The following is a 110879-nucleotide window of genomic DNA, read 5'->3' on the forward strand; positions in this document are numbered from 1 at the left end:
AGGAATGGTAAAAATGAAAAAAGGTACAAAATACATCTGTTTCGCTGGTTGAGTCCCAAACAAAGACAAGTGAAAAAAAACTCTCCTCATTATTGGTCGGTTTTGCCCTCAGGCTCTACATAAAACAAAGTTTTAGCAATGTGTCACGGATCATAGAAATTAAAAATATATATAAACCAAAGTAGTAAAGCTCAGTAAATATTTAACACGTTGCACATTTGTTAATTTACTAACCAAGAAAAGGTTACTGAAGGTGACTTACAGAGATGATAATGTTTCTGTTTCATTTGTCAAATATGTTCAATTCTGTTCATTTTGTCAAATACTTTTAAACATTCTGTCATATTTTTAAGTAGCATGAAAACAGATGCTTTGTAAAGCCTAAACTGAGTTGAGAAGGAAATCATTTCAGCCTTTTTTTGCTTCATCTAAAAAGTGAACTGCGGTGCTCAACACCTGTCTCTCCTTGATGTCCCTGTTCTTTAGCTGCATGAAATTCCAACATTTCATAGATTGTTTATGATCACAAGCCATGCAATAGACCGCCAATATCAGTTTTTATTTATAAACCCATTAATGAATGTATTATTTTTATGTACAGTAAATACTCCCAAATGTTGTTGTACAGTAAAAAATCTAAAAAGAGTGTTTAATTTTGCATTTAAAGTGTTATTTAGGTACTTTGTTAGCATTATTTTCATATTGCAAGAACATACTTCCATGCAATCAAAAAGTTACCTATTTATTACAAGGGCAAAATGACATATTTTGTATCTTAAATATTGATAGTGAAGGTCAAATAACAGGTCGTATCTAAATTATTTGTGACCCTGTCTGTGAAGTCCAGGCTAAAGTCTCAAAATCACATTCTGAGATTAGGAGCATCAAAGTTTGATTTCAATCTTTGACATGACAAAGGATGTCATCATCTGTGCTTTGTTGTAGGAATTTCCAATCTCTAGTATTTTAGCAGTGAAAACATTGACATGCCGAGAATCAAGAACACCATTCCATCCATATGCTTCGTTGCTCCTGCGTTGTGCGTCTATTTGTGCTCCATTTACGATGATGTCACGGCAGTAGAGGCGTGGCAAATATAATGATAAGTCTATATACCTCCCACTTTGAAGCAGTACTCAGCTGCAGTGTAAAAGCAAGCCAAAGTTGATCTTTTCTAGATACTTACCATTGCCATTCCTCACGTCAATCATAATTATCCCGGACGAGCCCTTAATAAATGTTATGACTCCAGGAGTGAAAAATTTAATAAAGATGATTTCAATACTGTGTGTGCAGCAATCAGACGACAGGACAATGTCATTATTAAATTTAGCTATATGGCTTTGTATTACAATGTATTGTGTGCTTTTTTTGCTTCAAGTATGAGGTTTTTACAATGACAAGGAAAATCATTATTACCTGAAGTACACTTGCAGATAGGGCAGAAGGTGACTAAATTCCCATTAGCTGCACCTGATGTTTTTGTAAGTCCCTGTTTCCAGGTCAGGAGGATTGATGGTGCCATGTGTTCTTCACAGGAGGACTCAAGGGGGGCGTCGGTGACTGCCGCTGTTATCTTGACACTCATTGATCTCTTTCTTCTTGGTGTCTGATGACTGATCAGTGTGACAGAGACCCGAGACATATCATACAGCGTCTTCATGGAGTTTCAAGGTCACCTTGAAAAAGGATTCTCAAAATTCTTCAAAGTGGCTTACTTAAAAGGTTAGTTTAACCAATGATAGTCATTTCATCTCATAAGCTGAAATATTGCTGAATGTCTACAGTTCTTTTTTAGTGATTCACAGTGTTTTTTACACAAAATTATCTTACATAATGTAAAAAACATTCTGTGAAAATATCATCTTTATACCAAATAGCACTGACTATGTAAGATCATGTCAAAGATTAAAAATAAATGATAAGGTCAATACCATATTGTGTAACATACACTGTAAACCCGAATAAGTTGGGAAAACTAAAATTTTTTTTTAATTATGCATAACTTATAAGTTTTGAGTTTCTGGTTCTCATTTATGTTAATTGGACCTAACTGAAAGTACTAAGTAAGTTAACACAAACATTTTAAGTGCACTTAACCCAAAATATTTAGTTATTACCTTTTATATTTTGAGTTCATGCAACTCAAACATTTAATTTACTAAACTTGTGTATTTTAATTTCTTGCATATCAAACATTTTAATTACTACACAGTTATATTTTGAGTTCTTGCATATCAAACATTTAATTTACTAAATATATTTTGAGTTCTTGCATATCAAACATTTCATTATCTAAACTTGTCTATTTTGAGTTCTTGCAAATCAAATGTGTCATTTACTAAACTTTTCTATTCGAGTTCTTGCTAAGCAAATGATTTATTTTCTATATCAAGTTAAATCAACTTCTAAAATCTTTATTATAAAACGCCTCGTTCTGGTTCTTCATTCTGATTGGTTGAAACTAGGGATGCACCGAATCCAGATTTTTTAGGTTCGGCCGAATCCCAAATCCACCGTTTAAGATTTGGCCGAAACCGAATACCGAATCCTACTCGCATCCTTATTCCATTAACACAGTAAAGCACATTAATGAAGTAAACAACGTCCGCAGTGTATTTTTCATTTTATTTAATTTTAACTGTACATTATGCCAGGATGACAAGTTGGAAAAACTATTTTGACAATTACCATAAGCATATGCATAATGAAAGCGATGCGTTGCAACACGTTCGTTTTTCAATAAGCAAGCATCTCCGCGCTGAAAACTATATTTAACTTTGAGTGAGAAGCTCCGCTCGTCAATTTTCACACGGCCGTCCAATTACAGTGGAGGAGGGGCGGGACATTACCACAGCAACCAACCGGCTCACAGCTGAAGCATCACAGCTACCAAGCGCTCGGCTGAAAAACAGCTGGCATTTGGCGTCCTCAAGGCGTTTTCAGCCGTGTTTAAAAGTTTTGGTGTGTCCAGCCCCTGGCTCACCGAAAGAAAAAGTTCATCTCCACGTCAGGACCCGATGTGTGTAATCAACGGCCGCGTGACGTCAAACAGCGTAGCGCAAGCCTAGGGTTCGGTTCGGTGGAAAAAAAATCTAGGATTCGGCCGAACCCGAACCCCGTCAAAAAGCCCAGTATTCGGCCGAATCCGAATCCTGGATTCGGTGCATCCCTAGTTGAAACGCGTTCTTCAGACCGCATCACAAGTATCACTGCGCCACTGTTGATGCTTACTGATTTATGAAAATAAACACCACAGTCTTTAATCATATTTTAATTTTTCTACCTTTGCACAATTATGGCGATATCCAGATAAATGTCAATAAATTGAAAACGTTCTCTGAGTTGTTTTGTCTTATTGATATTTCCGCTATTATCCACTAGATGGCAATATTACCCAACTTAAACACTGACGCATTCACTCGACACAACAACGTTGAATCTGATCTCTTACTAAAGTTCTTCACAAAAATGGAATTATCTCTGCATTTAGCTGAAAATTTGAGAGGTGATAACTGATAAGACAACAAATGAAGGTAGGATGAAACATTTTTTTGTTGTTTTTGGAAAGCGGATGGACTGTTCTTTCATTTGATATTTTATGTTTATTTAAAGAAGATAATTTTTCTGTAAGGCATTAAACTAAAACTGGGTGGCAACTTAAAAAAAAACGCTGACGGGGAAAGAGTTCAGCATGCTTCCAAGCATATTTGATCATCACTTCAACAGTTGCACGATATGAATGTTAATGAATATTTTAGATGAATGTTGATTTATCAAATAAACACCACAGTCTTAAATCATATTTTCATTGTGTCTTTGCTGCGTCTGTGTTGCTTGAGAATTGCGCTCAGTTGCAGCCACACTTGATTCTGTGGAACTACTTTGTTTGGCGGAAGAGTAATATTTGTACTAATATAATTACAACTTATTTTTGTTTTATTTTGTGAAACCCTGCTATGCATATGATTTAACCATTTTATAAACGCAATAAACCCCCGTAAAGCAGTGGGGTTACAGTGCATTTTATAACAGCTAAGGGGGTTTAGGCACTCCGCTTTGCTTCGTGCCTAACACCGCCCCTTAGCTGTCATGAAATGCACTGGTAACCCACTGCCTCTTGGGGTTTATTGCTTTATTAAAATGCTTTAGCAATTTCAAAGAAACACATGACATGTGTAATACAATTTTGGCAATTTATTTCACAAAAGTATTGCTCCACAACAAATTTCATACATTTAAACTAGCATGAGACAGTTGCATTAAACATCTCTCTTAAATTTACAAATGTGATACAAATTGCAGTCGAAACTTAAAGTTTGTTTAGCAACCCTCATTAAGTAAAGTTACCCTTTTAACGGGCTCAAGGTAACATAACTGTTTAACAGCATTTAATATTTTCAGTCAAATATTAAATTCTCTTAGCAACACAACATACCCTTTAACAGGCTCAAACTGTTTAACAGCATTTTATATAATGAGAAATGAGCAAGGAATGCTTAACAGCCAACTTCATATATTAACACCACACAGTTGCATTAAACATGACAATTTCTTAAACTGAACCCGTTTGTTAATACAATAACTTGTATCTACTTAGTTCTTATTGAGAAGTAACAAAATCAAAGTAACATCAGTTAGATAACATTTAAGTAACTCTTTTTGTCTTTTGTGTGTGCTGAGGTAGTACAAGTTATGCTTCACATCAACTCGTTCTTAAAGGTTTGCAGGCTAGGAGACAGTTTCCCATCTTCCATCCCAAGCAAAACTTTTTGCACAAATACAAGTTCTTTAGTATATTGTATGTAAAAAGCATACAGGAATCCAAACAAGACAAGAAAGGCCTCTGGAAGTTGGTTGTGGGTGGTGACCAATTCGTCCTCAAGAACAACAGAGAGATTCACTGGGTCATAATGCATTTGGGCATTAGAGCTGTAACCCACAACCGTAAATAGAGCCACTGGAGCATTCTCAATATGCACTTCAGAATCTTCAAGCTAAAAAATCAGGAACAAAAAAAGATTAAGAACATGAAAATGATGCTGCAGGAATTTAGTACATCACTTATTAGGAATTATCCGTTACATGGCTTCTATACAGGTGACTTTTGAATTCATTAAATGTGTGAAACATGCAGGGGCAATCAGGATACATACATGGAAGTGGACTTATTTTTGAGCAGTGTCTATGTTCTATTATACAACAGTTCTTTCTGGTTCTCGAATCTGATTGGCTAAGAGGCGTGCAATACTCTACTGATAACGGCAAAGTAACCACTTCACCTTTCGTATTATTCCGCCACCTAGTGAATGGAGGTCCTCTAAACAGGCTCATCTCTGAATGGAAACACTGCAGACACACACAACCGCGCTGTTTTGAATCACTCTCTGTGTGTCTCATTAGTTCACGAGCTCATAAATCAGTCTGTGAATCCCCAATTGGAAGTTATTATTCCGTCAAAGATCAGCGCTCTTGGATGTTATGTTAAAGTTAATGGGAGTTATGTCTTGTCACATCGTGTGGACGATTAACACTTGGAAAGAGGAATGTAAACACTCGTTTTTTTCTGGAGCTATATCTCTTATCAGAACGCGAAAACACCGTGGAACTGCAGGTAAGCACCGCAGCTTTTAAATGTGGACATTGATCATTTATTTAATTGTGACGTGACTATTAAAACATGTTATGAGATATCGCCACTGATATATTTATAAGCAGCATGGAATAAACATCTCTCTGACACTTATAAAAAACTGTTTTATATAGTACTGACAAGAACGAGTGCTCGTATCGCGTTAAAGGAATAGTCTACTCATTTTCAATATTAAAATATGTTATTACCTTAACTAAGAATTGTTGATACATCCCTCTATCATCTGTGTGCGTGCACGTAAGCGCTGGAGCACGCTGCGACGCTTCGATAGCATTTAGCTTAGCCTCATTCATTCAATGGTACCATTTAGAGATAAAGTTAGAAGTGACCAAACACATCAACGTTTTTCCTATTTAAGACGAGCAGTTATACCAGCTTGTTTGGTGGTACAAAATAAAACGTAGCGCTTTTCTAAGCGGATTTACATTTTATGGCGTAATAGCACTTTTGGGAGTACTTCGACTCGGCGCAGTAACACCCTCCCTCTCCCATTATGAGAGGGAGAAGGGAAGCGGACTTTTCAGGCAAGTCGAAGTGCTTCCAAAAGTGCTATTACGCCATAAAATATAGTTCCTCTTTTAAATCCGCTTCCAATAATTAAAATGAAACTCAAAGGTATGTGACAACACAAACTAACACCAAGTTTAAGACAAATTCACACGCAGACACGGAGACGAATGAGCTGCCATCTTGGGAGATACTTCCGACCTCCCAAGAAACAATTAAATCCGGGATATCTTTAGGGATTTTCTCACTTGAAACAGTAAACCCCGATTATCTTTAGGGCTTTTCTCACTTGCGACAGTAGACCCCGGGATATCCTAAAGGAGTTTTCACACTTAAAACTGTTAATCCAGGGATATCTTTAGGGCTTTTAACACTTGAAATGGTTAATCCAGGGATATCTTTAGGGCTTTTAACACTTAAAACTGTTAACCCAGGGATATCTTTAGGGCTTTTAACACTTGAAATGGTTTATCCAGGGATATCTTTAGGGCTTTTCACACTTGAAACGGTTAACCCAGGGATATCTTGAAATATTTAACCCCGGGTTATATTTAGGGCTTTTCACACTTGAAACATTTAACCCCGGGTTATCTTTAGGGATTTTCATGCTTGAAACGGTTAACCCAGGGTTATCTTTAGGGCTTTTAACACTTGAAACGGTTAACCCAGGGATATCTTGAAATATTTAACCCCGGGTTATATTTAGGGCTTTTCACACTTGAAACATTTAACCCCGGGATATCTTTAGGGATTTTCATGCTTGAAACGGTTAACCCAGGGAGATCTTTAGGGATTTTCACACTTGAAACTGTTAACCCTGGGTTATCTTTCGGGCTTTTAACACTTGAAACGGTTAACCCAGGGATATCTTGAAATATTTAACCCTGGGTTATATTTAGGGCTTTTCACACTTGAAACATTTAACCCCGGGTTATCTTTAGGGCTTTTCACACTTGAAACATTTAACCCCGGGATATCTTTAGGGATTTTCATGCTTGAAACGGTTAACCCAGGGATATCTTTAGGGATTTTCACACTTGAAACTGTTAAGCCCGGGATATCTTTAGGGCTTTTAACACTTGAAATGGTTAATCCAGGGATATCTTTAGGGCTTTTCACACTTGAAATGGTTAATCCAGGGATATCTTTAGGGCTTTTCACACTTAAAACGGTTAATCCAGGGATATCTTTAGGGCTTTTCACACTTGAAACAGTTAACCCTGGGTTATTCTAAACCCCAGAACCAAGACAACCAAATTAATTTGTCGTTTAAACCATAGACCACAAACTTTTACTCATTTTTTTGGCATACCAGCAAGCAAGATTTTTTCAACCTTTATAAAAATATCATGATAGCAGAAGTTGGTGCAGAGTTCAGTTAGTTTCAGATGGGATCTGGCAGTTTTACTCCAGGAAATATATAGTTAAGCACAGTTCAGCACAGCTAAAGCCATTCCTCCTGCTTCCCGCTACAGTACACCTTGAATCTCTCCAGACGTGACACATCAATCCAAATCCTTTGCCTTTTTGACTTTGGCATTCTGTTGTACCCCTCTGCACTCCCTCGTGGCACACTGTTTGTAGATTGAGAATCAGGCAAGAACCGGCTTTGGAAGCGGGCATCATCTCACCAGCCAATAAGAGTGCAGTACAGTGATCTCAATCATTTTAGCTTATATTTCTGCTCTAGTTGCAGCATCTGCGGAGAGCTACAGTCCCAAGAAACACAGTTAAATACGATTTACACACGGATACACACACGAACATGGCATGGGACGGAGAGAACGAATGGAAAAACTTTTTTTTTATTTGGCAGTTTCCTTAATGTAGTCTAACTTTGACTGACGCTGTTGGACAACAGAAAGACCTTCGGTGTCCTCTGTTGACTTTTGCACACCTTCAGCTCACTGACTGAATGACACGACCTATGCTACAAGCAGAATATTTCATTGCATGTCAAAATTAAAGGAAACATTAAAGGAAAGAATCCTCTCTAAAATTCTGACATCCTCACATCACGTCTGTGACAAAAGCCCATTTCTCCTTTATCTCTCCTTTAAGATTCAACGAATAATTTGGGGATGATAAACAAAAGTATTAGTTTTTATAGTTATAAATATGGATTTTCTGTTGACTAATATCGTCTCTAACATGATGCTAATATTGCTGTTTGCTCAGGAAAACATCAATATTAATGCTGCTTATACCTGGGGTTAAGGATTTAAACAAACTTATCACCCTGCAGTATTAAACTCCTCCACAGATATAAAACCGATATAAATTATTCATTATACCTTTAAACCATGTTTCATAACTTATTAAGCAGAACTGTGTTACTTTCTAAGGACTTGGATGATAGGTTAAAATTAAAGTACGAAATCCAGCAATACTTATTATGGAAAAGAATATGAGTTAAATATATATCTCAATTAATTTATCTGTCTATCTCTGGCATCATTTTTGTCATCAGGAGACACGGGAGAGTCCAGTGCATGAACAAAAATGAAAAAATGTTATAGAGCGTTCACAGTCTTTTCCACTAACATTTGAGCCCACCCTGCCTTCATGTGAAAAGAACCAAAATAAAAGTGTTGACCAACTTTTATGTCAAAACGTATATCAATTAATTCAATCAGAGTACTGACATGCGGAAGTTATTTCTGAAATGGCATTTATGTTTATTTACATTCTGTTTTTAATGTTGCTCAATTGTGCCATTAATGCATTTGCGCAACAACTGCGTTATGTTGCATAAAGTATATAAACAATTAAATGGCATAAACAACATTCAAATGATTGAGGAATAATGCTGTAATCTACACTTTTCATTTATTTTAAACTTTCATTTTAATTGCAATTTTTAAAAAAAAATGTTTAGAGGAATTTTTTGCACAAAATTTTACCTCATACTGTATGTGAACTCTGGTGATGTATTAAGAAGTGAATCTAGAAATCTAATAATATAACATCGACTGTCACATTTTAACCCATAGACTGTAAAAAAATATGGACGATGCCTGTTCGCTCTCTTCCATTGGTGAAAAGTGAAGCCGCCAGTGTCCCGATACGGCGCTGACATCTTGGGTCTTGAGTTTGCGCAGTAGCAATTTCGGGACCAGTTCTGCGCAGTAGTGAGCAGGAAGTAAAGCCGCAAAATCAAGGTCCCGCCTTCGCTCTCGCTGAATGCGCATATCACACGATATCACAGCTGTCAATTATGACGTGACCTACCCAGTCTCACAAGGTTTCGTGATATAGTCACATAATTTTTTTTATCACAAATTTTCGCATTTTTTTGTGATCGTATAACGAATTCCTGTTTTCGTGTGATTATAATGTTCTTATTTTTTTTACCATTGTCACTTTGGTTTAGGGTTAGATTTGGTGCTTACATTAGAATGTCACTTTATGTATTGGTTTATACTATTTTTTCTGATTAATTTTTTTACATGTCGCCTGGCATTAGGGTTAGAATTGGGTTTGGGTAGGGATGGCATTTTATGTAAATCTAACCCTAAACCGAAGCAACAATGGTAAGAAAATAAGACAAAACAGTTGAGTAACCAATACGTGATAATCACACGAAAACAGGAATTCGTTATACGAATGAGAAAAAAGAATAAAAAAATTATTATATAACGAAATTTCGTGAGACTGGGCTGGACGTGATACCACCGTTTTTATAGCATTAAATAACTAACTGTTAGGTGGTCTCAAGTCCCATTGAATTACATGGGGGAGGCGGGGTTTATGACCTATACTGCGACCATTCACTGGGGAGTGATCGAGACGTTTTGGCTTCACTTTTCAGGGCTTGTGTCCGCCACTGCGCTCAAATGCTGATGACAACTGCGCTGTTGCGTCTGCAGCGCCTGCATGAAGCAACATGTTACATGATCAAAAAATCCTATCAAAATCTTTGAAAAGTAACGAGGATGCAGCACAGAACTGATAATAGGGTGCGTATTAAACAGATAAAAGACAAGTAATGGACACGTGGCCCCTCAGTTTGAATGAACATGACACATCTGCTGGCGACCTTTCAAATCAGCTTTATTTGAGAACAATTTCTTTAGACAATTTAAAATTCATTATAATTAGACTGATCCGTATCAATTTTACCTTGCTGTGAACAAAATATATTTCCAAATGTTTTTGTCCCCAAAACACACATTCAAAAGATTTATTGTTGATTGTATTTCCTGTCCAGTCTGAATGATTTTTACTCTTGTTTTGATCATTTAATTTTTTCCCAGGGCTCTGCCAAGCGCATTAAGTTGAGTGAATATAGCCTGAACACAAACAGGATGAAGGTACTTCTCTCCAGGGTTGCTTTGGTACAGCTGGGTATAAAATGCAATGTTTCATTCTCTGGATTTTTATTATTAGTGAACAGTCGTATTGCCTCTATGACTGCAGAGTCTCTACTGGTTATTTGTCCTGTTTGATGAAATCGTGGTTTGTACACGGACATCCGGTTTTCAAAAGACTCAGTCTGATGAAACGGCAAATGAAAAGTCAATCAATTTTCCCAGCACACATCTGTTCTCTTAGATGAATGCAATCACAATAAAATCTGATGTGGCAAATGAAATAGACGTCACACATGTTTAACAGGCATCGTGATGATTTTACAAACACATCAAGCTTTGAAAGCAACATGTTGCTTATTGGTTTACAAAGCATTGGGTGCTTTGTTTGTTATTCTTGTACTATTTTCTAACCACAAACTAGAGATTAGATGGCTTAAAGTAGTTGCCTAGGTCAGTCGTGATTACTCAATAGGTTAAAACTTCAGTCATGAATATTAATTAGGCCATGCAGATGTTGCTAGGCAACTTTCCTGATCTGCCCAGTCAAATAACCTTATTAATATTCATATGACAAGCGTTTGGCATTTGAGTCAACTGGCTATTAGACTTGGATTAGCTTGGATCAGAACAATGTTTACCTTAAAATCAGGTAGGCCTTATGGAAAAATGTCACATGACATTATTAATATTAATATTCATGAGGCTGTCACTAGTAGGATGTGTACATGCAGATGTGCCAAAATACAATCAACCTTATGCGTTTATGCTGCTCATGACCTTTTTGAGAAGTTTTATGTATATCCTTTAACAGTAAATACAATTTGCAAAGTAAAATTTCCAAGACTGAAAAACTACAAGTCACTGTTAACCAAATCGGCTATATTTTACAATACATCTAACTGCAATGTGATGTTTAAAGCTCCACTGTGTAGGATCCCCCCCCCATTCGGAACGCGTTTTAACTAGTATGGTGGCCCTGTCATGCCAAGGTTAACATGGCTTCCAGTAGCTACAAAGCAACAGCAATGAAAAAAATGAACAATTTGCAATGTCCTTTGCCTGTGATCCGTCAAAGCACACAGATTTATGTTAAACATGTAAAAAGTCTGATTTTCATGATATGTCCGCTTAAAATCACATACAAAAAGCAACCATAAACGTAGCTTAGACACACCTTTTTCATCCACGCGAGGAAAAATATCACAGGGGCTGTTACACTGTACATGTGTTTTCATCCATCGGAACACAAGTGGACGAGAGAGACACATCACGTTTACACTTGGTGTTTAAATCCGTCTCTTTTTGTCCATTTTCGAGCGCTTCTCTCCAGATTACTGAGGAGATGGTCTGTGGACGAGTCCCTCTCCTGTCATTTAATCATTTAGTAGCCTAATGACGGGTTTAAATGGACGCAAACTAATATTATGTCAGAGTCCAATGCTTATGTTTTAAGTAAACGTTACATGTCCGTGTATATGTAAGAGCTTTCTCTGATTATTGGTGAAATAAGATCGCTCAACTTTCACACGCTTGTAAAATGAAACGAAAGACGCGCAGATCAGCAGCGTTTTATCAATAAAAGGCTAAAAATAGTGCTGTACACCGTGTGTTTGTGCTAGAGGTCAGAAAAGATTAAAACATTTATCTCAGTACCTCAGATTACATAAATGGGCGGAGAGACGCCGTGTGGCTGTTCGAACACATTAAACCACATGCGTGTTTACACTAACTGCATAACCATGCTATAGTTAGCCAAAGAACTATAAAACTTCAAGTTTACAACATAGACTGTATAGATGTAAACGAATATGCTGAATTACGTGTGGAGAAGATAGAAAGTATGCAACTTCTGTGTCCCTTGAGCCTCATGATATTGGTAAACTAACATTAACTTACTCCAATATTGATTTTGGTCTTGATGTTTTACCTGTCACGTTGTCGTTTTAAATCCCTGTTTAGCTTCCTTGGCGACATGTTTTAATGTCCTCGAGAATAGTTCTTCAACAGGCTTTCAAATCTGCCTCAAATCAAAGCATTAGATCGCGGGATCATCACGGTGTGCGGCTGTTATAAAATCCGAAGGATTCAGTCTACGCAGGTCGCAGGCTGCATTCGTCATCAAGCCTGGTTTATTTAAATTAACTGAGCATTACATTCGCAAGTCATAAGCATATTACATCAATTTACAATTAACTTAGAATAATTGTCAGCTTTATAATTGTTAATATTCTGAAATAAGACTGTCTCGATGACATTTACCGCCTACACATGCAACCTCCGGAGGCTTCAGCTAGCGGCCAGCGTGACTGTAGTCTGAAAGTGTGAAAGGCGGAGCTTGAATTTCAGGAATGTCCCTCGTCGGCGAATGTATTTCAAAGATGGAGGCACAACATGGATGCGCCAGTCGAGCGACTCGACCGTATGTATTTTAAATAGCAGATTCTACACTTACAAGAATAGTGGGGTGGAAGTAATTACACATGAATGAGCACATACTTTTGAAAGAAAACATGGGTTTTTGCTAAGAATTAACTCAAAAAAGTACACAGTGGAGCTTTAAGGTTAAAAAAACATTTTCCACATACAGTATATTATTGTTGCTTCTCTATGCCTCGCCCTTCTGAAAAGGCCCTTCTGGTTTCTTCACGACATTGCGGTGGCAACAATACTACTGCGAGAATAAAAGTTACGCCTTTTATCTTTGCGTATACATTTGGGTGGTGTTATGCAAATCGTCCCACGCAGTGACGTAGATATGTGGGATGTGTTTAAATGAGCCTTCACTTTTAGAAAGATTATTTCTTTGGGTTTGAGACTTTAATCTTTGCGACTTTACAGATCATCTATATGTACAAACAGCTTTTAACACTCTAAAAACAAAGGCAAAAAGGAAATCGCATCATATGACCACTTTAAATCATTTTCATCTCAGAGATTATTTGGTATAATTATGGCAAAAAAAAAACTCACCTTTACTATGTTTTCATGACTATGTTTTGTATTTTACTATGAAGAGTACAAGAATCAGTTTCTTTTTCACAAGTAATGTGCTTGTTTGTCTGTATTAAAGACTACATTAAACCCAATCTTTATTATGCCTTCCATGTATAACAGGAGGTCAGGGGTCAACAACAAATCTATATGTTGCTTAAAAAAATCCATAAACTCATCCAGAACAACAAGGTTTCCTCCCAAACTGTGATACAGAAACACACAGGTCAAAGTTCAAAGATTAAAAAGCTGCTGCCTGAAGAAACAGCATCTGTAAAAGTACACTTCAGAGGAATCAATTTAAATGAAAAATGTACAACTTAAATATTTACAACATGAGCAAATACTTTAAATACAGTTGAGTCTTTTTCTTAGGGACCTGAAATCCAGCCTGGTCTGACTGTTAATACATACACTGTAAAAATTATGTAAAAATTACATTGCCAGTCACTTGCCAGTAACCTCATGCAAAGCATTTTGGAAAACAAAATCTGAAGGAAAAAAAAAAACAGGAAAAGGTTGATGAGGATTTCTGGTTTTATTCTGTTAAGATAAATACTTGTTAATTTTTAATGTTCATTCAACTTTGAACAAACTGTTGCCAGAAAATAACATACATTTAAATCTACACTAAGTTACTGGCAAATAACTGCATAACTATACAGCAAATTTTTACAGTGATTCCATAACTTTCAAAAATGCAAAACTTGTTTTTTGTACGTTTAAATAGATGATGAAGCGTACAATGTAGATTAAGGGCCATGATGACTGACCATCCTGGTAATGACTGTGCTGGTAATGACATTTTTGTCAAAAAACTAGCCCTACTAGCAAAGATGATGACTAAGCAAGTTTAACTAGCTTTCTACATGTAATGTACACCATTTTAACTATTAAAGTGATAAAAATATTTCAAAAAATGTTAAATGCAGAGATACAACACATATGGTAATGACGCATAATAAGTGTACATGCCCAACACAAAGAATAAAGAGTAGATTTACTTACTTTTCTGGATATAACGGCATCAGTCTTTCAGCTTGAAATCCATGTGCTCCACAATGTCATTAGGTTACCATGGCTACCAAATAAACTTTTAATGAAAAACAGTGGGAAAGTCCCTTTATGCAGAGTGTGTTGGTAATGACAGCTTAACCATGGGACAGGTAGAAATTAAGCAAAATAAAGTACAAAATGCATATATATGCTCAATCTGTGCATGTTGTTTATTAGTTCAAGTAACATTTAATTCATATACATATATTTTTTATTCATTTGTGATAAATAATGTTTGAGATATGGCACGACATGTGAAAACTCTGGTGAAGGACAACACCAAAACACAGATATTGTACCACAAAACACCAATAAAATGTGATAAAATTATTAGTAAGAGCAGCCATAAAAAAGTCTAAGCTTCTTTTTGTTTATACTTATTAATGGTGCTCAAATTTATTAGATTTAATTCGTTTTTAATAGAATTACACCCTGTTGACATAAATAGGCTCGAATTCTGGGAAATACCCAGTAACAATATAGCATTTAAAAGATATTTCAAGCCGCTAATACAGTCCTACCCCTAAACCTACCCAAAACAGTTTATTAATATCATGTGCTGCTGTTAGAAATTAAATCATAACAGACAGACAAGTAAGTAATCACAATAATTTATTTATTGCCAAATTTCAAAAGCAGTACCAGTTAAAATGACAACATGCTGTAGCACAGTCCTCTCTGGAGTTTATGAAGTACAACGAAGTATTAAAGTTATTAATCCACCAGAACGTTAATCCGGCTTCTCTCTGTCAAGACGCACATTTCAAGTTTAAAACGTACATTAAAGACGTCAATTATGTATGCAAGAGCCAATGAGGTAAAGCACCGTGCCATAAAGCTTCTTGAATTCAAATTCATAACAAATTTAAAATTTGACATTTATGGTCACTGATGTGAACTGGGATCAAGATCGCTAGATAAAGTTTCTCGCAATTGTATGAATTTTAAAGATGTGGATTAAAGCGAATTAATAAAATGAGCAACTTTTGTGAATTTATGTGGTGTTTGGTGTAGTTATTGTTGCATAGGAAAAGACAGCATAGGATAAAACCATAGACTGTAAAAAAAGATGGACGTAGTGTCCGTGACGTCACCCATAGAGTTCAGAAGATCATTTTTGAAGCTTAAAGTAGACGGTGCCTGCTGTCGCCATCTTGATCGCGCGTCATCGCGCATCACTCGCGGATATCCGAAAACGGGTAAAGAGGCGGGACATGGGTGAAGCTGAGGTGTCTGGTTGTTGAAACCACGCCCGCCTAGCTCGATTCTAGTTGCTGTTCAGCAGTCACTCAAGTGGCCACGCCCTTAATTATGCAGACCTTTAAAGCTTAATATAATTTAAACGGAGGAGTTACAAAAAATTAACCCCCTTACAGTTGTCATGAAGGGCAAACTTAGATATACAGACCAAAAACAATTTTTGTACCAGGCTTTAAATATATTATTTTATATTGTAAAGTTAACATGGGGGTATATGGGAATTGACTCCCTTTTGGAGCCCGCCTCTAGCGGCCAGTCGATGAATTGCAGTTTAAGTTACTTCCGTATTGGCTTCATCAGAGAGATCGGAAGGTTCCCCTCGGATTAAACACGTTTTTGTGTGTCATCATGGCAAATGCCCGTGATTTTAATATTTATGAATATGTACAAAAAGTCCATAAAGCTGTTAATACGCAAATAATTAACATATTAGTCCTGTCAACATGTCGAAAGTATACGTTTTAGTGTGTATGAAAACGTAAGTAAATGTAAAATACATAAAAATATACACGTATTCTCATGAGATCACGTTGGACATTTCATACATTTCAAAACAATGGAGACAAGTTGGAGACAATTAGAGTAAATCTGTGTTGAGTTTACAGAAGCAAAAAGATTAAGTACTGTTAATATGACAAAAGAATAATTTAAATAGATATCTGAGATATTTGTCTTCTCCCACAGAGAGAGAGAGAGAGAGAGAGAGAGAGAGTCACGTACTGTATCATGATTCATTTGCATAATTTGATATCAGTCTGTCTCTCTCCACACGGCTTTCTCCCACCAGCCCGCCAGTCTAGGGGGCAACCCAAACACTGCAGTTCTGAGAGATCACACTGTTTAACAGTGCCATCTTAAAGCATAAACAAACACAGCAGCTGTCAGATCTGCTTTACTAATAACTGCCAGTGTTTGTGGCATGCTTCCAAATTCTCATTAATTGCAAAAGTGTCAAATAGCAGCACTTAGACTGCCAAAACTTTGGTGCCAATTCTACCTTTTAAACTTTGAGATGAGGATTCAGAGGGGAAATGAAATAGCAGACGGCCCTCGTGTTTGTCAAGAACAGTAGGGATTTGGGATGGAAATTTTCTCCTGGGTGGTGAAAGTCAAACTCTGACATTTCCAATTCAGATGGCATTAAAAAAATCATCATCGGCACCTGTAAATTCTGTAATTACCTCATGTCCCCACGAATAAACACTTACTATCTCAACCGAGCTTTCCTCTGCTCTCAAGCACTACAATAGCTGTGTTTCCATTACAGATTTGTCCCAAACTTTAGTGTTACGTTCTAGATGTCGTCAAAAAATTATTGCGAAATGACGGCTTTTACATTAAATGATGTTACGCGACTTAAACTTTATTTTGTTGTCTCGCGATGAGTCATTCCAAAATCAATTGCGACGGGTGTGTTTGACTTCACATGCACTGAAAATCCACCTCACCCAAGTGTAAAAACTTATTTGCGTTACATGGGAGTGTATGCATTTCCATTGGTCGCATTTTCAATTCGCTATTTCAAATAAGGGTTAATAGAAACGCAGCTACTGTATCTTTGCCGTTTGTGGATTCATGTTTGTGTTTCTCAACATTTTAAACACCAGAGTGATTCAGTCTTTCCCCATCTGAAGAATATTTTGAGAAAAAACAAAAACGACTTAAAGGTGAAGTGATTTGGAAAGGCTGTGCAATGCAAACAGGAAACACAAGTTATCATACCATTTGGACAGAATGCAATGACTGAACGAACCAACTTGGTCCAACTTTCCACAGACTATATAATAAATATAGTTTATTTATAAAATGATAAAGGGGAAATATCATGCATTTTTAGTAAATATTCTAGCTGTAAAAACATAATAATATGTTTAAATGTTGCCAATACATTCATATTGTATGCTTGTATGTTGTATTTTTCCAAACATACAAAAAGGATGTTTTGTGTTTTTAAAAGTTATGTATTAAAGGGGCAGTGAATTTGTTGATTTTATTGTTTTATACTGTTGTCTGAGGTCTACTTATGATGTCCGCGTGGTTTTTACATTCAAAAACATCAAAAGCAATAAGTAATAGGCTATTTTGTAACACGGATCAGTGGCTCTGTGGAGAAATGGTTCGTTTGAAGGGGCGGGCCGCATTGAAGACCTGGACGTAAACGCCCACTGCTATGAATGGACAGCTTCATTCCCCGTCATTACATGTGGGGAAATGTTTTAAAAACATTAATTTGTAAAAATAGCAGACAAACACATATATGTTTGAGCCACAAAAGATTCTGGGTGCTAAAGATGATACACATAAATGACAATACATATAGTAAAGTATAAACAAAACTTTAAACTCGACATGACTAAATTACCGTATACAACACAGTACGCGCATCAGAATCTAAACCGTGGCTGATGAATCCTTATCAATAACTTTAAGAGCCCAACCGATAAAGGATTTTGAAGGCCGATACCGATACAAATGTTTGTTGGTTTTAAAATGTGATATTCCGATATATCGGCCGATATTTTTTATATTTCAGAAACGCGCAACAAAACATTAACAGATATCCCTAACATTAGTTATTTGTAGTTATTTATGAGTGTTAACTAAAATAATTTGATAAAGCATTTTAAACTTGTTTCGTTTATTGTCTCGTAACCAACTCACCATGAACTCACTTAACCGTTGTTCTCTCTGCCCAACTCTGGCTGGATCAGCAGGTTCAGGGAACTACACTAACCTATTCCACTGGTGGCACTTGCGCTACCAACTTTTTCAGTTACTGGCGCAAAATATGATTTGGTCGCACATATTTTTTTCAAGTTATATTAAGGCGCTCTGGATAATAATGAACAATAATGAAACTGTATTGCATACAGATATGCTTTTTATTTTACTTGCCATCTTTTGCACATGCCTTCTTGTTTTCTACGTTGCAGTGTTTCCCAAAGATCTGAAATTTACTTGGTGGTGGTAGCCGGTAAAAAAGGCAATTATTACCCACTGACAAATAATGGTCTACTATACATGTGACGAAGAACTAATAATGTGTGACACAACACAATACTTTGATTTATTGAAAATTAATATTAATTTCACATTATATTTCATCAATCTAACCACCCCAAACTTTCTTTGCCATTAACAAAGCTGACACTGTTTGTCAAAGCACCACGAAAACACTAACTGTTTTTGCACTGATATATGAAGCAATTAGACCCCTTTTATCAAACTCAATATAATACAATACTATGTATAATATATTAATAGACAGTGCAGGTCTATAGATTATAAATGTGACTGATGTTATGACTGATGTTATAATGGTAATAATTTCTATTAGATAGGCACTTTTACTGCTTCTGCTCTATCATTCTATTTCTCTCTTGCCGATTTAAAAAGCTTAATCCACTCATTATTTCAAATTTAAAAGTCTACTTGCTGTCCCGGTGACAGACTTTACATTGCTTTGCTCGTTCAGTGCAATTGGCTTGACATTAGCGTTGCTTTTTGCTACAATCTCTGTCTAAACTTAATATGGATATGGTTTTAGAAAAGATATGGTTTATTAATAATAAGATTATTTAAAAAATGTGAGAAAGAAAAATGCTGCGCGTGGTCGTAACAAGAACCATCGCCATAGAAACCGGAGGCACGCTGAAAATGCACTCGAGCTTTAGCGCCGTAGCGCTCATGGCCGTTTTCCGATCGACTCGGGTTATAAACACAACATTAATCAGACTTGGGACCCAAAGTAATTAAACTAGGACCTAACCGGACCCGACAGACCATTTAAAATATAAACCCAGAACCATACGGGTCCCGCGTCCTCAGTGAAGAAAGACCTCTGCTCAAGTTCAGAAACATGGAAGACACTGCGCTTGCGTCGTGTCGCACCTAATTATTCATTGAGAAACAGCTGAGCACGCGAACGCACACTGATAGGGAGAGACACGACGTGCTTTCACTCAAAATTAAGCCAACGTGTTGATGGCTCAGAGCACGTTATAAAACGTATTCTTAAAATCCACATTTCTGTTTTCATAAATGCTCATAGTAAATCATAGCATATTGTCTAAAACATTAGGTAGCACATTTGCGACCCATTAAAAATTAGGGTCGCATCGGCAGTTCAAAAGGTCGCATATGCGACCATTTTGGTCGCAGTGTAGCTCCCTGAGGTTGCAGGATGTGTTGCCAACAGGGAGATTGTAGAGTGCCCTCTGGTGGACAAACTATACAACGGCAACAATCATGACATGGTTAAAAGCTGTTTTGTCCGGGGTTTTTTATATTCATTTATCGGCCATTATGAATGCCGATACTGATAGTTTGGAAAATGCATAATATCGGCCTGCCGATATATCGGTCGGGCTCTATTAACTTTCTATATTTTTATTGTGCTTGTGAGATTGCTCTTACATACACGTAACATCACATACCACAGTTATATGATAAAAAAGCTTTATGGAGTGTTGGACCTTTCAAACGCAACTTGCCTAAATTACCGTATACAACACAGTAAGCGGGCATCAGAATCTAAATTGCGGCTGGCAAGTCCTTACTTATCACTAACTTTGTATATTTCTACTGTTATATTACAGTCGTATTGTTAAGTGTTGCACCTTTATTAATCGTTTAATGTTTTTAATGAATTAAAACAGGCAAACATACGTGTTTAGACATGGATGTTACAACAGACATATCAAGCGATCTCTTCTAACAAAGCAATAGTGAAACGCAGTAACTTAAATAAAGTAAAATGTTTTACTTACGGTGTGTACTGCTGTGTCATTCTTGTCAGATTCAATATTAGTGGTGCTTTTAATCACAGTTTTTCTGCAAATCCAGCATCGACTTGTGGTTTCTTTACAAATGAATCTGCGGTACACAAAGTAAACAAACACTCCCCACACGAGCTGGAACTTCTTTAAAAACAAACTTTAACCACACATTCCTAATGTTATGTTTCGAACCTCAGAGTTAAGGTTATCCAGCGGCTGTGTTCTTCCCAGACGGTTCTTCCACAACCGAACCCTCGGTTTCCATGGGTACTCATAACAGATCACAGCGTCAAAATAAAAGTCTCTTAGGAAAAATGTATTTAAATTTCATTTTGGTTACATTTGACATATTTACTGATTGTTGAGACACTACATAGTTTGCTTTGCCCCTGGCCCACGTGTCATGCGAAGCTGTGGGTGGGGCTACAAAAGTGGCCGTTGTATGGAAGAGGTGTTTACATTCTAATCTGATGTTGTATTTCAACACATTCCTGAATCAACTGTTTTAATGGCTTGGTGACAAAAACTATATCAACTTATTTTCAGTAAAGACGACATTTTCAGTTCTCAAGCTTGCAGGATTTTCATTTAAGTATGATGACCTCTTATATAACAGAATATCAAGTTAAAATTCATTTTTTGATTCACTTCCCCTTTAATATACCATGTATTAACAGTAACACAGGTTATATTTCCTCACAGCTGTCACATACCCCCTGGAAATGATTTTACACTACTATGTACATTAAATCTGTAGTAATTGCTGTATGTTAATTTAAAAAAGTGCATTATGCTTAAAATTGCACTGATTTCATAGTGTAGAGATTTAAGACTCATACAATCTGATTGATACACATATAATGCTGTTCATGAAAACAGTCTATTTTACTCTTGTCCCATTCTGTACAATCCTAAATGATCTGATAATATCACATCACAGAGGATTCGGGGGGTTTTATCTGCACCTGCTGAAGTGCTGATCTCACTCTATGATCAGATAGGATGTGAAGAGCAGGAGATGAGAGAACAGGAGTGTTTGTATGTAAAACTGCAGGGGTGCAATCTCACCTAAGAGCAGACGGATATATGGTAGAGATCTGGACAAAATTAGATTTGTACTGAGAAACAAAAAAAAATGAGCTGAAATACAGACGTGAATATTTCACAAAAACTGCATTACACATAGAAATATATTTTTTAAAAAGTACATGTTCAAATTCAATGATTTTGTATTCCATTTGGATATAATAATTTAAACACTTTACAAATAAAATATATGATTTTATATGTATGCTGATCGATGCAAAAGAAACAGAATAATGAGATTGTTCATAACAAATCAAAAATAGCAAAACAAATCTTATTGGATAAGTCACGCTTAAGCTGATGTAAAGGGGTTAGTGTACACATCACTTTTAAATATAAAGGTACAAAAGCTGTAATATAGTGGAAAGATGCCCTAAAGAGGTCCAAATATGTACTTCTGACAGATGTGAACAACATTCGGTAAAATCCATTTTGTCTGTGTTTGATTGTAAAAATCTGATAGCTGAGAGGCTGTGCATCTGTAACAGGACACAGCAGATGTCCTAATAGCTCTCTCCACCGCTCCTGAATAAACTCTGCTTATGAGCTCCTCACTAAAGCTCACTTTCAGTAAATCAAGCCTGCAACATTCAGATGATTAACGATAGTTATAGACAAGCTTTAAAATAACTTACAAGTAATGGTTCAAACAGGGTTTCAGCCCCTTTGCCTGAACATATATATATATATATATATATATATATATATATATATATATATATATATACACATATGAAGAGTTTGGTTCCAAAACGCAATAAATTTTGGTAAAAACGTGTTTTCTATACCAAGAAAGTGACAAGATGAAAACCACTATTTTCTGTTACAAACTTTCACATAGCATCTTTAGGTAATAAAAACATAAAAAATTCTAATCCATAATTTGATTTTCAAAGATTTATTATAAAAACAAATGATTTTTTCCGCAAAATGCAATAAATGCATGACAAGTTTATTTTTCAAAATGCTATAAATCTGTTCAATCAATGTATAAATGTGCATTCATCTTTACCATTTTATATTTATTTAGTTGAACAGTTGTACACACTGATTAAAAAAATAAACATTAATAGCATTAATCAAAACACTTAAGTTGTTATATTAAGAACACTGTCATTGTCACGGTTATACTTGACGTCGTCGCTTAACATTTTTCACAGCGATCAGCTGTAAAAAGTTTTGATCCTGCTCGATTTTCGTTGACTTTGAGTAAAATAATGGAAAGTTTTTCATAAGATCCTTTGGGGTCAATGTGTTAGCACGAAAAGCTTGATACTGTCGGGAGAACAAGCACCCGTCTCCCGAGTGCCTCTTGCGTAAATTATTAGATGTTGATGGCTTACGTTTCTTTCCCGTCACAGAAAACCATCACAGGTTTATCAATGCTATTAAAGTACTATTTTGCTTTTGTTTGTTTGTTGATCACGAAGTACAAAGTAGATGAGGAAAACTAGGATTCTGTGTACTCAACGCGTCGCCATTGTTGGTTTACAGTGCGTGGGAATGGTGCACTGTAATTTGTGGAGTGGATTTATTGCGTTCTGTAGAAAAGGAGGAGTGGCATTTATTGCGTTTTGGGAAAAAGGGATAAAAGATGACAGAATAACATGGCGGATATTGGATTTTGCGTAAAATTAAGAATTTACTTTTAAATACTGACATGATATAATACTGATTTTGGCAGTAACTCATTTTTATACAAAAATGGCGTTTACCGCGTTTTGGAACCAAACTCTTCGTATATACTCTTTAGTTCTGAGACATTACAGCACTGAGAATGATATAACATCTGTTTCATGTTTCTGCTTTTAATTTAGTCGCAGACTCCAAACCAGTGAGTATATACTCAGCTAACTTTGGTTAACGTTCTCTAAAGGTTCTCTTAAAGTTATCAAAAAACGCTTTTGCAATAACATTAGTAGAAGGTTTCCCTAATGATATCTGCAATAGATAAACGTTCACATTAGAAACATTATAATTGCATTGTTACATAAAGTTCTAAAAACTTTAACATTGCAGAGGTAATTTAGGTAAGGTAAGCAGAGGTAAGGTTAACACTGCAAACGTTATAATTAGGGCCGGGACTTTAACGCGTTAATTAAGATTAATTAATTACACAAAAAATAACGCGTTAAACATTTTTAACGCATTTTAATCACACTTATTTTTGCACCGCGGAACATTTCTCATTGGATTCGGCGATTTCGGCGGACCGATTATACTGGAGCACCAACTAGCGTTCATGACTTCAGACAACAACAAACCACAGTGAACATGAACGAAGAAGCTGATGAGATCGCTTTGGTTGGCCCCGTGGACGGGAAATTTTTTAATAAAAAAATGAACGGATGGAAGCGTCGATAAGAGCATGGTTGTGTGTAAGCTATGCAACAAGGAATTCACATATCACCGCAGCACATCGAGCCTCAAGTATCTTCTCAATGCAAAACATATAGCAGCTAGCGTGGACATTAGCCCGACTCCGAGTACAACGACTTGGTTGAACAAAAATAAACAATATTTTGTTGCTTAAGCTTATGTATACAGTTATTATTCATGGTATACTAAAAATCCATGTGAAAAAATAACTTCTCAATGTTCTCAGGTCAAATATTTATATGTGATTAAAATGTGATTAATTTCGATTAATTAATTACAAAGCCTCTAATTAATTAGATTAATTTTTTTAATCGAGTCTCGGCCCTAGTTATAATTCTATTGTTAGTGGAACGTTCTAAAAAAGTAACATTGAAAATGTTAACATCGCGCAGGTAATTTGTTATCTGCAATTGATAAACATTCTTAAAATGTTAGCATTAAAAACGGTATAATTGCATTGTTAGCAGAACATTGTAAACCCTAACATTGCGTATTAACATTTTTAAAACGTTAGCAAAAAAAAAAAAAACATTCTTGCAATAACATTAGTAGAAGGTTTCCCTAATATTATCTGCAATTGATAAACGTTCTTAAAATGTTAGCATTAGAAACATAGACTGTAAAAAAGATGGACGACGCCTGGTCGCTCTCTTCCATTGGTGAAAAGTGAAGCCGCCAGTGTCCCGATATGGCGTTGACATCTAGGGTCTTGAGTCTGCACAGTAGCGATTTCGGGACCAGTCCTGCGCAGTAGTGAGCAGGAAGTAAAGCCACGAAATCAAGACCCCACCCTCGCTCTCGCAGAATGCGCATATCACACGATATCACAGCTGTCAATCATAACGTGAAACCCCCGTTTTTATATCACACTTGAATTTACATCAGCGTGATAAAAACTACAATAAATGACAGAAACCAGGTTCGGAAAAAAGATAATTGAAGTGTAATTAAAATTTTTAGTTGGTCTCAAGTCCCATTGAATAACATGGGAAGGCGGGGTTTATGACCTATACTGGGACCAGACACTAGGGGGCGATCCAGACGTTTTGGCTTCACTTTTCAGGGCTTGTGCGGCACACTTGATTAGAAACGTTATAATTGCATTGTAAGCCGAATGTTCTAAAAACATTAAGATTAAACATTTTAACATTGCACAGGTAATGTAACGTTTTTCTCAGAACATTGGCTAACGTTCTCTGAACGTTCTCTAAAAAGTTATCAAAAAACAATCTTGCAATAACATTAGTAGAAGGTTTCCCTAATGTTATCTGCAATTGATAAACGTTCTTAAAAATGTTAGCATTAGAAACGTTATAGTTGCATTGTTAGCCGAGTGTTCTAAAAACATTAACATTAAACATTTTAACATTGCACAGGTAATGTAACGTTCTAAAAACATTAGCATTAAAAATGTTATAATTCCATTGTTAGTGGAACGTTTTAAAAACATTAGCATTGAAAACATTACCATTGTGTAGGTAATTTAACGTTTTTAAAACATTAGCATTAAAAACATTAGCTAACAGGGAACGTTTTCAGAACATTGACATTCTCTGAAAATTATCAGTTATCAAAAAACATTCTTGCAATAATGTCAGTAGAACATTTTACCAACGTAATGCGCTACTGATAACTGTTCTTAAAAAAATAAGCTTTAAAACGTCATTCCTACATTGTTAGGGCAACGCTTTAAAAACGTTACTATGTTTAAAAAGTTATTAGTCATTACAAATTATTCATACAGCTTTATCCTTCTACACATCCACTTCAGAAACAACTAATGTTCCGTGAAACAATTAATGACACTACTATTTTTGTTTATATATGTTTTTTATAATAAAATCCCAGAGTATAAAAGATTTATATAAACCTCTTGAATCAGAAAAAAATTACAGTCAATTATAAATGTGATTTCACCTTTAAAAAAATAAAACAATAAGATGTCAATCACAATTATTTATTATATTGTATTACCTGTGCAATGTTTAAAGTACATAAGGCTAGGAAAATAAACTTAAAAAAGGGGCTTAAAAACCGTGTTTTAATAACTTTTGAAATTAGAGTAATCTAGGAAAAACATGTCAGGTATTGTTTCACTTTGAAGTATTTGTAATTCCTATAATTCTCAAAATTCAATATTCATAGGTCTCAATACTGTAAAAAATTATTTTGGTTAATTCAATTAAAATCAGCATAGCACAATGTTTTGTTGATACTGATTACAAAATAAGTGTTAATAAGTAGGTGGTATGCAGAATGGATGGATAATTATTTTCACATTAAATGAGAATGTGATTTTATTGCATTATGTTGTTTATTCATAATAATAGGACTTGATGGGAGGCGAGAGTGTCATATAACAAATGTTACAATGCTGTACAATGATGATACTAACAATGGACTTTACTGTAGAGGTCTTCTTGGGTCCAAAGAATGTACCCGACCCGAAATGACCCAAATCACTTTTTACCCAAACCTGAGGTGGACAAATATTTTGTTTTAAAAGAAAGACCCAACCGGAGACAAACTAGACTAGACCTGAATGTGAATGACCCTGATGTGTGTGCAGTCTGCAGCCCCGCATGCACCTAAGTGGACCCGTGAAGACCTCTACTTTATTGCCTTTGAACGTAATATTTTTTGTATGTATTTTAGTGGTGAAATACGATCTGGATAGGCTTTTGACAGGATTTACACAGTTAATTCATAGACTATTGATCTAAGCTGCGAAGATCTGAACTGTTCATTTTCAGGATTCAACAAACTGTGCAATATACAATTTAGCTTGAGCTTACAGAGCTTTTGGCGTCTTGTGAGAGAGAAAAGCACAACGCACGTTCTGTTGTTCCAGAAAACAATGAAATGAGCCCTCATGAGCCTCCATCTATCCTCTAGTGCATCATGATGGACTGAAGCTTTGATTGGATATTTCGTTTCAGCTCAGATTTTTGCCATTAAAGTCTGGATCAAATAGATCAGATATAAAACATCCCTTTTTAATCTGTTTCTAATGCATTCATCTTCTGCCTTGTTTAAACATTGAAAAACAGCCTATTAAAAGCTTTGCTAAATGTTTACAGAATAAAAACATGGTGCACATCCAAATCATGAACAGGATGCAGTAAAGCAACTTATATGTAACCTCATTAGATAGATGGATGATGAACAATGTGGACAAATATAGACCATGGACATTAATAATATTTTCTGAAACAAGGTGTGCTGTGAAATATAACATTTACATAATGCAGGGCTTCGATTTATCAAATCCAGAATAAAAAATATAATTTTTAAGCATTGTGCATCCTTGATCTGCACAGAACTGTTGTCAAAAAGAGTCATTCAATCCTTTCATATGATTCCAGAAACTCATTTCAGTGTATTCATGGTTACTGAATCTAAATATCATACACACAATACAATACAACATCTGTCACCATGATTATGCAGAAATACATGTGACTTCACTGTAAAAAAAATTATTGTATTACTGGGTATTACTGGCAACTAGCTGCAAGTAACTTACTGTAGATTTAACATTTATGTTATTTACTGGCAACAGTTTGTTCAAAGTTTAATGAACATGAAACATTTTCAGTCTTTATCTTCTACAGTAAGTTACTGGCAACCAGCTGCAAAATTACAGCTAACACGGTTTTATGTATTGCAGCATTTAGCTTAAAGTCGCCATGAAACGGAAGTAGCGATTGCCTTATTTTCCACGTGATGACGCATATCCGAGTGAAACCGGCTTCTGAAATGAAATAAGGCAGGGCTGGATTTGAATTTGTCCATCAAGATCTGATTGGTACAGAAGTACTGTAGGGTCATGTTGCTAATTGCTAATCCCGCGATTTTCTCACGGACCCCGCCCACCTGCCATACAGAGAGATCATTTTGAGGAGGGAAGGAGGTTTGCGTTTTTGATTAAAGATTATGATGGCACATGAATACTAAAACTCACAGATAAGTCATTTGTAAAAAAAAAATACCACAATATTCCAAAATAAATTACAGTTTTTCATTTTATTTTCATGCCGACTTTAACCCATATAGCACAGGTAAGTCTGTAAGATGTCTGCTAAAAATCCAGAGGTCTGGAATACATCTGCCATGTGAAAACATCTTATAAATGTCTTAGAAAAAGCATAAAAGGCAGATATCCTATAGACATCTTCGAGATAACATTTTCATTCTGGTTATGTTTTTCATTTTTTGTCTATTTACATACATGTTTGAACTGACGAACGGATTGATCTGATGAACAGCATGAGAGTAAGATTAAAATCATTTCATAATCTCTACTGGCATCAATGCAGCTGTATTCTGTTGCTAGTCTACGTGCGCTCTTGTTTTATTAAAATCTGTATTTGGGCGACATCTTGTGGAAGGCAATGGAATCGCAGCCCTTTGTATCTATTATCAGGGATGTCGTCTCATGCACCATTTTTAAAGGGGCACGGTGTGTACAGCTTACAGAATAGTGCACACTCCCTAAGTTCCCTAGCTACATTCATATAAAAAACACCATAATGTGTTGATTAAATAATGACATATTAGCAGAAGTTATATCTGAAATGGCATGTATGATTATTTAAGGTCTGTTTAATTGTGCCATTCAATTTCACAAGACTTTTTTAAGATGTAAAATAAATATTGAGTGTCCCCAAAGTACATATGTAGGCTTTAGCTCAAAATACCATATAGATAATTTATTATAACATGTTAAAATTGACACTTTGTAGGTGTAGGCCAAAATTTGCCATTTCTGGGTGTGTCCTTTAAAATGCAAATGAGTTGATCTCTGTATTAAAGCTATGGTGTACGATTTCAAAGATTGTTCATTATTAATAACCTCGTTTAGATGCTGGTTATGGTTCTACAGTAAAATCCTAACAATATAAAGAGAAAAAAGAATGAAAAAAATCCATTCACTCTATTGGGTGTACAGCGGCAGAAAACTTGACCGGCCGGACAGCTTACATTGGTCGACTGCTCTTATCCAATCCCCGCTCCACTTGAAACTCCACCTTGCGCTCGCGTCTCCACCATCGCACCCCACCCCGCCCCCCGCCTGCGACATGAAATTTCTGACAGTGTATGGTAGCAACAGCTCAAAAATGAAGAAAAAACAAACTGACAGCAGCAAGCGGCCTCTGCTTGTCCCTACAGTCAAGGTTGGAAGAAAGAGAAAGTATATAGAGGAAATAGCAGAGATAAAAACAGAGACTCAAACACCGAACTCAAAGTTGAATTAATATTCAAGGGGCGGGATGAGTTTTTTAAAACTTACCAACCATCTCAGGCTTTCTCGACCAATTGTCAACATCGTAGACTACAGCTTTAAAGGGCAGTGCCATCACAAGGGGAGCCAAATTTCAAATACCTATTTTTCACATGTTTGCAGAGAATGGTTTACCAAAACTAAGTTATTGGGTTGATCTTTTTCACATTTTCTAGGTTGATAGAAGCACTGGGGACCCAATTATAGCACTAAACCCTTTAATGCATTTGCACAACAACCACTGCGTTATGTTATAAAATGAATGTAGGTATATAAACAATGAAAATGACAAAAACAACAGACACATGATTGATTGTAATGTTCAATGCACTTAATTTTTAAAGATAACAAAATGCAGCAGCAAGAAGCCCGAGACCGCGTACAGATGGCGATGACGTCTGCGACATTACAGCAGCGCCCCACACCTGAATAAACGTATGATTAAAAAAACTCTGAAAAGTGATGAGGGTGAAGCACAAACCGATCATATTGTGCCTGTTAAACTGATTAAAAGACCAGTAACAGATTAATATACGCTTCTTCAATGTGGAGTTTGCATGCAAAATACATTTGGCCTCATGCAGATTGAATGGGCACGACACCTCTGTACTATCAGCTACTATTTGTAATAAGACACACAAAGTCGATAAGTGGAGTTTATCATACACGAGTATGTGATAAATTCATAAATGTACTGTACAATGTTTTGTATTTGTTAAAATCACATATGGGGCACAGGGTAGCCCCTGTATGTGCATTCAGCAGAATTTTTTCATCTTTGGATAATTAATGCCATTTTTCATTATCCCAAACATTCAGAAGTAACTTTAAATGGCAAAATTTCGGGCAGCTGAGTTTCCAAGGTTGGATTTGTGATTAAAGTTTTCTTAACAAATGGTAATTTGCATACACATTTTTAAAAGCCAAATCGATTTTCAGTAGAAAAAATGTTAATTTTAAACATTCTTCCAAAGAAGAATTGTGATTTGCAGATTTCTCCAAAGAAATGTAATCCTAGAAAATCCAACTGGCATTTATTTATGCCTTTTTATAGATAATTATTTTTACATTTAGTGCTGCTATACATTTTATGAATAAATTATAGGCCATACGTTTAATTTAAATGGAATATTTCACTAGCTCAAAATATCATATAGATAATTTATTGTAGTAGTTAAAATTGTGTGTGTGAGTAAAAATGTGCCACTTTTAAATGCAATTGAGCTGATCTCTGCACTAAATGGCAGTGCCGTGGTTGGATAGTGCAGATTAAGGGGCGGTATTATAATAAGATCCCCTTCTGACATCACAAGAAGAGCCAAATTTCAATTACCTATTTTTTTCACATGTTTGCAGAGAATGGTTTACCAAAACTAAGTTATTGGGTTGATTTTTTTCACATTTTCTATGTTAATCGAACTTAGAAGTAGTACTGGGGACCCAAATTACCTATCGCTAAGCACCACCTCTCGAATGCAGATGAGCCAATGGGGTATCAGTTGCACTGGGACGGGAACTCTGGCACGTGCAGGTTTCAGCGCCATAGAAAAGCATTGTACTGTAAGATCATAAGCTTACATTGATTTTATTGTTTAAGTTGACCAAAATGTTAAAACAATGTGCCTTGGGAAATTTTAACAATAATCCCATGTACATTTTGAGGACAGGCAATACATTTTTTTTTCTATTTTCTAAACCCAAACAAGTCAGAGCAAAATGTTCCTTAATTTCCAGATGAACAAGGATGTATACATTTGTTTTAGCCGCAGGAACAATGTTTTTATTTGTTTTATTTGTTAGATAGATAGCTTGTGCTAACATTTAGTTAGCTAAAGTTCAGTGCCTCTTCATATTAAACTGGTCAAATGTAAATAAATTTAATCTTACCCTGTGCTAGGCCACGTGAACAGTGTTAATCCTGATGTCATCTGCGATTGTTGCATTGTGACATTGTGATCGCTTCCAAATCTTGTTTACCACCATATTTATATTAAAATCTTTATATTAATATCCATCTGCTTCATATTTAAGTCCCACTTGAATGCTTCTTGGTGAGAGGTGGTCCTTCTGTGGCCAAAAACATCCTAGGACAAGGTTTTCAAATGACAGCTCACATTGTAAGACAGCTAGCAACCGATTGTTTGTCCGAGCTGGAAGCGGAAGGGGCTTAGCGCGAGGCCAATTTTATAGCACTTAAACATGAATACAGTCTGATTTTCATGTTATTTCCCCTTTAAAAGTGTTTAATCAAAGTTTCTGACAACAAACAGCAGATGGCGACATATATCCTCTCTTTCTGCCGAAAATTCACCTGTCATCCCTGACCGCGTGACCTCCCCACACCTCACCTACCTCTCCCGCCCGTCACACGCGCGCCGCGCACACACGCGCTCTCATAAGTTTGAAGGCAAAGCTGCACCGAGCTCAACTCCACCTACCCGTTATTGAGTAACACCGGCGTCACTTTCTAAATCTAGCCCATATTTATCGAACAGACCGACAGTCGTGTTATGAGGATATACCGGAGGCGATAACCGTGCTGTCCTGCGCGAGTTCTTTCGGAATAATCAATCAGTCGGAGATTGTTGACGAATATAACTGACCTGAGTGCGCGCGCGAGAGGACCTAAAGAATGTCGCGCGACCCGGAGGAGGTGAATAAACTGACCGAGAGCACTTACAAGGTGAGATACATGACAGTTTAAGACATGAAACATTAATGTTATTCACCTGTTGAGTTCAGCATGGACGGAATAAACAAGAGACCTCCAAATTTGGGGCGATGTACCAAAAATTACATCGAGCGCAGGTTGACATTTGTGAGTTTTTATCTTGAACTCGGTCGTTGCTGGTTAAAAAACTTCTGACTTGGTCAGAAAACTTCCATATGTGGTAAATGTAATGGATTGGGGTTTTTTGATAATGTTTAATGTGGTAAATGTGAGAAACTCAGTTCACCTCAGGTTATTCATCGAGAGACACGGGTGGGTCCTCACCACAGTAACGTTACATTATTTTTTTGACGCACCCAAATGATTCAGATATTTAAATCGCATATTAAAACACTCAGTTATGTCTATTGATAATTTTCTTTCTTTTGCCTCATGGGAAAGTATTTTACAGTGACAAAACCCTACTGTAAATCAAATATTTTATTTCTTTAAAACTTCCAAAAAGACCTAATATTAGCACGTCCAAATGTTATTATTTATCTAAAATAGAAACAGACGGACTGGAAATTATGACACGTTTCAACAGTATCAACAGAAACGAGATGAAAATATTTTGCATAAAGAAATGAAGGATTTTCATGTCATTTAAGGGCATTCATCTGCCCTTAATTTGCATTACTGTAATGTGTAATAATACATTATAGACAGACACGAATAAGGTAGCTTTCTATTTTTGTTAAATCCAACAACCCGATAGTTCAGTATACAGTAGTTACTTTCAATGGGAGAAGGTTTATTGAGAAAGACCTGTTCCCACACCCTATCTGTCCATAAGGACGTCACTCCTGTACTTTTATTACAGTCTCAGATGTTTCGTTACGTGTTGGGGAGTGGAGAGGAGGAGTGGGTTGACTTCATGAATGAAGAATTAGTAAGCGTTATGCACATGTAAACACAGTAAATATAACCAAACCCAGTGACTCATTTAAATCGCAGCTTCTTCTCCTTTAAAGTTTAAAGTGCAGAGAAAAGAAACCTGGGAAGAAGTGTTGTGTAATGTGTAGGCAACTATTGAAACACAAACAGCTTATGCTTGGTAGAGATTCCTGTTCTCATCTGCTAGTCCAAACTTTCAAACTCATTCAAATGAATCATGAAACTTTTCAAGGTGGTTGTGAATACAGACACAGAGGCAAAGCATGTGAATGTAAAGATTTTGTCATTCTGGACACTTTTTGACAGTGGAGAAACTGGCATCTACAGACTCTGTAGCTCGATGCTGAAGAATTCTTCACCGCGATGCCATAGAAGAACCATTTTTGGTTCCTCAGGGAGGGAATCATTAAGCCGAGATTCTTCAAAGAACAATTTTTTCTTACATTTTTCTAATCTAAATAACATTTTTCCCTACAAAGAACCTGAACCTTATGCAACAGAATGGTTCTTCAATAATTAAGAGCTCTTTATGGAACCGTTTAGCCAAAATGCTTCTTCTATGGCAGTACTGATCCTTGCATATTCCCTCTAGATGGTTTCTTATTTTAAACACTCGATTCATCTCATCAGCCTCCTTCCAGAATGATTATCATCTTTAAATAGGAAGACATCTAAAACATTCTGGAAGGGGGGTATGTGGGGACCAGGATTGGGAAAGTACTGTTCTATAAATGTATTTGCAAAATTCTGGGAATTTTTTAAAGGCTGGAAACTTTTTATGGAAGTAACGTAAATATATGGGAATTAGCTGGAAATTTGCGGAGTTGCACAGGAAAATTAAATGCATAATTTTGTTTAAAACAACAAGATTAATGAAATTTCAGTTGAATTTCTACCCTGCGCATTCTTCAGTCACATGCACACAGCATACTGCTTACTAAAGGGCCATTGCTTCTTGCATGTACTTGCATTCTTTCTGAAGATGCATAGATCATTTCTTGAATCATGCGCAAAAAATAATGTCAAAATGTCACTCTTTGCATGTATTCATGTAAATTACATAAATTTGTTTAAAACTTCTCCACACTGTGCTGTGTGTAAGCTGGTGTGCAACAAAATTATAATTTATATACAGTAGCTAGCTAGCCAGTAAATCAGATTTCTAAATGTAAGCTATCACTGTTATAATAACTATAATAATGTTTATTATCCTTTTGTGTTACTCAATGAAAGAATCAATTAAAGTTCTACTTACAATTAATCAGTCAAGATGTCATTTTTAAAATTTGTATTACCTTGCATGCATGTCTGCTTATGACCAAACAAAATGTTTATTTATGTTTGTTTATAATATAGCTTATATAAATTTCCTCAAAATTTCCAAATAATTCCCTTAATTCCCGTTAAGTTTCCAATTTTTAATATTTCCAAAATTCTCCAGGTTAAGTTCAAATGGTAAGTTTTCGAAAATTTAGCGGAAACGTTCCGGGCCCTTGCAACCCTATCTATAAAGCACCAGGGATGTGCATTTATGTCATTTTTTCATTTCGATTAATCCATAGGTCTGAAGAACGAGTACTCGATTAACTGGGGGCGGGGCAATCAAAGGGGCGGGGTGTACACAACATGGGGAAAGAGAAAATATTTTTATTAAAAAAACACTCAAATAAAACTGAATTTTGAAGAAACTTTGACAGAACAATGAACACTTACTAGATTATTAATTAATTAAATGTTTTTAACAGAAACCTCTTACAGGAATAGCTGCATGATGAAGTGAAACTAAAAAGTTAATAAACACAAACCGAAGCGCTTTCTATATGACGCACTGTACATAATATTAAGCCTTTATACAACATAAATTTACAACGTGCACCTATCTGCATAAAATATAACTAAGTTTTCAACTAAGTTATGTACAGAAAGGTTAACTCCCTTTATGGATGTACATCATAAACAGTGCGCTTTTAAACACGTCCAGTCAAAGCACAAGCTTCATAACATTAACCAGCTTTAAGTCTTTTGCTATCATTTTAGCGATTAGTGTTGTGTCATCCCCTTACCTGTTCTCTGTCAAGATGTATTGTTTATGCTCGTGTGGCTCTCTGGTATCTCTTGACATTGATGTTTAAATATGAGATGATAACCCATTGAACTTTTGACGGCGCTGTACATTTTGCACCTGACTGACTGTATTTCCGAAAATCACGGCATCCTTTTGAACCATAGTGCCAGTCCTCAGTGATGTGAGGTGTGGCCGGCTTCATGGGATCGGCGGGTTGTTGTTGCGGCGCGGGTGCGTGGAATTATCTGTTTGTTTTTGAATCATGCATAGTAATATGTCGATCTGCTTAGCTCGACACGACGTCAACCACGCATCTCCAGACCCACGCTGCATCCGAAACCGCCTACTTCCATACTATATAGAAGGCGAATTGTGAAAGTGCTTTTTGCATACTATATTGTACGAAAGTAGGCGGTTTCGGGCGCAACTCCAGTCTTTACTACAACATGCGCTTGTAACGCTAACCAGACATCTAATGCCGCCATATCCACAATAAATAAATGAATAAACAAACCCACATGATCATCGTTTTCGTGATCGATCATCGATGCCACGTGCCCATACCTATAAAGCACCTTTATTTGTGCTTGTAGATTATAAAAAGGTATAAGGGAAATAAAAAAAATTTCTTCGACTCGAGCCACTGACCTATGTCACGCTGCCCCTTCACTCCGATTGGCAGTCGCTCTGTCGCATCACGCATCATTTGCATAAAATAGCCTTCTTGTCTATTTTGGCCCCACCTTGCTCGGCGCAGCGGCGAGCTCGGCGCTTGTCGCTGGCAAACAGCCACTCCCATTGAAAATGAATGGTAGGCTGTCGCTCTGTCTCTTGTAGCTAATGTGACTGGGAGGTAAGTCCTTATCGATCTGAAATCACTGTTTGTTTGAGTCGTTTATAACATGCATTTGAAACTCGTCAAACATAATCATTATACATATTCTTTATTATCATAAAAATACCTTATATCCTTAAGCCATTTCCTGGAGCTGCATGTCACACCTGCGTGTGTATGGTTCTTCGTCTGCAGCGCATATTGAGTTTCTGTACGAGAGCGGCCTCTGGCTTTTGGATGTAGCGGTATTTCACCGCAATTTATTGAGAAGCATAGCACGCATCATCCGCCTATATATTGGTGCACCCCTAAAATTAATGTATACATTATATTATACATTTTATACTCAATATAATAAAATAGTGCTTTCTTCTACTGTATTAAGTAAAGTATAATTTTGTATGAAGTATTTAAAAAGTAGTTAATAGCAAACTAATGTACACATACAGTTCATAAATACATGAGTCCCTTAGCTCTTGATCCGAGGGGTACTGTCAAATTTTAACATCAAACCTTGAAGTGGCTTGCCAACAGCTGATTACAAAATGACTTGCTTTGATTGGAATCTGATAGTGATAACATGGCACATTAAAATACAATGGTATTTACGACATACTGTACTGATATAAGTTAACAGTTAAACTTAAAGACAGTTAAAGACACTTAAACCATTTTTGCAGGTACAATTATAACACACTGTACTGTTCAGGGTTGTCCACAAAGGATGTTTTTTTAAATTCCATCAATGATAGACTGTTGACTCATCATCAGACAGACGTCATTAGTCCCTTTCACACATTCAGTCTTCACTAGTAAATTACTGGTAAATTACAGATCATGTGTTAACAGAACCTTTCTAGTAAATCAGTTCTGCAAATTTACCAGTAAGAGAGGTTGTAAGATTACCAGTGATTTACTGGTAAGCGTTATGTGTGAACAGTGAGAATAAGGATTACCGCCATTCAGAACAGACGATGTCAGAAATGCCAGGTCAGAGAAGTCAAGCACAACTGAAGTTAACGTCCACATCTCTACACCAAAGTTGTTTAAAACAGCTTATACCACGGGTCTGTTAAATGCTGTATTCTGATTGGCTGAGAAATGTTCCGTGGGTATGCATTCATTTCTGATAACCGCACACCTAACTTGTCAAATGTCTTAAAAATTGGCACCAGAGCAATGTTTGTGGTATAAGATGAATAATTGACTCCGGCCCTTTGAATTATTTGAAAATAATGCACACCCGCGGTATAACGGCACTTCGCTTTGCGTCGTGCAACATTTCACCTTGGGTGTGCGTTATTTTCTTATAATTCAATGGCCTGTCGTTAATTATTCCTTACTTACCATCTATTTGCCGAATTACCTTCGACACTCTGTGAAGCCTATGTGTTTAAACATTACTGCTGTTTTTCCCAGTTCAGTTTGAAGTCATCTAATGCAGTGTTGTTTGGTTATCATGAGCAACTGCGCAACTGTCAGCGTTTGCCACAGAAGTGAAAACAACATAATATGGGCTGTGGATATGAAGTCATAACTCGCCATTGTTTACAAATACTGAACAACACTGAGCTTGCCTTGCGGCAGTTTAGAGCTGACTTTCGCTTTCTCACCGAGTTTACTGGTATTTTGGTACTGATGTGTGAATGATATCTTACTGGTAAAAAGACCAGAAAAAAGATGGAATTTTTGACCAGTACGAAAAGTCTAGTAAGAAAAAAGGACTTTTTGAAGTTATTCTGGTAAATTTAAGGAAATGTCTTGAAATTACTGTGTGAAAGAGGCTATTGACTGTTACGTCACGTTTTTCTTCAGCAGCTCATTAATATAACTTAGTTTTCTGAGATATTATGTGCACATATTTACTTATGAAACACTTTTTCTAATACCAACATTTTAACCTTTTCCTTTTCTCAGAATGTTATGGAACAGTTCAACCCGGGGTTACGTAACCTCGTAAACCTGGGAAAGAGCTATGAGAAAGCCGTTTCAGGTGAGCAGCACATTTCCATATTCTTGCATGCAGAAAAATTTAGATTTACATGTTCAATATCCCAGTTTGATGTTTTTACATTTGCTGTCTGTAACAGGTATGAGATATTACGTTATGTGTCTACATACTAGGGATTGACCGATAGGGATTTTTAAGTGCGATACCTATTTTTGTTTCAGCAGTCTTAGATGATGACCGATACAGGCTGCCGATATTTAGAGCCGATACTGCTTTTGTACACTTAAAGGCGGAGTCCACGATGTTTGAAAGCCAATGTTGATATTTGAAATCACCTAAACAAACACGCCCCTACCCCAATAGAATCTAGATCTTTTGTTGATAGACCCGCCCCACACATACGCAACCCGGCAAGGATGTCGGTTAGTTGACACGCTCCTTACTGCTGATTGGCTATAAGTGTGTTTTGGTAGTCGGCCCGTCTCCTTTTCCAAAGCGTTTTTCAAACATCGTGGACTCCGCCTTTAATTTACATCATAAAAATGACACGATGATGCCAAGTCTCAATTTTAAAAAGTAACATTTATTGAAGTTAAAAAAAAGTGGCTTCCAGCACTCTGTCTGTAAATAATGGCGGAAAAAAATCGGTAAACACAGCAGCCACTTATCGGCTGATATATCAGTCTATCACTCCTACATACCGTATTGTGATATGTAGTGTTATTATTAAATGTCATAGAAAGTGTTGTTCATATAATTTCAAGGCAAATTAAGTTAATTAACTGATGGTATTGACATAATACTGCACCTTCCCACATCTTATATGTTCTTATCCCTGTTTCAGCCATGGCCCTGGCTGGAAAGCAGTACTTTGATGCCGTATCTAAGATCGGAGAGAACGCAGCCGTATCTCCAGTGTCCAGAGAACTGGGTGAGTCACAGTTAATGTACCCGCTGTCTTTTTTTATTGAGAACTGCATGGACACTTTTTCCATTTACTCCTCCCACAGTGCCGAGATATTAAAATGAGTGCCGTATGCACTCTGGGTTCACAAAGAGCTGTATAGAGTTCACAAAGGACATCTGCAAAAATTTGTTTAGAACATGTCAGTGATAAGATTTTATGCTCAGCAAACGCTGCAGTTTGGTTGTCATTAGCAATGAATACCGAGAAACAAATAGTCTTTTAATCTTTCATTATCATAATTTTCTCCATCATGTTAAAGATACCAGTGAGTTGTAATCTCTGTTGATATGTGTCATAAAAACAAAGTAAGGAGAGGTTCACAGGGCGCTCAAAAACGTGACACTCAGCGTTCAGTTAAAGGAACCGGAACAGAACAGAGGAGTTTGTGGGGGTCTTCAGATACCATTTAATGAGACATGCACGAATATCAAGAAAAAATGGAAATGGAGAATTAAAGTCTACTGTTGTTTTTAAAGAAAAATGTTTGCTCTGGCTATTTGGTTAGTTGCTATTGTAAACATGCCTGCCCAATTCCCGGATACTTCTGATTGGTCCACTGTTCCTAAACCATTGATGTATTGCAGTCATGCGTGACATGTTAAAAAAGAAACGAGACGCAGGCGTGGTGGTCAAGACCATTCATTTATCCCTTGTGTCATAGATAAACATTGAAAAACAGCACAGTGGAATGCAATCACATGTTCTGTGTAGAGCGGCCCTTATGCGCGCAAATGCATGCAAATCTGAAAGGGTCACCGACAGCAGCAATAGAAAAGAGCAAATAATAAATTACAGCCATTCTTCCTACAAATGACCAGTTCAATGCTATGGTGAAACAAATGTGCTTATTGCCTTTTAAAAGAAAGCTGGAAATGCTTCTCATATTTGTTGAGTCAGTTAGGGCTGTGACTATGGCAGTATTTTACCACTATGTTGGTTATTGAATGTGTGTGTATGTGTGTTGAAGCGTGCACACGCGTATGTGCATACGATCATTGATCCATATAGGCTAGGGATGCTCCGTTCAATTCCGATCTTCACTAATAATACGTGGCCGTTCACTATTCTAAATCGGACAGCCGATCTTATTACATCCATTTCATGCACTACGGCTTTTGATCAGTAAGTCCTTATTGATCTAAAATCACTGTTAGTTTGAGTCGTTTATAACATGCATTTAACAAAGCAACACTCGCCAAACATAATCATTAAACATATTCTTTATTATCATGAAAATACCTGAAAAGGTTTGAAGAACAGCAATATAAATATATCCTTCAGCCATTTCATGGAGCTGCGTGTCATCACAGCTGCGTGTGTATTGTTCCTCGTCTACAGCGCATTTTGAGTTTCTGCACGAGAGCGCCCCCTGGCTTTTGGATGTAGCGGCATTTCACCGTAATTCATTGAGAAACATAGCAAGCATTATCGGTCGATCGATCGGAGCATCCCTAATATAGGCTTATATATAACGCATACATATGTTTTGAAATATAAAAATGTAAACGAGGATCAGATATACATTTCTTAATAAACATGCGTGTTCATAGGTGCCGATTTCCCACCAGCGGTGGGTGCTCATCACAACGTGAAGCAATGCTTAGGTTACTAAGCAACGACAGATGCTCTGGAGCACCCAAGCGCTTTTTCTATGTGGTTTTAGATGTGAAATGTAAAGCAACTGAGCATTTTCAAATGTGCTTGGCCATTTCGGTGGGTTCTCTATCTGAGCCCCGGAGCACCCACGGGATCGGCGCCTGTGTGCGTGTTTTTTGTTGCACTTCCAACCATAAAACAACAAACAGTTCAAGTTAGGAACCTTTTTGGGGTTATAATGTTTCCAAGCGCGCTGAAAACGTGTTCTGATGATGTACTAGTAGTGCATATTAGGGATGGGCACGGATATTCGAATATTCGATCGGCAATAATAATTTGAATTTAAAAAATGCTATTCGAATGTTTGTTTGTTTTTAATGTTCCACCAAATCTGACTTATTTAATGCTTTTTCACTTCATCTTTACTGTCTTTTACAGACTTAAATGTAAAATATACATGAACAATAATTTGTATGTATTTCTGATTGTTTGGCAATGCAGATTGCAGACGAATTTAAGTTTTTCCTTTTATCTCCGGGTTTGTCCGTTTAAACCCACCTATGGGGTAAGTTGTAACGTTTGCACTTCTGTCACGTTTAATGTAATTGTACAAGAATGTTAAGTACTAGAAACAAACTTCAAATGTTCATATGTAGCAGAGATGTGTGTGTTGCTTGTGTAAAAATATAATTAATCAAACTCAAAATGTTTTGAATGATTGAGCCAAAACCAAAAAGCGTTAGGTTGTGCCCCGCTCTCCCCTATTACATGTACAGAATACAGTACTTTGTGGTGCTATTTTTGTCCTCTTATGATCTTTGAAGCCCTATTTAGTTCCTTGAATTTGCACCTATATTGTTTGCTCTTTCACTTTTATTGAAGTGCTTAGTTTTGTTTTCCGAGTAAAGACTACTTGGATTTTCAGTAAATGATTGACTGGTTGCCTACCTTGGAAGTTTTTAGTAACGCAGCTTTTTCCATCTGAGGGTGTGTTTGTGAACACTAAACAATATTCTTCATGCCTCAAAGTGATGGATTTTCTTTTCATCGCATTTAAGTGCTGTAACATGGATGACCTTTCTTTGACCTACTCTTTGGAGGGCCGTAACATTTGGACATTGCCTTAGAGGTTGTTAACACAATGCCCTTCCTATCCGTAGGCGATAAGAGCAGAAACTGCCTCTGTTTGGGCAGATAACGTCCAAGCACGGTCCTTAGGTTCCACATCGCTGCCCGATCTTCAGCCAGTCGAGCTTCTTGAGTTCTGAGTGCTCAGCTGGGCTGAAACCAGAGCCGACTTCAGGTGGATGAGCTGACATCGGATAGTCTTGAGAGTCACGGACAGATTGACACACATGAACCCCTCCCCCCTTACTTCAGGTACGAGGTCAGGTGTCAGTGTTACGGAGATCCTTTCTTTTTTTTTCAGGTGTCCCCCATTTTTAGGATCTAGCATTGGTTTCTTGTGTCTCTTTCGGCCCACGCAGATGTGACGTCACTTTCTCGTCTCTTTTAAGGGAACTGGGTGCATTGTGGCATTGGATTTCTTAGTCTTAATGATGGCAGAGCATCAGATTACACTCATTGTATTATCATACATTCAAATACCTGCGACTACTGCCATTGAGTGGTGTTTGTACAGTGCGTGGAAGTGCTGAGCAATGCATAAATGCATGTGCCACACCTTGAGGAACTGTGCATCTTATTGGACGATTCAGGTGTCATCACCTCACAAAAGTCATGGCCAGATAAGATAAGGTCATGCAGGTTTTGTCGGCATTTGTGTTCGATTGTGATTGTTATCTTATATCTAAAAATGTGGGGAAAGGTGGACTGAAATAATGCAAGTCACTTTAAAACAGGTTTGAATGAAACATTTAACAAGTGACTGCATGAGACAAAATGCTTTTTTTGACTACACGTGTTTCCTTGAATCTCTAACTTTTCATTGAAAATTAACTGAGTTTGCTCGCTTTGTTGCTTGGCTACAAACGCTTGGCCAGAAATGACATTGTAGCCAGATGTTAAAGCAGCCATTTAGGATTGTGATGAGAACGTTAGCACCCTGTTCAGAGGTGGTCTGGGAATGTTACCACATTATAAATCATAGGGTTTATGCCATTTCTCCTTTGCTGATGTGTGAGCAGATGACAATGGAGATTTACTGGAAGCGTCAATGCAGTTTAGTTTAAGATATCTAGATACTATCCAGATACAATGTGAAGTTTATTGCACAATGTACAGAGGGTCAAAGTGGAAGATCTGAACGATGAGTTTCTCGTGTGACTTCAGGACACTTCATCCAAGCATGTTCTTTTAGGTATCAGATCGCACCTGCAGTTTTCACCTTTTGGATTACTTTGTGAGTCCGAAAAAACATATACATATAAAACAGAGACATATACACTGTTAAAAAAATATTTTTGCACTTAAATTTTAGAGTTTGATCATCTAGAGTTTACAAGTCATTTCAACTATCCTGAAGTGATGAGTTGCTGTAACTTCAATCAAGTTGAACTTGCTTTAGTTATGTCTTTATTTATTTATTTTTTCCTCACGCCATTCCAGCATCTATGGCTATATTCATGGCGAGAACTGCTTAATCCATACATAAGTTGATCCAGACACAGGTTGGGGAGGGGGCAATTTGGTATCCCCAATTCACCTAACTTGCATGTTTTTGGCCTGTGCAAACTCCAAACAGAGAGGCCACCTGACCTAGCTGGGATTCGAACCCGGGACCCTCTTGCTGTAAGACAACAGTGTTACGCACTGAGGCGCCTTCCTTTAGTTGTCATCTTAATTTTATAACTCACGAGCAGGGTTTACAGCAGAAAATTTGTTAGTTAAGGTGGTAGGGTTGGGCGGATGGGCGGGGCCTGGGGGCATGCAATCAAAGGGGTGGGGCGTACACGTCATTATGAAAATAAAAATATTCTTATTTAAAACACTCAAATAAAACTTAATTTTGAAGAAACTATGACAGAAAATGAACACATACTAGATTTATTAATGAATTAAATGTTTTTAACAGATACCTCTAATGAAAATAGCTCTGTGATGAAGTGAAACTAAAGGATTAATAAACACAAACTGAAGCAGATGTTGTAGAACCTAGCTAGCAGGTTGCTCAAACAACAAAATCACCAGCTAGCTTACTTTAAATTTGCAGGAACTATATACTAATACAGTAACGGGCTTAAATAAACCCAAAACATAAGTCCATTTACAGTTCTCACGGCCACGCGTTTTATCAACTGGCTATCCTCCAGACATGATGGACCACGTCTTATTTTATTTCAGCCGCGTGGTGCGCATACACCCTCGCGGTGTGAAGCGCGTCCACGCTATTCTCTGAGATGTTTTATCAACTGGCTAGTTATCCTCCAGACAGTGACGAACCACGTCATTTCGGCCGTGTGGTGCGCGTGCAGACTCGCAGTGTGAAGCACGTCCGCGCTATTCTCCAAGATGCACTTGTAGTTTTTTTTTGACGACCTAGTTAAGGCGGTAGGGTTTCCCAGCAGAGGCGGGCCGCCCGAACTGCAAAGTGCTGCGGGAAACCCTGCATGAGTCATCACTAGTACCAGTACAGTAAAAATGACTTGTAAATCCAAGTTGATTAAACTTAAAAATGTAGGTGCAAAAAGATTTTTTTACGGTGTATAGTGTGTTCAGTTTATTCTTTTGTGTTTTCTGTATTTCCTCTGGCTGCTTTTGTCCCAGTAAACTCACTAGAGATGTATTATTGCTTCTATTAATACAAAGCTGTTTTTCCCTTGAGTTTTATGTCTTAATTTGAGCCATTAAAACTTTAAAATGCTGCTACAGTCTGCAGCACAAACACAGAGACGTACAGAGGATGTTATGCATCATTAATGCTGGATCCACACTGTTTATTGACAGTCTACGGTACTTAAAACATCTCAATCAATTCATTGCATCAGATGTTTTTGTACCCAGCATCATTTTTCATCTTTTATAGACACAGACTTTCTCCCCTTTTCTATACCCATATATACACCAGCGATTTTATTTTTAATGCACTGAAGTTCCTTGAAATGTGCAGCTTTATTTGATGTTGTGCCGTTCGTTTAACTGAAACAGGAAGTCAGAACAGAACTATCGATTAGATCCGCCCCCTTAAAAAGTACCTTTAGCGTTTAATTTATGGCACAGTCCAGCAAAGACGTATTATAACATGGAAGCCGGGACGCTTCAGCATCTAAAGAGCGTTTGATTAAACAGGAAATTTGATGAGAAGTGAACAGTATGGAGATGTCTAAGGCTGGGTACCGAATGTCGATACTTTTATGGTATCGAATGAAAAACTTCGATACTTTAAGTATCGAAAAATTATTTATCTTTCGATGCCAAATTTCAATTCCAAAAGCGGCTGTGTCTGTGAATCTGTACTTGCGTGTAAGGACCTAAAGCGCCGGCGATTGGCTGTCCACCACCACGTGACGGGGAGGATTTCTGAAAATACTCGCAGTCCACCTCGCAGTCAAAACAAGTGTAGAAAGGATGCAATATGAGAAGAAAGTCTTTGTGACAGTCTTACCAATAGAGTTAGCGCAAGTATGGCCGTGTTGTCTCCGTGAAAGGCACGTCAACCAAAACAGCGCTTCTCCTAAAGTGACGAGGGGTTTCAATTCTCTGCTTGTTTTACTCGCGCCTGGTTCCGCATGTCAAGGCTTTGCGCGCGCGTCTCCCACAACAGTCTCGACAAGGTGTTTAAACTTGACCCACGCGCGCAGCTTGTGTCTCTCAATGCTTATGAAATACTCGCGCCTGTCTCTCCGCATCGCAAAGCCTTCATGCCCTCGTCTCGCAAAATGGACGATGCGTTTAAACCAATTTTTTACAGTCTATGGTTTAAACTTGACGCACACGCGCAGCCCAAAGCCTGGCTCGTTATTTAAAACAAACTAAAACTCCATTTAACTGGTTTGCTAATTTCACTTGAATTAAATGACATTGAAGGCATTTTCTACTCATTTTAAAAAATGTATTTAATATTTTGATTATTCTGAAGTTGAGTATTTACAAAAAACAAACATGCATGCAAATCTTCCCAGTAAAACTCAGTTACCCATTTAAATATTTTAACTTTAGTTGCAGCTATAATAAACCCACAAATACTGTTCGTCCAAGCTAAATACCATTTTACATTTCATAAAATAAAGCAGTGTAAATTATATTCTTAATTTCTTTATTTTTGTTTCCTTATTTTTAGGGATGCACCGATAGGATTTTTTTGGGCCGATTCCGATTTAAACAGACAACTTCTGGCCGATGCCGATACCGATATTAAACACTTGCATACAATACTATACATTTGGTCTATTAGCTAGTTTATTTCGGCATCAAATTATTTTTACTGAAGATGGATTGTATCTAATTAACATTCAACTGACCAACATAATAAGAGAGGCACAAATTTAGCTAAAACAAAAATAATAAGACAGCATGACAACATTCAAAGGTGGTTTTTGCTATTCAGCATTTATTTTATTAACAACATCAACTCATTTTTTACATATAATGGATTTCTTTATGCAGTTAATTAATAAACAATCGGTATCGGCCTTTCTCGTGCCATTGCCGATATGCCGATGGTTTCAAATTCATCTAAAATCGGCCGATAAATATCGGTGGCCGATACATCGATGCATCACTACTTATTTTCATTAAAAAAACTGATAAGTGTGTCTGCTGGCGCACCCCTATCCAAAAAGCACAACCAGTTTTATTAATGTTACCCTGAGTGTGAAGTGTTACCAGAGTTTGTTTAAATTAAGGTGAAAAATAAAAGTTGTGTGTTTTATGTATTTTTGTTAATGTTTTAATGGATTTTTAAAACATATGGTATCGAAAAAAGTATCGTTAGGAACCGGCATCGAAACGGAGGTATCGAAATTGGCACCGGATCGAAAGATTTTAAACAACACCCAGCCCTAGTGATGTCATAAAAGCATGTGCCAAATTGTAGGTTTTGAATGCTTATGTCTTTTGTATGAGAATTTTGTCAGTGTTTTGGACCATGCCAGTTTATATTTATTGTTAGGCCTAACACATTTATACTAAAAGAAAAAAAGTTTAATTTTGATTTCATGTGGGCTTTAAGTTTAAAGTGTGTCAGACCATTTTCACTTTCTGAGGAGCATTTGGTTTAGTTTACTCCACCTGTTGCCAGGAATCATGTTGTTCTGTGGGAAAAACACAATAAACAAAGCAGGAGTGAACCACAGCCAGAGAAAATGCAAATCAACTTCTGTGTTTCTGGAGTGACGGGTATCATCATTGTGCATCAGGGCTCTTAGCATTAGACTTTAAGCCAGTTCAATGTTTTATGCTCGTAATGATAACCGAGTTTGGAATTTACGTTACGTTTAATTTCTTTCACTGTTTGATTACGTTGAATTTTCTTGATTATATTGAATGTTGTCATTCAGTAATGGGGTGTGCCAGGCATAGAGGCAATGAAATATATCAAAGCCCAGGTCCAGTTCATTGTGCAAAAATCCTAATAACAATGTGAAGTATAAACGCTGTAATTATTGTTACATAATGAGCAGAATTTCAACTGTCGCTCGCTCATCATAAATGTTTGATAATCCTGTATTGTATTAAATTTTTCTTTTTTTTCTAAAGACAGTGTCTGTCAATATGAATTCAGCAGTCAATAATGGTTATGTAAACAGACTGTAGACAATGATCATACTCCATATGCAATCATGCAATACTAATATTAGTCAATAAACAGTGGTCCAATGCCCTACATGGGTGTATTCGCCGTTATAATTGTTTGTTTGTGTATGTTGTATATGTGCCGACAGGGTACATTTCCATATCATTTATGGAATTTGGCAAATTATTTGTTATTTATGGTACGTTTCCAACTAATATTTATTCTAGCATCTTGTTGAATGTCTAATTAATCATTAGGGTAAAAGAAGTGTATAGGAAAGATATGTAAATAATAATGATTGATATTGGCAAGCCTTCACAAAGAGTTGTTAATAATGTGGTCATATTCCAGATCTCTCTAGCACCACCCACAAGGAAAGCACATTTAGCATAACATTTTTGCTGATATCATATTTTCTAGGTTAAAACTTGTCTTTGAATCATTACACTTAATATACGTTCTCTTTTCAACTCGTTGATTTTATACAGTACATGCTGTACCTGCATTAGTGTCAACTGTCCACACCCCTGTTGCTTGATTTGTGTAACTGTGGCTGCCCCCCCCCCCCCCCCACACACACACGTACACTCCCTCACTGGTGCCACAAAGAAAGCTTTTACCAGGACGTTCTGGTGACCTTTATTCACCGGTGTTGTTTGAATTATGCTTAGCAATGCCGGCCACAGAATGGCAGTCAAAACATACACGCATTACCAGCCAGATCAGCCTGGGGTTGTAGTGTGTGAGAAGGATTGTTCTGGGTGTTTCTGGGAGGTTATAGACCTAGTATGCGATTTTGCATCTTTAAAGAATGATCATGTGACTTTCATGTACATCAGGAAATGTAAGTCTGCAAATGCAAAAAACTGTGTTTTTTTTGTATTTTAGTTTGCGCAATTTGAAGGGTAATGGAAACACAACTAGTGACGTCTAAGAAGCACATCCATGCATTCATCCATCTTTATTAATTTTTCTTAAAGCTGTCTGTGATTTTGAAGCTTTGATTGTGTTTATAGTGGGCAATATAACATGTGTTCATGTTCCACGTGTAAAAAAACGTGGTATTTTTCACACAATTTACTTATCTGTATAGCGCTGTTTTCACTGTCCTCAAAACAGACTGATGTCTCCCTTGTTATGTGAAGTCCCTCCTTCAGAAATACGTATCGAGTTCTGATTGTGTAGTTTGTTTAGTGTGCTGTGATTCGATAGCAGCTTAGCTTAGCAGAGCCCTTTGAGCCAAAGCTGGTGACTGACGTATTCATGTGGGCGGAGTTTAGTCAACGAACTGTTTTGCTGACGTCATTAAAGCAGGAAATAGAGGGCTGTTGTCCAAACCGACCGTTCGTTGTAGGCTTTTAAAGAGGAATTCTATTGAAGAAAATATATCGCCTAGCAGTGAATTTAGAGCTTTATCATTTTACAGCTATTATTTATGCTATTATAGCAACATTACACACTAACTAGGGTTTAAAAAATGGTATCAGGAAGAACGTGACCCTTAAAAAAAACCTGTATAGTTCATACACAATATTCTGATGGGATGATTTCTGAAATAGCTTATGCACAGTAGGGCTGTGACGGTGGCAGTTTTTTACCACCGTGATGGTAACGCACCAGTTTATAGATTGTGTGTGTGTGGGGGGGTGCATGCATGTGCGTATGTGCACATGCACATTGATGCATAAAGGTCTTATATATATATATATTTAATACATACATATTTTTTAAAATATAAAAATGTAAACAAGGATCAGATATACAGTTTTTAACAAACGTGCATGTTTGTTGGCGCCAAATACTTTCTCCGCCGGTGGGTGCTCGTCACAGTATCAAGCAATGCTTAGGTTACTTAGCAACGAAAAACGCTCTGGAGCTCCCATGCGCTTTGAAGAGAAGGAAAGCGGTGCAGTCATATTTTTTGCATGGTTTTAAACGCGACATGTGAAGTAAATGTGAAGCACATGTGCTTGGCCATTTCGGTGGGTGCTCAAGCCGAGCCTCGCAGCACCCACGGGATCGCTATGTGCGTTTTTATTGTAGCACTTCCATTCATGAAACAACAAGTGAGGAACCTTTTTGGGGTTGTAATTTTCCAGCCTCCGGAGGTCGCTTATGTCATCAAGCCTGGTTTACTTCAGTTAACTGAGCATTACATTTGCAAGTATATCACAATAATGTATGATTTACAAAGTAGTCAACTTTATAATTGTTAATGTTATGAAATAAGACAGTATTGATGAAGTATGCAGCTTACAAATGCGAACTGCGTAGGCTGCAGCCTTCAGATTGAGAAACTGCCAATATCTTGCCTCATTGTTCCACCCCCAATCCAGCGGGTCATCACTGATATCATTTGCCTTATTGCAAATAGCGCATTAACTCCTGCCTGCTGGTCGTTTGTGCAAACACAAACTTTAAGACCGGACAAGATTGTACTTTATATTTATTATAGTTTGTGACGTGCACACCACCACAGCACACACTTCCCCACCGCGGGTTGCACTTTACCACCGTGGTGGTGCGGTGGTTATGACAACCTTCACAGCCCTAATGCACAGTAGTAGTGGGTATTGCTAACCTCCTTAAATTATGATGTTCACCGTGATACCATTAGGGTTGAGTATAGATTCAGATGTTCCTGATCGATTCGATTTCGATTCTCGGTCCGATTCTCGACTCGATTTTTATACTTATTCTCGAATCAACTCAATGAATATAGAATATATATAATATTATATTATAATATATTAGAATATTGACTGAATGAATGAATGACAGGCTCGCCTCTCGCTCCTTAGTAACATTGCGCAAGGCAAAAAAAGGGTGACTAGTAATTAGTAATTAGATTAATGTTAATCTTACGTTCAATGTTTGCGTAAATAAAATTGGAAAAAAATCAATTTGTGGCCTGTGAGGATCGATTTCAACCATGGGGGAAAAAAATTATTAATCGAAAAATCTATTTTTGCCCAGCCCTAGATACCAAGTTACGATTAAATGTATCACATTATTAGGGCTGCAACGATTAATCGTGCAAATGCGCATTTTCTTAATGAATGAATTGTAACTATATTACGGTGACATCCCAAAGCCAGGGGGCGCTCTCGTATAGAAACTCCCTTTGTGCCACAGAAGAACTAGCATTACAAACGCTATTCCAGGAAATGTCTATAAGGATATTTATATCTCAGTTCTTTAAATTGTTTCAGATATTTTAATGATAATAAAGAATATTTTGAATGTTTTTGTTTAACGAGTGTTGCTTTTTTTAAATGCACGTTTTAAACAACTCAGACTCATAATGATTTTAGATTGATAAGGACTTCCTACTGACCAAAACACCTAGTACACACACAAGCTGTGCATGAAACACAGAATCGATTTAAAACCGATTCTGAATCATTTCCAGACAGGCATTTTTATTGGGACACGTGATTAATCGTTACAGCCCTACACATTATCATAGTTGTATTACGTTTAAAACTGCACCAAAAGACCCAGCGTGTCTTTGAGATAGTAAATCTGCAGTTGTTTCACAGCCCCGAATGCACTGATAAATACTTTGTGCTTAAATAGATGACCTGCTTCATTGCTGAACTATGTGTTATGACAAAATTGCACAAATTATTTTAGTTTTTGAATATTAAGTGTGGATAAAATAATGGGAAAAGTATTGCAGTATATTTTTTAGCAAGAAATAGATTTGATTTTATTGCCACAACCCCACATAACATGTATAGCTACATAAATGTATATGTCTAAATGTAAGCATTACTCTGTGCTTAAATTACAGTACAGCACTCATTCTTGATAATCAATCTAGAAATGAATCTAGCAGTGAGCTTTCATTCATCGCAGATACACCAGATCTCCATTTCATGCTCATTGTAGTTGGTATGTTTGCTGTTGTGGTCTTTGATAATACAGAAGCGTTGGATGATCTATTGTATCAGGGAGAGTTACTGTCTACTGTAAAGCTCTGCTAATGTCACTGTTATGTCTCTGTAGTCATTGTCTACCCCACCCAGCCCGCAGCTTTTGTTCTTAACAGTGGAAGTTTCTGTGACTGACTGGGTCGCAGCTGTGATCAAAGACTCGACTGTATATCATCCATCCAATCACATCTCAGTCTGACATTGAACTTCAATTACTGCAACACAATTTAAGGAATTGATTTTTCGCTTGTGGTCATTTGTAGTTTTTTTCTGGTTGTCCTAGGTCACTTGACTGAAATGTTTCTTATGACCTTAAAAACGTTTCTTTTGTCAGTATAAAGCCTTGTACACACCAAGCCAATGGATGGCGGTCAAGCAGGTTTTGAGCGTCATTTGACTTAGGGCATATATACGTATGCTCATATTATACGTAACCGAACCAAACCATACCCAAGTGTGAATGGCCCCCCATTAATCTGCGCTCACACTACACTTTATGAACCATACCCAAATACTCTTACATCCTTACAACATAATTTTTATGAAGAAAACAAAGATATGCGTGAAGGAGCTCATTGTTATTCTGAGTTAATGGCTTATTATTTATGTTTGAAATAATGTACACTGCGATTGGCGTATGACATTAAAGCAACACGAGAGCAATTGTAGAGCTCCTAATATGTTTTTTAAATGTCTGTTTAATGTCATAAACCAATCAGTTTACACAATGGGAGCGTTTGAGATGCGGTGACACGCAGCTGCATGTATTTGTGCTACACGTATCAGAATGGTATAGCCAACCAGTGCACAAGATGATAAACGAAATGTACACTGAGGTCAGACGTAAGCCAGCTTGCATGTTTTGCAGTTGTATATTTTATAAATATGGAGGATTTTATTTTAATAAGAAATGAATGTTAGTCACTATTACAGGTATATCACAAAATCAACTGTGGTGAGTGAGATTTGTGTGAAACAGGTAAGCGAGTACTGCTTTGTTTATGTTGTTTTATCCCAGAAGTTTCCTGTTTTAAGTAAAGAACACTAACAACTGCCACCTGCTGGTATGGAAAGTTATCTTACGTTGGCGCAGAACTAACGTGCTACTTCCTTGAGTCCGTTTGATGTGTGTCAGGGCAAATTTGGACCTAGTGAATGCTTAGCAAAATATTACAATGCGCATTTTATTTTTTACTATATTTCCCTTTTATTATGAATGGAAACTATGATTAAAAAACATATTCTATATTCACAAATAGCATATAAGAGTAATGAGATAATAAATATGACACGTTCAAAGTTTAAACCTGTGCTTTCCCCGAGTCTCACCACAAAGCAATGACCCAACCATAAATATTTTACTTTTAGGATATTTTGTAGGGAAATGTCTTCTGGCAGGGTTCTGTACATTGGTTTACGCTTTAAATGCAGTGATCTTTCATTTATGGTATTGCCATAGGTACACACAAACAAACACCTTTAAACATCTATGGATCGAAGTTGTTGATAATGAATCAAGGTCAGAGAGCAGATAATGTTTAAGTAGGTCAACTCAAACCTGCTGTTCTCAGCTGGCCTTGTGACACATGTGACTTAAGGCAATATTTGCCCACTTGAGTTGATTTTTTAGGTGCATGTTTTTCTTTTCAAGCGCATTTATTTCTAACCATACTGTGTAAATCATGGGAGTCACCCTTTACCTCTTCGTCACAATTTTTTTAGCTAAAGAAAGATTTTAGACTTTACCTGAAATTCTTTTTATAATTTGTATAATGTTTTGTAGATTTTCATAATAATATAAAATGTCTAAGAGAAGTAAGAATTACTAAAAGGTTCCTAATAAACAAGAAAACTATTGAGGTTTTTTGCCTTTGCAATTTAAATATGACATTTTGGTTTTAATTATGTGGCTTTACCTTGAATTTATATTTTTCAGAAGCTGAACTTTACAACACTTTGTGTTTAGTACCACATGTTCATAAACTCTAAAAAAAGTTGTAACTAAGGTCCAACAGCTTACAATTTTGTGCTCTATGAAATCTGTTTTATTTTTTCCCAAATTCTATTTTATTAATTCTCATTCATTTTTCTGGATTCTGGTTTCACTAATCAAAAATCATATCTTATTAACTGAAAACATTAAATGAATACAATTAAACAAAATGTATTGAAAGTTTTCATTAAAATGACATATAGGCCGATGTATTTTGGCTCTCACAATACAGGTTTTCCCGCAGAAAATTTGTTAGTTAAGGTGGTAGGGTTTTGCGGGTGGGCGGGTTTTATCAACCGGCTATCCTCCAAATGTGACGGACCACATCTTATCTTATTTCATCCGTGTGGTGCGTGTGCACGCTCGCGGTGTGAAGCGCGTCTGCGCTATTCTCTGAGATGTTTTATCAACTGGCTAGTTATCCTCCACACAGTGACAGTCCGGACCACGTCTTTCTCATTTCGGCCGTGTGGCGCGCGTCCTAGCTCGCGGTGTGATGCGCGTACGCGCAATTCTTTGAGATGCACTTAATGGCCTTTTGTGCAGCAAATTTTTTTTTGGACGACCTAGTTAAGGCGGTAGGGTTTCCAAGCTTAGGCGGGCCGCCTTAACTGAAATATGCTGCGGGAAAAGCAAGATGCTTTTCAGAAAGTTTTGGTTTTGCGTCGTCTTTCTCCGTTTGTGCAAAAAGAGAGATGTTTATGTTTAGGGTCAGAGGCCATCAGCGAACGTCTGTCCGGATGTGCGTGAGACGGACCGCGTCATCTTGCGCGGACACGCGCGCGTCTCCGTTCAGCTTCCAAACACGCATACAAATGATTTCTCATACAAATGATTACTTTATCAGACCGTCAGGGCAGCAATCATTTGTGTCATTTACAGGACATTCACAAATTAAAGATACAAAAGTGGCGAAATGTCTGTCGGCTCATGACGAATATTAACAAATATTTTTTATTTTAACTGATAATGTTAATCGGTCATAAATTCTTACCTTCGGTTAACGGTTAAATGGTCAATGTGAACATCCCTAGTTGTAAGATTACGAGTTATTTAATGGTACGATGCTATCTGCAATGGACAAAACCATAATTATTTATGTAATTAACAAAAACAGTTGCAACAAACAATTATTTTGATTATCGATTAATCTATTGATTATTAGACTGATTAATCGACTAATTGTTGATTATTTCAATGACTAATCAGTATGTTTTGAACGATTATTTAGCTTTTTCAATTAGTTAAAACATTTAGTTATACATTCTAATAAATAAAAAAGAAAATCACCTCAGCTTTTGAAATAGTTGTTTTAATTAACTTTGACCAGATTATTCTCTTAAAGGGCCATTTCATCAATAGGAACATTAATCTTTATGGAAAGTGGGTCCTATTTGTAGTCAAATGTAACATAAATGTAGAATTTTGTGCCTTTTTGACCGAGAAAAGACAGAACGTGACTTTAGAGCACATTTTTATGAAAAACTACAACTCCCACTATGCACCACAATGCACAGCTCTGCAAGCCACTCCCATTAATCGGAACACGGCTCAGATATGCTATTGTGTACATAAATGTCATGTTAGTATAACAAATAAAATAGCCACCACCACTGTGTCTGACTGACACCAATCATGATTTACTTTTAAACGTGATGTTACGTTGTGTTACACACAATAACACTCTGGTCTGGTGTGTAGCAAAGTCTTATTCAAACAGTAACGTGCGGTTTCAGATCCGCAGTACAAATGTCTTTTCAAGTACTTATAAAAGGTATGCATTTTAAATGTTTATTTAGTTTTACCAATTTTCTTTTTGTCTCTTGTTTACTGTAATTACATCTGTGTACTATCAGCCTCACTGCTCTCACAATATAGACATAAAAAACACCGCTCAGATATGCTATTGTGTACATAAATGCCACCTTAGTATAACAAAGAAAATAGAAATACTCACTTTAGTCAGACGTCCGTTTATTCCTGCATCCTGCACACAAACGCGTTCCCTGCACAATATCTCCACAGACGCGCTGCCTCAGCTCTTGGAGCTTGTGCTCGTAAGCCAAAACACGTCTTTGAAATAAGCATGCGCCCGGAAACATTCACAAAACAAACGTTCATATCCTTATCTGATCCAGAAATGTTAAACAGAAAGCACACAGCGAGAGTCCGTCCAAGCTCATATACTCCGCAGCGCGTCTGCTTGCTCGTAAGCCGAAACGCGTCTGTGAAATAAACATGTCTAAACACGCGTAAAGTTGCTCTCTTGCCTGGAAACATTCACCAAACAAACGTCCATATCCTTATCTGATGCAGAAATGTTATAAAGAAAGCACACAGCGAGAGTAGAGGCACTATCAGTCTGGGCTTCTCTACGCAGCAGAGGCCGATGGTTCCGGCATCTTCCCCGGGCTCCTCTACTCAGCCGAAGCCCAGGCTCCGGCCTACTCCTCGGGCTTCTGTTCCTCCATCTGGCTCAGCTCTTTGCTGTTTTGTGGCTCATAAAGGTGCAATGACCAGCAGATTAGAGAAACACGCTTGCGAAATCACCCTCTTCCATATCATATTCGTATATTTTCGTAAGTCCCACCCACTGATCTGTAATAGGTCTTTAGCGTGAGTGGGTCCCACCCATAGCCCCCACCTTGGAAAAATGAGGAATGAGTGTCTGTAGTCTTTCACACTCAACAAAGATACAGGATTTTCTTCTTTCAATTACGCAAAATGACGATTTTTACATCATTGAAAGAAGGAAGTGCAACACTGGAATCAGTATTTCTCCCGTCTCAGGGGAAACTGAGGGAATGATGCACGACCATTCAAAAACATGACTGGGGTTCTAACGATACAAAGCTTAATGCAAATGGGTGAAGTTTCCCTTTAAGTTTTCAGATTTCTGTCCAACTCAAATTACACACAAATGTGCATTGTTTAAATATTCTGTTCTCTTTTAATAGAAAAAAATAAACTTAAAACTAAGCAGCAGTACAGACAATTTGTTTTTAAAACAAACATCTCTTGTCAGCAGTACTAAGAGCTTCTTTCCTAAAACAGATTATAAGACCTAAAAGTGTTACTATAGTAATTTATTATCACTATCCTGACTCCTGATCGGCTTTATTCTATGAAAAAATAAATAATCACGTAATCACTGTAATTATATGGGTAACACTTTATAATAAAGCTCCATGAACCATAATGAACTGTAAATGTTACAGTAAATATGAAGTAATGCTGAGTTAAGGCATGTACAAATCATAAACTAATGAAGAGTCATTATTAACTACAACATGACTCATGACTCAACACATAAACTTGTTGTTTATTAATACATTAACTAACAACTAAAAACACGTCTTGTTGTACTCAATGATGACTATTAGTTTATGATTAGTACATGCCTTAGGCTGAAGTAAAAATAAGGTCATTATGATTCATAGACCCTTTTATAAAGCGTAACCATTATATTATTACTGTTAATATTATTACTATTATTAGTAGTACTGCATTCTCATTTATCTAATAGAGATTTACCGCTAAGTTAGTTAGCGTAGCTCCAGCTGGAGAACACTTAAGTCTCACCGGCTCCTGTTGCGCCGGGATATTTCCTCTTTAAACATTGTGCTCCTGTGAAAGGCAAGTTCTGTCTTTTATGTTTTACACACGACAGCATTCTTGGTTTGAAATTTTGTGTGTATATGAGTGTGTATATGAAAGCAACCTGAGAAATTATATGGACAGATAATAGAGAAGAGAGACTGCACTGTTATATCTATGTAATTTTTTACTTTCTCAGGGCTGGGCTGAACTTTTTCCAACGATGTTAATCGTTGTGAATCAACTCCCCTTCTGTCTCTCCAACTAACACATCCATTTCTTAAAGCTTGTTTAAGCTTTTAAATAAGTGTCGACCAAATGCTTGTGGGCTGGTCCTTTATATAAAGTGCTGTGATTTTAATCCCTCTTTGATTGTAGAGGGAAGAATCACGCTGGGAGAAATATCACTGATGGTTTTTTTAATTACAGTAGCCGCTCTGAGGGACCATCGTTCATGGAAAACAAGGCTGTAGAGCTTTATTAGTCGAGGGAATTCTGAGCGCTATTAAAATAAAAACAAGGCACGCGTTAATGTCATGTGTTAGGGTGTGAGATGTTAATAAGTGTTTCTCTCTCTCTCTCCTCAGGGGTTGTTCTGATGGAGATCTCGGACGTCCACAGAAAAGTGAATGTAGAGCTGGAAGAGAACGTGAGTTTGTCCCTGTTCATTGACGAGTGTTTGTTTGTTTGTTTCCGTTCTGTAAACATAACCCCAGGCTGCCTGAACACAGGCTTGCACACACCCAAACAAGTAATCCCCGTCCACACAATCTCATAATCATATATCAAACATCTCATTTCCCATAAACTTCATAGAGGCTGATCTCATTCCTGTTGACTCACAGGCGGTTATGTTGGAGTACACTGAGAACTAGTGTAGAAATAAGCCAGACACACCTACTGTGTGTTGGACTGTGTTTTTTATCAGCGCAGGTTTGAACATGCCCGCTCATGCACCTGAGCCCTGCGCCTAATTATGTTCCTGCAACACCACATCAACTGCATCCAACACTGCCGACTAGAAACTAGATGGCAGATAACAGACAGGAAAAGGACACTGATAAAATCAACTTTTTCTCATGTTCTTCCAAACTCTGACATGTGGTCGAAAAATACAGTCCGGCTTAAAAAAGTGTGCAGTGATTTCTAGCTTCAGTCTTAGTAGATTGCGTTGGCCATTATGGAAATCAGCTGTTGCGCATGTGTACCAGTTAGTAAATAACCCGCACATATTACCACTCCATTTTTGGAATTGCCCCGTTTAGTAAATCTGGACCTATATACTGACTGATGCCTTACCTCACGCAGTTATTCCTGTTAGATGTTTTATTTTTCAAAGACAATGATGATGCATTATTAATCAAGCATTGTTTATCTTCCCATCATAGTTTCATCAACATTAATTTCCGTAATGGTGTTTTAATTAAAACATTTTCATTAAAGCGCTTTTATATGCTTTTTTCACAATAGGTGCATTTGGCAAATGCTTTTATGCAAAGCGACAAACAGTGCATTACAGCTATACATTTGATCAGTATGTGTATTCCCTAGGAATCAAACCCATTACCTTGCTGTACCAATTGACCTATGGCTAAGCCACGCCCCCAAACGCGATTAGCCAATCACAGTGCGCATTAGAGCTGCAACAACTTATCGATAAAATCGATAATAATCAATTATGACATTCGTTGGTCTGAGACGTCACATGCTCCCGCACCACCTCGGCCAACATGCACACGCGTCAGGTGCTGTTTCTTTATACAGCGGGAGCTGCCTGCACAAAGTCTGTCATGTTATATTTACGCAATGCAAACCTTCTCTCCGCCTATTTATCTAATCTGAGGTACTGAACACAATGTTTTACGTCTTTTCTGACTTCCGGTGTGAACACATGTTGTACAGCGCTATTTGTAGCCTTTCATTGATAAAACTAAAGCGGCTGATCTCCACGTAGTTTCATTTTACGAGCGTGTGAAAGTTGCGTGATCTTTTTACATAAATTGTGCTGAAATATCAGAGAAAGCTCTAACGTATAACTTCCATGTACAAAACACTGTGCAGCATGTTTACTTACAACACAAGCAGCAGACTCCGACATAATATTAGTTTGCGTCCTTATAAACTCATCATTACTCCCGCTCATGTATTAATGACAGCAGAAAGACTCGCTCAAAGTCTCCACAGGTCACCCCCTCAGAGTATTGATGACAGAAGCTATCAAAAGAGACAGATTTAAATACCAGGTATAAACTTGATGTGTCTTTCTCGTCCACTTGTGATCCGATCAAACGAAAACACATCCTAAGTGGAAACAGCCTCAAAAAAGTCAGGTGCTGTTTCTTAATACAGTGCGAGTTTACTTTTACTTCATACTAGGGATGCTCCGATCGATCGGCCGCAGATCGGTATCGGCCGATAACGGCATTAAATGACTCGATCGCTCCTCGTTAAATTTGCCGATCTCGTGAACCGATCTTACTTTTGTCTGTCATGATACGGCTCCTCAATGCGGCTGCACGTAGAGACCATTTTTACGCAGTGAGAGCATTTTTATGACCCGTGGCTGATGAGCGACGTGTAGATTTGCATTTCTCTCTTTGCCTTCACAGAGATATGTGTATTTTCTACGAGGACGCGGTCCGGTCCTAACATCGCGACCCGTCTTCACATTCCCATCAAACAGCGTATACAACACATATCTATCGCGGACAATTGCATCCTCATGTCAAAAGTGTATTATTTGCATGCGTTTTAAAGTTTTGAGCGTTTAAACTTTAATTTTCCTCACAGCTGCTCTCGTCTGCATACACCCGCCGCGCGCACACACAGCAGCCTGTCATCAGTGAGTGCACGTGGATAGAGCGATCTCTGTCAAGTCTTAAAGCTACAGTAACCTAATTCATCTCTCAATAAAATCACTATCTGCTCTTCACTAAAGAACTGTTGTACTTCATACGAATGCGTGTACGGTATATTTAATTCATACAGTAAAGACTGTGAAATGTTTTATTTTCATAAGTTTTTACAGACATAAGCCTTTATAAAGGCATATTAAATTTCTCTTTGCAGAAGAAATAATTGTTGTCCTAATTTATTTGATTCTCTATTAAAAAAATAATATACCTAATTACTGCAAGTAATATAACAAAGGCAACATCTGTGGTTTTACTTTATCTAGAAAAAATGTTAAAAGTTACAGTCATCAAAGAGCTTGCATATCAGCTTGAAAAATCGGTATCGGCATTGGTATCGGCCGATCACGAAGACAACAAATCGGTGATCGGTATCGGCCTGCAAAAATCCTGATCGGAGCATACCTACTTCATACACAAGCTGCACATTTATTCAGGCTATCTCAGTGTTTCCTCTAGGATTTTTTCCAGCTGTGGCGGCAGGGGGCGCCCATGATGATTATAAATGTACATTATTTTTTTATGTAGAATATAGGCTACAGTAAACTAACATGTATTTTTTATCATTTTCATGCTGTCATTTACGTTTCCTTATATTTATAGCATATTGCTTTTCTATGTTTGATCTAAACTGTATTTTCTTAAAAAATAAGTAAGTTTTATAGCTTCATACGGATCTTTCATTGTAGTTTTAATGTAGTGTGCAAGTTCGTGCTCATGTTTAGCGTTACAGAGCTGTTGCAAAGTCACCCACAGTCCTGTTTGATAATGCGCACCGCTGTGATTGACAGAACACCTGACCCGACATCAGCAGCAATTTATTCCAGCATTCCACACCCGACCCGTTTGACATAAAGAGCCCGACCCGGTCACACCGCAAATCGCGCAGCTAAATATAAACCTTTAACGTTCTTCAGACAGATCTTAAACACAAATAAGCCATTTAAAAACTGCTACCTATCGGAATCAAGTCTAATTTTGGTCTTTGATGTTAGACATGCAGTTTAGCCTACTCTTGCTTATTGAGTCCCGACCTGCAACTACAATGCAAATGACACGTTAATATTATTACACCCGTTACCATCAAATATTATGCGGTTCACCCGCGGGTACCCTGATCCCGCTGTCTGAAAACAGATGAAACCGTCTGCCTCAAGTTTTTATTACCAACGTCCGTCTCTTCCACGGGAATAATGTAAGTTTCCTTCCAAACAGATTCGACTAGTAATGTTTTGCAGTCGCATTTAAGTAGTATTCAGTGTTTAGCCTTTTGTTTTTGAACAAACCTCTTATCATTTAATGTGAAAATTTGTGAGGGTCGATCTAGAGCACAGAAGACGCGCTGCGTTTATAGCCTATATTCTGAATAACGAATGGCCTGATAAGTTGATAATATGAGTACAGTGATTCCAAATGAATGTCCAAAAAACTTGTAATATGTTAAATCGAAAGTTGAATCATGTCTTTTCTCGCAGCCCAGCGCTGCGTTCGTGTTTATGCGCATGTGAAAAGCATACGCGTGATGACCTTGCAACTTAAATTACCCTTAATTTATTGCCATACAGATAAAAGTAAAATAACATTCGAAACTAAAAATTGTTTTTTTTTATTTGTGTAAACTCACAATAAGGAGAAAACCTTGTGCTTATTTAAAATCATTAAAAACATGACGTGCTTTCTGCTGCTTTGGTTTAACAGCGCCTCACAAAAAAAGAACAGCAACTCAAATACTTTTTTAATTGTCAATCTGATAATTATAACATATTTCGTGTAGGCTTATTTATTTTATTATTATTTCTCAAAACAGAGACGTAGCATCATCTATTGATTTAAATCTATTTGTGCATGAAACTAAACCCATAGGGGAAATGATGATATTTTAGGAGATTTATTTATTATAAATGAGTGAACAACGCGAATCCAGAAAGGAATTTATTTCTTTAAAACAGCCAGTCTGGCAGGGCGGACATTTCGGTAGCTTTATTTATTTTGCGAGCTGCCGCCGTGGGTTTTGTCTAGAAGGGATACATAAAATGCCGAAAAGTTTAGAATTATATTTGGAGGTAGGATTTTTAGGATGAAAACAGCGGCTCTGGCTAAATGAGATACAAATACATCCTACAATCCTGTGAAATTTTGTGTTTAGAGTTGGGTTTGGGTGAAGGATTAGGATAAAACAGTGCTCATCCGGCGAGATTTCGTTTGCTGTATCCCTTCTATACACAACCGCAGGCGTGGCGGGGATGTTTTAGGCGTGGCGGCCCGCCACGGTTGAATGTATATAGCGGAAACACTGCTATCTTCTAACCAGCCGACCAGCTTGGTTAAAAGCACGGAAGCAAAAATGCAAACTCTGTAGTAGTGTGTTGCTTTTGCACTTTTAAAACTACACTTCTACACGTGAATACCCTAATTTAGTGCCTTATTAAGCTATAATACGTGAAAAACATCTAATTAAGTAAATATTTATATTTTATCCGATTAGTCGATTAATCGGAAAAATAATCGCCCGATTAATCGATTATGAAAATAATTGTTAGTTGCAGCCCTAGTGGGCATAGCTAACCCAATACACTCGGACATTCTCTGCTTTCACGTCCATTGAAATGCATTGCAAGTAGTCCGTTTTCATTTGGTTTTTATATGCTTTTTCTTGTCATTTTAAGTTTAAAATGGTCAAACGTATGCATGGGGTACATGCAACACTGGGTATTCCGAGAGGCTGGCCCGACGTCGTGTATTTTTTACGATTTCCCAAGCCACATTTCAAACAAGATAACATTAAGTGTCTTCTCTGTATTAAGTTATGAGGTAGACCACAACACCAACTAAACATGGATAAATTCAACAAAGATGTCTGCATCTGTTCTAAGCTAAGTCCACAACGTATTTCAAGGCTCAACATAAAGGACTGCCCGGTGGCCTGGGGCAAGCGTGAGAGATGTTCGGGCTAGTAAAAAGTATTGTCACTTGCCCGATCAGGGCCGGGTTTCCCGATAACGATTGAACTTAGCTCTTAAGTGCGCTTTCTACGAGCTACTTAACGAACATTCGTTGTTCATTTACGTGCGTTTCCCAAAGATGAACGTAAAACGATCATTCGCAGCTGGGTTTTAAGTGCTACTTACGAGTCGCTATCCATTTGTCAAGTGCTAAAATGTCACCTATAGAATGTCTCGAATTTGTAGCAGAAGCTTGTTTAGGCTAATGATCTTCAGCTGATGTGCACTAATGTTTTTTTTATAATATTTTCATTATTGTTTAATGACTAAATATTATAAAATTTAGTCATTAAACAATTATTTGTTTAAAATTATTTTAATGTTTTAATAATTTGTGCATAATGAAATATTCTATTCCGTATTTAGTTAGGACTCGTCCCACTGCGAAATGCCTTCTGCATTTTATGTATAGTATAGATTATTATTAGGCTATTATTAGTTTTTTTATTATCCATGTTTATTTATTATTAGGGATTAATGCATTGTACCGTACATATTTATTTGCTTTCCTTAATCAGATGCCATTTCACTTCAAAACAATAATTTTTTTACTGTAGATTAATTATAGAAGCAATTGGTAGGAACCATTTATCAAATTAATAGTACCAACTATTACCAAAATTATAATTTAATTGTAATTTAAATTTGATTTCTCATTTTAATTTTAAATATATTATATTAAAGTAATTTAAACAAATAAACAAAGAAGAACCCAATAAATAAATATACATTACATTTAAAACATTACATTATCGTCATTGCAGGAGTGCAATTTGCTGTTGTCCTGCAGGTGACCTTGTAACTCTGTTGTCTTACGATGCCCTTATGTATGAACGATTACTCCAGAGCATTCGTAGATCTACGATGATTTTCAAGTGCTACTTAAGTTACAAAGCTTTTGGGAAACAGCCCGTAATTTTAAGATGATTTGTACGATAGTTTTTACGATCAACTTAGCCTTACGATGCTTTTGGGAAACCTGCACCAGGCCAGTGCTTCACCCATAGTCACCAAAAAAAATTTTCATCAATGTATATTATTTAACATCTTGGAAGCAGACATTTACTTTGGGAAAACACGATGAAAGGAACGATGCAATATTTTGCACAATTTGCTGTCAATTTACAGGTAAAGCAGAAAAGTTGGGAGCCTTTTTTTCGTTGGAACATGTCTGTTATATATGTATACAATTATATTTGATTTTTGAATTATTATTTTTAAATATGTGACACTGACATTTTTTTTATTGGGGCCAGTTTTGGCAGGGCAAGTCAAAACCTAAACCACTGGCCCGGACGGGCCAGTATAAATTTTTTTTGCGTTGAGCCCTGTATTTGAACATTATCTTTAACATCGCTAACGTAACATTAGCCTAACATTACAAAAACGTTAACATTAGCTTCTAGCTGCGTTGTACATCATGTCACTTAGCTTCTGTAAATAACTTAGCATCTATAAATAACCGAGATAACAAATGTTATTTGTAATAGCAATATTGTGCTGAATGATTCATGTAAATACTGTAAGTTAGCACCAAACTAACAGAGAGGTACTCTTGGTAAAGATGGTAAAAGGCTTGTCCTGGAAACGCATGCAACTTAGACCTGTACACCAACGAGATGGTTTATCGCGTTTACACTGTGACCTGTACATTTATGCCTGGAGCTGAAGCTTTTCATCAACCTTCTCAACAATAAAATTATTAATATAATCCTCCAATGCATAGTTAAGGCCCTTTTGGTGACTTCGACATGATGTATAGCCTTTCTGTATCCAAAAATCATCAATTGCCTCCTGTGAAATGTCTCCTACCGTGACAGCTGCCATAGTGCCTTTCACCGAATGTTGATCGTTTGTCTGAGTGAGTGGAGGGGGCGTGGCTTAGCCATAGGTCAATTGAGCCACACACCCAAACAACAAATAATCCACATATAATTATCATTTATCAAACATCTCGTGAACTTTATACATGCAAAGCTAAAGTTGCTTTGTTTTGTTGTAGATACAAACTAAAAATATTTCTAAAGAAATCAATACTTGTAATATTTATAAGTCACATCTGAATTCTTCAGCATCCAGATTCCTGCAGATTCATCTGGCCGAGGGATTTCTCTCTAGGAATCCATTTTTTTATAAAGACATGCATTAATTATCTGTAGGCCAACACAAAGTGTGGGATCTCACAGATTCTCTCTAAAAACAGATTACTGGAGCATAAAGATAAAGACAGGGGTGAGTGGGTGGGTGCACTTATACCCTGATGAGGTGTGTTGATGTAAGCACTCTTGTTCATTAGGTTGATGGGTTCGTGTGCGTCTGCGTGTGTGTTTGGGTATCCCACGGTTTGTCACTGACTCATCTCCTCTAATAGCACTTTAGGCTTATACAACAACAGTAAACAAAATGCTGGCTCATTCAAGTGTCTTATATGTTGTGTGTGGGTCATCCACCAGCAATATTCCACACTTTTTTATTATTGGTTTTATTTTATTAGTTGTTTGTGTTTACTTACTGTCTTCATTTCTCTGTCTCTACAGTTTAAACGCTTTCATCGGGAAGTTATTGCGGAGTTGGAGAGGAAAACAGACATGGATGTGAAATACATGACGGTGAGCTGCCGTGCATTTTCTGCTTTGAATATAAACTGGCTCGGCTGATTAAAGTTAATGTGATATTGAACCTCATTATTTCTGCAAGTCATGTTTCTGTTGTTGTTATGCGTCTTATTTTAAAGAAAACAGCATGCTTGTTTTTGTAATCACTAATCGGTTATGAGGGATGAGAAGATGTCATGTGCAACCTGTCCATGCTGGCATTTGCTTACTGTAATTTGGCTAATTTTAACTGAGTAACTTAGCCAAAATATTAGAGATATCTCAACAACATCTAGATATGAGAAGCATTTTCTTTTCTTTTATGAACCTTTTTATTTACAGTGAGGAAAATAAGTATTTGAACACCCTGCTATTTTGCAAATTCTCCCACTTAGAAATCATGGAGGGATCTGAGCATGTCCACTGTGAGAGACATAATCTAAAAAAAATCCAGAAATCACAATGTATGATTTTTTAACTATTTATTTGTATGAAACAGCTGCAAATAAGTATTTGAACACCTGTCTATCAGCTAGAATTCTTACCTTCAAAGACCTGTTAGTCTGTTTTTAAAATGTCCACCTCCACTCAATTTATTATCCTAAATTAGATGCACCTGTTTGAGGTTGTTAGCTGCATAAGACACCTGTCCACCCCATACAATCAGTAAGAATCCAACTACTAACATGGCCAAGACCAAAGAGCTGTCCAAAGACACTAGAGACAAAATTGTACACCTCCACAAGGCTGGAAAGGGCTACGGGGAAATTGCCATGCATCTTGGTAAAAAAAGGTCCACTGTTGGAGCAATCATTAGAAAATGGAAGAAGCTAAACATGACTGTCAATCTCCCTCGGACTGGGACTCCATGCAAGATCTCACCTCGTGGAGTGTCAATGATCCTAAGAAAGGTGAGAAATCAGCCCAAAACTACACGGGAGGAGCTGGTCAATGACCTGAAAAGAGCTGGGACCACCGTTTCCAAGGTTACTGTTGGTAATACACTAAGACGTCATGGTTTGAAATCATGCATTGTATGAAAGGTTCCCCTGCTTGAACCAGCACATGTCCAGGCCCGTCTTAAGTTTGCCAATGACCATTTGGATGATCCAGAGGAGTTATGGGAGAAAGTCGTGTGGTCAGATGAGACCAAAATAGAACTTTTTGGTCATAATTCGACTAAACGTGTTTGGAGGAAGAAGAATGATGAGTACCATCCCAAGAACACCATCCTACTGTGAAGCATAGGGGTGGTAGCATTATGCTTTGGGGTTTTTTTCTGCACATGGGACAGGGAGACTGCACTGTATTAAGGAGAGGATGATCGGGGCCATGTATTGCGAGATTTTAAGGAACAACCTCCTTCCCTCAGTTAGAGCATTGAAGATGGGTCGAGGCTGGGTCTTCCAACATGACAATGACCCGAAGCACACGGCCAGGATAACCAAGGAGTGGCTCTGTAAGAAGCATATCAAGGTTCTGGCGTGGCCTAGCCAGTCTCCAGACCTAAACCCAATAGAGAATCTTTGAAAGGAGCTCAAACTCCGTTGTAACAGAATATTTAATCCACTGCTTTTAGTTGGCAAACATTGCTTGTTCCTACAAGCTTTAGTATATCCTCAATGCTGCCTATGGAAAATGTGTGCATAAAATGTTGTTTTTTCAGTCAGACATGCTTATATAACACCATCTTATTTTCATGTCTGCACCAGCACAGCGGTCAATCAACCCGCTGCCACACTGCGTGCATGGACACGTCTCCATGTCCTTGAGGGACACTGATCCAATGTTGTCTGTCCACAGGCCACATTTAAGCGATACCAGACGGAGCACAGAATGAAGCAGGACTCGCTGGAGAGATCACAGTCAGACCTGAAGAAGCTCAAGAGGAAAAGTCAGGGAAAGAACGCCTCAAAATACGAGAGCAAAGAGAACGAGGTATGTGTGATTGTGGGCACTTTTCAAATCCAATAGAGTAAATCATTACGGGTATGTGTGTGTCATATTTTGCAGTTGAGTTGCACACCCGCACCCTGCAACAGTCTGTCACTTCACAATATCAAAAATAAGATTGTGTTTTTATTTGCAACAATTCATAAGGGAGGTGAATGAGGGCGAAACCTCTCGCAGCCGAAGCCTTAAACGCCCACTGCCACCATCACACGCTCAATACGATTCAGTGTTTTTACGGTGGATGATATAAAGATATTTACTACCAAACATCTGCACTTGAAGTCTGATCCCAGCCTTTCCTTTTGAAAACAACAAGCCCCTTTAAACATTGTCACCATCTTTATAGTGCAAGCCCTGCGTTTAGCCCTGATCCAATGATATGTTGTTTATCAGGGTTACCTACAGAGATTAATTGCTTTTCTCTGCAGTCTGTACACTGATGGCTAAAGTTTGAAAGATTGCTCTCTCTCTCTCTCTCTCTCTCTCTCTCTCTCTCTCTCTCTCTCTCTCTCTCTCTCTCTCTAACCTGTTGTTGATGGATGGATGTGTCTGCAACACTGTTGTCTGTGATGAGACATAACTCTTCTCTTTCATCCGACGGCACATCATTGACAGCTTGACATTTTACTGCTCTTCTGCTTTTTCTAACCTCCCCATTCATTACCATGAGCTTTTGTAGCGGTTGTCACCTAATAAACGTTGCTTGTAATATAGAAAATGGCTTACAAGTATAGAGTTGGGTATGTTTAATAGAAATCAATATTTTAAAGTATTATTTTACCTAGGGCTGGACAATAATTCAATATCAGTACAGGGTTTTCTGCAGAAAATTTGTTAGTTGAGGTGGTAGGGTTGGGCGCAGGGCCGGACGGGGGGTGTGGCAATCAAAGGGAAGGGGCATACGCGTCATGATGAAAATTATTTTTTTATTTAAAACACTCAAATAAAGCTTATTTTTTAGGGAAACTATGATAAAAAATGAACACATACTAGATTATAAGTGAATTAAATGTTTTACCTCTAACGGGTTAATAAACACAAACTAAAGCAGATATTGTAGAACGTCTGGCGATTAATTACATTATCTAAAAGGAGGGCTCGTGAAACCTAGCTAGCAGGTTGCTCAAACATTAAAATCACCAGCTACCTTACTTTAAAGTTGCAAGAACTATAGACTTATACAATAACAGGCTTAATAAACCCAAAACATAAGTACACTTACAGTTCTCACGGACACGCGTTTTATCAACTGGCTATCCTCCAGACATGACAGACCATGTCTTTATCTCATTTTTTCGGCCGTGTGGCAAGCGTGCACACTGGCAGTGTGAAGCGCATCCGCGCTATTCTCCAAGATGTTTTATCAACTGGCTAGTTATCCTCCAGACAGTGGCGGTCCGGACCAAGTCTTTCTCATTTCGTCCGCGCTATTCTTTGAGATGCATTTGACAGCCTTTTTGTGGCGTTTTTTTTTTTTTTGAACGACCTAGTTAAAGCGGTAGGGTTTCCCAGCTTAGGCGGGCCGCCTGAACTGAAAAGTGGTGCGGAAAAACCCAATTTGAATGTTTGTTGATTATTATTCTCAACGAAAAACTCAACAACAATAAAATAGTACAATGACAAACGAATTTGAGGGATGATATGGTATTAGCGGTAACAAACCCAATTAAGTATCTGAAAAATAACTAAAAATAAAAACGCAATCAAAATATACTGACTTTATCAGAACAGGCCTTTAGATATTAGCCAATCCTACTAAGGTCATATTAGTACTGAACCGTATGTCTCTAGTGACTGCAAAAAAAATAATAATTCCTTCCAGATCCTTAAGAAAAGCATTCTTCACTTCTCTAAATTTCGAATTGCTTTTTTGGAAATGTATGTTTTACCTGTCATACTACTAAGTTTTGAAGCATTTCTTTTAATGCTGTTTTTTCACTGTATTGAATGGCTTTGCAATGTATCGCGTTACACTGTCAGTTAAAGGGGTGGTTTAATGTTATTTCAAGCATTCTGACTTATGAACACAGTTATAGAGTTGTTTCCTCATGCTTAACGTAGGCAAAAAAGCAGTTGGACGTGTTACAGAGTATTTCTGTGCCGAATGCACTTCGCCTGGGTTCGTACTAGTTTCAGAAAGTTTTTTTTTGATTACGGGTCCAGCTGACATTTCAGGGGTTTCTATAGACGGTTTCAGCAGTAACAACATAAACAAGGCTTTCGTGGTCATCACGTAACTTCCGGTAAATTCCGTGCAGAATAAATAACAACAAAGTCCTTTTAAAATAGTTTATTTATATAACAAGCAAAATAAACAACACCTAGATTACATAGGAACCCAAAACATTTGTTATTTTCGACTAGGTATGTGTTAAAGAGTTTAGTTTCAGTAACTAGTCAGACCATTAAACAAACATAAACCAGAAGTAAAGTTCGGACCAGACGCTTATTGCGTCACCGCAACGTCTATACGTGTCGCTTTGTTTAATTTCAAAACTTAACAATGGCATGAATGAAGAAGTGTGTTTTTGGATGTAAGGAGAAGAAAGCCAGCCTTATGGAGACAATGGATATAGTTTATTATCCGGCGTAGCAGCGGAGTTTTGCATGTGTGTTTGATGTGCTTGATTTCTTTGAAAGTCCCAACAGGGTCATGAGTTGCATGCGGTAAGTAAGACTTCTGTCTTATGTTGGAAATAGGCACGTGCATATTATATAAACAACACAAACATGTAGTAAATCATAAGTTAAACAGTGTTGTATAGTGTTGCATGACTCATACTCGCTCCTCCCGTGGTAGTAACTCCTCCGTCTTTATTTTTTCGTACGTTATCGGAAAGAATCGGTAAAGCTAATCTTTCTTTTATAAATCTGATTAAACTAAAGACTCTTTGGAGATATAAAGGATGTAAAACTACTCTCTAGGTACTCCAGATTAACATGCATTAAAATGCAGAAACAGCGTGTGTTATGTGAGATTTAAGGAGCGCGATATACTGTCTCGTTTATACAGGCGCTGCAGCTCCCCCTTGTGTTTTTTTAAGAAATATGCAATCATTGTGGTGATCTGAAATCAATGCGATGAGGTCAAACAAATGCAATGAGATGACTATTTAATCATTGTGACAGCCCTAACCCACAGATCTATAGATTTTGCAAGATAAGTGATTGGTTTGCAGTTTAAACTGTAACTACAACAATATAAAACATGGACAAACAAAGAACTTTAATATTAATTATTAACCCCATCCTATGTATTAACAGTCGGATTTGGTAACCAACTGTAAGCACTGAGTCTACCTGATGACCATACATCACCGTTTTAAATAACTAAATGATAAGAATTGCAATACTTATGACTCAGTTATTGATATAATGTTATCATATCCTGCTGATGTCCACACCTATTAGATACCATTGTGCAGTTTTGCTAGTTTGTTTTAAAACCAATTACATTTAATTTTTGATTCACACATACTTTGCTAGACATCAGGATCAGCTTTTCGGAATCTTCGTGTTTGTTTTTAAGTAATGAGCTCAGGTGCCAACCTACAGTAAATGACATTTAAGGCCATCACAAGCACTCTACCACTGCAATGACTGTTCACTACAAAAGCATCGCAGCCTTAAAAGAAAGCACATTTTGAGCAGATTTATTAGGTGGCATTCCATGTATACTTAACAGCGAAGCAATTCCAGATAAGTAGCTTATGAGCTGTCATGATGATTAGGATGTTGTCCTAAAAAAAAGCGAGGCAGCTCAGTTTTTGAACACACATTTGGTGTGTGTGTGTGTCTTTTTGAGGTTTCCCATTTAGGTGAGGATGGCGTGTTTTTCTTCACCCTCTTGTGCGACGTCCTCTATATCTTTTACTATTCTCCACGGGGAGGAATGAAGGTGTCCATAGCAACAGGCTTTAGCCTAGCAGACGTCTGTGATGAGTAACAGGACAAAAAAGCTCTCTCGCACCACTCTCCATCACAGCACCTAAATGACACGTTTTACTGTTTTAAACTCAATATGTGTTACAGAAATGTCTCTGTTATCACAGCTGAACAGACTGTTTGTCTATACACGTGTCTGTGTACATGTATTCAAGAGAGTGGTTTTCAAAGCCTATTTGACTTCACACACAAACAGTTGCCATGTCTTTTAAGGATATGGACAACTACTACATTTAAAATGGACTAGGTAGCGCAGTAGTCGTCGTAGTGTCTGGATAAGGGTCATGTAACCTATGTGTGAGTTTATTTGATTATTAGGGTGACCGTGTCAGATCATCTCTAACATGTGGTGCACACAGGAAGTAGATTAAATAAAGCCTTTTAATACCCTCCATACTGATGAAGAGGGGCTGCCCCTGAACCCAGCCGTCACCCTGCCCTTCCTGCACCACCAGCCATTGTTTTCGTTTGCCATTAATAGCTTGTACCTGTGCTTAAAAACAACTGAATAACAGACTGGACCTTTCACTTTACAAACACAATCCATCCAGGGGTTCTGATGGAGACAGGAAATGCAGTGCCGGGTGTGATGTATAGATTACAATGTTTTATTTAAACAAAGTATGGACTACTAGGTGTGACTATATAACAGTAAAACGCTAAAAAATGACTCTAACTACGTTTTTACAAATTGCGTCACATATGATTCAGGGCTCCAGACTAACTTTTTTCACTAGGAGGACAGTGGCCCCCAACTGAAAATTTTAGGGGTGCAACCAGAAAATTTAGGGGCACCAAATATTCAAATTTCTACAAACTTTCACTGTTTTACTACTAATAAATATTTTAATGATAGATGCAGAACGTACAATGTGCTGTTTCAAATTCAGTGTCACATCACAAAAAAAGGTCAAATTTACTGGTCGCACATGTGCGACTGGATGTAAAAATTCAGTGGCACACTCTCAAATTTTGGTGGCAGTCTGGAGCCCTGTGATTTTATTTCAATTTAAGAAAATAGTAGCTTGTTTGCCTATTACTCATTTGTACTTTAATTCCCTTTTAAATTTGATACACCATTGGGAGAGGTTTTACACACTAGTCAAAACACGATTAACAAAAGTTTTGTAGGAACATGAAGTAAATTGAGTCATACTTATCCTGTCTCAACAGCCTATGGGTGGGAGGGGTAAAACAGAGAAAAAGAGAGACACAGACAGACAGAAAACACGGAAGGCTCAGTAAAAGCAAAGCCATTGCAACTTAGTGCACCAAACCGGCAAATCTCCTTTTTCCATGACAACCAGTGAGAGGAGGAGGGGAAAGAGGCGATCAGAGAGATCACAGTGAATACAGACATAATAAAGCCTGCTGTCTTACATCACCTGTATTATTCTGTGGGTGTGTCACCTGTATGAATACACCTGCATGATGCAGCTTACACTGACCACATGTTTATCGTGTGCACCACAATGTGCCTGGCAGAGCTTTCGAAACGTATTAAAGGGAAAGTTCATCCTAAACTGAAGAATTATCAGGGTTTTTTAATCTGTTGAATATTAAAGGTGCCAAAGAATGCATTGAAAAAATCCGTTAAATTGTTATCTGATAATTACATAGAAGGTGTGGCTTTATGAAATGCAAAAATTATCCAGAGATGGATTTACATTTACAACCCTAGGTGCCCTAAGAATGAAATGGTCTATACCTTATTTTAAAGAGTCATGAATAATAATAAGTTGAGCTCTGCTCTGATTGGCTGTCACTCAGTAGCTGGTAGCTCTCAAAGCAAAAAGACCTTATGTTTGGGTCTGTATCACACAAAGATACAGATTTTGAGTAATAACACCAATATCACCAATCCCAGGAAGTAAACTGTTGCCTACAATTCGTGTGTTTGTTGTAGTCCAAGAAAAGAGGTTTATGTTGGAGACAATAACTCACATCATCGTTTACTTTGGGGTTTGTACCTTTTGCATATCGTTAAAAACATGAATCGGACAATTGGTGCTCTTTAATGGATGGGGTAGTTTATTTGTTTCGTTTTTTTAGTATGGCCCTACAAACGTAACTAGTAATAGAACCACTGATCTATATAAATGACTGGATTGCGCATGACGTCACAACTGTGAAGCCACCACGCCGCCATGTTGGTATACCCAAACATTCCATTAAATCAATGGACGTGATCAGATTTTAATGATAAAACATCACTTCACTAGTCTTCATTTTTATATATGAAGTTACCCTGTACATTATTACGACACAAACGTCCTAAGCATGTACATAGTTATTTACTGAAAGTTGGACATTTTAGTTTTTAATCAGTTATTATACATTCATCTTCATTACATTATCAAATCAGCAGACAGACCGCAACATATTTAGTATTAATGACAAACGTGCTCATTCTGAAATCTAAATAAATAATCATATTTTGTGCCGGCAATAATTTGCTGGTTTTATGTTATCTAAACTTACAAGTTACCTAAACTTATTTAGAGAAATAACGCTGACCGTGTAGCTGAATGTCAAAAAAAATTTATTTATACCCGTGTCATTAACAGAACGCAACAGACACACTCACCTTAACGGTTTTTTATATATCCATTTTCCTGCCCGATTAAAACATAAACATTGCAATTAACACCAGAATTAACAGTTAATTTACGCACACTTATCCTAAAAATAATCTTGCGTGACTGATACACTGTAAAGTGGGTGAATTTAAAACATGATTTTGAATGGAAGTCAATGACGCCCTCTCCCGGTTGGGTATACCAAGATGGCGGCTCGAACTCTGCGCTGGCTTCACCTCACGATGTTACGTTAAGCGTTCTATGCTCAATCCAGTCATTTATATAGATCAGATAGAACGCTAACATATAGCATTAACTAGCATATAGCGCTAAAGCCGAAGGTACACTAGGGACGTCCGTGTATGTGTGGCATCCGCATGACAGCATTTTTGTCATCAGTAGGGTCCGTGGTCGGCCCAAAATCTTAGACTGCGCGGAAAGTGTGCGTACAGTTTGCGTACAACAGCTCATGCGTGTGACAATATTGAGACCTGACACTCCACTACAAACAATTATACAAAGGAAATAGACAGCATTTTCATACACATCGTTTTTTCTTTAATTTTGTGGAGCATGTTCGTCACCATAATGTTTGATTCCTGTTCTTTGTTTTCTGTTGTTTGTTCTAAACTGTGTTTGCAATGGTGGATCGGCTACATTTCTTCACCTTTCCTAAATGTTTTAATGTACTGTAAATGTCGCCAAATCAATGCTGCCCTGACGGTCTGGTTGGGTAATCATTTGAATAAGAAATCATTTGTATTGCGTACATATCGAACACAGCCATCCACGTGTAGTCGCGATGAGTACACTTTGAAAGCTACGCTGATACTGCACCGCGGTATAGACGGTTTCAGCAGTAACAACATAAACAAGCGGCTTTCGTGGTCAACACGTAACTTTCGGTAAACTCCCCTAAAAATAAATAACAACAATGTACTTTAAACATAGTTTATTTATATAACAAGCAAAATAAACAACACGTAGAGTACCTAGAAAACCAAAACATTTGTTATTTTCGACGAGGTATTTGTTTGAAAGTAAGGTTCAGACCAGGCCCATATCTCGTCACCACACGTGCGTCCGATGAAACGGTCTATACCGCGGCCTTTACTCAGCAGTCACAACTTTGTTTGTAGTATTTTAACAACATTTTACATCATTTAAAGTTGGGGCGTACATCTAGATTGTAACATCACATTTGCTGTCATGTTGAGATTGGTCTGTTTTCCAGCTGTCTTTTGCATGCACAAGGTTTACATATGTAGAAAACAATTGTGTTTGTACATGGTAATGACATATCGTGAACACCAGAGTTCGTATTATTCATCTATGCCTAGGTAAATACAGTTTTACATTTTACGACACCTTTAAAGATTTTTTTCCTGTACGTTGAGAGTATGGAGATAACAGCTGACAAGAAAGGCAAAATAGACCATAAAAGAAGCACAATAAGTTACTTGAAAGACATCAATATGAATTTGTGTGAACAACTAGACAAAATTTGGACGAAATAGTCACATTTACTAATGCACTACAATCTTTCCTTATGAGTAGTCTCACATTCTGTGTCGATGTAATCTTACCGTTTCAGTCAATGTTTGGTCGTGCTCAACTGTCCAGTATAGTACATGATGAACAGCTGGTTAACTGATATAAATTCAGCTGGCTTTGGCACTTGTTTCAAACACAATGTCCAACATTCATTGACTTGGTCACCTCACAATGCCTTTACGTCTTTACACAAGAAAGCACAATGATCTCTGTCTTTACAATGTTCTTCTTGAATGGCACCTGTTGGACAGCTGATAAGGCCATTGTGATGACCTCTCTCTTTGTTTTTTGGTTTTCTGCAGTGTATAGAGACTCTCACTCACCGTCAGATGGACATGCAGAAGTTCATCGCCGATGGCTGCCGTGAGGCTCTCCTGGAGGAGAAGAGACGCTTCTGTTTCCTGGTGGACAAGCACTGCAACTTTTCTTTTCAGATCTCAGCTTTCCATGACAAGGTTTGTTACAACATGCCTCATAGATCTCTGACATTATACAAAAGCGAAGTGAATTATTTTATTGTTAGTTTACATTTAGGAACAAAGATGGTGTATGTACAAATATCTCATTTTTTCGTGAATGAGAACAAAGCTGTGAGGGATAGACATGCAGTTCATCCAATATGCTGAACCGTCTCAGGTGGTTGGTCATGTGCTATTTTTTGCAGAAAATTTTTGAAAGTTTCATAAGCTGAGTGTTCATGAGTGGCATATTAAATATACTGTACTTATCCCTCACTGCCTCAATCATGTAAATTAAATGTCTACTCTAATTCATGAGAGAGAGATTGCTGGTCTCTGTCTTCGTGATTGGACTGTTGGATCCAGTAGGTCTTTTTCGACAATCGAAAACCTTTTAAAATGATGATTAAACGTTTTATGAATATGTAAAAAGTCTATGAAATGAAATACAAGAGAGTTTACAACAAAAGTTGTTTACTGTTATAGTTTTCTGAAACAGAAAGCATGCAGGATATAGTGGTCCTGGGGCCAGATTCACAAAACGTGTCTTATGTAAAAGGTGCTAGGTTAAGCCAAAGTCAGCTGACTCCCAGGGGTGGAAAAAAACCTAGGATAAAAACCCAATGGGAAAAGTCCTAGGAGGAAAAAACCCTTGGAAGATATATATATATATAAATATATGTAAACCGATAAGGAGATTTAGCAGTCGTTTGGCAGGCATCATGCTTGAAGGATGGCCAGTAGATCAGTGACGTGTTGACCTTCACGGCAGCCGAACTGGGTCTGTTAGTCTCATTGTCCTCGGGATCGAGGACGAGACATGGAGAGAGAGACAAAATCCTATTAGCATAGGGCCCATTTGCATGTAATGCAAGTGTCACAAAGTGTTGTGGTTTAATATCTGCTTGGTTCCAGACAGGCCAGACATTAGTAAATTACCCAGACGAGTTATGTGAATGCTTTGTTCCGTACAAGCTAACTATTGCAAGATAAGTATATTTTCTAGACAAATTATGTGAATGCTTTGTCAAAGAAAAAAGTCTTAAGTTTAGACCTAAAGTGATCAACTGCGTCTGATTCTCGGACATCAGATGGTAAATCATTCCAGAGCTTAGGAGCTAAGTAGGAAAAGGATCTACCACCTTTAAACACTTTTGATATTCTAGGGATAATGAGAGACCAGAATTTTGCGACCACAGTGTACGTGATGCATTGTATTCTGATAGTAATTCTCTAAGATTAAGGTTTTATATGTGATTAGAAATATTTTAAAATGTATGCGATATTTAACTGGTAGCCAGTGTAAAGATGCCAGAATTGGGCTTATGTGGTCATACTTCTTAGTTCAAATAAGCACTCTTGCAGTGGCATTTTGAACTAGCTAAAGCTTGTTTACCTGATTTGCATGGCATCCATCGAGTAGCAAGTTACAATAGTCTATTCTAGAGGTCATAAAAGCGTGGATAAGCTTCTCTGCATCTGATGCAGACAGCATTAGGCATATTTTTGAGATATTTCTAAGATGGAAGTAAGCTGTGCGGCAGATGTTTGAGATATGACTATCCAAGGATAAATTGCTGTTGAACATCACACCTAGGTTCTTAACTGTGGAAGATGGCACCAAGGTGCTGCCATCTAGGCACCTTAGATCGGACATATTTTGTTTGGAGCGATTCGGTTTAATAATAAATATCTCTGTCTTATTGGAGTTTAGCATAAGGAAGTTATGTGCCATCCAGTCACTAATATCGCTAATACAGTCTGTTAGCTTAGCAAACTGGTGGGTTTTGCTAGGATATGACGAGATATAATGCTGGGTATCATCTGCATAGCAGTGAAAACTTACGTTATGTTTCCTGATGATGTCTCATAGAGGTAACATATATAACAAGAAAAGGATAGGACCTAGAACTGATACCTGCGGTATGCCATATTTAACTGGGGAGTGATATGATTCTTCCTCATTTAGATAAACAAAGTGATAGTGATTTGTTAGATACGATCTAAACCAGGCTAACGCCTGACCACTAATGCCAACATAGTTTCCTAGTCTATTGAGTAAGATTGTGTGATCTATTGTGTTAAAGGCTGCACTAAGTATTCCTACATTTTTTTAAGAAAGTTCTTGTTTTTTTGTTAAGGCCGAAGTATAGTCTCGTTTTTTACGCATATGTAAGGGTATGTGTACAGTGCACATGACGCAATTTTCATCATCAGAGGGGTCCACTCTGGCCACGCTCCATTGCAAAGCGTTAATTCCGTTAAGGAGGGTCCTCTGTTGAAGTTTAAAACTATTGGATCTGCCCAGAGTCACTCTGAATCTGCCATAACCAATCGCTAACGAATCAAACTTTTCCCGAACCCCGTGGGGAGGAGGGCCATAGCGTGTCTGGCGCACGACCTCAACGTCATCTTTCTTAGCCACCCCCCTCTGTTCGCTGATTGGACCTGCAGATTTTTGCCGGGAAAAAAAACGAAACTCTACCCAGCAGTCCCAGACGTTGTACTGAAGCGAAATGACAATTAAGCACGTAGGAGGGCGGAGCCAGGCTAGTGCACGTGTACATCAAATTTTCAAACCCCATGTACATTGTATATGTACATTGTGTAGCCGTATATGGCTCAGTCCACTCTCCCTTTTGAAACATATAAAGAAGCTACGGTAGCCACGACAGGACAAACGCATCATTGACTACTTTTACATGCACACCAATAATGCGATTATTTCCAGTAATCAGAGTAAGGACATATTCACAGTAAGATGTTTACATGACTCTAACTAACTTTATTTCTGCTTACATGCAGTTTTTATGTTCTGATTATTCACACATAGCCCAATAACATAGTGATGAAACGCAGAGCAGTTTGTCCGTGTAGGGCTACTGTAGAAACATGGCGGCGCAAAATGGCAACTTCCATGTATTCCATATATAGTTCCATGATAGCTGTTTATACGAAGTTGTTTAATACAGATGTTACCGGAGAAAGATTGGCCAATACGAAAGCCAAAAACCCAGAAGTGTGAAAAAGTCTAAAACTTAGGTCTTTTGGTTTCTTGAAGGCTCGAGAGCTGATGATGGAGAACCTGAACACCTGGCAGGACAAATGTTGTGATGCGACCAATGTCCCAGAAAGCGTGATGTCCATGATCGAAGGTCTACGCACTCCAGTCTCCATTACTCCTCAGGCATCTCCAGCCCCCCAACGCCACAGCAGGCTAAAGACACTTCGTCCTATCACATGACTTTCAGTGTGCTAATGTGAGTGGTGAAATCTTACCTGTTGTTATTTTTCTATACTTGTGCAGCTAAACCCAGAAGCAATGATTCCACCTCCAGCACCTCCCCAGACGAGTCCACTGGTCAACATGTTTAATCAAGACACCCCCAGACAAGAAAGAGAGTCAGGTGATAACCAGTACCTACCATATTTTGTCCTATTACTGTCACATTTAAATCCTGTTCCTGTATTTAAACTGTAGAGCATTCCGTTAGCAGCGTAAAGGCCATGGGTTCAATTCCCAGGATCACACACATTGTGATTGGTAACATTGCAGTCGTGTTTGAGGTCATTTGACGTATGCCTGTCTTGTCTTTTCTAGACCGCAACAATGAAGACAATGTATTGTCCAGATCTGTGTCGATGGCCACTGGTCTCAATCACATAGACAAAAGACCTAAAGTGCGCACCATTTTTCCCCACAAGTCTGGAAATAACAGCACGCTGCTGAGCTTTGATGAGGGTGACATTATCACGCTGCTGATCCCGGACGAAAAGGACGGTTGGCTCTATGGAGAACTGCAAAAAAACAAGCAGTGAGTATAACTCTTAAGCCACCTTTCCACTGTACACAACATTCAAACATTAAGTTTTAGTTTAATCGTAATTTGCGACAGAAGTGTAGTCCTTGAAGGTCCTTGAATTTGAAGTTAACTAAGGTGTGGGAACCCTGGGTATAATGCAGTCTTATTTGTTGAACTGCTGTTGATCTAAATAATTGGAGGTAAATAAATGTGCGGTTTTGTCATTTTGATCGTACAACCAAATATATAAAAACATTAAGCCATATCCTCTGAAGTGTCCTGGTTACCATAGTGGTAAACACCTGATATTACTGCAGTACATATGTTGATTCAAATATACTGTGGTTTAAAGGCAAATACTAGTTTGAAATAAACAAGCTGTAGGTGAAACTCTGGTTCAGACCAAGCGGTCGAGTCAGAATTGAATTAGTTTTTGTTTAATTTTTGAATAGACTGTGATTTGCATACTAAATTGTAATATAAAATACATAACACTGAGGTACAGTGGTTTGGCTAGCCAACACGCAACATCACAATCATCCAGCTTAAATACACAGAAGTAGCTCAGAAACTGGAGAGCCCTCGTGTGTACACAGCTGTTGGTGCCGTTCCCCAGACCAGCTGTGAAGATCTCTCACTTCATCGCGTGTCAATCAAAGCGATGTGAAGCCTAGTTAAAGACAACAGCTTATCTGAAATAAAAAGCAAAATCTCCCGAGGGTTTGAGGTATTTCAGCAGGTGCAGAAGCTGTAATCAGAATAGCACAGTTATGATGGAGAAAACACTCTGAACACATTTTCCTGCCAAAATATGGATGATGTTGATTTAAATGAATCCTACCAGATCAAACAGGATTCATTCTGTGAGCGCATAAGGAGCACTGAGGTCACTTTAAGAACTGATTAAAGGCATGGCGAATTACTCATCCTTTGAAGGTCACCCAAAAATGACAACTTTCATCATTTACTCTCTCACATTTTATCATACTCAAATTACTTTCTACTGTGAAACGATAACTATTAGCGTCCACATCACCGGACGATAACATTAACTTTATGCTAATTTGCTCACATGCGGCACTCAAGCAAAGCACTTGCCTTTAATGGCATTAACTAATATTGCATATTTCTTGTCATAAAAACTTTTGCTATTGTTTACATGTCACTGAATATGTAAATATGCGGTTCTTGTTGCATTTACACAGCAGGCAACCATCAGATGTCCTTAAAACGCTGTAAAGTGAAGTAGTTTGTGTAATCTAATATTTTACCTTTGGATACCTGAGGTCATTTTATGTTATGGACCTCAGCAATGAGCTTCTCCACAGTGTCATCTGTCATGCAAATGCGCGTGCACTTTAGATTCAAGTAGATTTGATTGGTTTATCATTCATCAGGTGGAAAAAAAATCGCTCAGAAAGTAATCCCAACGATATTGTTCATTGTATCTTTAGTCCCCGCCTCCACTCATTTGCTTCAGCTTGGACCATAGATATGAATATGAATATTAGTCCCCACCTCCACTCGTTTGCTTTAGCTCGGGCCATAGATATGAATATGCAGATTAGTCCCTGCATCCACTTGTTTGCTTCAGCTCAGACCATAGATATGATTATGCAAATTAGCCCCGCCTCCCCTCTTTTGCTTCAGCTGGGACCATAGATAGGATTATGCAAATTGGTCCCCGCCTCCACTAATTGGCTTCAGCTCGGACCATAGATGTGAATATGGGAATTAGTCCCCACCTCCACTCGTTTGCTTCAGCTCGGGCCATAGATATGAATATGCGGATTAGTCCCCGCCTCCACTGGTTTGCTTCAGCTCTGACCATAGATAGGATTATGCAAATGAGTCCCTGCCTCCACTCATTTGCTTCAGCTCAGACCATAGATATGATTATGCAAATTAGTCCCCGCCTCCACTCTTTTGCTTCAGATGAGACCATAGATAGGATTATGCAAATTAGTCCCCGCCTCCACTCGTTTGCTTCAGCTCGGACCATAGATGTGAATATGGGAATAAGTCCCCACCTCCACTCGTTTGCTTCAGCTCGGGCCATAGATATGAATATGCAGATAAGTCCCCGCCTCCACTCGTTTGCTTCAGCTCAGACCATAGATTCAATTCAATTTTATTTATATAGCGCTTTTCACAATAGTTAATTGTTTCAAAGCAGCTTTACATTAATAGAAGCAGTAAAAGCACAGAAAAACAACAGATAGCACAACATAATACACGATAGCATAAGCAGTCAAATTTGCTGCGGCTATGACTCGACATTATAAGCGAGCGTATTACTAATGTAACGTCTAGAAGAGGAAGCTAAGTTAAGCCCAAGAAGGCTGCCTCTCCGGGGTAAAAAAAAACCCTAGGAGAAAAAAAAACCCGGGCTTTTTAGCCGAGGAAATAAAAAAAAGTCCTAGGAGGGAAAAACCCTTGGGAGATATATATGTATAGACACACATATAAACGGATAAGGAGATTAAGCGGAGATTAAGCGGGTTCTGCCGGTGATCGTTGGTCAGGCATCAGCTGGGCATCACGTTGAAGGACGACCAGTAGATCAGAGATGTGCCGACTTTCAAATTTACCGGAACTGGGTCTGTTTGTCCCATTGTCCTCCAGATCGAGGAAGAGACAGGGAGAGAAAAACGAAATCATATTAGCGTAGGGGCCGTTCACATGTAATGCAAGTGTCACACAGTGATGTGGTTTAATCATTTTAGGATTATGCAAATTAGTCCCTGCCTCCACTCATTTGCTTCTGCTTGGACCATAGATATGAATATGCTATGTAGTCTCGCCTCCACTTATTTGCTTCATTTTAGTCCCCACATCCACAAATTAGTCCCCACATTCACTCATTTGCATCAGCTCGAAAGATAGATATTAATATGCTAATTAGTCCCGCCTCCACTCATTTGCTTCAGCTCGGACCACATAAATATGCTATGTAGTCCCGCCTCCACTCATTTGCTTCAGCTCGGATCATAGATATAAATATGCTATGTAGTCCCGCTTCCACTTATTTGCTTCATTTTAGTCCCCACATCCACAAATTAGTCCCCGCATCCACTCATTTGCATCAGCTCGAAAGATAGATATTAATATGCTAATTAGTCCCGCCTCCACTTGTTTGCTTCAGCTCGGACCATAGATATAAATATGCGAATTAGTGCCCGCATCCACTCATTTGCTTCAGCTCGGACCACATAAATATGCTATGTAGTCTCGTCTCCAATTGTTTGCTTCAGCTTGGACCATAGATATAAATATGCTATGTAGTCCCGCCTCCACTCATTTGCTTCAGCTCATAACATGGATATAAATATGTTATGTAGTCCCGCCTTCACTTTTTTGCTTAAGTTTAGTCCCTACATCCACAAATTAGTCCCCGCAACCACTTGTTTGCTTCAGCTCGGACCATAGATATAAATATGTGAATTAGTCCCCGCCTCCACTTGATCTCATTAGCATAGACCATGGGTATAACTATGCGAGTTAGTCCCTGCCTCCACTTGTTTGGTTCAGCTCGGACCATAGATATAAATATGCAAATTAGTCCCCGCCTCCACATATATATGTAAATAGATGCTACAGTTGGCAGTTTCACACACAAAAGTTTTCATACAATAAAGAGCCATTCACACCAGCAGATGTATTCAACACACTGTGAATCTAATAGGTTGTGTTATCTAATATCTTACCTTTTGACTTGGTCAGTGAGGGAGGAAAAACATTACATATTGAATTGACCTTTCGCCAGCTCCTCCCCCAAAACAGCCATTGTCCAATCACACATCACAGCAACCGTTACTATGCGAGCACCTCCGACAAACATTCACGCCCGCAGCGTTTGTGAGCGGTGCATTCAATGGATAAAACATTGTGGACTGCCCCATTCAGTTAAATGTGTCGAACATTTACAAAGCATAAATACGTCTGCACAAAGGTAAGGCTTACAGCTAACTAGTTACAGTGTGGTCTAGATCTACTAACTAGAGGCAAGAACACAAATTGGACCAAAGTTATGATTACCATGAATATAATTGCCAGAATGTTAACCTACCCTCTATGCTAAATTTAATGAGTTATTTTGCCAACATTAGTTAACATGTTAGCTAACGCTAGCTACATTAGCTGCTGTTGTGTTGGGACTTTCAGCTCCCCAACTTTATTTTTCGTCAGTTTACGACAAAGTCGAACAAAGCCCCCTTAACAATCAACTTTAAATAATTTGTTTTTATCTTTCATGTAGCATTTTATGAACGGAAAACCTACCCCTGAGTTTCCCAAACCCGTAATTGCTGTGCAATTTTATTATATTATACATTTTATTTATTATATTATCTGTCCTACAACTTTTAAGACAAAACTATTTCCTGTTTGTGAAATCTATCACCATAAATAAAACATTATGATTCTCAAAACGGCTATCCTCAAAACAACAGACTGAGAAATGTTAGTTAGCTTTGAATGGCTTTGAAACACACGTAGGTTTAGCTAGCCAACATAGCCTTGTATTTTAACAAAATAGCTACTCGCAATAGACATTAATAGACTATACCATATGAAAGATAACTTACTCGGCAGTGCAAGAGCATGACTGGTCCACAAGGCTGTGCTGATTGCATTTGAGTTACAGGTCATGTGGTTTCTCATTTTTTGCGTGAGACCGGTAAGCATTAGCCTCGATAGAAGTCGTGTCTCCTTCATTGCATATTTTTATATTTTGAATATATCCCTCCACTGCATACTGTAACCCCTTTTGCCTCGATCTGGAAGAAATCGCGGAGGTATTGCTCCAAAAAATGTCACTGACACGCACGGGTATATCGCTTTCCGTTATGGCAATCTGTTGCGCTGGTCATTTGTTTGTCGGAAGTAGCAACAGTAACTAAGGGGGGCGGGGCTCGGCGAAAGGCTAATTGCACAGCAACTGCATCAGCACTGGAAACCTGAGGTAATTTTATGTTATGGACCTCAGCAATGAGAGCTCCACTGCCATTCAAGTGCGCATGCACTTGAAGTTCAAATAAATTTGATTGGCTGTGAATGGTTTTATTGTTCATCAGGTATTAAAAACAACAATTAAACCTTGGTTTTTGACCACGGGGGGCTTTAAAAAAGCATGATCTTAGTTTTTTATTTTCAAAATATCCAATCTCTGTTTATCTTTAGCACAATTATCTCAATAATATCTAATATTCAATATCGTCTAGCTCTACAACTGCTAAGTTCTGCTTGAGGTTTGTGTGAGGAACAGCCTAAAAATGAATGATTATTTTCATTTTTAAATGTGTTTGTGGCTGTATGGCCTACATTTATGGTACTTATTTTGTGACATTTTCAGAGCTTAGCAGCATATGTCCACCACTCTCTGTCATGGCATAGAAAAGAGCAGCGTGGATGTTTTTCAGACTGTCTGCTCTTGTGCTGTAATGGACTGTGGCGTGACATAAGAGTTAATTTCTAATAAGTTCTTTAATCTCAGGTTACATGCCTGACATTTTTTATATTGGTATCGACATCAAACCCATTTCAATTCTATTGGGAACGACATAGTCAGATCTGTCACCTAGCAACACACTAATATGTACCGAATTACGTGGAAGCACTATTTGCTACATAGGGGCATTTAAGAGCACTACATCAAGCTGTTCAGACGGGCTGAGTTTCTCTTTTTAAACCAAATCTCTGACTTCTTGACTCTTATTAATAATGTACATAACAAGGTCAATAAATGACCTCATGTTGCTGAATGGCAGATGGGACATAAAACTTTCCAGTCTCTGTGTTCTGGAGTTACAGGACTATCACAGCGCCTTTAATGGCTTTTAACACTGGTTGATTTAAAGTAAATAGTTAAGCACACACGAACACAGATAGGCAAATATTAACATAATTAAACATGTACTGGAACACAGGGCAAATATGCTTCTTCATACAGAAAATGCATTTTTTATGTGGAAGTTATATAATTTATTTATTTATTTTTAAGTGTGTATAGCCCAGACGTAGTTTAACCTTGCCATTTAAACAGACAGATGTGCTAAATGAAATGCAAAACACAATGTTTATGTCTTTCCTTGTTCCTTATGGGGCGATTTTAGTAACCAAATATGCATTTAATATTCACATTCCCGTAGATTTCTAAGTCTTGAGGGAAATGTCACATCAAGACAAACACTGTCATTGTGTTTCGTGTAATGACAGCCTGTCCTGTGTGGATTTGATGTAATGTCAACATCACACCGCTCCAGGTGACAGATGCGGCAGGTGGAGCAATCCTCCACTAGCATTCGCTTTCTAAGAATACAACGCAATACATTCATGTTCAAATTGCTCTTAAAATGCTGTCCCGCAATTTCAAAAAAATGACTCGGCAGACATTACTGTGAGGTTTTAGCCCTGATAAAAGCTTCTCGTTCTTTCTTTCTCAGTGTAATTGACATGTTCGCTCTGTATTTCCTCAGGCGGGGCTGGTTTCCATCCTCTTACTGTCGTGCATACACGGAGCCAGCAGTAAATAACAGGTAAGCAGACACCACATTAACACTAACACAGCCTTTTGTTGTCCTGATTAGCTGCCTGATAGCTATCGCTGTGAGGCTTCTGAAGCTCAGTCAGGCCTTATTTTAGGACTATTACAACCACATTAAATCAGCATGAGACTCGAAATGTAGTATAATGAAGCCTGGTTTATTAAAATGCTGTCTGATGGGGCAGGATTGGCTCTTACATTATGCTGCTTCTGAAATATAAACACACACCTTTACATGAACTGTATGTCATTTTATAATCCGTTATTTAAAGGTGCAGTCAGGTGAGTTTTAGTGGCATCTAGTGGTGAGATTGTGAATTTCAACCAATGGCTCTGTCCACAGCTCACCCCTCCCTTTCGAAATGCATAGAAAAGCTACGGTACTCGCCACAGGACAAACACGTCATCGTCTTAGACAACGTAGTGACAAAACGCGCTCTAAAGAGCAGTTATGTCCATTTAGGGCTACTGTAGAAACATGACGGCGACTTCAATGTAAGGGGACCCGCGTGTATGTAGATAAAAATGTATCATTCTAAGGTAATAAAAACAAAACAGTTCATTATGTAAGGTCTTTATACACCACTGATAATATACATATAATATAAGTCAAGAGATTGTCCTACGATATCTTAAACTAAAGTCAAGTTTCCACTGACGTACCCGATGATCATAAACTATGTGTTTTTAAGACTTAGTGCATAAGCTCTGCACAAATTTAAATACTAGGGGCCAGATTTACTAAACGGTAAATTAGCATGAGAGTTCAATTCCAAAAAGCACAGAAGGCGGTGGTAATATCTGCAGGTTATTTACTAAAAAGGCACAAATTAAATAGCACGGGCGAATAAGCAGAGCTGATGCTCCTCAGGTGCGAGTGATCTACTTACGCCTGAGGCGCTTGAGTTCAGCACCACGGACATCGCAGCTGAAAATGCAGGGTGTGAAATCTCAGCTAACAAAGCCATAGTACAGAGAAAAGAATGACAAAAAATAAGGGTTTACAAAAAATTTTTAAAACTTGGTATTGTGTGACTTCTAGTGATTTCCTCCAGCAAATAAAAAATAACATGGCTTGCCAAACAATATTTTTTAATAATATGTTCCTCTGTAATTCCAAATAAACTGTTACGTGTGGGGAAAACATCCTCTGCATTGTACCACATGCTCTCTGATCGCTGCAATGCCAACAATTGCAGCCATTTCAAGCGCAGAATGATTTAAAGAGCACCTATCGTCCGATTCACGATTTTACATTTCCTTTGGTGTTTAAGTGTGTGTTAGTACAGGTTAATGATATGCAAAAGGTACAAACCCCAAAGGAAACAATGACGAGAGTTATCTTCTTCAACTTAGATCTCTTTTCTTGGACTACAACAAACAAGTGGATTGTAGGCAACAGTTTACTTCCTGGGATTTGTGATGTAGTCAAGACTATTATCATAATTAAGCAGTATCGCTTGAGTAGGAGTGTGATATAGCTCTATATCATCACCCTCTTTTTGCCGTGAAGTGCAGAACTCCATACGGCGTTGTCTCGTGCTTTTCCACTAAACTCGTAACGCAGGGAAAGTGGTCACGATGTCCGGAGGTCTGGATGTCCTTCAAATGAAGGAGGAGGATGTGCTGAAGTTTCTGGCTGCAGGAACCCATCTGGGAGGAACCAACATGGACTTCCAGATGGAGCAGTACGTCTACAAGAGAAAGAGTGACGGCGTGTACATCATCAATCTGAAAAAGACTTGGGAGAAACTCCTGCTGGCTGCTCGTGCTATTGTCGCCATTGAGAATCCAGCTGACGTTTGTGTTATCTCCTCCAGGAACACCGGCCAGAGAGCTGTGCTCAAGTTCGCCTCTGCCACTGGTGCCACCACCTTCGCTGGTCGTTTCACTCCTGGAACCTTCACCAATCAGATTCAGGCTGCTTTCAGGGAGCCCCGCCTCCTGATCGTGACCGATCCTCGTGCCGACCATCAGCCGCTGACTGAAGCATCTTACGTCAACATCCCAACCATCGCCCTCTGCAACACAGACTCTCCTTTGAGATACGTCGACATTGCCATCCCCTGCAACAACAAGGGTCACCACTCTACTGGTTTGATGTGGTGGATGTTGGCCAGAGAGGTTCTGAGGATGAGGGGCACCATCTCCAGGGAGCACCCATGGGAGGTCATGCCTGATCTGTACTTTTACAGAGATCCAGAGGAGATTGAGAAGGAGGAGCTGGCTGCTGCCGAGAAGGCTGTTGGCAAGGAGGAGTTCCAGGGTGAATGGTCCGCTCCCCCACCTGATTTCACCCAGCCTGAGGTTACCGACTGGTCTGAGGGTGTGCCGGTTCCATCTGTGCCCATCCAGCAGTTCCCAGCTGGCATTGAACCTGCAGCTCCAGCTAAGGCTGCCCCTGCTGAGGCGTTTGCTGAGGACTGGAGCGCTCAGCCTGCCACAGAGGACTGGTCTGCTGCCCCCACAGCTCAGGCTGGAGAATGGGGTGGCACCACTGCTGACTGGTCTTAAGTGATGTTAACCAGCAGTTCGGTGTGATGACATTGAATAAATAAATCTGGTTGTTTAAAAAAAAAAAAAAAAAGCTCTATATCATCACGGCTGTGATTAGGCCAGAGGCACGAGGCCGTAGGCAATCACAGCCGTGATGATATAGAGCTATATCACACGACTCCGAGAGCGATATTGCATTTATACAACAGTTCGACAGCACACGTTTGAAAAAAGAAAACTAGAAAACAACAACGGAGTTATTTTAAAAGCCTCTTTGTTTGGGAACTACTTTCTTCCGCCACGGATTTGAGGGCGGCCAGAATGACAGGTAACACTTTCGGCTGTTTTGAATCTCATAATAACTCAATGGACGGAGTAGCCGTTTCTTTATATTAACGTTTCTTGGTCACAAAGTGTAGTTTTAAGATTAGTTCAGTCGAGAATATGTATGTATTATCTTTAAATCTACAGTCGATTAGTAAAGATAGCGCCTGTTTGAACGTTTGCTTAGTAAGATTCGGTACGTATGAGAACCAAAGCGTGAGCGGACGTCAGTGTTCACTCGCCCCGCTGACCACCGCCCTCTCTGGGCTACATCTCTGAAAGGGATTCCCTGGCTCTCATGTTGGCCTGTCTGTGTTTGATGGTCAAAAATGAGATCAAATCAGCAGTATTTGGTGTCATGATCAAACTAGTACTTGTTTTCTTATTAGGGCCCGAGCACCGAGGAGCAGGCCAGAATGGCCTGCACCGAAAGGTGCGAAGCCCTATTGTTTTTGCTCGGATTATTATTAGGGCCCGAGCACCGAGGAGCAGGCCAGAATGGCCTGCACCGAAAGGTGCGAAGCCCTATTGTTTTTGCTCGAATTTATTATTTTTTTATTTATTTTTATTTTTATTTTTATTTTTTTTAACACTTTTGGGCATTTTGGGTGCCTTAACATACTCGAAAACTCTTGAAATTTGGCACAGACGTTAGAGTCGTCCGTCATTGCGAACAGACAAAGGCTGGAACACGGGCGTGGCACAGGGGCTCTGTAGCGCCCCCTGTAATGAAAAAAAAAACATTGATGCACAGATCGTGCAAACATGTACGCACATGTACGAGAGTTGGTACGCATATAGATCTCATCAACCCGAACAACTTTCACCCTCTAACATTTTAGCTCCGCCCAACAGGAAGTCGGCTATTTTGGATTGTTTAAAAAATGCATACGGTGAACTTTTAAATACTCCTCCCAGGGGATTCATGGGATTGACACCAAACGTGGTGATCATGATGTCGTGACATTGGACTTGCTAAATTGCGAAGGGATTTTTGATATCTCGAACGGTTGTGCCATGGCGAGGCGACAAAGTTGTGGCGAAATCAGAGAAACAGGAAGTGTCTAATATCTAAGGCAAAAAATGTCTTATTGTAATGACACGCGGGGTGTTTGTTCGTCTGAAGATTCCGATCGCATCGATGTGCCTATTGTGACTCCCGGGTATAGCGCCACCACCAGGCGCCAGGAAGTGTGTCAGTCACAAAGCTGGATTTTTTTTAAAGTTCCATGCAATGTTCTTTTAAATACTCCTTCTAGGATTTTCATGCGATTGACACCAAAAGTGGTCAACATGATGCCGAGACATTGTAGATGATAAATTGCGAAGGGATTTTTGATATCTCAAACGCTGTTCCCATGGCAACCTGTCAAACTTTACTTTCATTTTAAAGGCATATTTAAGCCTTTCAGTTTCATGCAGTTAACTTTTAAATACTCCTTCTAGGATTTTCATGCGATTGACACCAAAAGTGGTCAACATGATGCCGAGACATTGTAGATGATAAATTGCGAAGGAATTTTTGACATCTCGAACGCTGTTCCCATGGCAACACGTCAAACTTTACTTTCATTTCAGGCATGTTTAAAGCTCTTGGCGTGCTTAGTTGAACTTTAAATTTGGCACACACATCAGAGTTTTCGGCTGTTAGGTGTTGACAAAAACGTCAGATAAAGGCGTGTCTATTTGGTGGCTAACTAGCGCCCCCATTTGTCTAAAATATGGGGTTTCTTTTACCTACTGTACCTAAATGGGTCAGTAGCAACATGAAATAGTCCACTGATATTTACCCACTTGATGCACATGCCCACCTTGCATCGTTTTCTCGGCGGCACGGTGTAGCGGTTAAATAACGTGCGCGGGCCCGCCATCGCTGCTTGAAGATATATTTAGGGCCCGAGCACCGAGGAGCAGGCCAGAATGGCCTGCACCGAAAGGTGCGAAGCCCTATTGTTTTTCTTAGGATTTATTATTTTTTTTTTTTTTTTTTTATTATTTTTATTTTTTTTAACACTTTTGGGCATTTTGGGTGCCTAAACATACTCGAAAACTCTTGAAATTTGGCACAGACGTCAAAGTCGTCCGTCATTGCGAACGGGCAAAGGCTGGAACACGGGCGTGGCACAGGGGCTCTGTAGCGCCCCCTGTAATGCAAAAAAAAACATTGGTGCACAGATCGGGCAAACATGTACACACATGTACGAGAGTTGGTACGCATATAGATCTCATCGACCCGAACAACTTTCGCCCTCTAACATTTTAGCTCCGCCCAACAGGAAGTCTGCCATTTTGGATTGTTTAAAAAATGCATGCGGTGAACTTTTAAATACTCCTTCTAGGGGATTCATGGGATTGACACCAAACGTGGTGATCATGATGTCAAGACATTGTACTTGCTAAATTGCGAAGGGATTTTTGATATCTCGAACGGTTCTGCCATGGCGAGGTGACAAAGTCATGGCGAATTTAGAGAAACAGGAAGTGTCTAATATGATAGCCAAAAAATGTCTTATTGTGATGCCATGCGGGGTGTTTGTTTGTCTGATGATTCCGATCGCATCGATGTGCCTATTGTGACTCCCGGGTATAGCGCCACCACCAGGCGCCAGGAAGTGTGTCAGTCATGAACTTTTAAATACTTCTCCTAGGGAATTCATACGATTGACACCAAACGTGGTGAAGATGATGCTGAGACATTGGACTTGCTAAATTGCAAAGGGATTTTTGATATCTTGAACGGTGTTGCCATGGCGAGGCGACAAATTTATGGCGAATTCAGAGAAACAGGAAGTGTCTAATATCTAAAGCAAAAAATGTCTTATTGGGATGAAACGCAGTGTGTATGTTCGGCCAAGGATTCCGATCGCATCGCTGTGCCTATTGTGAGTCTCGGGTATAGCGCCACCACCAGGCGCCAGGAAGTGTGACAGTCACAAAAGGTGGATTTTTTGACGGTTGCATGCGGTGAACTTTTAAATACTCCTCCTAGGATTTTCATGCGATTGACACCAAAAGTGGTCAACATGATGCTGAGACATTGTAGATGATAAATTGCGAAGGGATTTTTGATATCTCGAATGCTGCTCCATTGGCAACACGTCAAATTTTACTTTCATTTTCAGGCATATTTAAGCACTTGGCATGCACTTTGGGTGCCTTAACATGCTCGAAAACACCGGGAATTTGGCACAGACCTCAAAGTCATCGGCCATTAGGACCGGGCAAACGCTGGAACATGGCCATGGCAGTAGGGTTCTGTAGTGCCCCCTATAATGCAAAAAAATTATTGGTGCACAAATCGGGCAAACATGTACGCACATGTACGAGAGTTGGTACGTATATAGATCCCATCGACACTAACAATTTTCACAATCAAACCTATTAGCTCCGCCCAACAGGAAGTCGGCCATTTTGGATGGTTTAAAAAATGCATACGGTGAACTTTTGAATACTCCTTCTAGGGGATTCATGGGATTGACACCAAACGTGGTGAACATGATGCCGAGACATTGTTCTTGCTAAATTGTGAAGGGATTTTTAATATCTCGAACGGTTCTGTCATGGCGAGGCGACAAATTTATGGCGAAATCAGAGAAACAGAAAGTGTCTAATATGTAAGGTAAAAAATATCTTATTGTGATGCCATGCGGGGTGTTTGTTCGTCTGAAGATTTCGATCGCATCAATGTGCCTATTGTGAGTCTCGGGTATAGTGCCACCACCAGGCGCCAGGAAGTGTTGCAGTCACAAAGATTGATTTTTTTGACAGTTCCATGTGATGTTCTTTTAAATACTCCTCCTAAAATGTTTATGCGGTTGACACTAAAAGTGGTCAACATGATGCAGAGACATTGTAGATGCTAAATTGCGAAGGAATTTTTGACATCTCGAACGCTGTTGCCATGGCAACGCATCAAACTTTACTTTAATTTCAGGCATATTTAAGGCTCATGGCGTGCTTAGATTAACTTTAAATTTGGCACACACATGAGAGTTGTCGGCTGTTAAGTGTTGACAAAAAGGTCAGATAAAGGCGTGTCTATTTTAGTGGCTCACTAGCGCCCCCGATTGTCTAAAATGTGGGGTTTCTTTTACCTACAGTACCTAAATAGGTCAGTAGCAACATGAAATACTCCACAGATATTTACCCGCTTGATGCACTTGCCCACCGTGAATCGTTTTTCTCGAAGGCACCGTGTAGCGGTAAATAAACGTGCGAGGGCCCGCCATCGCTGCTTGCAGCTATATTTTTTATTATTAGGGCCCGAGCACCGAGGAGCAGGCCAGAATGGCCTGCACCGAAAGGTGCGAAGCCCTATTGTTTTCCTTAGGATTATTATTTTTTTATTATTATTTTCTTTTTTTTAACACTTTTGGGCACTTTGGGTGCCTTAGCATACTCGAAAACTCTTGAAATTTGGCACAGAAGTCAGAGTCGTCGGCCATCAGGTCTGGGCAAAGGCTGGACCACGGGCGTGGCAAAGGGAGCTCTGTAGCGCCCCCTGCAATGCAAAAACAAACATTGGGGCACAGATCGTGCAAACATGTACGCATATGTACGAGAGTTGGTACGCATATAGATCTCATCGACCCGAACAACTTTCGCCCTCTAACATTTAAGCTCCGCCCAACAGGAAGTCAGCTATTTTGGATTTTTTTAAAAATGCATGTGTTGAACTTTTGAATACTCCTCCTAGAGGATGCATGCGATTGACACCAAAAGTGGTGAACATGATGTCGAGACATTGTACTTGCTAAATTGCGAAGGGATTTTTGATATCTCGAACGGTTCTGCCATGGCGAGCCGACAAAGTTGTGGCGAAATCAGAGAAACAGGAAGTGTCTAATATCTAAGGCAAAAAATGTCTTATTGTGATGACACGCGGGGTGTTTGTTCGTCTGAACATTCCGATCGCATCGATGTGCCTATTGTGAGTCTCGGGTATAGCGCCACCAGCAGGCGCCAGGAAGTGTGTCAGTCACAAAGCTGGATTTTTTTGAAAGTTCCATGCAATGTTCTTTTAAATACTCCTCCTAGGATTTTCATGCGATTGACACGAGAAGTGGTCACCATGATGCCGAGACATTGTAGATGATAAATTGCGAAGGGATTTTTGATATCTCAAACGCTGTTCCCATGGCAACCGTTCAAACTTTACTTTCATTTTAAAGGCATATTTAAGCCTTTCAGTTGCATACAGTTAACTTTTAAATACTCCTTCTAGGATTTTCATGCGATTGACACGAGAAGTGGTCAACATAATGCAAAGACATTGTAGATGATAAATTGCGAAGGAATTTTTGATATCTCGAACGCTGTTCCCATGGCAACGCGTCAAACTTCACTTTCATTTTTACACATATTTAAGGCTGACAGTTACATGCTGTGAACCTTTAAATACTGCTCGTATGGGATATATGCGATTGACACCAAAAGTGGTCAACATGATGCCGAGACATTGTAGATGATATATTGCGAAGGAATTTTTGACATCTCGAACGCTGTTCCTATGGCAACGCGTCAAACTTTACTTTAATTTCAGGCATGTTTAAGGCTCTTGGCGTGCTTAGTTGAAATTTTAATTTGGCACACACATCAGAGTTTTCGGCTGTTAAGTGTGCACAAAAAGGTCAGATAAAGGCGTGTCTCTTAAGTGGCTCACTAGTGCCCCTGCTTGTCTAAAATGTGGGGTTGTTTTTTACCTACAGTCCCCAAATGGCTCAGAAACAACATTAAATAGCCCACTGATATTTTACCCACTTGATGCACTTGCCCACCGTGCATCGTTTTCTCGGACGCACCATGTAGCGGTAAAAAAAACGTGCGAGGGCCCGCCATTGCTGCTTGCAGCTATATTTATTATTATTATTTTTTTTTTTTTTTAACACTTTTGGACATTTTGGGGGCCTTAACATACTCGAAAACTCTTGAAATTTGGCACAGACATCAGAGTCGTCCGTCATCGCCGAAAGCCAAAGGCTGGACCACGGGCGTGGCAAGGGAGCTCTGTAGCGCCCCCTGTAATTTAAAAACAAACATTAGGGCACAGATCGGGCAAAAATGTACGCACATGTACGAGAGTTGGTACACATATAGAGCTCATCGACCCGAACAACTTTCGCCCTCTAACATTTAAGCTCCGCCCAACAGGAAGTCGGCTATTTTGGATTGTTTAAAAAATGCATGCGGTGAACTTTTGAATACTCCTTCTAGGGGATTCATGGGATTGACACCAAACGTGGTGATCATGATGTCGAGACATTGTACTTGCTAAATTGCGAAGGGATTTTTGATATCTCGAACGGTTCTGCCATGGCGAGCCGACAAAATTGTGGCGAAATCAGAGAAACAGGAAGTGTCTAATATCTAAGGCAAAAAATGTCTTATTGTAATGACACGCGGGGTGTTTGTTCGTCTGAAGATTCCGATCGCATCGGTGTGCCTATTGTGACTCCCGGGTATAGCGCCACCAGCAGGCGCCAGGAAGTGTGTCAGTCACAAAGCTGGATTTTTTTGAAAGTTCCATGCAATGTTCTTTTAAATACTCCTCCTAGGATTTTCATGCGATTGACACCAAAAGTGGTCACCATGATGCCGAGACATTGTAGATGATAAATTGCGAAGGGATTTTTGATATCTCAAACACTGTTCCCATGGCAATGCATCAAACTTTACTTTCATTTTTACACATATTTAAGGCTGACAGTTACATGCTGTGAACCTTTAAATACTCCTCGTATGGGATTCATGCGATTGACACCAGAAGTGGTCAACATGATGCCGAGACATTGTAGATGATAAATTGCGAAGGAATTTTTGACATCTCGAACGCTGTTCCCATGGCAACGCGTCAAGCTTTACTTTAATTTCAGAGATATTTAAGGCTCTTGGCGTGCTTAGTTTAAGTTTAAATTTGGCACACACATCAGAGTTTTCGGCTGTTAAGTGTTGACTAAAAGGTCACACACAGGCGTGTCTCTTAAGTGGCTCACTAGTGCCCCCGTTTGTCTAAAATGTGGGGTTTCTTTTACCTACAGTCCCCAAATGCCTCAGAAACAACATTAAATAGCCCACCGATATTTTACCCACTTGATGCCCTTGCCCGCCGTGCATCGTTTTCTCGGACGCACCGTGTAGCGGTAAAAAAACGTGCGAGGGCCCGCCATTGCTGCTTGCAGCTATATTTCATATTTAGTGTCTTTTGTGTTGTTATTGTTTTGGCACGAGGTAAAAGTTAATAAAACTACATAATGTTACTATTGCTTTCCCATTTATTCTTATCGCGATACGAGCACTCGGTTATTATTAGACTTCGTTCTTGTCAGTACAATATAAAACTGTTTTTTATAAGTGTCAGAGAGATGTTTTTGCATGCTGCTTATAAATATATCAGTGGCGATATCTCATAACATGTTTTAATAGTCACGATAAATGATCAATGTCCACATTTAAAAGCTGCGGTGCTTACCTTGCAGTTCCACGGTGCTTTCGCATTCTGAGAAGAGATATCGCTCCAGAAAAAAATAGTGTTTACATTCCACTTTCCAAGTGTTAATCGTCCACACGATGTGACAAGACATTACTCCCATTAACTTTAACGTAACATCCAAGAGCGCTGATCTTTGACGGAATAGTCGCTTCCGATTGGGATTCACAGACTCATGAGGATTCATGAGCCTGTTTCAAGGACCTCCATTCACTAGGTGGCGGAATGATACGAAAGGTGAAGCGGTTACTGTGATGTTATCAGTAGAATATCGCATAGCTCTTAGCCAATCAGATTCGAGAACCAGAAAGAACTGTTGTATAATTCCTTACTAACCAATTCTTTGAAACATGCTAAGGAGCGTCACATTTCCGACTGACATCAGAGGTATTCAGACCAATCACAACGTACAGATTAGCTGGCCAATCAGGGACACAACACTTTTCAAGTCAATGAGTTTTTTACAAAGTCAATGCGTTTGAGGAAAGCAAAAATGTACGGTGTGTGGAAATAATGTGTTTTTTACCATAAACCACGTGAACAGATTGTATTATACCAAATGCATAAAAAATTTGCAAAAAATGAAAGAGGTGCACTTAAGACATGCTTTTTTCAGTGTTAAATAATGGTGTAAATACCAGTAATATCATTTACATTAGTAAATCTCATTGTGTGAATCATTTAAATAATCTCCTCCCATAAATTTTGCGTCTGAAACTCCTAGAAATGCATATGCAATAAGGTCAGTCGCAAAAATAACTAAACCACACCTTTCCATCGCTACTTATCCACTGGGCGTCTTTAGTAAATCCCGACAGTCGTTATTTAACGCCAAAATTATGGTTTGCGCTGGTGCAATCTGTTATTAAATATGTCCCTAGATGTATTTTTACAATTATACATCTGTGTTTTTAATTAAAAGATTGTGTTTGATGTTGAAATTAAAATATCTCTAAAATGTTTTTACGTGCCTTGCTTTTATTCTGTGTAAAACCGACTATATTTGAATTGAACGTAGCATTCAGTTAGTTAGTGTCTCGGTAGTGCCCACTTGCTGTTTTTCCCTTAATGCCTTTAATTAATTCTTTATCAAGATTTTGATGCTTTTCTTACACCAACAAATTGTTGAACTGACTAAACTGTAGACCAAAAACAAGAACACTAGCAGAGAGAGATCCTTTCAGTATGGCGGCGCCACCCCACCATACAGTAAAACGAGCATGACGTCAGCTTCCCATTTTCTTATAATGATTTATAAGTTAATCTGACATCAATTTCTGTCATTTGACTTTATCCAACATAAAGATAAGTATGTAAAGTACCTGCAAATTTAAATTTCAAACAGAGCTGGTGATAAGCAAAAGTATCAAATTGCAGCTTTATATCTGTAGTTTCAGTTATATAATGTCTTATATTAATATATTATTCACATCATACTGGTTCACGTAATGTGATTACACCCTAATTGCCTGTTTTCCAGAGAGCTCGAAGTTTTCTTGACACCAGCAATGGCAGTTAACATTGAGCCATTTGTAAACTCAATATTTACAGTAATTTATAAACAAGGTTTGTTCTGTTGGATGTAGTTGATGTTTAAGGGTGATGTGATTTGTGTGTTGTAGTATGGATTGCAATCCTCCCATGCGCAGTAAGAGTGTGGTCAACCTCATGCAGCACAACACAGAAGATGAGATGATGGTTCTGCCTCCAGCCGACTACAGCGACTCTCCTGCCAGAAGAAACTCCACCGCCAGTCTGAATCCAATGTACACACCTTTACATAAAAAACCAGTAAGTCTTCATCATCTAACTCTCCTCCCACTATAAACAATCCAAAACTTGACTCCTTGAACAGTCTCAACTCATTGCATTGTCTTTAAATTAAGATTGGATTTTATAGCAGCTCTGTGGGTTACAACACAGGTAAAGCAAGGGTGTGCATCACAGGAATTTTACCATACTTAAGTGGGCACTACTAAGAACAGATTATAAAACATTGAAAAAGACACTAACTGTGGAAAAACTTATGTGTGAGTTGACAAAAAATAGTTGGAACATATTGTTCATACTTTGCATGAGGGTTTTGAACAAAATTATAAACGCAACACTTTTGTTTTTGCACCCATTTTTCATTAGCTAAACTCAAAGATTTTTTGTATGTATACAAAAAGCATATTGTTCACAAATCTGTGTAAATCTGTATTAATGAGCACTTCTTTGCCGAGATAATCCATCCACCTCACAGGTGTGCCGTAACAAGATGCATGATTATTGCACAGGTGTGCCTTAGGCTGGCCACAATAAAATGTGCAGTTTAACTGTATTGGGGGTCCAAAACCATTTGCCTCACGCAGTGCAACACATCTCCTTCGCAAAGAGTTGTTGATTGTGACCTGTAAAATGTGGGTCTACTCTTCAATGGCTGTGCACAGTTGCTGCATATAGGCAGGAACTGGAACACACGGTTGTACACGCCGATCCAAAGCATCCCAAACATGCTCAATGCATGACATGTCCTGTGAGAAAGCTGGCTATGGATGTTTTCAGCTTCCAGGAATTGTGTAGAGATCCTTGCAACATGTGGCCGTGCATTATCATGAATATTATTATTAGGCCTCAGGATCTCATCATGGTATCTCTTTGCATTCAATATGCCATCAATAAAATGTACCAGTGCAAACCGCTCACCCACACAAGGCCAACCACGCTGTCTGCCATCTGCCCTGTACAGTGAAAACAGAGATTCATCCATGAGGAGAACACCTCTCCAAAGTGCCAAACGCCTTCAAATCTGAGCATTTGCCCACTCGGATCGATTACGATGACGAACTGCAGTCAGGTCGAGACCCCATTGAGGACGACGAGCATGCAGATGAGCTTCCCTTGGTTTCTGCTGCAGCAGCTGTCCAGGTGGCTGGGTGATTCTCACGAAAACTTGGTTTTAAAAATGTCAAGCATGAAAATGTAAAAATTGCTTAAATTTACTTTTTTTCCCCACCAAACATTGAAAAACAAAGTCTGGAGTAAATGGGAACATTAATTTAAAAACTTTTACTTATCATTTAACACTTTTTGTAACATAATTTAAAAAATTAGTCCTAAAAAATCTCATTACCGCAACAGTCAGAAAACATCAACACTGACATATTTTCAAAATGACATGACAAACCTGAAAGAACATAATTTGGAGATTCTGCACATGCATTTAAAATCAAAGTATTATGCTTCTATTAATTAAATTAACATTTAATAAGCATCTGTTGCGGTAATGATAATCAAAATGTCGTGTAAGCATTCTGACAAGACAATATTTCAAATTAACTGTAAAAAAAATGATCTTACCTGGTAGCCATCTTAAAGTAACTGGTCCATGTGCTTGGTCACTCAAAATCAAACTTTATTAAAATTCTGTATGTGTGCTTAAACTGTTCTCAAAAAGTGTTGCGGAGGATGAGAACATCAGGCATGGACACATCATTTTCCTAATTTTTCTTCATTATTATTATACATGAATATTCAGTAAATATTTTTTTGTCATCTAAAGTAGTCTAGCAAAACATCCATTTATTTTATTTCTTAATATTTTTGTGTTAATTTGATTAAATTACAACACAACGCATGTTCAAACACAGCCGGACACATTGCGGTAATGAGAATTTCAGCAGAAAATGAGATAAAATTTACAATGATAAATTCTTATGTTGAAATCACACATTGTGCAAGGTAGAACACAGTATTGTGTTAATTCTGATGCTTTTTAATGTTACTATATTATACATTTTAAAGCTAAAATCATTAGTGTCGTGGTGTTTCAATGGTTTCGTGAGAATCACCCGGCTGGTCTCAGATGATCTTGGAGGTGAAGATGCTGGATGTGGAGGTCTTGGGTTGGTGTGGTTACAGGTGGTCTGCGATTGTTAGGCCGGTTGGATGTACTGCCAAATTCTATGAAATGCCTTTGGAGGCGGCTTAACGTACAGAAATTAACATTGAATTCACGGGCAACAACTCTGGTGGACATCCCTGCTGTCGGCATGCCAATTGCATGCTCCCTCATAACTTGTGACATCTGTGGCATTGTGCTGTGTGATAAAACTGCACATTTTGTAGTGGCCTTTTGTTGTGGCCAGCCTGAGGCACGCCTGTGTAATAATTATGCTGTCTGATCAGCATCTTGAGATGCCACACATGTGGGTTACATTTTTTATTATTGAAAATGATCTTGAACACACCGAAATCAGTTTTGCCGCTAGGTCTCGTCTGAATGCTCATGCACACAGTCAATTTGTGGACACTGAATGTTGTTTTTTGATATATTTACTTGTATGATTTTTATGCAATGTTAAAACAACAATTGAAATATCACATACTATATATCTTGCACACCCCTAGACAGACAAATGTCACCTCAACAGCTACCACATCTGTTTTTTTTTACTTTTCCCATACGTGTGCAACATTGTCAGCATTGTGAGACTTAATCACTTTGGGTTTTGGTTAAACGTTATTTGAATGTTATAGTTTTTCTGGTCTTCTCATTTGATTGGACAAGCGACGCCCCATTTCTTATAACTGGAAATGTAAACGTTTTTTCGAATTGTTGTTTTAAACCAATGTCACACTCACAATTATATCTCTGCGCCTACGGCCAAATTACAGCTGCTTTGTTATTTAGTACAACAGGATTTTTCTGATGTTGCTTAATAGAGTACAGAGTTTGTTACTTCACAGCGCGAGCTATCTGTATATTGTCAAACATCCCAGCCTTTTTCCTGCGTTCGTAATTTACATGCATGCAAATGCATGAGACAAAACTGTGGGCAGCGACTTATACCCATCAATGCATGTAAATGATGGGATTTTGTTTATTCCCACAACCTGCATTATGTTGCACGTACAGGGATCGGCGTTTTATAAAGCCTCTCTCGTCATGCAACGCAATACAAAAACTTTGTAACGTCACAATCCACGTCTATTTATACCCATGTTAAGTTAAGAGGTAGGACTAGTCGGATGTGATACATGATCTCCAAGCCCTCTTTTAGGTTAATGAGCTCTAATGCTGTTGATAGAGCCACCTGGCTATCTACAAAGCACAGGGAGCCCTGATTTGTGGGGTTGAAGCTTTGAATGGCCGGGCTGTGAAAGAGGATACGCCTCTCTAGACACGGTGAAATATTCATTGCTCACCAACTACCCGGACGAGCCCCCGCCTCCCGCACATCCGGGCCACGGCTCAACCTTTCTGATGGAATTCAACACGGACTTGAAACCCGCACCGTGCATGTCAGAAATGCCGCCCATTTGTACTATCTTGTTTTGCACACAATACAAGTACTCGAGCCAAAAAATTGTTGGTGTAAAACCCTGTTGTTTGGCACCTGTCTTCCCCGCTGAGGGTTGGCTCATTACGGTGGCGGGCGAGGGACCTGTGCCATGCAATTACTCAAGCAAAGCTTGGCTCTCTGCTCCGAAAAGCCCTGGAAAGCCGGGGTAAACATGGCCATTCTTCATAAAAGCCACCTGTGTTAGAAGCCGTCGAGCAGGAAGGATTGTCCTGTTTTTGAGAAAAGCAGAGGCTGTATTTTTCCCAAAACAACGTGTTTTATCAGTGAAGGTCAGCGGTGGGGAGGACGAATTTTGAATGGTCGCAGTTAAAAGCTTTGTGTGAAAAATGCTCCCTTGTCTGATTTTCTGTTTGCACGATACCCGAAACCAAGAAAGATAACTAATCCTGTATATGTTTATCTCAAAAGAATGCAGTAATGATGAATGGCTACAGAGTTTTCATTGTTTGACGTCTACATTCAGTTATAAGCCTAAATGGTGTTTTCTGATATGTGGTGTAAATGTGAACAGCTGCCCACTGCATGAATTCAAAGTTCATGTAGTTGTCTGTCTGTGTGTACTATAGTATGTACAGTATGTTACTTCCCTCTAGTGGAGAGACCGAGTGCTGAACAATATTTACATCACGATTTTAAGTTAAGGTCGAGTTATATTTCACTTTTCTTGGAAAATGCACAAGCAGTACTGTGATATACTGTGACATGGAAAAGATGAAATGTCAAATGTGCATGTATGCATTTGTCAGGTTTGTTTACTCTGCAGTCTGGAATGTAGTTGTAGATATACAATGAGGTTATAGGTCATTCCAGCACTATTTGTGCAATCCTATATCCTTTTGAGAGGTGTGATATCATCCTCCTCTATTGCAGTGGTTTTCAAACTGGGGGCCGTGGCAAAAAAACGCAAACAAGTAAAATGCAATAATCGAAATAAATCCAAATGCTTTACCGCAAATATTGGGAATATTGGGAGCGGCACCTTCAAACTTAAATTATGATTACAGTAAGAGAACAGATAGAAAGTGAAAGTGTTAGATACAAGATTAACTCGTATTATTGTTTATTTTACGTCACAAATACTTGACATTGTTGCATAACTACAGCCGTAAAAATATGCAGTTTAAAATGCTGTTGAGTATTTTTAACATATCAGTGAAGCACAGCCATCTGATGCTGTTTTACCATGGTAAAATGAGTAAAAACTTTTAAAGTGACTGTAAGTAAACATAACATAAAATAAATGTTCAATAACAGCTAAAGCTGAACTTTAGTATTATATATATGTTTAAAGAGCAAGTTGCTAAACAAAAGTCCATGATTGTTTATTTGTATATATTATGTTGCCTTTACAAAGATGTTTTACAAAAGCAATACAGAATATATAGGACATAAACTGATCTTTTATTAAAGGATTAGTCCATTTTTTAAAAAAAATCCAGATAATTTACTCACCACCATTTCATCCAAAATGTTGATGTCTTTCTTTGTTCAGTCGAGAAGAAATTATGTTTTTTGAGGAAAACTTTCCAGGATTTTTCTCATTTTAATGGACCCCAACACTTTTAATGCAGTTTAAAATTGCAGTTTTCAGTCAATCTTCAGTAAAGAAAAGTATACATGCTTACAACATGAGAAATTAGATATTAGCCGACAGGCAACAGATATGTACACAATGCGCTGTTCTCATCTCGTAGGTCATATGTTAAGGTGACCAGATGTTACCGTTTTTCCCTGGTAATGTCCCTATATTACAGAACGCCCTAAACACCCAGAAAATACACGGAAAAAGCCCGGTCAACATTTAGCCTGCAGACAGAGTTCCTGACCGGAGCAATCATGTGATGATTATTTTCACCAGCAGAGGGGGCTGCGAGCTACACTGATTACTTGATCGCGCATCACTGCTTTAGCGATGAAAAATTAATTACGAGACACATGAGAAAACGTCATCAACTTATCATCAATCAAGTTATCAAAAGATATGAAAAGAGTCAAAGTTATCGGGTTCAAGGTACTAAAGATTACAAACTTTTGACCGGTAGTGTACACACGTAAACATATCTAAACTATGAGTCTGCAAATAAAACATATTGTCAAATATCTACACATGAACACTTCCTGTTTCCTGCAGTCATATCTGACAGAGTCACATGGTGTTGGCTTTCATTCTCAATGTCTTTAACATGAGCCGGCATTTCCTGTAGGACAAGATTTAAACCGGTATGATACAGCATCTCTGATGTTCCCTTCATAATTCAATGCTAAACGTGTTGAAACATTGTGAGATCAGTGATATATTTGCATCACTATCATCACAAAATCAAATGTGGGAATGTTTTTTAAAATATTTTTATTTGTGAAAAAAATTATGAACCACTTATATTGAATATTCATGGTGTGAAGCTATTTCTTGTTACTTGAAATAGGATATTTATAGAAATGTAACCAGTCCTACTCGCACATAGATATGTACACTAGATGTCCCCTTGGCTACGGCAGTTCATTGGAATGAATGCGTCAAATAAAGCCGCCATCTTGAAACAGGGGAGCCCTGCATCAGCGTCAATGTAGGCAATGGTGAAACGGAAATAAAATCACCATAAATTTGTCAGGAATGCGATTTTCTTGTTTTTCTTTTGGTTTGTTCCAACAGTCAGACATGTATTTAACATTGAGTCCAGGAAAAATTTAAGATTTGATATTTTGAAAATCTACATTTTCTAAATATAATGCATAGTGTTAGTAGCCCTAACATCCATACACAGCACAAAAGTCTGGCATCGTCCATGAATTTGAAGTACAGTTGGAGATAGCAGCATTACCTAGCTAATTCCTATGACAAGACCCCTGTTCCAAGATGGCGGTGGTTTTGACGCATGCTTAGAACCCAAAGGCGACATCTAGTTAATATATCTATGCTACTCGCACACATCCTGAGCAAGGTTCAAACCGCTCTGGTCTAGGAAGAGAGACGGACACTTTTCCTAGGAGTTCCCCTTGATCCCCCTTGTCTGCAGTGTTGGGGAGTTTTAAAAGTTACTTTTAAAAGTAATGCATTACAATATTAAGTTACTCCACAAAAAAATAACTAATTGCATTACTTAGGGACTTTTCATGGAAAGTAATGCTTGCGTTACTTTTAAGTTACTTTTGCGTTTTTTCTTGCTTGGCTAAGGCTTGATCTCTTTCAGGCCTTGCAGGTGTTTTCTTGACAAAAATGTCAAGCTCTGGCCTGCCATCTCCGTTTCTGACTTTAACTGTTCCCGCTCAGGTGCACAGAGTTTAGTTTAATTCAGTACATTATTTTATTTTTAAATTGAATTAATTCAACCGAAAAGTAACTTCCATTACTTTTTTTAAAAAGTAACTCAAATATTAATGTGTACAAGTAATGCGTTACTTTACTAGTTACTTCAGAAAAGTAATATTATTACGTAATGCGCGTTACACTGAAAAAAATGATTCATTGAATTTAATCAATTTTTAAGTGGTTGCAATCAATTTATTTAAGCTACATTTAACACAAAAGTTTTATATTTTATTTTACTTTACTAATCTTTTTTGTTTAAATGTAGCTTAAATAAATTGATTGCAACCACTTACCTTAAAAAAATTTATTAAATTCAATGAATCATTTTTTTCAGTGTACTTGTAATGCGTTACCCCCAACACTGCTTGTCTCATCCTCAATGGTAATATGGTGAAAAAATATTTTATTAAAAATATACTTTAAAAAGTGTACTAAGTATATTTTCTACATTTTGTACTATTTTCGTAAAATCCAAGTACAGTTAAGTGTATTCAATTATGGCGCTTTTCCATTCCATAGAACCCCACGGTTTAGTTTAGTTTGGGTCGGGTCAGCTCACCTCACTTTGGCGTGGTTACCTTTTCCATTGAGTTTAGTATCACTTCAGAGTGGGAGGGATTATAGGCGTGTCGTTATATTTGCGCTGCCTACAGCTGTGACATCATACAAGTGAGAGGAGAGTGTCATTATATATAACCATACATTCATTTCTCAGTCCGCCACAAAATTAAAATTGGCCACCACAAATAGATGTTTACGCATCGCGTTTATCACTACCTCTGTATCACATGACAGTTTCTGTTCAAACACCCGAGGCATCAGCCGACGGCGCTCCGCTGAGCCTCAATGAAGTTGCATTTAAGCATATATAATGCTTACATGGTCGTCGCGAATGTTCCGCCACAAACTGCAAGTCTGGAAAACAACTGTTATGGTGTCCCTGATTCTCAACCTGTGGATGTTTTTCATCGCTAAAAGGGTGTTTGGGAACTTATAGCGGAGCACAGATGACAACATGTTTGCTCGAGACAGCGCAAGCTAGCACTAAAGGTAAAGCTAAGCGATGACGCTGTTAGTGACGTTTCTTTCAGACCAATCAGTGATCTACTGTGTTTTCGCGTCACGTTTGGTATCAGCTCGGGTCGCTTGGAACCCCAACCGAGGTGGTACGAAAAAAAGTATCGGGTACCACGTACTGCACCTAATGGAAAAGCTCCCAAAAGTAAGCTGACCCGACCCAAACTAAACCAAACCGTGGGGTACTATGCAATGGAAAAGCGCCATTACAGACCCGGCGCCAGACACAAATTCACGGACGGGCATTTCATTTTTTAGGGGGGGCACAAATGAGAGCAACGTCACTGCAATGCATAATATCATTAGTTATGCATTAAGTGGACAAAAAAGCGAGGAAGAACTAACATACCTCTCCATTAACGCAATACGGAGAAGTCGTAAAGATTGGACCTAGCTTACTGAAGCAATCTAAACGCAAATAAAACACGTCGCAGGGCTCGACATCAACGCTTGTCCGGTTAATATCAGAGACAAGTGGATTTTTTAAAAGGCCAAGTGAAAGAGAATTTTACTTGCTCGACCGAACAAGTAGCCTAGTCTGATTAAAAAAACGCCAATAACAATCACCAAAACAGGATGATGATTCTGCATCCTTTAATCAACGGCGACCGAAAGTGCATAATGTAAAAACGCAAAGTTAAACAAATAAGCACAGCAAACACAAAGTGTGTTAACAAAGTGGGTTAAATGTACTGCGGTAAAAATGTGGATTTTTTTAATAACATGATACAGTTAAGCAGCATCACATCACGGTTGAAAATGTGACAGATTTAATGACAGTTCACTACAAGTAATTAATATTAAGCCACTTACATTTTAGACGCAATGTTGACTGTTTTTGTTGTTTCAGCAGCGAAAATAGTGAAAGATAACAGCAGATCCATAACGTGTCAGTCTCACTGCAGGCAGCACTCCATCGTGTCTTAACATTAAGCGGTGGCGCGCTTAGCAAACAACCAAACATTTCCGCGCTCACTACTGACAAACCAATCAAATTCGTTTAAAATATTTTTTTTTTTAAATCAGACCAAACACATTTTTATTTTTATTCATGAGTTATATGTATACAAAACAATAACTTTTAATTAATAACAGTGGCCTATTGATAAAAACATGGAGCTGGTGAACAGGTGAAGGGAGACCGCAGGTTCGTCCAGGGCGGGCACTAGTGACTCACAGGGTGGGCCCGGCCCCCTAAAGCCCGCCCATGGCGCCGGGAGTGTTCAATTATGTATTAACTTCAACTTAACATCTATTTGACTAAACTTCAAGTGCAAATAGTATACTAAAATGGAACTACTTTTTTTAAACTTCAAGTGCACTAAAATACACTACTAAAAATTAAGATTCATGAGCAGTTAAGCACCCTTACTGTTCAATTGCATTATATCACCATTTTAATGGAAATACACTTAAAAAGCCATTGCAGCGCAAATTATAGTTGTGTTTAAGTACATTTTGTGCATACACTTAAAGTATACTTTTAAAAAGTACATATTAAATACTCTTTAAAAAGCACAACAAGTAGAAGCATCCTTGTTTTATACTTCATGTACTCATATTTCTAATACACTAAAGTATACTACTTTTTTACCTTGGATTCCTTAAATTTGTTTTGTGATGGTCCTGTAAAATACGGTGATATGCTGCTCAATCCTTCTCATTTATTATTTGGTTTTCGCGCTGAAATAGACTACTGGTGCTTAGCGACATTTGGAAAATCTGGGCATGGATTAAAAACGAATCATGACATAATCTAGACACGCTGTCAATTATTGTCACAGGAGTGGAAGGGCTGACAGTTATACTTGTTTGATGACCATTACTCATGTGGGGGGATACATTTTGTCCCTACTGTGGATAAAAAATAATTCCTCATAGGCGATATAAAAACCAGAGGGGGGATAACCCCCCCAACCCCCCCCCCAGCAAATCTCACCCTGACTATCATGTAAACATCTACTGTAACTGTGCTTGTTTTTTCTAGTCTAATCACTGATGGAAACCTGAGGTTATGAGTACTAGAGAAACTAGGGCTGTGTGCTATTTACAGCTCTTAAATATTTTATAAATGTTTTATGCACTGAACCGAACACATTTCTGTCTGATTTAAACAGCTTTTTCTGAATCCAGTCACTGACTCCTGCTCTTTATTTCCTATAGGTGCCTCAGTCAAACGGGCTGCCAATGCATCCTATATTAGGGTAAGTAGTATTCAGTGAATCATTTGTCCTGTTGGTACATATTGATCGGATTTTCATTTTTGTGTGTGACAAATAAATACACAGCAGCTGGAATAACTGAATATTTTGTGTCTTTAGGGGAGGGAATCCATTTACTACGGTAAAACTTCGACCCACAGTCACCAATGACAGATCCGCCCCCCTCATCTGATCCGAGTTTGGCCTTAATGCATTCACAATGCAGATAACAATGAACTGGGCTCCCTTAAACATGCATTTCTACAGGGATGGGATTGGACCGAGAGAGAGAGAGACTTCCCCTGAAGATTTTGTGTTTCTTATGCACACATGCACCATATACTGTTGAACCACTTTATTTATGTTTATTGCTTTTAGTACTTGGCCTAAGAGAGACTGAGGTGATCCAGGTACATTTGGTCGTAAGTAGTTGCTGACTTCCAGTTGGGAGTATCGTCCTGTAAATAACACAAGAGTGGCCGTGATCTTAAACGTAATAATAATGATGATGTCCTCGTATAGTTCCAAAACCATATGATGGTGGCCATGGTTGTTCACTTTTAATGTATGGCATTGAGCAGCCATTTTGCTAGATATCTCTGAAAGTTTGAGGGCGAGTAAATAATGATGAGATTTCAACATGTGCACGACTTGACGGGAATCTGTGCTCATGTAGACAATTCCTGATGATAGTGATGTGAACTGAAGTACTGAATATTAACCTGGACTTTTAACTCTTGAGCTTGATTATAAATGGGCTTGGTTTGACCTGATGGACTCTCTAGAAAGTATTATGAAGTTTATAGATTGGAGACAGTAGGATGAAAAAGCACATGCATGTTTACTAGAGTTAGCTGGCTAACTCGGTCAGCTGGCCCATTGAAATAAAAGCTCTTTTATTTGAGTCTTTTAGCTAAAACTGTCTTTAACAAGTGATCACATTCTTTTAGAAAAAAAATATTTTTAAAAAACTTGCTTTTATCACCTTAGTCTTAAACTCAATCATGATTGTTGGTTAATATACAGTACTTTATTTATCTTAATGCTTATGGGAAACTCTTATTTTGGTTTTGATTGTAGCAATGCACCTTGATGTTGACACTGGCCTGAGATCTCAATCACTGCTGTATGAAAATAAAAATATTTTATTTCTAAATGTGTTCTTGTTTAAAAAAAAATATCTGTCATAACAGAGAACAAATTATTTACACCATTTAAAGTTATACTAAAATAATATAATATAAGTATTTCTGTCAACAAGTGGTCAATATTTAGACACCCCTACATGAGCTTATCTTCCTGTACTTCTGCTGATCAAGTTTAACATGTACAGTAACCTCATTTTTTTTTTTAAGTAACAGAGGCTTTAGTTTTAAGTAAATTTCCAGCGATGCAGTTCCTGTTTATGACGCACTTTATATGGTTTAACTGATTTCACATCATGTGACCCTGCCTGTGAAACCAATAAGACATTTTTTTTTTCAATTTACTGTTATCTACATAAAATCATCCTACATAATGTAAAGATCATTCTATGTAAATCTAACCTTAATATCTTTAACCCATTACCTAGTAATCTATTCATTTATGACAAGAGTTTGCCTCAAAACATTTATATCATATATTATATATTTATATCACAAACATTGCTCTGCTGGTTACTTTAAGACACTTGACAGGTCAGGTGTGCATACATGGAAAAGTAATGCATACCCATTGAACATTTCTCAACCAATCAGAATAAAGCATTCAACAGCCCTTGGTATCAATTTTTTAACTCTTTCCCCGCCATTGACAGGTTATCTCATCAATTAACCCTCAAGAGATCCTTAAAAAAAACTAACGTAAGTGTTTCTTACGTAAGGCCCAAAAATGTCACCTTTTCAAAAACTGCTCTAAAGATATCATACATCTTTTTTTTTTCATTTTAAACAATTCAATCTGGTAGTTATAAGGGTTTTCAATGGGCATTTTTTGTTCCTAGGATCACATTTGTCAGTTTTTGCGTAGCTTAGCCATTTTAAGTTCATTTAAAAAACTGAAATTTAAATTCTAAAAATTAAAATCAAAAATTATTAACCTTTGGCATTTGATATATTTGTATGTTTATATATTTTTAGAAGAAAATGTTCCTGGAAGGCATTTTGTGAAAATCACAAAAAAATGCTGGCGGGGAATGAGTTAATTATTTCATGCGGCGTCATTTAAGACAATGGAGCTTTATTAAGGCTCCATGTTCGGCCTTCGTCCTAATGGTTGAGAACTGTTGACTAACTAAAGCTTTGTTTTCATTTTAAACGATTCAATCTGGTAGTTATAAGGGTTTCCAATGAGGCCTTTTTTGTCCCTGGGATCACATTTGTCAGTTTTTGCGTAGCTTAGCCATTTTAAGCTAATTTAAAAAACTGAAACCTAAATTCTAAAATGTATCAAAAATGATTAACATCTGGCAATTTTGGCCAATATTCAATCATCACAGTCAAGATGGTTTAAAAAAACAAATTGGCACAAAATGTCTCTAGGATCTCTTAGGGTTAAGAGAAAACATTTGCATTAAAAAATAGTGTTCCTGATGAATTTTTATGTTAATACAGTGACCCAATTTCGGAAAAAACTGAACTTGTTTTACATTCCATGTATGTTTTGATAATTATTCTGAATTTGATCTCTAACAAAATTCCTACACAAAAATGCAATTATTTCAGCTTTTTGCTAAAAAATATTTTTAAAGAAAAATACCCAT

The 110879-nt window shown here is 38.1% G+C and overlaps 2 protein-coding genes across 2 annotated transcripts; both read left to right on the forward strand.

Annotated features, from left to right (window-relative positions):
* The first annotated feature begins 31661 nt into the window (after positions 1-31661).
* baiap2l1b (BAR/IMD domain containing adaptor protein 2 like 1b) lies at positions 31662-109292 on the forward strand. The gene is made up of 14 exons (XM_073856831.1): positions 31662-31990; positions 37732-37807; positions 38610-38696; positions 57138-57199; positions 65002-65073; positions 66862-66996; positions 75392-75544; positions 78609-78764; positions 78849-78954; positions 79149-79362; positions 85827-85886; positions 97823-97991; positions 108099-108139; positions 108257-109292. Exons 1-14 carry the CDS (start codon positions 31940-31942, stop codon positions 108327-108329), a joined length of 1455 nt encoding a protein of 484 aa, XP_073712932.1. The 5' UTR covers positions 31662-31939; the 3' UTR covers positions 108330-109292.
* LOC141350967 (small ribosomal subunit protein uS2) lies at positions 87388-88481 on the forward strand. Its single transcript, XM_073856830.1, has one exon. The coding sequence runs from the start codon at positions 87476-87478 to the stop codon at positions 88406-88408; it is 933 nt and encodes a 310-aa protein (XP_073712931.1). The 5' UTR covers positions 87388-87475; the 3' UTR covers positions 88409-88481.
* Positions 109293-110879: the final 1587 nt, after the last annotated feature.

Source organism: Misgurnus anguillicaudatus, chromosome 19, assembly GCF_027580225.2.
Source record: "Misgurnus anguillicaudatus chromosome 19, ASM2758022v2, whole genome shotgun sequence".
NCBI lineage: Eukaryota > Metazoa > Chordata > Actinopteri > Cypriniformes > Cobitidae > Misgurnus > Misgurnus anguillicaudatus.

Coding starts and splice junctions, on each gene's coding strand:
- LOC141350967 (XM_073856830.1), top strand. CDS start 87,476: ATGTCCGGAGGTCTGGATGTCCTTCAAATGAAGGAGGAGGATGTGCTG.
- baiap2l1b (XM_073856831.1), top strand. CDS start 31,940: ATGTCGCGCGACCCGGAGGAGGTGAATAAACTGACCGAGAGCACTTAC. Junction 85,887..97,822: donor GAGCCAGCAGTAAATAACAG/GTAAGCAGACAC, acceptor TGTGTGTTGTAG/TATGGATTGCAATCCTCCCA. Junction 97,992..108,098: donor CACCTTTACATAAAAAACCA/GTAAGTCTTCAT, acceptor TATTTCCTATAG/GTGCCTCAGTCAAACGGGCT.